The sequence below is a fragment of the Panthera onca genome, chromosome B1 (genome assembly GCF_046562875.1).
Source record: "Panthera onca isolate mPanOnc1 chromosome B1, mPanOnc1 haplotype 2, whole genome shotgun sequence".
Lineage (NCBI taxonomy): Eukaryota > Metazoa > Chordata > Mammalia > Carnivora > Felidae > Panthera > Panthera onca.
In genome coordinates, this window is record NC_138342.1 from 150,660,181 (window position 1) to 150,804,359 (window position 144,179).

A 144,179-nucleotide genomic window follows, 5' to 3' on the forward strand; every position below is an offset into this window, starting at 1 on the left:
CAGAAATAATCCTTTTATTCTATTAAAATGGTCACTAACCTTATAATGATAAAAGAATGTTTTCATTTTTTACCTGAAGGAGTCTTGTCAACGTAACAGGAACTGAAATTGTGTGTGTGTCCCATGTTGTCTATTACAGGACAGGGCTCTGTACTGTTTTGCCTTTGTGAAGGCTGGAGTAACAATGTATGACTATTGCCTCCTGGGACCTGTATGAAAATAAAAGATAGATTGCTGGTTCAAATAAATGCTATAGACCTTGACCTGGGGATATAGCTGAGAAAGGCAAGTAATTCCACATACACTAAAAAATAATTAAAATGGTATTCTAAACTTGTTTTTCTTGTGTATGTTATTTTACATGTGCATGTGAATGTTAGTTACACTCAGTTACACAGAGAGGTAAGAAATAATTGTCCATATAAAATGTTACTTAAACCCCCTTTTGTCCCCCTAGAAGGGCAAAAATACCTTAGAAAGCAATTGCATTACAACTTCCATTTTCAAAGTCTTTGAATCTTGCATATTTTAATTCATAACATAGCTTCAGCATTCTAAAAAAAAAAAAGTAGGCTTCTTCAAAGATGTCATTCTAAATGTATTGGCAAGTTATATACGTAAGGTTGTATTTCCTATTGACTGGGTCAAAATGAAGTCATTGCTTTGGACTTAATATTTATTTGGATTTGTGTGCATGTTGTTTAAAACTATGAACCCTGGAGAGAGTTTCAATTCTATGCAACATAAATGAATTTTATGTAAGGAATATAGAATTTCAGCTAAAAAATGATTTGTATCTCAACAATACATTATTGTGTTAGACTATTGTCAAAGATCAGCTTGATTTGAAAACAAAATGATTAAGTTCTTTTAATGAACTACTAGCATACTGCTATACGTTATATGTATATATATTTTGCTGATTTTAGAATGGAATATAATCCTCTGGAGAAAGAAATTTGAGGTAGATTACCTAATGATTTTTTTCTGGCTCAAATTTTAAGATGCTGAAACATAGGCATATGCTTTGCTTTTTAAAACATCTCCAAAAAAAAGTCTCAAAATCAAAAAGACATTAGAGGAATATTCTATTTAAAAATTATGATCATTACTGTATTTTTTAAAAGCACCAATCTTTACACCAGGAGAAATATGTTTAAGAATCACTAACACTTAGACCCAGTGGAGTAGAAACATGGAATGCTATTCTGAAAAAAAAAAGCATATACACACATACATATATATATACATATATATATATATATATATATATATATATATACAATACATATTCATATGTATGCATATATACTTTTTTTAAAAAGAGAGCTGAAAGGGCTTCATAATTTGGGGCAACAGAAAAAAGGAATAGTGAGTATCACAGCCCAAAGCAAGAAGAAAACCAGTCGTGGTTTTAAGACAAAGACAAAAGGGCATTTTCCAGGGTAGATTTAGTTTTATTTGGAGCAGTTGGGGTGGAAGAGTAGATACATCTCTAACCTGACAATATAGAATCCACCATTTACTTTTGAAATAATTTGGAACTTCCAATTTAGTTAGGAAACTCATGTCGCCAATATCATACTGTAACTATATTTTAAATTACATTCTCCGTAAGAATAGTCTTTAAATGGAGTTACCTCCGATTATTTTTTGATCATCTACTGAGTACCAGGCACTGTTCTAGGAGCACCAATGAACAAAACAAACAAAATCATTGCCCTAGGTAGTTGCGCAGTTCTTTCTGGTGAGTATGGAAATCGATAGCTGGGGGTCGGGGCGGGAGCGGGGGGGCGGGGGGGGGGGCTGGAGGAAGGTGGGAGTGGGGAGGAATCCTGTAGTTTTCACGTTGTCCACTAGGTGGCAAAATGTGCAAAACTGACCACAAGGAGGAGCAAACTTTGGTGCAAAGGATAGAGTATTTCTATGAAAATTTCCACCATATTTTGCTTGAAACGTCTCTTTTTCAGCATTACAAATAGTAGCTAATTGTCAAAAAACATTGTGTGTTCAGTTTACAAAGCATTCCTTACTAGGGGCTCATCATTTCAAGGAAAGAATACAGCCAGCTGCATTCCATAGAAGTCTGTCTACAAGATCCCCTAGCTTATCTAAAGAAATTTTGCTATTTCCCTTCCCATATTTCTCTGTACTCCTAGGTTTGTGGTTTATAGAAATCTGCCTAAGGATCTGAACATCTGGTTTTGCATAGGGTCCCACAAAGCCTTGGGTCGGTTTTTTCAAATTTACATAGGTAAACTTAGGTATCATACTATGATTGCAAATTTGGGGAGTTATTGTCCAAAACATTAATATATTGGAATAACATCCATGTTGATGAGTAATCAAACATATATGCTAATATGTACATACATGCAATCATGCATTTATTTTGTTTTCAGGGACCCCTTAAATGAGACCTCACACTTAATAGTGAAGATTTAAAATTATTTCATTTAATCAGATCTCTTCTTTGGGATAGAATTAAGACATTATTCCCAAATGAAATTAGATCTTTGTCAGCTTTAGATCTCCTAAAGAGATAAAAATAATTTTCTTATTAGAAAAATGGTTTATATAACATGTAGCAATACTTGTAGACTTGTTTGAAAATAGAGTTGAAGACTTTCTTGTGCTTATCTACTATATAATAAGTCAGGATCTTTGTTTCCAGCTGAGTATTCTTTAAATATGAAAGTGAGATGTTAAAGATAAGTATTTCGTTATGTGAAGATGTTCTCTCCAACACACAAGTCTGTGTGTTCTTTTCCTAAGGATATAATTAGTAGAACATTAACATGTTAATATGCACAACTAAAAGTTTTCTCCTTACATTTTCCCTTTGGCCATGGTAATGTTCATTACATTTGAAATGCATGAATCATACCCAGGAGGTTTGATAACAGTTGTAAATAAGCAAAAAAATATGTATTTTATACAGAAATTGGAAATATGAATGAGTTTTCTGGTAGGTGTGATTGTTTTAGAGTAATCTGAATTCTAGGGTAACTATGGTGTGATGCAAAGTGAAAACATTTATGTGAAGCTTAGCGTTTTCAATACACAACTGGCATCAATTTGTATCTGCTAGCTTGACATGGGGGCTCTATGATATAGTTGAATTGTAATAACTTTATTGATTGAAAACAATGATTATTTCATGCAGAAATCATTTGGATAAAGTTTATTTGTAGCGCTTAATGTAGTTAAGACAAGGGGGGCGGTGCCTGGGTGGCTAAGTCGGTTAAATGACTTGGGCTCAGGTCATGATCTCATGGTCCGCGAGTTCGAGCCCCGCGTCCGGCTCTGTGCTGACAGCTCAGAGCCTGGAGCCTGCTTCGGATTCTGTCTCCCTCTCTCTCTGCCCCTCCCCCACTCATGCGCTGTCTCTCTCTTTCTCAAAAATAAATAAACATTTAAAAAAATGTAGTCATAACAAGGTATAGTATGGGATTACTAGTGAAAAATCTATTCCTAATGTAATTTTCATTGTAAAAAGATTGTATGAACAAAAGAAGGAACAATTGAAAAGGGTTTGTGTATATAAAGTGCTTCTAAACTGAAGATGACAGCTGGCTGTTATCCATACTGACAGCTTAACTCACAGTTCAGCATAGGGAGATTTGGAGACCTTATGTTACAAGAAGGTGGAAGAATTTTAAGAAAATTAAAGTTATAAGTAATGGAATGGATTGCCATGGGAGTTCATGGAATTTCCTTTTCTTGAGGTCTTTACCAGTAGAATGTTATATCAATAACCTGAGTTTTATTTTTTTATTTTATTTTATTTTATTTTATTTTATTTTATTTTATTTTATTTTATTTATTTTTTATTCTCTACCTCTCTTCTCCCTCAAACCCTCATTATTACTGCTTTGAATCTTAAGACCTGAGAATAGAGCTTCTAGTGGTTTTAAAATAATTCTACAGGGGAGCATGCGTGACTTAGTCCTTAAGCATTTGACTTCGGCTCAGGTCATGATTTCACAGTTCATGAGCTCCAGTCCCATTTTGGGTGAGCATGAGCCCCACTTTGGGTAAAACATGAGCCCGGTGGGGCACCTGGGTGTCTCAGCTCAGGTCATGATCTTCTGGTTCCTGAGTTTGAGCCCCACATCCGGCTTGGTGCTGTCAGCTTGTCAGTGAGAAGCCTGCTTGGGATCCTCTGTAGCCCTCTCTCTGCCCCTCCCCCACTTGCACTCTCCCCCACAAAATAAAATAAAATAAATAAATAAATAAATAAAACATGAGCCCGTAGCGAGCCCCACTTCTCTCTCCCTGTCTCTCTGCCCCTCACTCATTTGCACCCTCTCTCTCTCAAAAATAAAATAAATAAAATAAAATAAAATAAAATAATTCCATTACAAAATGCTTTAATGAATTTATTATAATGAATTTGTGTTCTGGATGGCAATCATTTTAAGCTTTTCTCATGGACTTACTGTTTTGTTTTTTTGTTTTGTTTTGTTTTACAGAATTGTATTTGTATTTTATAATATTACAACAAGCAGAGTAAAATTTTAAATTAAAAAATTAAAAAAAAACCCAAATTCTCGATAAATCCAAGTTTTTATTCAACCATAATTTCTATTCATTTATTTCAATACACAAACATATTGTTTTCAGAGCCATAATTACTGTATACATAACGAATAGTGATTTGGTTTTTTTACTTAACATTTTATCATAAACAGTTCCCCGATTCTTAACTGGTTTTTGTATTCTTTTAATGGATAAACTCCTTTGGATTTCTTCTCTAACCATACTCCTTCCCAATTTTCCTCATCTCAGTCAAATGGCACCACAATCTACCCAGTTTTGAAAGCCAAAAACCTAGAAGCACCCAGTTCTTAATATCCCGCCTGCCACTGTCCTTTCTGAGCCTCCCTGGCTTTTATCTGTACAACCTCAGAAGCCAGATAAAACCAGCCTCCCTCCTTCATTCTTGCTCCAGCCAGTTAGTTACCCGTTTTTCACACAGCCATCAAAATATTGTTTCAAAAACATAAATCGCACATCACTCTTCTTTTTAAGTCTTCTGTAACTGTCCGTGGCACTTGAATAAGATCCAAATTCCTTACCAACACTTACCAGGCCATGTAAGATATGAGCTCTGCCTTCTTCTCAAAACCCATCTTCCTCTATGAATTTGTTCATTCATTCATTCATCCATTCATGCAAAATAGTTATTGATGTTTTCTTATGTTTCCATGACTTTTAAAAATTAACTTTACTTATGTATTTTGAGACAGAGAGCATGAGCAGGGGAAGAGCAGAGAAGAGAGAGAATCCCAAGCAGTCTCTGCATCATCAGCACAGAGCCCCACGCGGGGCTCAAACTCACGAACTGTGAGATCATGACCTGAGCCAAAATCAAGAGTTGAACCCTTGACCGACTGAGCTACCCAGTTTCAGTAACTTTTTAAGGTGCTTAAGACAGAGAAGTGAATACAACAGTACCTTGTTTTCTGAAACTTAATTTGATTGTACACGAATGTTTTCGCCTCACAGTCTTTGCATTTGTTTCTCCCTTTGCTTTTGGGATATTCTTTATCGGTGACAGTTATATTTAGATAGATACAGATATGCATGTACATATCTATCACTATAGCCAGTGTACCTAGGACTCCCCAGCCTGTGTTTTCTAAAACCATGTTGATCTTCTTAGAGTGTACTTGTAAAGGCGAAATGAGTTCAGGGAGCCTTGCGTGGCTCAGTTGGTTGAGCGTCTGACTCTCGATTTAGACTCAGGTTATGATCTCAACAGTTGTGAGATGGAGTCTGGCCTCAGGCTCCTTGCTGAGGATGGAGCCTGCTTAGGATTCTTCCTTTCCCTCTCTCTCTGCCCCCCTCCTCCCTCTCAAAATAAAATAAATAAACATTAAAAAAAAATGAGTTAACGCTGAATGAGTTAAAGAATACAAAGCCCTTACCTCTAATTGTGATAGAGCCATAAGACAAATGTTAACCATCATTTTGATTTTATTATCATTCTTGTCAATTAAATATTTTCACAATCTTCCCAGAGATTTCTCAGAGATTTCTCAGAAATCTCAGAGATTTCTGAGGCTCAGCTGCCTGTGGTGTGACCAAACTACAAAATGAGCTTCTCTGCAAGAATCCTAAGTCAGAAAATACATTTCCAAGAGGCTGCAAGATTACTTCCTTCTAGAGCCAGTGCTCTGCAGTGCAGCATAGCACAAATAGCCCCAGCTTCATGGTGTGGTTTTTATCATGAATACCAAGTGGAAAATAATTTAGAGATGTTCTTTATTGGAAACAAATTTTGACCCTTCGGTGCATTACATTCACAGTGTTTCCACTGAAAAGTGTTTAAACTTTTATTATTGCATTTATCACATTGTATTATAGTCACGGGTAGGGTGACCATACTTCCTAGTTTATGCCTGTTGTCTTGAAGTACCATCTGGTTTAGCATTTTAGCACTCTCCAAAGTGTCCTGGTGTAGACAATAAACTCTGTAGTCCCCCAAGTTATGAGGCAGGTGCCTGGCTGGAGAGGCTGAGGAGAACTGGGGTGGTCCTGAGGCCAGTGTGGGTCTGCTTGGGAAATTGGTGAGGCCGGTGGCACTAAGACGTCTGGCCGAGTCACACACAGAGAAGGCCTTGGAGGGAAACTAAGGCACGGATGGCGAAAGGCAGAATCAGTGGAGGAGTAAGAAGGGCCTCAAAGACTATGGCTAAGCACTTTGGGGAGAGGATTCCTCCCCCCATGTCTGTTACAAAGACACCTATTCCGAGACTGTGAGAACTGCTGACGACAGAAGTGTATTAGCGACCTGCATCCTGGTGAAGAAATGAGGGCAAGAAGGCATAACCTAGAAGATGCCTTGGAGCCCTTAACCTCAGTGAGGTGTGAAAACAATGAACCAGAGTTTCTAGGGATTCTGAGAAATATTCAGGTGGGGGCTAGGGGAGGATTTGTATGGGTCTTAATCAGCAGTACAAGATTTAATTTGGTATAGGATAATTTTAGTTTTGATAATTTAGTTTTGATAATTCCAATTATAGGACCAATTACAGTCTATCAATTTACAAAGAATAGTTGATAAATAGGACACCTCATGTCCTAGCAAGGACATGGACAGGTAAGAGGAAGATTTTCGGAACAGGCAGTTATTTAATTCTAAAATTGTACTGTGAAAGATTTTTAAAATTGAAACAGGATGAATTTTTTTTTTTATATCCAAGGCATTTTATTAAAGTACTAAGAGGTTTTTGGATATGTGGTTTGAGAATACTTATCAATCTCTGTGTTCCTTCGACAACTATTTATTTAGATCCTACAATTTTTCATGCACTGTGTAAGTGATCATGACAATATGTGTATTTATGCTGCTATTTCTTCTACATCAAACAATTTTTTTAATGTTTATTTATTTTTGACAGACAGAGCATGAGTGGGGGAGGGGCAGAGAGAGGGAGACACAGAATCTGAAACAGGCTCCAGGCTCTGAGCTACCAGCACAGAGCCCAGCACAGAGCCAGACGTGGGGCTTGAATTCACCAGACACTGAGATGGTGACCTGAGCCGAAGTCGGATGCTCAACCGACTGAGCCACCCAAGCGCCCCTCTTCTACATTTTTTATGTTGAGGACTCTCCCAAAATATTAGCTCAGCTTTTATCTCTGAGCTCTGCATTATATTGCATTTCCAAACTAACTGCTGAATAATAATTCACATAACTGTCCTCTATGTACTTTAAATCCGAGCAAAAGGGAATTCATTCTCTTCCTCTAATCACCACTTTACCCCCAGCCCAAGCAAACGTGTCCTTGGTTTGTGTCCATCTATCTGTAACAGCAATACCTTCTTCAAACTATTTGGAGTAATTTTTACCTCTTTCCTCTTACATCCAACAGCTGGTAGCTCCCCAAGGTGGTTTGCTTTCAAAATGTCTCCCAAATCTTTCCTCCCTCTCCAGCCCCACGACGCTGAAGGTCAGCCGTCCACCATATTTCACTTGCACGGTTACAGTGGCCTCGTCACTGATTGCCTGGAATGTACCGCGTTCTGTTGCATTTCGACTTCATAGTTTAGACTGGCTTTCGAAAGATCTTCCTGAATTAGGGATCAGAAATGATACCGTTCTTCACGAGACTTTCCAATTGCCTACAGAAATAAAGTGCCGACTCTCTATTTTAGCTTACTTTCTCCAATCTGTATTTTCCGGTCCTCTTTGCTGCTAACTCACTGCTCGCACCCTGCCATCCAGTTCCAGCAGATTAGTGGCCATTCTGTGTCCCTCCTACACGTTTATGTTTCCATGCCTTTGATCATGCTGTCCCCCTCCCCCACCCAGCATGATACTTACTGAAGTAATATTCATCCTTCACACTCAGCCAGTGAGTGTTAATTGTTCACTCTTTCTAGACTGCTACTTTTTTTTTTTTAAAGATCTTTTAACACATTTTCTTCTGTTCATTAAAGTTAATAATATACAAGATGTACTTGGAGGTCAGCCTCACTTGATCCCTGTAAATGTTCCCGCGAACCTCCAAAAGTCTCATAACTTCTCCAGACCTCTGCCAAACTGTGGTGTTATATATGAAGTATTACAGAACTGTATGGATTATCATTGCTTTCCTCCACTGAAGCCTTTGATCATAAGGGACAGTTTTCTTCATTTTTCTCTCCTTCCTAGCACCTAGTTAATTCCTTCCTTGCACAAAATGAGCTGTCTTTAAAGGCTTACTTGAATATTTAAATTAAAACTTCACTGTAATGTAATATAATGCCCCAAATTAGGTACTGGGGAGGAGAGGAGGGGGAAGGAAGGTACAGTGAACTTGAATATGTGAGAAATGAGATTTCCCTTAAATGGTGAGAAAAGCGCAAAATGCTTCAGAATGACTTTAGGCCATTCCTGTAACATGATCAGCTATATGAAAGTTTTAAATAAGTTGATGTAATAGTCATTGAAAGTATTAGAAACTAAATTGTACATCTGAAACTAATACTACACTGTATCTTAACTAACTGGAATTTAAATAAAAGCTTGAAAAAAAGAAAAAGTATGAGAAACATTTTGAGTCAATGAAAAGGGAAACTGGTGAGGAAGGCTAGGGCAAAACATCGCTCCCCTGAACAGTATAAAATAAAAAGGAAAATGGAACCAACTGTCGGCCGTACGTAGTGCAAAGTGACTTAAGCTATCAAATTTTAAATGTGCGACAATCATCTCTATCGAGAGAGTGATGCATTTGGCTATGCTGTTTGATATGATACATAAAGTGTTTGATTCCGGTAACTTCTGTCGCTCTGAGTCCATGATCATAAATCAACTTTCTGTAGGCTGGTAAAGAGAACTCACATTCAGTAAGTTATCATTGCAGCATTTCCTTCAGTTCTAGATTGAAAAATCAATGCCATGGAGAATGCATTTGCTTGAGGTCTGTTGATAAAACCACATTTCTGAGGCTGAGAACCAGACCCAGAACCAACAAATTCATCATGGTAATAAATGCTACCCTGGGAACACTGTTCCAAAGGCATTGGATTTCAACTAATCTAATCTGAGCTTGACCTCACTCAAGAGTTTTTCATTTTTCTGGCTTATTATTGACAAGGGCCATAATCTTTTTTGAATGGCATTTGGAAAATACTGTGTATTATTTTCTTTGTTGAAGATTAAGGGAAGGAGAAAATATGTATATATATTTTGAGGTATGTAGTAAAAACAAATCTCTCCAAAGTGAAATGAAATGAATAACTGAATTCCTTCATAAATATGATTACCTACATTTTTAGAGGAAACCCGTAATGAAGCTGCTAAATTTCAATAACACAAAAATGGACACATATTAAAAATGGCGTATATAATTTTTGAGAATTTTAGAGATGCAATAAATGATCTCATGGCCTCAGGACTGAAAATGACATTTGCTTTGGAAGATACTCACTGCAGAGCGATGTGATATGAGAGTGTGCAGGTATATACACACAGCTACTCTGTTTTGCCCTTTTTATTATCCTCTTAGTAAGAGCAGCGGCCTTGATAAACTTTTCTAGATGTGTCCACTCTTCTGTGCTTTTTCTCCGGCTGCCCCCAACAGAAGCACAAGCCGATTCATTGCAAATCTGGTGCTGGTCAGAGTGTCTCTCTCCTCAGGTTGCCTAATTCACAGCTCAGAAGAGATGACTCCTCTGAAATCATTTAACGTGAAAGCATTCTTTGTTCATGTTTTGCTTCGATAAAAATTGGCAAATATGCATTATATTAAATTATTACAAAGGTAGTCTTCAGGTGTCTCTCATACCCTCAAACCTTCACTATGCTTTCGTTGGAAGAAATTCCTTTTGCCTGAACTCTTTCAGACAGGCTTTTACATAAGACAGTAAAGTCTGGCATTGCTTTCTTTTGCAGTTAAACACCAAAGCAAAACTACACATTGCATTTACCATCTAATAACTAACCATGTTCAGTGGCTTGGTTTTAGCTGATCATTGTATTTTTAAACATAAGCACATAAGTAAGCATAAAAGGGTGGGTTAAGTCAGATCACAACCTTTCAACTTAATTTAAAAACTTGATTATAAAATTGGGTCAAGCCGATGGCTAAGAAGTATTTTCCAAAAGTGAAAAATTATTTCATTTTTCAAAAAACACTTCACCTTAATTCTTAAAAACCAACCAACCAACGAAGAAAACAGCACGTAACCTGAGATCCTACAATTCTTGTTTATCTTCATTTTTAAAACAAATCCGGGAGGAGAGACATTAGTAAAGAGGTTGGCTTAAAAAGGTTCCCTTTGGGTTGATGGGGGGTGCGAGGGAGGGGAGGGTGGGTGATGGGTATTGAGGAAGGCACCATTTGGGATGAGCACAGGGTGTTGTATGGAAACCAATTTGACAATAAATTTCATATATTGAAAAAAAAGAAAAAAAAAGAAACATTAAAAAAAAAAAAAGGTTCCCTTTGGAAAGCATCAACAGCTCACATATTGAAAAAGTGAGTAGCCACTTGCAAAGAGAGTGAAAACCGTATCTCAGGGACGTGCGTCCCCAGAACTTACATATTTCTGATTCAGACTTTTAAACTGTCAATACCCAAAAGACAACGCCACTGACGTGTACCTGACACTAGGTTTGCCAGTTAATTTCTTCCCGGGAGAGTGGTTTTGGGCGACAGAGTGGCGTCCGGGCTTCCCAGGTTGTTGCACTGACAAACTGCAGCGGTGGTAAAGTCAAGGAGCCTGACAAAATCTCATTAATCATTTTAAATTAAATCCAACCTTCCTGTCCGACCATGCCGAGAAGAAAGCCTTTTTCTTTTCTTTTCTTTTCTTTTTTTTAAGCAAATGAAAATTTTCCCGGTAAAGATTTGGTATCTTTCTCTTGTTGGTCTTTAATTCGATGAGACAAAAATAATATAAAACAATCCACTTTTCTAAGCTTGAAAACAAAACATTTGTCCAGAAATGATTTAACAGATCAACCAAGTGTCTTTTAAAAATAAAACAAATTTTGAGTAAAAATACATGGAAACATTTTGAGGGGAAACTATACTAGTTGACTTAGGGACACCATTTATCTTTATCTTCTGGACAGTTCAATGAATTTCTTTAGTTCTATCTAAAATATATGATCCTTAATACTATTTGAAAGAGGAAATAAGAAAAAAAAAGCATTATCCATATTTTGATATATTTTATTCCAGTCTTTTTCCATTCATAGATTTTTTCAGTGTTTTACACCGTAACTTAATGTGTGTGTGCGCGCACATATATATGAACACATATACATATAATTTCATATCCTTTTGGTATTCATCATTATTTATAATGCTTTCACATATTATTCATAAACATCATAGCTGCACAGTAATACACGGTAAGGATGTATTTTGGTCTACTTGACCAGTGGCTAGCATAGGTTCTGAGATATGCTGTGCACTCAAATATCTTCTAGTTATTTGTTTTAACAGCCCCAAGTTTTGGGCATTCCACAGTTAGCTCCTTTTTTTTTTTTTTTTCTTAAATTAAAAACAATGACAGAACTAATGGTGTAAGTACTGCCCTTTCCCTATTTTGGATTATTTCCTTAGGATGGCTTCCCACAGTGGACGTATTCAATTATGAATGCTTCCAAAGAAAGTAGGCAGTGAACAGCGTTATTTAAGAAGTTCACTTTAAACACAGGAAAACAGACTCCAATTACAATAAACAAGTTATTATTTTAAATGTTGACTTTTGAATAAGCTTACTCTCATGGAGCACCGTATTTATACTATTGTAAAAAATGTCAAAGCTCTGTGTAGGCAAGTTCAATGACTTAAACTCTTGAAGTTGAAAAAAAAAAGACAATCGTATTGCAATTCATTGAAATATTTAAAATTAGAAGCCCTCTAGAAATGAATATATATCTAGAATACATAGTTGAATTTGTGGTTTTAAATACTTTGAAGAGATCTAATATATTCCAATTTATAAATTGCATAAAACTGAAAGCTCCAAATATCTATTTGTTAAACGGGCATAGCAAAGCCATCTTTTTATATGCTTATGTAGAAACTAAACCAGATCTAAGATAATTCAGTTGGATTTATTGAGGAACTGTTCTGGGCCAAGGTCTGTGTTAGGTACTGAGGGAGATATAAGAATCAAATTTCCACTTGCAAGAATTGTCTCTGGAGGGGAAAGAGTCTAAGAGGACTTTGAGGGACAAATAACATTTCAACAGGTAAATGTGAGGGAGAGGTTACACGCTTTCCAGAAGAAAACAGAGCAAAATTAATGGAAAGGTGAAAATACAGGGTTCATCGAGATTAGAGAGTGTTAAAATGTACTTACGAAAAATCCTGTTGATGATAAATTTGGAGGACTCAAAGGTTTTAAGCATTTTTTCCTTGCCTTCCTTTCTTAAAAAAAAAAAAAAATCTGTATATTAGAAAACATAACTGGTGATTGTGTGTAGGAAAAATGCACTAGCAGTACCCCGTTGATATGGTGTGTTCCGGGCTTGAAACGGCACAGCCCTTAGTGGGGATGGAAGGTGTAGACAGGCCTGAGTTGCAGTGGACCATATGTACTCTTGTGGGTTTCAGAAGAGCTCAGATTACACACCAGGCAAGAGGATATTTGGTCAGAGACCATATAAAAGCCATTAGCACTGCTACTAACTAAAGAGCTCAGCCTCAAGTGGAAAAGGTGGACTCAAAGAGGCTTGAGTGTAGATGGGAAAAAAAAAACTACTTGGTTGGGCTGCACCAAACGCAAGCTCAACAACTTTCTTGAAACTCCACTGCCCTAGCTCTTGGGATACCATTCTTCTCTGGTCCTTCTATCGTCTTCACAAACTCTCTTTTCCTCTACCAAAACCTATAATGCCATTTTTCCAAATGCTTCTCTCTACTCAAACTTCTTAGACTTTTCTCCAATACTTCACTTCGAACACATTTTACATGCTAATATGACCCCCAAACATATCCAGCCCTGAGTTTTTGAAACTCTAGTCTTATTCTCCAGCTGCGATCAACATTCTATTGATGCTTTCAAATACAAAATATCCAAAAGTTGGGATCCTCATCTGTTCCATTTCATTCCACTGGTTGCTTCTCTTAGCAGCTACACCTTTGATAGCGGACAGCCAGACCCTTAAATCAAAAATCTTCCTCCAAAATCACTAAATCCTGTCAATTTTCAGTATTTTTTAAATTTATTCCTTCATCTTTTCTAAATCCTCTGCCACTTACCTAGTTCAGGCCTTATAATAGAAAGGTAGTATTTGAGAGCTTTGATGAATAACTTCTATTTGAGGTGGATCTTAGATGATGAGTAGGGGAACTTTAGATATAGAGGGGAGAGAAGGATATCTCAGAAAGAACAGCTTGTAAAAGGCAAAGAAAGACCAGACCCCATTTGAGGAATGTTGGAGATGAGGCTTTAAAAAAAGATAACCTGAGGCCAGGTTGTACAGAAGTTTTGTAGAAACGGAGACACTCAAAGACTTTAAACAGATGTACCATAAGGAGTTTGTGTTTTACAAAGGTAAACTTGTTTTATCAGAAAGAAGGTCCACCAGTTCCCAACTTCACGCACTTGGAAATACGTGGGGAACATTATTTGTACGTCACAATTACTGAGGGATGGAACTGGCATCTAGCAGGCAAAATCCAGGAATGTTGATGTCTTTCCTATGCTATAGGGAGCAGTCTCCCATAATGAATATCCTTCCCCAAAAGCCAGTGGGACTTCCCCTGGAAAACACTGAATTTCTAATTGAGTTAAGCATTCAGTAAACATTTCTTATGATAGTTTTTCTTTACTAGAGCATAAACATACTTATGTTTTAAAATGCCAGGGATAAATCCTTATTCAGTAAGTATAGAAGAAAAAAGGCACCAAGGTGGCTCAGTTGGTTAAGCGTCCAACTTTTGATTTTGGCTCAGGTCATGATCTCATGGTTCATGCTGGGCCTGGAGCCTGTTTAAGATTCTCCCTCTCCCTCTGCCCCTTCCCTGCTTGTGTTCTCCATCAATAATAACATCATTTTTAAAAGGATTAAAAAGTATTGAAAAGAATACTGCCCAATCAAAGAGGGTTCTACTTCAAATGATGGCCAAATAGCTCTTCCTTGAACAGATAAAACCACAAACTCTGGACAAAATATGGAAATCCACTACCTGAAAGTTATGGAAAGCAATCCAATACAGGCTGATCCTACAGAGCAGAGAATGCTTGGAAGATGGCGGCATTGGATGAGTTTTCCCATTTTTATACTTTCTGTATGAGGGTGAGTCCCCAGTCTGCCCAATAGCCTATGGTTTCACTGACTTGAAGAACCAGGGGACAGAGTTTGGGGCAACAGCAGTTGCTAGAAAATTACGAAAGAAATAATGGCAAGAAAAGAACCAGAGAGGGCCCTGATTTGTGTGTAGGAACTGTGCCCCAAACTCTGGCTTCTCTCTGAAGTCTGTACAGACAAAAAAAGATGCCAGGTTAAAGAAATAAACTGATATCCAAGCTGCCACCAACTTCAGGGGAATGAGAGCTTGCAACTGAGCTCTGCAAGTTAACTCCCAGCTTAAAAAAAAAAAAAAGTTATTTGGAGAAATGTATCATAATCCAGGGTTTCACCATATTTTATTCACCGTGTCCAGGACAAAAACTAAATTACTAACATATTGAACAAACAGGAAAATACAATCTATTCTCAAAAGAAGAGACAGTCAAAAGGATGAAATGAGCAGATAAAGATTTAAAGCTGCTATTTAACTATGTTCAAGGTTGTAAGGGAAGATGTGCTTGTAGTAAACGAAGACAGGAAATCTCGGTACAGAAATGTAAATTATAAAAAACCAGAAGGAATTTCTAGAACCAAGAAACATCATGATTAAGAGAAAAAAAGTTGATTGAATGGGCTTCAAAGAAGGACGATTACAGAAGAGTCAGTGACCTAGAATATAGATCAAGAGAAATAATCCAGTTGGAGAGGAAAAAAAAGATAAAAAATCTGTGAGATGATATCAAAAGTTCTAGCACATGTGTAAAGGAGAGGAAAGAGAAAATGAGGCAGAAAAATATGTGACAAAACAAAACTGTGAGAGGAAAATGGCATTATTATACACACAGGGAGAAAACACGTTGAATACATTGACTTTTTTTTTTTTTAATGTTTACTTATTATTGAGAGACAGAGAGAGACAGATCACGAGCACTGGAGGGGCAGAGAGAGGGGGAGACACAGAATCAGAAGCAGGGTCCAGGCTCTGTATAAGCTGTCAGCACAGAGCCTGGCGCGGGTCTCGGACCCACAAACCGCGAGATCATGTCCTGAGCCCAAGTCGGTGCCCCTACACTGACTTCTTAATGGAAACAGAGGAAACCAGAAGACAGTAGAGGAATAGCTTTAAAGTATCAAAGGGGGCAGGGGAAGAAACTGTCAACACAGAATTATATATTCAGCAAAAGCGTTCTTCAAAAAGAAAAACAAAATAAAGGCATTTTCATGTAAAAGAAAACTATGATAAATTGGCAGGAGATCTGAACTGTAATAGATGTTAAAATTTTTCAGGCTGACATAAATGATACTACAAGGAAACTTAGATTTTCGGGATGGAATAAAAGCATTCGAAATGACAATGTGTGTAAATATGAAGGAGGGTTTTTTTTTTGTTTAAAATGCATACGACTACTCAAAGCAAACTATCATATTGTGGAGTTTATAACATACACTCTATGTAACACATATGACAACTGTAAGACAACAAATGGAAGAATGGGGTAAACACTGTATGTGGTTACAAGGTTTTTATACTTTATGTGAAGGGTGCAAATATTACCTATAAACAGGTTGCATAAAGTTGCTTATCTTGATACATGCTTGGTTTACTCACGTATATGCATTTATGAAGATTCATGGATTCATGTCCCTAAGATTTATACATTTGATTGAATGTAAATTTTACCTATAAAGAAAAAACTTTAAACAAGGTAGCTCTCTAGCTAACAATATACAAGTTGAAGGCTTAAGGAATGAAGTGTACTGATGTCTGAAACTTGGGATTACTTGTATCAAAACAATAAGATGGGTTGATTGATGGACAGGGGGATGTACAAATATGTGGTGAAGTGAGTACAATTACAATGTACTTGTAGAATCTACACAGTGGTTATACAGGCATTTTATGCATCTTTTTTATACGTTCGAAAAATTTCAAAGAAAATGTTAAAAAAAAAAAAAAAAGAATATTGCCGGCCTACATTTATAATCAGGTAATCAGGTCAGGGTGGAGAAAATAAACCAGGAAAAGGGAAAAAGTTGGGAAATGGAAGATACAAAAAAGAAGAAGAAGAAATAGAAGGAAAGAAAAGAGAGAGTAAAGCTAAAACAGAGATGTAGAAAGGACCTAATGGTAAGGGAGAGTTGGGGATAGAAAAAAAAAAAAAGACAAGATGGGGGAGCTAGAGAGGGCAAGATGCCTGCCATTCACTGGAAAATAGAAACAATAATGTTATCATTAGTGTCTTTAGAAACTTTTCCATACATTAGTTTTGAAGTTAAAATTAGAAAGGATTGTCATGGAGTTTGAAATTATGCACATGTGAAAATGTAGATACTTGCCTCAAGATCTGAGAACTTGTTTACTCCCAGTCTAAAAGTCCCTTTGACTTCTGACATCGTTTGATCACCTTATGTCGTGTCGCTGAAAATTCTGTAGGACATCACTGTAGTTGAGATGTTACCAGACCGCTATTTACTTAGGATCAGATCTCTAAAGAAGCCAGGATTGTACACCTCCAGCCCAAGTTTCTGCCCCTCCAAGCTCCCCCCCCACCCCCCAGACTAGAGTTCAACCCATCACATAATGTCTCATTTCAAAGCTGATGCTTTTCACTTAGCACTTAGTATTTCCAGGAAACTTCTGACTTACCATATAAATATACTAGTCTTTACCATTTCAATACCAAGTGGTTCATAATTAAATGATTATTAGTTAAGCTATTCTTCATACATTTGCTCTCCACGAAGCTGTATTTTTCCTTTTGTTACTAGTCATGTAACATCTATGAAGGCAGGGTCCATGTCTAGGTATCACTACTACCTAGCACAGTGTTTAATACACGGAAGGCCCTTGGTAAATATTTATTGAATGAATGAATGAATGAATGAATGAATAAAGAACCTTTATTCATTCACAACATCCCTTACTCAACTGGTTCTAAACACAAATCATCAAGTTAAGAGAATGGTAAAATTTGACAAATGACATCAGATAGATATAAGTTCTAATAACATTCTGTTCCTATGTATGTAAATCTTAGATTTAATACATTTTGCTATCTCAAATGGCTTAAAGGACTTATTGAGACAAGTCTAAAACATGACAAATGAGGAAACTTTTAAAAATGGAAAGTCAAGTGATGAATTTATATTATAAAAATAAGTGCCTGTTTTGCTTGTTACTAGCAACAAAACAATAAATACTCTTTTCAAAGTTCAAAGGAAAGACAAACTGGTATTGGTTTTCATCCAAGTCAGATCCAACTTTTATGAAGACAGTAAAAAGCTCAGATCAGAATCAAATAAATTTCAGAACTCAGTTTGAGAGAAAAGGAAAGGCTTTAGTTAAAATCTTTACAATAAAATAATTATGATTATAAATCTCTTTCATTAAATATGTACACATTACATGGTATTTTTAAAAAGAATGAAAACGAATAGTTTTTCAAGCAAATCTAATGCACAAATATACCATCCCTTGGAGTATAATGTCAGTTTAACATTCTTAAACAGCTGTGTCAGACAATGGCTCTGCTTTGTGCAAAACATGATAAGCAAAATTAAGAAAAATTCTGCAAAATCCTTTAGCTCCCCAAGGAAATTACTAAAAAAGAAAAGAGTAAAAGGAAAAAAAAAGGTATACACTCAAGCTTGATTGTATACAGAGGCCAGGATGACCAGCACTAATGTAACCCCCATAACTGCTAAATAAGTCCTTGGGTAACTTTAGTTTGAAGTTAATAGTGGAAGTCCTAGCCATTGTGCTTTTACGCAGCCACGTGGCCAATAAGGTAGATGTTGTCATAAAGATGCCCTACAAAATCTTCACTAATGTTTTGAGCAGCACGACGGGTATTTCGAATAAATTCTCTTTTTGACATCTTATTCTTCACGTGAGGGCTAGTGAGGTCAATGGAAAGTAGAATCAAAGAGTAGCACAGTACATAGACAGCATCTGGAATTAAAAAGAAACACCTCAAATTATTAGCTGCTTTGGAAAATGTGGTCCCCAAGGCACCCTATAATGCAAAACTTGTCACCATTTAAAGAAATCAAGATTAGAATGTAAATTTCTAGGGAAAAAGATTGCTAAACCTGAGCAGCAGGAGACAATAACAAGATGACTTTATATGCCCAAGGCAGTATTTGATGCTTCCTATCAAAAAAGTAACAAGCCTCAAGATACTTGCTAGTATTATTTGCTACAAGTACTTGCTACTACTATAGTGTTTTTATTACAGAATCCTGCAATCTTAAGAAAGCTAAGTTAAATAGTACGCCTTGTAAAAGCATTTTCACCAAATTTCATGATGGGTGAATGTTTTGTAATCGCCACTTAATAAGATAAGCATGATAAAGTCGTTGATATGAAGAGATAAATAAAGCTCAGTCAAATGAAAAAATATGCAGGATACTTGGCCTATACTGCACACACACACAGACATATACTCAGACACAGATGATAAAGATTCGTTATATTAAAATTAAATTTTAGTAGAAAAGTTCTAGGTGTTACCTATGTAACATGTGAACTATGAAAAGCTTTAAAAATGATTTCTCAAGTTTTTAGTTAAATTAATAATAATATGCAATGCTCAGGCCAGAATCATTTTAAAGAATTTATACCTAAGTCTCATTTTCTTTCTAAAACTGTATGTTTAGGGGCGCCTGGGTGGCTCAGTCAGGTAAGCATCCGACTCTTGGTCTCGGCTCAGGTCATGATCTCATAGTTCGTGAGTTCAAGCCTGCTTCGGGCTCCGCGTTGACAAATGAGGAGTCTGCATGAGATTCTCTCTCTCTCCCTCTCTCTCTGCCTCTCCCCTGCTTGCTTGCTCTCTCTCTCTCAAAATAAATAAATAAACTTAAAAAAATAAAATGATATGTTTACTACATATGAAGGACAGTTATAACAAACTATTCCTCTAAGCTCACATAAATGTAGTGTTCTGTATATTTAGTGATTGCTACAAGTACTAAGAGAAGTTATTTATAATTACTCAAACTATCTTTCCCCATGGTGAGAAAAAATGTCTCATATACTACTATTTTTACCTGGAGGCAGGAAGGGAGATGGAAGGAATTCACTATATTTATTCTTACCAGGACTAAGGCCAAGTTCTCGCATTAAATCGGGGTTGCAAGCACAGAATCTATGTGAGAACTTTGTTATGAGAGTTTCAAGATACTCCCCACGCTCTTCGGGGGCATGGATATGACGAAAAAATTCTCTCAGTGCATTGGGCAAGAATTGATTTCTAAAATTATGCAATGTTACAAGGTCATCCAAGACATCTCTCCTAGTGGAAAAAGAAAAAGATACAGCTTTAATTACCATCTCTCTACTAAGAAAATGATAAGCACTCATAAATCATCATCTGTTTGGATGAAAATACTTTGTTACTGATTATGAGATCAGCTAATCCTACAAAGTAATACATAATCCTTAAAATTAAAAAATCCGATTATGATTACTTAAGACACTAATTTTAAAATCTTTTGTGAATGGGTTATTATAAAGCAACTGAAACTAGAAATTCTAATTATACAATGAAGAAAAAATAAATTTAGCAACATTAGAAGGGACAGCTTCTTTTCAAGCATCTTCTTGACTAAATCCAAATAAGAACAAAATTCTTTATGCTTTTAACTATGAAAATGATTAAGAGTTTTCACTTTCCATACCAGTCCACACCACCAGAGGTGACTACTATTTATGTGGACTTAAAAATGTCAACATGTACTATATATTTTTCTAGTATTTGCTTTTCCTAGTTCATATGGTATATTGTGAACAGCTTTCTATATCTTTCTATATCTTTACACACAGATCTAAAGCATTCTTTTTAATGGCTCCACAGTACCCTTCTTTCTACTTATGAACACTTAGATTATTTACAACTATATAAATACTTGTGTAAGTATATGTGTGTACATATATAATTATAAGTATTTTTTATCAATGGCATTCTAATAGTCACACTTTGGTATAATATGCTTCAACTCTTGTTGAACTCAATCATGATTGTATGATTATCATCTTTAATTTCTATCAATTGTTTATGGTAGGGGTAAGCAAATTATAGCTAGTGGTCCAAATAGGGCCCACTAACCTGTTTTGTAAACAAAATTTTATTAGAACAAAGCCATGTTCGTCAGGCTCCATGCTGACAGCTCAGAGCCTGGAACCTGCTTTGGATTCTGTGTCTCCCTCTCTCTCTGCCCCTTTCCCACTTGTGCTCGCTCGCTCTCTCTCTCTCTCAAAAATAAATAAAAAAACATTTAAAAAAAAAGCCATCGGTTCACATACTGTTTGTCTGCTTTTAGGCTGCAATGGTAGTTATAAATAGCTGCGAGAGAAATTTCTCAACTAGATGACTGCTATGCGGTATAGTTTTTAAAGAAAAGCTTAACTCATCAAAAACGTTACTTAGCTAATTCTAAAGAAGACTTAATTTTTTTTTTTTTTTACCTTTCATCAAGATAGATTCTCAGTTTTTTCCAATTTAGTGTTCTTGTACAGAAGATAAACTTTGCTATTTCCTTTGGTGAATCATCTAGGATACCCTTGGACATAAAGTAGTTCACTCCCTATGGCAGAAAGACAAGTTTACATAAATAAAGTCGGTCTTTATTTATAAATTTTAACAATCAGGCAATAGCAGAACAATAGCCATAAATTCTTTCCAGCATTAATAGACTTTTTATAGCTTTAACATGCAAAATACAAGCTAGAACTTGAACTGAAAAACTATTACTTGTGGTTGATAGTTTACATGCAATGAAAAGTAGGAAATTCAAAGTTAAGACTCCCAAAGAAATCCTAATTCAATTTTCTGGCTCATGTTAGTTAAAACTAACTTTACGGAAATATGGCGTAAATGGTGGGGGCAAGGGGAAACTACGCTATAGACTTTAAGCCTTTTAACAAACACTTCCACTGCCTAACAGAAAACATGATTTCTTAAAGACATGCTCTAATACACTATTCAAGGGAATAACTTGAGATAAGATTCTACAAACCGAAAACCAAAAATTAAAAAAAAAAAACACATTATTCAACTTAAAGTAGGCACAATTCCAGGTGGGTTTAGGGTCTGTACACATAGTTTGGCTTTAAGCATTGCTACATTCTACAAGAATTTAGCTTCAATACATAGTGAGGCAAAATACAATAAAACAAAACAGTTTCAATGGTTTTTCATAGGATTTATCTTTGAATTTCCTTTTCCCTGCATGCAAAGTTTTCCAGAGAAGCATTATCCACAGTCTGTACCTATTTTAGATTTAAATCAACAACAACAAAACATCAACAAAAAAATAGAACACTGAAGCCAATGTTCTCTCATGTATGTGGAGGTCACATTCAAATAAATACCTTATGTGGATTTGAATGTGCAGTTATTGAAATAAAAGGCAGGTGTGTTTATTTCAACTCGTAGTTATCCAGATACATGCGTTCCCATGAATACTTATGTCTGGATAATAGCACACTGTGTGCAGTTAATTAGTAGAGAAAATGATGTATTATATACACACAACATACTGTTTTCACACATAAATTCCTTCAGCATTTCTTCCCTTTTACAAACACTTACATATAGTACTCAGAAATATTGCACCCATTAAGAATTCAAAAAGTTGAAGGAATTTTTATAAAAGACTCTTCAAAATAAAAAGTCTCATAAAATTTTTATATTAAAAAAATTAAAAAGCAATTTGATACCATGAGGTAATGCTTTTGAAAGGTTATAATTATCTGTAAGTTGTAATTCAAACAAAAGATTTTTTAATATAAAACTAAGTTTATGAGCCATCAGGATAATATCCTAATGGCAATGTTATCAGTTTCTCATGTGAATTTTAATAGTAAAAGGCAGTGCTAAAGCACCGATTTAAAGAAATGTATATAAAAGCAGAATCTAACATGAGATGTTCGTGTCAACTCAATTGTAAGCCACATTTCAGACTGCATCGTAGATACACGGCTAGGAAATGTAACATGGTCAAGATGGAAAGCCCAAGAATTTGGAATGAAGCTCTCGGCAGTTATCTGAGGGGCAGGAACTAAAGAAATATTAATGCTTGTTCCATCCTTTCCTCCATTAGTTTGAATAATCGAGAGTTGACTGTATGTTTTAAATGATCTATTTAGCAAAAGTTTCCAGGTTTGATTTCTTTCCAAAATTCCTCCACTTAAAAGAATAGCAATTTTTCAGAAGTATTACCAGTGCTTAATTTTAATCTAAGTGATTCAAAGAGGAATGCCAACTAAATATTATGTAATAGGTTCTTTATTTATACCTACTTGTAAGCCAATATTTAGGACATGTAAAACTAGTTCTTTTTAAAATGATATAAAATATTAAAAAACACTGCATGATCCATTAAATAGTACATAATTCTCTAATTATATGATATGTGCATTTTAACATCAGTTAATGCTTCTTAGTTATAAATGAACATTGGTATTTACCTCATGTGAGATCCTAAAAATATGCTGTTGACAATTTCCTTTTTTAAGGAACACATGTTTTAAGAATGTTGAAGTCTCCAAAATCAACCATATACAGAGGAGTAGGCATGAACTCAGTCAGTTTTAAACCGAAGCCTGAAAACTAGGGACACAACCTGAAATAAGCCAACTCTGTTGGTTTTATGAGGAGAGGAGGCATCAGTTTTCAAGCCTGGGATTCCTCTGGAAAGGAAGATTACTTTAGAAGGGCTATCAGACTGAAGGGTCAAGGGATGTGAAATGGGAAAAGGCATGAGACAGATTATAATTTTCTTCAATAAGCAAGCTAGCAACCATTCGAATTCCTATCTTATTATGTAAGCATGGAACCACAAAAGAAAACATAGTATGAGACCTGTTGAATAACTGTACATTTGTTTAATAAGTGGTATAACTATTTTTTTTTTTATTTTCAATATAGTTTTAGAAGAATGGTACAGAAGAGTTCCCTTCAGACCACATAGCATGTTAGTTACTTTTCAGGACTAGAGCTCTCAGCAGGTTGAGCTATGTATGTGGTGTCTCACAAAGCAAATCATGAACATTAATGTTAGTTTATATTAACATAGTTTCCAGAAAAAAAAAAAGAAGTCTGTAGCTCACTACTGTCTACATAATTCACTATAAAAGTGTCTGATTCTGGATGTCACATTTTATGGGCCATATTGATAAACTAGAACTTATCTGGATAAAGGAAATCAAGACCTGATAAGATTGTTGAAGGGTCTAGAAGTCCTGTTAGATAATGAAGAGTTGAGGCATCTAGGGATATTAGGCCTAAAAAAGATACTTAGGAAAGAAGTTTAAGATTAAGACACCTGAAAGGCTTTATCATAAGGAAAAAAGATAGACCCTGTAATTTCAGTGAAGATCTTAAGCTGATGAAAGTTATAGAACGTCTTCCCAGAATAATGCACACACACATTTTAAAACATTTTGTTTTAAAAGAGAGAAAGTGTGTTTGTGTGAAAGAGAAAAAGGGACAGGGACAGAGAGAGAGGAAGACAGAGGATCAGAAGCAGCTTCTGAGCTGTCAGCACAGAGCCCTATGTGGGGCTTGAACTCACAAACTGTGAGATCATGACCTGAGCCAAAGTCAAATGCGTAACCCACTGAGCCACTCAGAAGCCCATATATGTATGTATGTACGTATACGTACATACATACATATATATATGTATTTATGCCTGAAGCCCATCTAAGAACTTCAGGTTAGAAATCCTATTTTAGATGATGTAGGAGTATGGTTACTAAATGTCAGTAATAAGGAGGCAGGCTTGTGCCATGTAAGGAAGATCGTGCTTCTGAGCTATAGCTGTTCAAGGCTAATAGTTTGTCATTTGGTTAATTTAATTTTTGTTGCTGTATAACTCAAAGATAAATCATGACGGAGTCAGTCCTTTCATGAATTGGCTCCATAGCATAAAGGGAAGTTTCTGTCATCTGGAAGAAAACTATTGACCAAAATGGATTTTATTTAATGAATGGTATTAAAGGAAAGTTACAGTGGGATGCCTGGATGGCTCAGTCGGTTAAGCCTCTGACTTCAGCTCAGGTCATGATCTCGTAGTTTGTGGGTTCAAGCCCTGCGTCAGGTTCTGTGCTAACAGCTCAGAGCCTGGAGCCTGCTTCAGATTCTGTGTCTCCCCTTCTCTCTGCCCCTCCCATGATCATGCTCTGTCTCTGTCTGTCTCTCAATAATAAATAAACGTTAAAAAAAATTTTTAAAGGAAAGTTACAGGGGGATAAATAAAATTCTTATTATGAAGATAGATTGCATATAGACATTAGGATTCATATTTCTCCAGAAAATCATAAACATAAATAATATTCATATTACAAATCCTAAATTCCTTCGTAATGTGATTTCTTTTAAAGTATCCATTTAACTTTAAATTTAAATATAAAGATGAATACCCAGAGACTAGTTTGTAAAACTGACATATGTATGTCTGTGTGTATGTGTATATATTCATATAGATAGCTATGCATCTTCTTTAAAAGCATTTCTGAAACACCGAATCAAAACAAACCTATTAAAATTACATCTTCATTTACATCTACATCTTCATTTACAATGTATTAAGCAAATGGTAAATATGCAAGGTATTCAGTGACAGACACTGAAAAGTATGAAAGTTTTGCATTAAGCAAATTTAAAGTTTATCTGGGGAGATGAGACAGGTACACAAATAACCACACTAGGCATGTGTGACAAATCAATGACACAAGACAGTCAACTAAGGCCTAAATGAACTGGTATGAAAAATAAGCATTTCAGTAGTTCAATTAAACAAAAAATCACTGTAGGAAAGGGTATTTGAATCATGTTTCCTGGAATATCTACTCTGAAGGAATGGTAGGGGTTTACATAGCCCAGAATGAGAAGAACACAGGAGAGGAATATTTTAGTCGATATTCTATCATATGAGCCAAAGCATTAGAAGATTAAAAAAAAAAAATCAGACTATTTTCAATTTTTTTTTTAACGTTTTTATTTATTTTTGAGACAGAGAGAGACAGAGCATGAACAGGGGAGGGTCAGCGAGAGGGAGACACAGAATCTGAAACAGGCTCCAGGCTCTGAGCTGTCAGCACAGAGCCTGACGCGGGGCTTGAACTCACGGACCGCAAGATCATGACCTGAGCCGAAGTCGGCTGCTTAACCAACTGAGCCATCCAGGCGCCCCAAAATCAGACTATTTTCAAAAAAACAGGCGAACTATCTTGGACTTCAGAGCAAGTCTGGAATCAGACTATAGGAGAAATGGGGCTGAGTTTTAGGGTATAAAGTGTATTTTCTACCCTATATGTAACTGGAAGCCTCTGAAGACTTTAACATTATGAAGCAATGGCCTGCAATATAAATTTGACAGTAATATAAATAAGTAATAAAATGGAAATTAGACAGTAGGCTACTACAATTGTCCAGGCTTAAACATGTGGAAAAAGCAACAGAAATGCAAAGGAAATATTCTATTCTAAAATCATATGTATATATATACATATATATATATACACATATATACACACATATATATGTGTGTATATATACACACACATATATGCATATATATACACATATATATACAAAATCCATGTGCTATATATATAAAAATGAGAAGTGAGAGCACATGGAACCATGCGCCAATGAATAATGAAAAGTGAAAGATAAAGGTAACTGATGTTTCTGGCTTAGATGAAAAGGGAAATGCCTGACAGGGGTAAAAAAACAAAGCAAAAAACTCCACAGTTTATAGACGGTGCTGAATTAAAGGAAAGAGTAATGAGTGTGGACTTTGAAATGTTGAATTTCAGGTGATGATAGGTACAACTAGAAAGGCAGAGGAAGCAGTTGGCAATGTAATAAGATAATGAAAAAAGTGAGTGAGGGTTGAAGGTACAGATTAAGGATCCTGAATAAGAAGAATCGGTAAAGGAGTAGGTAATGAATAACGCAGGGATACAATAATGTCCCGGGGGTAAAAGTCTTTGAAATGTAAAGAAAGGGGTATACAGTGCAATTCCATAGTACAGAAAGAGAAAGAGCCTAGTTGTTCCAAGAGAGACCAAATCATCGCCCTGCCATTTCATGATCTTGTGAACATAATTTACGCAAACTTTTGGAACCTCGGTTTCCTAATCAGTAAAAATCTTATTTAAGTGGCTATTGTGAAGATTTGAAAGTGTCTGGCATAAAACAAGGCTGGTTTCCTTTTTCTTTTAGGGAGCTCAAAGAGATGAACACGTGGAAAGAGGGTAATGGATTTGGTGACAGGGAGAAAAGAAAGAGAAAGTAGTACCTTTCAAAGTCTCTTTCCTCAGAGTAATGGGGATTCAAGTCTAAGAAGAAAGCTAAGGAATGAGCTCAAGGTAAAGAAACTGATAGCCCACTCACCTGATAAATTTATTAGTATAAAGATGGGAAAAATAAACGGCAACATTAAAGGTCAATAAGGGAGACACGGTTTTTCAAGAAAATCTTGACCCATGCACGTCGAAGAAGAAAGAAAGAAAGAGAACCAGCAGAGTGAGTAAAAGATTGACGTAAGGAGCAGGAGGAGATAATGGGAGTAGCAAGGTAGAGAAAAGGGGAGCAGGGGAAAGGACTGAAAAAAGTTACAACTCGCCATGCTGGCCGAGGTCTAAACACTCCCCACTGGAGGAAACAAGAATCCCTGCAGAGGAGGACCGGCCTGAGGGATAGAGCGGACGTAACACAGCTGCGGAGTACACACAACATGCTCCGGAGACACTTCCTGAAGCGCCAGGCCCTGGACATCGTACGGTGTCTTCTTCATAAAACCATTACTCTCAGCAGCAGGAAACATAACAGCTTTCCTAACATGCAGAAGAAGAGACCTAGACAAAATGCCAAGATGGAGGAATTTATCCCAAAAGAAAGAACAAGAAATGGTCACAGCCAGGGATCTAATTGAAACAGATCCAAGTAACATGCCTCATCCAGGATTTAAAGTAACAGTCATAAGATTGCTAGCTGGCCTTGAGAAAAGCACAGAAGACATCAGGGAGTCCCTTACCACAGTGATAAAAGAGCTTAAAACCAGGCCGAAGTAAAAAATACGGTAACCGAAATTCGAAACCAACGGGAGACAAAGACCATAAAGATGGAAAAAGCAAAGGAACAAAAAAGTGAGACAGAAGATAGAATAATGGGAAATAACGAAGCTGATCAGAAGAAGGAAAGAAAAATCTTGGACCAAAAGCAGACACAGGGAGTTGATAATGCTTTCTGAGCCTGGAGGACAGGGCAGTAGTAATGGCTAGGAGACAGGTTACGTTAAGAAAGTGATAAAGGCAAAAAGCAGAGTGCATGTTGGTTTTCTTCTTCGGGTGGACGAACCATCTAGAAAGAGTTGGAAAAGAGAGCTGAATTGGATCTCCCAGTGAAGTGCTGAAGATGTCTATCTACAACGGTTCAGGCACAACAGGGAATAAACAAAAGGAGCACCAGGCGGCAGCGAGAACCCAGGTGACATGAATGTCAATTCATGTTACGTTTTCTTTAATAGAACGCATGTTTACAGCAATCCAAGAGAGAACAATTAAGAAATTTTGTAGACAGCACAGAGTATGTCACTAAAAATGGTTATACAAATGACAGCCCCAAGATTTACACAGTCAAATTAGAGTAGTGAGCTGTTTTGATGTAATTTGTTTAGGAGGCAAACAAACAATTCAAGAAATCATGAATAGACAGCTTATGCCAGTATTAAGAAGGAATTCAAAATGAGGAAAACGATGTGTTGGGGCTTAGTCACCTATGTAATTTATCTATGTTATGACTGTAAGAATGGCTCTTTTCACAGAATTCATTTTAAGATACCTTTACTTTGTTTCATTTCTTCTATTACATCGATACCCACGTTTTCTCTCCCCTTTTAATAAAGCCTTACTTATCGATTAAAGTCATTATCCATGGTGTACTTCAAAAGCCAAATCTACCATACTTATGTTCAGGGTCAGAAATCATACATTTAGGAACAGAGTGAATTCTAAAACACTAGGTATGCAAAGCCAAATGCAAAAGAATCAACTCTTGTTACACACCTAAAACTGACTTAAAAAAATTATAAAGTCTTAATTTAAAAAACCAAACACTGACTACTGGTACCGACAGTACTGGCTATTTGCATAGACGCTTGGCAGAAACATCGTGTAGCAGCCTGTATCAATAAAAACAATCGTGTTGGGGAGCCTGGGTGGCTCAGTCGGTTGAGCGCCGACTTTGGCTCAGGTCACGATCTCGCGGTCCGTGAGTTCGAGCCCCGCATCGTGCCCCTGTGCTGACAGCTCAGAGCCTGGAGCCTGTTTCAGATTCTGTGTCTCCCTCTCTCTGACCCTCCCCCATTCATGCTCTGTCTCTCTCTGTCTCAAAAATAAATAAACGTTAAAAAAAAAATTAAAAAAAACAAACAATTGTGTATATAGCAAAATTGTGACAAAGTAAGGGGTACCCTTGTATCCTTCAGAACAGCCTAATAAAGAAATTTAGAAAAAAGATGGGTTCTAGCTAATTTTGCTCAAATTTGCCTTTGCTCAAATTTGCCATGGCTACTACTTTTCAGGCAATAAATCTGCCCTTACAGCATAATATAATGCTAATATAATTATATAATGGAAAGCAAAACGGACACTGCATTTAATTTTTTTAGAGGACTTTATTAGAGGACTTTTAAAATACTGATCCTTAAATTTTAACAATAAATTTTTATAAGACAGAAGAGTTCAATCTAGATTTCTACTTTTTCTTTCAGTAAGAATTGACATAATAATATTCATATATGCATTTTAACCTCAGTGAAACGAGCAATTGAAATGTCATCGTTTTGCATTAAAAGTAATGTAAAAATTGAGATACAAAAACTATTATGGATGGTTATTTTCTGATAGTAAAAATAATTAGTTCAGAGGGGCAGCCCTCCATAGGTCACATGGAGTATCCCACTGTCTTGCTAGAAAACAGCAACAATGGTTCAGACGACTGCTCTGATATTATTTCTTCTTTTTTTACAGTACTTTCAGGATCACTGAAGCAAAATATAAAACCTACTAATTTTTGTTCAATCAGCAGTTCTCACTCTCCATATTTAATCAGAGAATATGTATTCACTTTATAATTAAGGGGGAAAAAACCCACATAGAACTTGAACAGGTGAGATTCATTTGGGCATATATACTGTTCAAGTAATAAATCAACACGGTGCTTTTTAGCTGCAGCAAAATAAATGCAGAAGATTACCTAATGAGCACATTTTAAGACTAGGTATCAATGTTTTTATTGTGTCATTTCACTTCATTTTACCCACTAACTTTTGCAGTGTTTTCTTCTGGAAGTATCCACACCACTCTCCTCTGTTGTAACACTGACTTACCACATGTACTTTAGAAATGTAATGTTATTTCATTTATTCATTAAAATTTAGTCTATTTATACATATTATAATCATTATTCCTAATCTAGTTACTAGATTCAAAGACTAAAGTAAAAACTAGGCTCAAGTTGTTAAAGTTGTCCTATATGAAAAGATTATAAGAGTAGTAAATGAAGTTTACCTCTTACTGAGGTGCCTGTAAGTAGGCTATTCACAGAAAGCCTCTGTGTGACTTAGCTATAAATAAGAGGAAAGGAGGTAATGACAACTGGGAAAGAAATGTGAAGATAATTTTGATGTCAGTTTGAAATCTGAACTGCAGATTTGTCTTATCTCTTCCCTAGGAAAAACAGAGCACACATTGTCCATGCTTATGTGGAGGAAGTGATAGGCGTGAAGAGAAAATGCTGATATATTGCAGCCAATTCCTTACTGAAATTGCTCAGAATAAAAGATTCTAGAGAATAGTGAAGAATCATACTATTCATTTTTTTAAGTATGGAATATGGAATGAAACTGGATTGGATTTCAGCTTCCTGGAACAAATTTATGGAGGACTTTTCCATACATCGAAGTGCACAATGTTGATGAACTGCTAAGAATAGTCATATATATATACCCTAAATTATTTGCAGCCAAAAGATGTCAAAAGGAAATCTTACATAAAGGAGGGGCAGTTCAAAGAAAATCAAAACAAAAACGGAAAATACTTCTAATGGAGTCCAGGGAAAATGGAGGAGAAATGTAAGACAGATCGTTGCGCTTCTTTTTCATAGGAGAGAAAGCAATGACATCAGACAAAATAACATAAATGTCATTATCTAGGTTTTAAATAACAATTAAAAGTTCCTATTAATTAATTCTAATACACTCAAACAGAAAAAGAATCACACTGAGTTCTCCAAAAGTATCACTCTCATGACAGGGATAAGTAAATAAGGTGAAGAACATGAAGGTAATTCTTAAATGATAAATAAGTACTAATAGCTAATATTATTGACAAGTTGCTGGTAGCTGACGTAAGCTTCAGCTTTTGGGAAAAGCCCCTTCTTTCATGAAACTGTTTGTAAATCAGAAAAAGAAAGCATTCTAATCAAAATCTGGAAATAAAACTCTATTAGATTAAGGTACAATCAATAACAACTCAAACTAATGAGAAAGTGATCCATTTGAATACTAACGTTGGCTAATTTAAATCCCCACTTTATAAAAATTACATGTAAATATTGCATTCGCAGTAATATATGTGTGTATATGTATATATTTAAATGACAAACTCCACTTTGGTAAATAAGAAGCACTTTTCTCATATTACCTAGATTCTCACATGTACATTTATAAATATATTTTGACGGCTCTGAAACAATTTTGAAATACACATTAAGAAAAACCTCGTATCTTAAGAGTAGACAAGCAGAGAAGCAAGCTGGAATTTAAATGGTACTTTTATTGCCAGCACATGTGTGTACTTACTCATGTAAGTAAAGTATCTATTCATCACGATATTCAGCCACGACACATGTTTTAATTTAAACATAATTTTGGACACCTAATTATTGTTTAAAATGTCCTAAAAAAACCATTACACTAAGTATCACCACTGGCACAAAGGTTACTGTACATGCAAAAGATTGTTCATCCCATACTAGGAAATGATATTAAAGGCAAATGGTATTACCATTTAAAGCTAGGAGATGTTGGTGTGACCAATACATACATTATGAAGGGCCATTACTCAGGTGTCAAATATCTATCTACTAGAATCCAAAAGTTCCAAGAGAGGAAGAACCTCACAGTTTACAGCAGTATTTGGCTCCTGACAGTGTAAGTTGTTATGGTTGTACCTCTAGTATAAATGAAACCTACATTTTGGGAAGCACTTAGAGGCAGTATTTAACATTTATTATTTCATTTAATATTCACAGTAACACCATGACATATGTAATATTATTGTCCCCATTTTACGTACGGGGAAACTGGAGTGCAGACATTAAATAATTTGCCAAGGTCAAAGTCATATAATTAGTAACTGGAGAGATACTTAATAAATATTTTTAAAATGAATGAATCTGTACAAGGCCTCTAGCTGGCTTTCAAGAGAAGCTATAAACTTTTAAGGATTACATAATTAAACTGAAGTTAAAAAAGAAAAGAAGATAACCACCACAAAAACCTGAGTTGGATCAAAACTCCAGTATACTTTGAAATGCCTCACATTGTAAACTCTCAAAAGTCAGAGTCACCAGTACAAATAATAAAAAGCAACAGTCACTATGATTCTATATTTACCTGCTAACAAATGGCCACAAGTGGTTACAATGATCTTATCACTTTTATAATAAAAGCATCTTCAAAAATTTTATGACATGAAAATATTATATAACATTAGGAATAAATGTATACTATAGTTTTGGTTCAAACTTTTGCATTTAATGTAGTGTTTCTTTTATACTCCAATATTTCAAAGGATGCTCTACAACTGAAGACATCCAAGAACTGAGGATATATTGTTTTTTAGGTTTCAGATAAAGAATTCATACTGTAGAGTGACATTGGTGTTAGCAATTGCTAAATTCAGATAAGACGTGTAGGAGAGACAACTACTTTGGACATTAAGATTGAGAACTTAGATCTAGAAAGTGTTGTCAAATTTCACTGCAACTGTGGACACATCAAATAACAAAGAACATGGAGGTTATTGAGGTTGTCAGGACATGGTAAGGAAGTAAGAGGTAAACAGATTTATCTTTGAAATGTTCTTAAAATATTAACACAATATTGTAAACTTTCCAGGTATATTTATCTAAATTGGCAACAAAAGTAAAATTCAAACAAAGAAAAATTTTTGCTCATTTTAGCTTTGCACATTTTAAAATTTAAGAGTTTGTAGTATGGGTGCTGTGGTACTAAAATATTCTAACTTTATTCTTTCTTCTGATTTAAAGGTCCTAGATCAATACATTTTCCACTAATTTTTGTTTACTTTCTCTTAGATAATTCACACTAAATGAGATAACAATATCCCCTGTGGTAACTATAGAAAACAAAAGCAAAATGCATCAGGTGGTTTGCCTGATGAATAAACTATAGGATACTCTAGGTCTGAATCTCTCTTTCAATTACATTAAGACAAAAGGGGCTGGGAAATTTATTTCCCTATGAAGCTTCTAAAAGGTTTACCCTGAGTCCATGTAATTCTATGGAGTGATTCTATAGCAGGTACTCCAAGGACTCCTGAAGACAAAGGAATGGGAGGGTAGCCAAGATATGTTATGGTCAGGGCAGGGTATTGACCTGAATGACATAGGATAACGTTACCTTCTTAAATATAACACATGATTGATCAGATTAAAAACAGATATATTGATACGTACCTATACACATGCCACGTTGCCCGCAAAAAAGTAAATGGCTTCCAGTTCAGTACAACCTGACTAGTCATAATTATCTAGCCAGAGGATAATATTTAGTGTCTGTGAGGCATAGTTTTTCACTTTGACTCTAATGCTAATCAAGGGGAAGGGGTTTTGCCAATCAGCATGAATATTTTAGCTGTTTTGGGTAAATCATTCCAATAGAGGAGAAAGCTTTCTAAGCTATATTCAGTGAGGGATGCCTCTCAGTGTCAACTAGCTCCTTTGCTCTGACTAAATTCTCATCAGCAAAACGGGGATAAAATTAATTTGCTAATGAAAATTAGTATTGTTTATTTTTATAAAAATAATTTGTTCAGGATTACATATAAAACTCTTAATGGGTCTGGGCGATGATGGCGGTGATGACGATGCAGTGGAATCCTTTGGACTGCAAGCAACAGGAGTCCCAATTCAAAACCGTAAAGGATTTGTTGCCTTGTGTAACAAACAAATTGTAAAGTATTTTGGCTCCACAGTTGTTAGCCTCATGGACCCAATTCTTTCTTCCTAATGTGCTACTAGCACTGTTATTAATAGCCCTCATGGCTGCAAGATGGCTGCTTCCGTTCCCGTCATTATATGCTCATATATTAGTGCCAGAAGTATACACACGGACAGGTATGTACACATACACATAGATACTCCACAGTACTACTTTTTTTTTTTTGTCTCTTTTTGAAACTTAAAATTTTCTCTGCACATATTTCCTCCAATTTACAGGCCAGAACTGAATTGCATGGATGCCATGAGAGCCAAGGGAAATAAAATTAACATGATGGTTTTGGAATCATCTGTATTCAACTTCTGAGGCTGAAAATGGATCAATCCTTTCAGCTGGCTCAAATTCTTTACCTAGCGAGTAGTCTAAGTGATGTGATTTCAACCTTCCCCATATAGGGTTAGTGTGATTTTTTAAAAATTACTTTTACAATAGGATATAGCAGTAGTAGAAGGAATTTGAAGACATCTCCTGAGTTCCACTTATATCCTTCTGTTTTCCCCACTTTGTGGGGGAAACTATTTCCCACTGATAATTAGGCTTAATTACTTCAACCACAGAATAATTACTGATCCTCATTTTTTGGGGGGAAGGGTATCTTCTTTGCTCAGTGGCAGGAGGACCTAAAGTGGCAAGAAGGTCGTCTCAGCAACCGATTTGAATTGTTGTGCCTCTTATCAATACTCTTCCTTTGGGTAAGACTTCTAAACCAGTAGAGCCCAGAAATAATAGAGGCAGAATAACAAATTTTACAAGTGGCTCACTAGTAAAACTAATGTTGCGGGTGCTTGGAGACCTAGCCCAAAGCAATCTCAGTCTTTTCCTTGTCTTTAGAATTTTAGCCACGGTTGCTCAGTCATGATTAACTCTAAGCCAATCATGCAATCCCTTCTATTCTGTTCCTAACTGGTCTAGGAATGTTCCCGTGATTCAGTATGTCCATTAGGAATCAACAGAAGTACACTGAAGGCACCTGAAAGGATAGTTTTCTTCCTAATAAGCGTAAGGAATTTGAAGAGAATTTCTTTGTGCTCTTTGTGGTGAGGATACTTTCATATGAGCATGTAATGTTTTGAGTGGTGGTGGACAACTTTTTATCAAAAGAAGGCAAAAGTAAACACACCTTGAGAGTCCATGATATGGTCAGTGTATCATGGAAATAACTGTGGGATAACTGCTCATATCATATATGAATATTTGAATTCAATATGCCTATCAGGTTTGTTGTCCTGCCCTTATTTTCCAAAGTAACATTTTCTTTAACATATTAGATGACAACCAAAATCCAGAACATAGATAAATCTCTCAATCTTTCAAGACACAACTCTCAGTTTTAAGGTTTTTTTTTTTTATAATACTATCATACAAAAGAGACCAGATATAGATTCATAGACTTTCAAAAAGAGAGAGGATTACAAGTAAAATAGGTATCAGATTAACTGTCAGTGAACAAGAGGGCATTTCAATTATTCAAGCTAGGTGTCTATCCAGTTAGAAACACATATTTATTTACACATAGTAAGATTACCGATAATCTATACTAGCATGTACAGAACGAGTCCCCTCAAATGTTATTTTATCAAAAAACCAAACAACAAAAAACTCCAAAAGCCACTATTTCAGATAAATTTGAATAATACTGTATACAATAACTTCCTCTTTCATATTCAAACTGTATATAAATATAATAAAGGCTCTGAAAAGTTATTCTTTAAATAAGCCAGCTAGTCATAACATGTCATTTATTAGATTGGGGAACTCTTTTGATTATCTATTATCCTGTGGAACAATTATTCCAAAGAATACATTTGGGAAATGCTTATCTGTACATTCTGATGACACCAATTTCTGATAGGGTTTTCTATCCTTAGGAATAAAAATAATTTTCATCATTGTTGCTATGCTATGAAGTAATGGTAATGAGCATTTTGTTGCTGTATATTAGAGCAAAAACTAAGATTTAATATCTGAGTACAAACTTCTGAGTTCCTTTATATAATGGAGAACTACAATTTCCTGTTTATATTTTAGCTGGACAAACAACAAAAAGAATCATTATCTTTAAAATAAACTACTTATGCATTTCCCTCTAAAATGTGTACACAGGTCAAATTTAAAATATTTCTTCTCAAAATAGACTCTATCTACCCCACATCACGAGTAACTATGCATAAAATTGTATGCTTGTGGGCCATCCTTTATGAACACAAAGAAAATGTGCTTGTATAGTTACAAAAAAGACTACTTTTCCCTGACCCCAATGAGAATATAAAAGACTTTTTAAAAACATGCTTACACAAGCAAAAATAAAACCTATAATATCTTGAAATTAAATCATGTTTGCTAAGTCAAGAAAATGTTTCATACTAAATGGAGCTCAAGGAATATAGCTAATTGGGGGATAAGAAAAAATTACTTTATTATAATACTGCTAGCAGAATAAAATCAACACACGTAACTTGTACATGCAGGGGGAAAACAGCCTAACATAATGGATGGTTTTCAGCACATTCCTTTACTAGAATGTGGTCACCTGCCACAAAGTACACAAGCTCATGCACAAGATCAAGACTTTACATACAGCTGAGATCACAATGTCATGCAGATAACAGCAGCGTGCTAGATAATCGTACCACAAACTGTGCAGATGTTCTCCCCCACCCCATGAGCCACTGCCAGCAGTTGCTGTGGAGTTTGGTTACCCATATCCGTGACATGAACGATGTCCTTTGGAGAATCTTGTTCCCTGTGGCTGTAAGTATTCTTATTTTTATAATATTTTAATGATGCTTGCTATCAAAATGATAAGTACAGAACTAGAAATTATGGAAAAGTAGAGTTTTTATAACACTGAATAATTACACACATCATATCTCAGGTACTAACAATAAACAACACATACTTAAACATATCATCAAAACTAATTTACTTCTCAGGCTTAAATGAACCCAAAATAACACATTTCATGACAGTGCTCCAATGAGGGCAGAAAAAAACATCCAGAAAGTACTTTCTGATTTCTAGCACTCAAAAAACTTGGCAAGAGTCATTCTAAGACCTGGCTAAAAGTATGACTCATACAGATAATTCTATATAAAAATATCTATTAGGATAACTCTTTGAATTACATGATTCCAATTCTGAAGGCTTGACTCAGATAAACAACCAAGTTGATATTGTGTATATTAGTCAATGAAATAAAGATTATAGTCATTAAAATACTTTCCCTCATTTCTCTGTATCTACAAGTATATTTCAATGTCCTTCTTTGTCTATTTACAACCTGGGTGCATTCTGATAAAGATGGGATTCTATTTTGCTATCAGGCAACACATGCTAAGTTACTGATGTTCATAAAAGCATAGAATCAGAATTCTGGAACCATGAGTCACTCTGAAAGGTTCAGCTCTATGCCTCCTGGCACTATGTGCCCCTTTCAGAATAGTGAATTCAATACTTCTGGAATGCTCCAGGATATCAGGCAAGGGAATGAAGAAAAAGAAAATACAGCCAACTCTCAATAATAATGGAAGGTAGGATGGATAAGTAAAATCTGAAGATCTAAAATCTTATTTTACCTAATAACTTCAATCCCCTCTCTTAGTAAACATTCGACTTAAATTTTTTTTTTTTTAAGTTTTGTGAGATAAAAAGAGGTCTTTTAATTTTACCCTATTTTCTCTGCCCACCCCTCCAAACACAGTAGAGGAGGTGTAACAAGAACTCTGTAGTCTGATATATGTAGCTGCAAAGATGGAAACATATTTTGACATCTAGCTTTTCCAATTTAGATATTTAAAACTATCGATATCATAGTCTACTATATGAGGGCCTATCTATGGTTTAATCTTTGCATAAAAATGATGGTTTAAAATTTGTTTTAAAAATTGATACTCCTTTAGCAAGGAATGACTACTTACCATAATCAACATCAGCAGTTACATCCAACTTTTCTGACTTTGTAAATCTAAAACTCAGTACTTACCAAGTTATATTTCCCTTAGAATGTAACATTTGCAAGTGATATGAATTGGAGATGACAGTTTTACTCATTATCAGCATAATTCATGACAGGAACCAGAATGCCTTGATAAATTGGACATAAAGGGTTGGCGCTGGTGTTAGCTGCCTTTCGTCATCCTTATGTACTATTCTGCCTCAGTTCTCCAGCAATCATCATTCGATTAAACTTAAGAGATTAATGCAAAATGTGTATCTTATTATAAAGTTCGTCATAAGAACTATTTTAGTTAGCTACAAGTAATGTCTAATTTGAACAAACAGGAATAATGAAGTCTCTGAAACTATGACATTCTTCAAACATGTCAGTATAGAAGAATCTCTCGTACACAGTAGCTATGCCATAGAGCACAATCAAAAAGTGACAGGCTCACTATTGCTATACATTTAGATGGAAGAGAACTTGGATTTGACCAAAAATAAAGTAAAAACATGTATTTTATGATAAAATGCATCAGAACAAAATTGCAATTAAGGGCCAAGTTACAAAACCTAAATTTATGATAGTTTAGTTTATCCATTCATTTGCCTTCTAAATTAAGAGTCCTCTATTCACTGAAAAGTCGAAACAAACAGTAGTGAGAACAAATTTCTTAATTTAAATATTTATATCAGGCTTTATAATACATATGTTTTGTTATATTTGTGGTGCTAAGACATAACTGATAATGTATGCATGGTGTTATATTTTTTACTTGTGTACAAGAAAAATTTAAGAAATCGCTTGTAATAAGTGAAAATCAATTTAATATTAAAAATGTTGGGGCGCCTGGGTGGCTTGGTCGGTTAAGCGTCCGACTTCGGCTCAGGTCATGATCTCACAGTCCGTGGGTTCGAGCCCCGCGTCGGGCTCTGTGCTGACAGCTCAGACCCTGGAGCCTGTTTCGGATTCTGTGTCTCCCTCTCTCTCTGCCCCTCCCCTGTTCATGCTCTGTCTCTCTCTGTCTCAAAAGTAAATAAACGTTAAAAAAAAAAAAAAATTAAAAAAAAAAAATGTCATTTGCATTGGGGCACCTGGGTGGCTTGGTCGGTTGAGCATCCCATTCTTGATTTTGACTCAGGTCATGATCTCACGGTTTGGTTCATGAGATTGAGTTCTATGTCGGGCTCTGCACTTACAGCGCGGAGCCTGCTTGGTATTCTCTATCCCCTCCTCTCTCAGCCCCTCCCCTGCTCTCTTTCTCTCTCTCAAAATAAACTTTAAAAACATGTCATTTGTATTATGATAAGCACATTTATAAAATCAGTATTTTTGTCCAATATTAAAATATTGTGCATGGGGGAGAAACATTTTTCTAATTCTAACATAGCAAAAGTTAAGATATTTTTAAAAATATTTTGCTGCGGGGCACCTGGGCAGCTCAGTTGGTTAAGCATCTGACTCGGATTCAGGTCAGGTCATGTTATCATGGTGTCATGGGTTCGAGTCCTGTGTTAGGCTCTGCACTGGCAGCATGACACCTGCTTGGGATTCTCTCTCATTTCCTCTCTCTCTCGCCCTCCTCCACTTGTGCTGTCTCTGCTTCTCTCAAAATAAATAAACTTAAAAAAAATTTTTTTAAAGTGTATAAAAAGTATTTGGCTACATGATTTAAATAGTTCTTAATACCCCTACAAGAGATGAAAAAAAGTTGGTTTTTGAAAATTTAAATTAATATCACTGCCAGTTATTTTATTCCACAGAAAATAAGTCACCTAGAAGCAGTAGTTCTGAGTGCTGTGTAATTTCCATTATATTTCTTTTTTTTTTTTTTTAAATGTTTATTTATTTTGAGAGAAAGAGGGAGAGTGCCAACATGGGGAGAGGCAGAGAGAGATGGAGAGAGAGAGAACCCCAAGCAGGCTTTGCACTGTCAGTACAGAGCCCAACGCGGGGCTCGATCTCACAACTGTTGAGATGATGACCTGAGCCGAAATCAAGTCGGATGCTTAACCAACTGAGCGGCCTAGGAGCCCCTCCATTATATTTCTAAGAATAAGTCTAATAGACATTTAAACATTTCTGAGAAAAAAAAAATTTCCGAGAATTTGAAATTTTCTAGAATGATAGCAAAATGAAAGTAGGGGAAAAAATCAGTGAAAGCACTGTTTTCACATTTTGATCATTCTAATATATTACAATAAGAGGTAATTAAATAGTTTCAAACATTCAACGACCTGTTACTTTACTTGCAAGTTTATTATATTATATTGCAGCAAAGCTGAGACAAGGTGGTAATCAAGTTCAACTATTATAAATATTCAAGTTCTCCACTTACCTCCTCTGGGTTGGCATTAAAGGTGAGGCTGCCTTCATCCAACTGCATATACAATTTTCTGAAAGAAAATCCTAGAGGTGGGTTCTTATTATATATGGAACAGTGACCCCATGTGGATTTACACAACCTATAAGATGAAATCAGATGAGAAAACATTACTATGCAAGTTAAATATGTATATACATGCTATAAAAGTAACATACAATAAAATTGTAATTTATAGTTCTAATGTTGAAAATGTTAACTTCTGTACTTGTTTGTTTGCCTATAGGGTATGATTGACAAATGCCTTCAATGTGGCGATTCTGATAAAGATTCTGAGTTATAAAGATTAATATTCATGAGTTTTATCTGAAGTTAAATATAACCTATTGCTAATAATAGCAATGACAGATATTTATTTATAACATTTACAGAGTGCTTAGTAGATGCCAGGCACTATTTAAAACATTGAAATAGTATTAACTTGCTTAATCTTTACAACAATGCTATGATGTTAGTTTTAAAGGTAAAGAAACACAGACACAGTAAGAGATTAAAAAGTTGATTTGAATCCAAGGAGTTTTACTCCAGAGTTAGCAATCTTAATCAAAACAACTAAACAGGATTAAGTTGCTATGTCTCCGTTACAAAGTAAAATTGTGTGGGGGTAAAGATTGCTAGCTAGGGAGAGAACCTTTTTTTTTTTTTTTTTTTTTTTAATACATATAGTGATAGCAGGCAAACTAAACATAGAAATTATAATGCTATAGCTTCAGAACAGACATAGTTGTGTGTGTCATTAAGCTTAGCTGCTTAAGATCCCGCTTCAAAATACTATTTCTTTACTATCACAATAACACGATTGTTTAAAAATTCTATGAAACCTAAAATGCAAATAGTTCATATCAAAACACACTATTTTTGAGGACTGGGATAGTTGTGTCCAACTCTGTGCAAAGATTAGCTACTGGTTATTTTAAAGCTAAAGTTTTATATAATTACAATGCCCAGACATTCTGGATATATGCCATAGATCATGAAATCTAAGTGCATTACTCTAGAGACACACAGAATACTGAAATTCTATTTTAGTGCACTTTTAATGACTATCTCAAAATTATCGGATTTTGTGTGCTCAAAAACACCTACTTTTAGTAACAGACATTAAAATACTTTCATTTTCTGACATTCAATTGATTTTTGGCTCAAACTTCTTGTCACACACATATAATGTACAAGTTAAAAAGAAAAAGTTACTGTTTCAACCTGTAACATCAAAATTGTGAGGATAGTGGGTAAAATATGCAATTTAATATGACAGTAACTTCTTAATAGGTCATTTATATCCTTGCATTATTTTTAGCAACCAAACGTAGTCACTGATTCTAAAATAGTGAATTTAGGAACTTCAGAAGATTATCAATATTTTAGCAGCTTCTTTAATCCTCTAGCTTTGACCTTTATTACTGAGCTATGTAACAGAACCTTTCAATATTAAGTATTCCACACATCCAAAGTTAAAATAAAATTAAGGTAGCCTTTAATTTAAAATTGAAGCAATTTATCACTAGGAAACAAAAATCCAAGTGTCATAAAAACAGGCATAACAATGTGGTAAGAATAAAGGAAGCACTTCTTCCAGAAAAGAACACCAGATTTAAATCCCAGATGAAGAATACATTCTGATTGAATTCAGATAAGCTTAGAAATAAACTTTTTTTTTTTTCAAAGTTCATATACAGAATTACACATTAAGATTGCTAGGAATACTAAAATGCAGAAAAGAAATTTTAAATAAATAATGAGCCAGTTTTAAAGTATTTTTATTTGTTTTTTTGCCAGTTAGGGAATTAATAACTATAATTTAAACACTACGAATTAATAGAATTTCCTCTTACGTCCACAGTACCTAAACTATAACACGACGATGAGAGAATAAGATGATGCTGATGATTTTTATCTATGTAGAGGCTGAGAAATTATATAATACTGTAATTTTATAGCATGAGAAAGCCTCTATTAGAAATGCCATTGTTGGTAATGCCTTTTTATTAAAGCTTGACTATTTGGATAATTTATTAATTCTCTCATTATATTTTCGTTTTCATTTAGAAATTTTTTATAGTCACAAAAAGACCTTTGTTTTCAGATATGTTTTACATAATTAAAGTCCCATTAAAAAATGAGACTTAAAGAAAGAAAAAAGGAAAAGAATGAGACTTAAATGAACCTTAGTAAAAAATGCTAGAAAGCTCAATAGCCAATGATTCTTTTAGGTTTGGTAACATTTTCACACCCAAGTATATGATGCTATGTAAGGAGTAATGTCAGTTCCATAAAACAGATTCTACTCCAAACATTCTTAAATTTATAGGTTAAATTTAAACTGATATAATCACTGCTATAATTTCTATCATCTACCCTCACTTCAGCAAGGAGATTATCTCCTTGCCTTCTACTATCTGACTACTTCATTGATGAAATATTGGTTAGAAAAAATAAAAAGTAGATGAAACATTTAAAGTTCATGTTAGCGAGCACCTATGATAGAGGAAATACGTAAATAAGTAAACACACAATCTTCATACAGGAAGCACAAACTATACCAGGGACGTAAACACTCTAAATTTTGGATTATAAATTCTCACTTAATTTGTAAGTTTTAGATTTTTTAATTTTTAAGGTAATCTCTACATCTACTTACAACCCCGAGATTTTCAAAATTTCTATTTACCCATGGGGTTTTTTTCTTTAAAAGAAATTTTTTTGTGTTTCTTTTTGAGAGTGAGAGAGACACAGCATGAGCAGGGGAGGGGCAGAGAGAGGGAGACACAGATTCTGAAGCAGGCTCCAGGCTCCGAGCTGTCAGCACAGAGCCCGACGCGGGGCATGCGCTACTGACTGAGCCAGTCGGGCACCCCAACAGCTTGTATTTTTAGATTAAACTGGTCATTTCTGATTTACAATAACTGCCACCTCCTGACTGGTTACTTCTAACTGTAAAATTTTCTTTTAAACTGTCCTTTTCCCACTACCAAACCTGACTGTGATGATAACTCCATTGTCTTTCCAGATTTTAATAAAGGGCCAAACTACAAACCAGGTTTAAAAGAAATACTTCATAATACATATACATCCATTACAAAGAGAACATGCAAGCACGGTTGTGTTTAGAGATGCCTGAATCAAATGTGTTAGGTTGAACTCACCCTTGCCAGAGAAGTTCATCATTTGCAAGGTCCTGCCAAACACATGAAGCTAAGCAGAGGTCAGTCGCATTCAGGTAGGACAAGATGGTAAAGCTTAGCTCGGGGGGCAACATTTCCAAATTAATGAATCCTTCCTGTTCTTTAGATTTCCGTGCCTTCAAGAGGTGATATATATCGATGCCTCCTTGGACCTGTTTCCGATGACTGGTGTTAGAAATGCTGCTGGCAGCCATCCTCCTGCTCTGCTCTCTGCTGAGGTAGCCTTGCTCACTGTAACCTTCGTGCTGTAGCTGCTGGTTTCTGGCCACTCTCCACAGCCCCTGACCCATCTGCAAGCCTGGGAGAAAGCCAGAATGTATTAAGAAGGTTAACTCTGACCCGAAGCACTAATTTACCAGAATTAACCTTCCTCATTAAAGCATGTTAAAAGGAGTAGTAGATTACAAAGAAGAGCTGGAACCTCCTAAGTACAAAACTTCGACAGAGAAAGTTGCAGAAATATTTGATTTGATATCAAATCACCTTTATCCCAGTTTGCTAGCTGCTTTTAAAGTCCACAGGTGACATAATCATTTTTCACATGGTGAGATTTAAAAGTTACTGATGTCCTAAAGACTCTTACAAATTATAATTATGTGGACTTATGGGCCAGTATTAAATGCAGCTCTGATCAGAGCACAGGACTTTAGTTAAAAGGCCTCTAGACCCTGCTTTTTATCACAACTCGGGCTAAGCTAAGCTAGCCCCTTTTAACCAAACTCCCAGATGCATAACAGCTGTGAAACAGGCTTTTCCTTTAATTCTTGCCAGTCTACACTTAAGTTGTAGACTGTAATAAAATGTAACATAGGCCCTGAAGTCTAATTCAGAAACCTTATAAATTAGACACCTAGAACTCCGTGATAAATAGCTTAGTAATGACTATTTGGTTTTGTTGTTTCTTTAAATAAAAATCAGAATTTAAACTGATTTTCCAGTTCTTCTCCAGACAGACCCATGGATTCCTCAGAGGCACCTGGAAAAAGGTAGGAGAAGAAGAAGATGTGCCCCGGGCCTCCTCTACCTTCACTTGACCTCCAAACCAGAGCGGCTCTACATTTATCTGTTAGAAATATTGGACTGCCACTATACAAATATTAGGAAACTACTGGCCTAGGCTTCCTATTTGATCTTGGCTTTAAAATAAGTAACTTCTCCCAGGCTAATAAATTTATTGAGAAAAATGAAATCAGGAAGAGCTTTTAACTAACACAGATATTCCATGATCTCTTTTCCAAAATATTCTTGTTTTACAAACCCAAGTTGACTGCTAATATATATGTATGTGCATGCAATTTAAAAATTGGGAGAAAAAACTATTTTTCATATAAAGTCATTAAAGTAACTTTCATAGCATCATGTAACCTTAAAATAGTTTTAATGAGCTGTTTACAATGAGAATTAACAGAAAAAGAAAGAAAGAAAAACACCATGGGTGAATAGAAATTTTGAAAATTCTTAGGAATTTGAAAATTGAATAGAATTTCAAAGAATGTCAAAGATATTTTTTCAGGATTTAAAGAGGCATGATCCACATTTATGTTTACTGAGTTATTGGCTATTATTTAGATAATGGACACTGTAATAGGTTACTCATTGATCAAAACAGAAAAATAGTCCAGGATAATTTTTCACCCTTCCTCCTTACAGTTGACTGCTTGCAACCCCAACAGCTTAAGGTATAAAGGAATGAGGGGTACAAAGAGAAGGAACATATTAATAATTTTCAAACGTGGGGAGATTTATTTACAAAGAAACCATAAAAAATAATCTTTTACCCCATAACACGTACGACAATAATGGTTGGTGATTAGAATATAATAATTAAATTTGTATTTTTTTAATTTTTTTTTTTTTAACATTTACTTATTTTTTGAGAGACATAGAGAGACAGAGCACAAGTTGGGGAGGCGCAGAGAGAGAAGGAGACACAGAGTCCAAAGCAGGCTCCAGGCTCCGCCGTCAGCACAGAGCCCGACGCGGGGCTTGAACCCACAAACCACAAGACCACGACCTGAGCCGAAGTCGGACACCCAACTGAGTCACCCACGCACCCCAAATTTGTATTTTTTATATAGGCTCTTAAGAGATTGAACAGACAAGCTCCAGAGCTGCAGAAAATATTTACAAAACAGTTATCTAACAAAGTACTGGTATACAAAGAACTTTAAAGTCAACAATAAGAAAACAGCCCATGCAAAAATTTGCAAAAAAACTCAACAGATACCTCACCAAAAAAAAAGGTATATAGATAGCAAATAAGCATATAAAAAGACACTCCACATGTTATTCTACAATCTCAAATCAAAACAATGAGATAGTAAATACCATACATATTAGAATACTTGAAATCCAAAACACTGACAACACCAAATGCAGGCAAAGATGTGGGAATGCAAAATGGGACAGTCACTTTGGCAGTTTCTTACAAAACATGCTTTTACCATATGACCCAGCATTTGTGATCCTTGGTATTCACCCAAATATGTTGAAAATTTATGTACACATAAAAACCTTCACACAAATGTCTATAACATCTGTACTCACAATTATCAAAACTTGTAAGCAACCAAGGTGAGTGCATAAACTGTGGTACATCCATACACTGAAATGTTTAGGACTAAAAGAAATGAACTACGAAGCCATAAAAAGACAGGGAGGAAACTTAAATGCATATCACTAAGTGGAAGAAAATGATCTGAAAAGGCTACATAATGTACGATTCCAATAATTTGACATTCTGGAAAAGGCAAGCTACAGAGAATAAATATGATTAACACAGAAAAATAAAGAATATCAACAAAATTTGTAAGGAATTTTAATTTTGGTTAATGTTTAAGTACGCCATGCCATACAACAATGTAAGCATAACTTAATTTTGACAACCATAACATTTCAAAATGTTCAAATGTTTCAAAATGATTCAAAATCATAAAGAAAGGTATTTTATTTCCATCATGGCTATTTCTGTTTATCTTAGCAAGAAAGTATCTAAAATCGTGTTGCCTGCCAAGGTCATTTAGCATATCTTATCCTTTTAGATGATTACTTACATTTATTTTTCTCTTTTGCTTTTGTACCACTAAACATAAATAATACAACATGGTAACTACAATGTTTGAAATCTCAAGATTTAAGGCATTTAATACCAATTTCTGTGTATTTTCCCTACAGCATCTTTCTGGTTAAGCAGCTGTTAAGCAGCTGTTGTTAGTCTCAGGGATGTTGCTAGGGAACACAGAATCAGGGTGATTTCCCTAGGCTCTGGACTTTAATGGGGATCGCTTAAATTGAGCACTGGATAATGTGATTCAGAAAGCATCCGGCAGGTAGAAAGAGGTAAAGCTAGCAGCTGGCTCTTGGGTTGGGGGTTGAAATTTGAGGCTCATATAAGCATAATTCAGACAAAGGAAACTGCATTTTCTATTCTCCTACTGAATAATGCCACAAATTGCCCTCTTGGAATGTCCCTTTCTTTTAGGGGCAGTTCTTGATACTGGGAAAGAACATAAAACGATAAACCACTTGGGGAAGATTCATATCATAAATTTATGCTTTGGAGAAAGGAAAGGGTGTTTATAGAGTTCCATCCCCATTCCCCATCTTCCTTAGGATAACAGAGATGTGGAATGTGGGTGGACTGTCAGAAAAGTGCTAAAACTCTCAAAACAACACGATATCCATTGCAGAAGCTGTGAACTGAGTCATGGAGGGAACACAATGTTGTGGACGCTGAAACTGAACAGACCTGAGTTTAAAATCTGGACTCCACTAGTTATTACTTACAGAGGACCTTGGGGGAATATACTTGACTCTTCTAAGCTTTAGCTTCTTTATATGTATGTGATCATTTGCATATTACATAATAGTAATATCTATAGTTCAAAAGATCATTGTATTGAATGAGATAATGCTTATAAAGTTCATTCCACAGCTAATAATCAAGAAAATATCAGCTATCAGTTTGTTGTGAAAAGATTTTCATAAAGTGAAATTGATGAGCACTTTGGCCAAACTTATTTAATGGCACTTCAGTTGTCCAGATGTTATGCCTGCTTAATAAACTCATTTGTTCATGCTGATGCACACTATTCTTCATCTCTTTAAATTTTTTTTTTTTCAACGTTTTTTTTTTTATTTATTTATTTTTGGGACAGAGAGAGACAGAGCATGAACAGGGGAGGGGCAGAGAGAGAGGGAGACACAGAATCGGAAACAGGCTCCAGGCTCCGAGCCATCAGCCCAGAGCCTGACGCGGGGCTCGAACTCACGGACTGCGAGATCGTGACCTGGCTGAAGTCGGACGCTTAACCGACTGCGCCACCCAGGCGCCCCTCTTCATCTCTTTTAGTTACTTCATATTTCGGCCATGGTTATTCTTTCCCTCATAAATGCAGTTGTTTATATTGATGACCAAACCAACCAACCAACCAACCAACCAACCAACCAACCAAGTAAACCCAAACCTGAAAAACAAAGAAGACTGTGTTGTGTCCACTAAACAATTTCAAACCTCGGCATGCCTTATGATAGTGCCACTAACAAGGCCTGAAACAGGTCCTTGTGTTATTATTAGTAATCTGTCAACATTTGGTGCTAAAAGAGATATAAAATATGATAGCTTCACGCTGGGGTCTTACATGATGTCAAATTCCTGAAAATAGTTATCTGGACTGACTTCAAAGTACAAAATATTCAGATTTGTCTTAAAGTTTTAATAAATGTTAGTATAAAGATTTTCACAATTTAAAAACAGCATCATAAAAGATACAATACTCTGTCATTTGTGCCAATTCAGTCTAAAAAATATCAAGTTGCACAGTGGGATTACTGAATATACAAAGAGTTTAAAATTGAAAAAAATTAACCACCAAAGAAGTCTGTGTATTTGAAATAAATAGTTTGGGTATAAATATAGATTTTGTGATGAAATCACTGCTGATAATTTTATTCTCTCAAAACAGGTTGAGAAATATAGATACTTACTCCTAGGAAACAGCACTCTTAAGAGCATAGTTAGTCTATTCTATGTACAAATAAAAGAAATATGGTCAATTCTTGTAATTTGTGGTAGTTTGGTGGGATAAAGTCACTGCATACAGTGAATTAGCAAATACTAAACCATTGTTCCTAGCAGATATATGCCGTTAGGTTACTACAGCCTCTGGCTGCATTTTTGCCAACTGATGAATACATAATCTTGCTTTATGCATGTTTCTGTTTAAAGACATCTTGTTTAATATACATTGTTGATTCACTAAGATTGAACTAACCAAACCTGATCAGAGCTCATCTAACACAGGCATTTTCTCTATAAAGCACCATCACAGCCTTTTTACAGTCAGGAACACTACCCAGCACGTGAGTAGCAATTATGGGGGGCATTTTCAACAGTGAAATCATCAACACAAAAGGACAAAAACGTACAAATGTGCCACTATACAGATCACAAAAAGGACACTTGTTTATAATATCAGAGCTACAACAGGAAAACAGAGCATTGCCTTAATTTAACCTTAGCTGGGAACAGCACCTCACAGATGCAAATTTTCTACAGGTCTGTACCTGTCTGAGAATGACTGTGACAGTGCCAGGAGTCCTGATTTGGGGGATCAAAAAATAAATTTTAGCAAGTAGGAGAAATCACAAATACAAAATCTGCAAGTTAGGAAATTGCTGTAATACTTTTGAAGAGGTCCCATGCCTTTTCCTCCAGATTTGAATTTATTTTCTGTAAAGTTTATCATGTTCAGGAGACTTAGAAGATTTTTTCTAAGGACCTTCAAAATGAAACCAAAGATATTTTCTCTTGGTCTCCAAAGGTAGAAACAGTGCTTCATTATTTACCATCTGATGGAAATAAAAATGCCATAATTACATAGGTTACAGGAGAAATTATACTGATAAAAATTCCATACAAGATTTCAAAATTGAAGTTCTTCCTTTTAGAAAAGAGAAAAAATTATAGGAAAAAAAATCAAGGTAAATCGGATGCTATAGTGTCTTATTTTTCAGAATGATAATAAAATTGACACTTAAAAGCAGAGATTTAGATACTATTTAGTAAGTGTGAATTTACATTTTACAGAAAATGGTCAATGCAAAATAAAATAAATCCCAGAACTCCTTTTTAAATTGGATGAAGACTCTCAAATGAAGCAATGGCCAAACATGCAAGTGGATATTATTCAAGAATCTCATTTTTCCTGAAATTATGCAAACACAGCTATCAATTTAATTAATTTTGATTATTTTAATACAGTGGTCAAGTAATGCTCCTTACATCTCAGAGCTATTACATACAGTTTTCATGTAAGGGCCAAAGATTTATGTTCAATTCTCCACTATTTGCAGATGTACTCATGTACATGAGTTCATATACATGCAAATGTCTCAGGTGGACAGAAAACTCAGAAGCCTGGCACTACTGGTTATGGGATGGGTAACCAACCTGAGCCGCTTTGAACACTCAGTGGTACTGTGGATAAATATGTCACATTAGCTGAAAGAGTCAACTGTTTTATTAATTTAATTGCATGCATAAGAATTTCCTATTTTTGTTTATTATCTTACACTTCAAATTTAACTTTGTGTTCCTAAAGTCCTATGCTACCGTGGCACAGTAGTTGGAATAAAATAAATGGAAATTAACATTACTTTAGGAAGATTCCGGCATTTTTCAAAAAATAGTCTTTGATAAATATTGAGCAATAAGCATGAATAAAACTTCTTGCTTAGCCAAAGGTCCATTTATAGAGAAAATAGCCACTATCACCTCTAAATCATCTGTTGCACCTCTACCTGACAACATTTTAGGCATGTTACATCCACGGTTATTATGTATATATGTTGCTTTTCCTTCCAAAAAAAAAGTTTTTTTGGTATTACATTGCTTGATTTTAGTATTCTCAACTCTAACACTATTTTGATGCCTGCTAATATGGTTTCAGAAACAGGTTTTAAGCAGGATAAATATATATGGTAGGGTGTCATCTCATTAACATGGTTTGTGAGATATCAATTGGATAGTAGATAAAAGAAAGAATGTTCTAACTCATTTTTGGAAAAATCTTTTATGGTCAATTCCTAGCATCTTGTTAAAAGTTTAAGCATGAATACGTATATTTATCACTTTTCCTTCCTATTAAAATGAGAGGAAATAAAAAAGAGAAATTTAAAAACCTGAAAGAGAAGGAAAACAGGCTGTTGAGTGAACAAAACATTTGAACAGATTTCTGTAACATGACATTGGAAGGAGTAGTGGTTACTAGTGAAGCCATGAAGAGGAAGGAGAAAGATAGTATGGAATAGTGCATGGGGTTAAACAGAAGCTTATCTATCCTGCAGAATCTTCAAAAGACTTTTGAGGGTCCAAAGCACAGCATAAGTAAGGAATTAATTCAGAGTAAAATGAGGAACAAAAATCAAGGGATCACTGGGTCACTGTTTCCTTCCTTCCACAATATTGACAAAAATTCGCCCCTTTACAATCTTATTAAGAAGTAAAATGGAACAACAGACAACAGAAGCTATCCTTCAACACACATGCAACAAGTGTCTTGAATGATTAGGCATCTACTCCAACCCCTTTCCCTTATCCGGGTTAAATGAAGAAGTGTTTCTTCTAAAGAAACTGAACCCTAGAGAAAAGATTCCCCTTGTAACATTTAGAAGCAGCCCAACATAATGGCTATCAAACCAATCATCCCAAAGCAAGGGCCACCAACTTTATATAGGTGCATACATCTACAAATCAACTTTTTATTGTCTCAAAGATCTAACATTCAATCATTAATCATTGAATCATATCCAAATGCTGAAGCATTTGCACAATGATCACTTGGCTTATTTTCCTTATTTTACCCAGTGACTCTTCAACAAGAGTTAAAAGTTAATTTTAATCTTGATCTAATAAATAAAATCATAAACTCTACATATTACATATTTGAGAGTTGGCTTACAGAAGGAACCCACTGAAGTTCTGCATTGTATAAATATGGCAGAAGGGTACATCTTTCTCCCAACTTTAACCTTTCCAGTCCACTTGGGACATCCTCAAGGGCTACCCAGAAAATCCTAAAGCAGTGTTTCTTAAATGCAGATTATGAATGTCCAGTGAGCTAGAAGATAATCAACACACAACAAATGCAATGGAATAATATCAAAAGAAATATTAGGAGCGGATGTGAAAAAGCTCCTATTGGCCAACCCATATGAAAATTTGAGCATCCAAATAATAAGCACACTAATGGATTATAATCCATCACATAACAAAAAGAATCCATGTGTTTACATTGATAATAAATAAACATAAATAAAGGAGATAAAAAGCTCTTCTTTACAGAAAAATGTTATACAGATAAAAGGAATACAGGGGTATTAGAAGAGTCATCTCACAAGCATCATAGGAAAAATAATTCTGGCAAAGATTATGAGTGGATGCTGTATCTGGAATTTGAAAAAGAATGGAATATTTATAGTGTTTCCCAAGATTCCTCACATATGACTCCTAAATTACAAAAAAAAATTATGAAGACAGTATATAACCAAATGACCAAAATTAACATTTATCAACAGGAGACAAATTATATCATGTGCCTCTGGCCCCAATACTCTGAGAAGGACACAGAATCAATTGTGCAGTATTCCTGACAAAAATGTATGTATAAACTGCAGCTAACCATGAGGACTATCAGAGGAAACCAAATGGAGTCTCTAAAATGATAGGACTTTTCCCTTCACAAATGCTATGAAGTCAAAGAAAGGCTGAGGAACAGTTCAGGAACATTATTCGGATAACCGAAAGACTAAACACATGGACTAAAGATTGGATCAAATATCATGTCACTGTTAAAGTTCCTGAATTTGATAACTGTGCAGTGGCTCTGTCACAGTATATTATTGTTCTTTGGAAACACACTTCAGACATCCCATACGTAACTTAGTCTCAGATGGTTCAGAAAAATAGTAACGTCTATCTCCGTAAACAGAAATTTGGTGTGGAATCCAGGCATGTGAATTTGAAAAAAACTCTTGGTTTGATATGCACTCGGTTAAAATTACTGCTCTGGAATTTACTGTAATACAGACTGAAAACCACTAATCAGGAGATAAATGCCCAGCATTATGTATTAACAGTAGTAGGAGACTCCTGTCAAGGAAAACATCAAAACGGATGTGCCATTTTTGACAAAAAGTTTTATTTTAAAGGATGGAGAAAATGTTTGAAAGAAAGTAGAAAGAAACGCCCCTTTTAACTCTTTTTGTGTTCATCTTTAAGACTTGGCATTCATGGCTGTGTTCTCTCCTTCTGTACATAACATTATGTGGATAATATTCAATAATATAAATATTAAACATAATATTGTTTTTATACCATGAAACATTTATTTAGTACTTTCTCTATGCTAAATACTCTGTTAAAGCTTTTCTATGTTACCTCATTTTAATCCTCACAACAACCACAACAGGTAGAGATTATTATTCTAATTTTGTAGCTGAGGAACTATGACCCAGAGAGGTTAAACATCTTTGCCCAAGATCTCATAGCTGGCGAATGTAAAATTTAGGATTCAAGCTTAGGTCTATGTGAGTCCAAAGCTTTTATTCTCAACCACCAAACCTTATGCCCAGAACCGTTAGAGCCCACAGATGGCAAAGGCAATCTCCCATCTGTTTCTTCGGCGCTGGCTCTCATCTCTTTTTCCTGTTACTGCTTATTACCTCCATTGTTGTTTCCGGCTGCGGTTTTTCTCATAGGCTTTGATGAGAAAACAGATCTGGTTAAAACTCCAACACAGAATCTGATTCACCTATAGACTGCGGTCCTCATTTTCCTCATCAGTAAGATAATGGAGAATTCTTATCCCATGGGACTTACAGGGGATAACATTTAAAGAACCTAATTCAGAGTAACAGGTAGTTTCGTGGCCATCTTTCAAACTTCTTTAAATAATAATCATACGTTGCTTTTTCCATTTCAAATTAACCTGATTATTTTGGATTTAATTAGTGAGTAGTTATAGTCCTGCTCCTGAATTTCATTAATTTAGGATCTGAGAAATTGGGAGAGATGCCATTTACCTTTGCTAGGTGAATATATAAAGTAAGAAAAAGATTCTAACTTTGCTTAGATTGAAACACTATATATTATAAAAACAAAGTTTGACAATTAAGGCCAAGTACTTAGTCATCAGTCAGTGATAACAGAGATACGTTTTTGGCAGTTAAGCACTACCATCATCTTTAATCATCATCAATGTTTCTAGAAATGAAAACTTTAAGACTCCATAGGAAGATTCAACATGTCAAAGTCACTTCTGGTAGCATGACAAAATAAATCTGTCAATTAATAAGAGGAAATTTCTACTATAGATCTCTAGAACATCAGCAATCACCAGTAATTTAAATTTTAAAGTACTTTGTGAATAGCATGGTAATTCATTAGATCTTTAAAGTTAATGTTACAATTGTTGAGATTCATATTTTTAAGCGTATTTCTTAATTACGGAATACTAATATTTATTCAAACATGTTCGTTAAGACAATACCTTTGGAACAACCTATTACACTGTGCTATTTTTCACATTTATCATATTATATATAGTAAAAGAAATAAATATTTAAAAACGTATACATACCTTGTTTTATCATGCTCTGTTTCACTGCACTTGGCAGATACTTAGTTTTCTACAGATTGAAGGACTGATGCAAACCTGCATCAAGCAAGTGCATCAATGCCATTTCCCCCCCCCCCCGCCCCCGACAGCATTTGTGCACTTTGTGTCACATTTTAGCAATTCTTGCAACACTTCAAACTTTTTCATTATCATCTGTGATCAGTGAATATGAGTCACTGAAAGCTCACGTGATGGTTAGCATCTTTTAGCAATAAAATATCTTGTAGCTAAGGTGTGCACATTTTTTAGACATAATACTATTGCACACTGTAATAGACTACAGTAGAGTATAAACATAACTTTTATATGCATTGAGAAACAAAAAAAATTCCTTTGATTTGCTTTATTGTGGTATTCAGTTTATTGTGGTCCAGAGTCAAACCCTCAATATCTCCGAGGTAGGCCTGTATATAGGCAGTCCTTGCTTTGTACAACATTGTGCTAACTATTAACAGTGACCATGGGACTGTGAAAAGCTCTAATATGCACATTTCAGTTACAACGGTACCATGCAAAGTAGGAACTGAGTTTAAGTACTAAGACGAGGAATTGATTGCAATCAATAGGCTACATGTATAAATCCAGTACCAAATACAGTGCCTTATCCCTATAAAGTGCTCAGTAAATATTTTGAGTGAACAAATGGATGAGTGGCATGCAATGATAAAAAACTGAATTAGATGAACCTTGACTTAAACTTCACGTATCTTTTAAAAATTAACTCAAATTGGATCACAGACTTAAATGTAAAGTGTACAATTGTAAAACTTTTAGAAAAATTCATAGAAGGAAATCTTAAGGATCTAGGATTAGGCAGAGTTCTCATACTTGACATCAAAAGGATGATCCATAAGAGTAAAACTCCGTAAGAGTAAAAACTGATAAAATATATCTCTATAATCAAGAACTCTTGCTCTTTGAAGCCCTATGTAAAGAAGATGAAAACACAAGCTGTGTAGAGACTGAGAGAAAATATTTGAAAACTACATTCTGACAAAGGACCACTATCTAGAATACATAAACAACTCTCAAAACAATAAAAAAAAATTCAATTTAAAAAGAAGCAACAGATATTTTGCCAAAGAGGATATAACAAATGGCACATAAGCAGATGGTGACACATTCACTATATCATTACCCAGGAGGGAGTGGGTCTAACCATAAAAGGGCAGCATGAGGAATCCCTGTGGTGCTTGAACTGTTCAGTATCTTGGCTGTGGTGCTGGATAGTCGAACCTGTGAATAATTTCATATACCTATTTACACATGGGAGTGAAAATAAAACTGGGGTTATATGAATAAGATTGACAGACTGTATTCATATCAATGTCTGGGTTGTGATAGTAGATTACAGTTTTGCAAAATGTCCCCATCCGTGGAAACCTGCTAAGGTGTACAAAAGATCTCTCTGTATACTTCCTGCAACTGCACGTGCATCCACAATCACCTCAAAAAAGGGGGAGGGTAAAATTGTACACTTACAATGGGTGAATTTTGATATGTGAATGATAAAGCAGTAAACTGGTTTAAAAAAAGAATCAGAGAGAAACTCTAATGCCTGCTCTAAAGAGAATGACAGAGGACGCAGCAAGTCTAGCGTCATTTGACAAATAGTAACTATGTTAAATTTCGGGAAATTCAACTAATCATTAAAAATCTATAACCTATGAATCATCTCTGACTTCATGGAACTTCCTATATGGGTCAAAAGAAGACATGATCAAGGAATACAAATCCTGAAAGATATAAATCCTATGTTCTGACTATTTACATAGGATGCATCAATAATTGGATAGAACATAATTGGGAAGTGGAACCTGGGTGGCCCAGTCAGTTAAGCGTCCTGCTTCGGCTCAGGTCATGATCTTGCGGTTTGTGGGTTCGATCCCCGTGTTGCTCTCTCTGCTTCTGAGAGCTTGGTGCCTGGAGCCTGCTTTGGATTCTATATCTCCCTGTCTCTCTGCCTCTCCCCCTGCTCATGCTCTGTCTCTCTCAAAAGTAAATAAACATTAAAAAAAATAAAAAAAAAATAATTGGGCAAAGGTATAAATGCTAAAGAACTGGTATTTGTGTGTCTCCTCTTTGATCTAATAAATATGGAAATGCAAAATACATTAAAGAGAAAACTGGTATAATTACTTATTAAAAATCAAAGTACATAAACTTAATTCGGATTGCTTCAAATAAGCTTATTTCTAATATATAGAAATACTGATAATTTACTAAGAAGATTTTAATAATAAGTATTAAATACTATGATTTTAAAAATCAGAGTAAGTTTTGTTTAAACCTCTTATATTCTTTTTTTAATATTTAAAAAAATTTTTAAATATTTTTATTTATTTTTGAGAGACAGAGTGAGTGGAAGGGGGCAGAGAGAGAGAGAGGGAGACACAGAATCTGAAGCAGGCTCCAGGCTCCGAGTTGTCGGTACAGAGCCTGACATTGGGGCTCTAACTCATGAGCCATGAGATCATGACCTCAGCAGAAGTTGGACGCTCAACCGACTGAGCCACCCAGGTGCCCCTACATCTCTTATATTCTTAAAAATCCTTGTTTCTATTAAAATAATAATGGTGACATTAATAATAATACATACTTTTATTATGTATTGATGGGTTATTTGGAAAAGCTTATTTAAAAAAATAAGTGTTTAGGCCTCTTTGGGTTTTAAACTTTGGGTTTTATTATGCTGAGATTGGAGAATGTAGGCTATATGATGTCTGCCTGAGAGAAATGTGTAAGTTTTCTTGACACTGTTACAATGGAAAGTGAATTTAAAGTTACAGCTCCAATTATGCCATATGTCGTATGACCTTAGATATTTCAAACAAGGTTTGTGAGCTTCTGTTTCCTATAAAATACGGGAAATCACTCCTGTCTATTTTACAGGATTGCTTTAAGTCTTAATTGATGAGACAGATATATATATACATATATATATATATATATGTATATATATATGGCATAAAAGCATCTTTTAATTGGTAAAGCAGTATGTAGATCCTGACCTTTTTCTAACGCAAAGATTCAGAAATAGCAATACTTTTCTGACATGATTTTAGATGTAATTTTCTCATTTTTACCAAATGAAATACAGTTTCAGTCAAAACAGAGCACAATGGCACTTCCACCAAGAAGCCAGAATAAATTAATCATCAACTATATTAGTCACCAACTTAGTACAGGGTATGAGAACTGTAATACTTTTCTAGTCTAGTAGATGGCTACATTTCTAAAACAGATAGTATTCTTGAATGACTGTATTTGTAATGTCTTGTTCTCTTTTCAAAAGAGTATTTCCACAAAAAGTAAGAGTAATTTATTTTAGTAATAGCTGTTGCTATATCTAATATACAGCTTATCTGTAAAATGTTAAGCAGCTTTAATCAAAACATCCCTATGTAACAAACATCAAATGAAATACTATTCTATAAGAAAAAGGTAAATGAATTAGTACGTTTAGTAATTCCATGGCAGTAAACATTCCACATGCTGTGGAGATAACTCCACGTAATAAAGAATGGCTTACATACCATTTAGGTAGAAAATACACGGTGGGAGATGGGAAAAACAGAAATGAGTCTGGAGGCATCAAAAACGCCTACTTCTTTAAATACTTTGGTTTGAAGCAAACCAATTCCATAAATTTCTTCCTGAGAAAACACTGTGAATCACTGGTTTGTGATGATTGACATATAAATAATCTCATTCAAATAACTCACCATAGGAAGTTAGTTTTCTTCAATAATTCCTAAACATCTGAATAGTGGAATTCAGAAATGAGAGATTTCCTATCTCAGATAAAGATTTAAAATGTTATACCAGAAAAGTTAGTCCGAAAATGTTAATCTTATTATGACTTAAAGATGAGGAAATTCACTTTTATCTTCTTAGAAATTTTCGGTATTCTTCAATTAGATAGTAACAACTAGAATTTGATTATTTTAGGTTTTCTGATTATGTTATCATTTATCCTTCAATGATATCATGTGATACTACTCAATGGCATAAGAACATCAGAAATTCTGTGAGAAAATATTTTCTCTAAGACATTTAGAATCAAGTGGCAGCCCAGCATTTATTTCTCCACTTCCAAAAGAATGGACCACCAAAGTAGTTCAGAACACACTGGGTGGAGAAATTTAAAAAAAAGAAAAGAAAAAAAAGAGAAGAAAAAAAAATGTGATAACCAAAATCACATCCCTAAAACTGAATGGCAACGATTGAGGGAAAGAAGGGTAGGTCCACAAGGAGGTCTTTCTAAGAAAAGGGAAATAGCTAAGTATTAAGAGGTCACAAGGTACGTTAAACACATTAAAAAAAAAAAAAACAACCCACACTCATTAAATTTAAAGATCTGGTCTGCAAGAGCCGTTTTTGTTACTAAAAGGCATACCATTTGTAGTTGTTTTTTTTTTAATTCAAAAAGATTTACAATATCACTTTGGTTTCTGAAGCTTTTTTCCAGTTCTTTAATTTGATTCTATAATGAGGGCCACCAAACGGCATCTAAACAAATCTAAAAATTAAAATGTGTCATTTAAATGTGACCAAAAAAAGCTGAGAATTTTAGCTTTATTTAATTTCTTTGGCTTGTTTTGTAAGAAATGTTCCACTGTTTTATTTTAACCTTTAAATAAAATACATTTATCATACCTCACCTGTTTTAACTTTTAAACAAAAAGAATTATTACACTCCTCATCAGCATTGTTGTTAATTACGCTGGTTCTGACGTAACCGCACTATTTACTCAAGCCCACTGAAAATCAGCAACTGCCATAGCAGCATATCTCAACCCACCTCCTAGGGCACACCATGCTCTGTGCCCACGGACCAAAATGTCCATTGCTATGACAGTTGAGGAATTAAAATAACAAAACAAAAACTAATTCTCACTGAATTGCCTGTAGACAAATAAAACAAGAAATTAAAATATTGAGGGCAGCCAGAATACAAGGAAAGACAGAAATGAGGTGAGAAAATATCCAGTAATGAAAAGAGACAGACAGAAAATATAGATTTATTTGGGCTCCTTCTCTTTATTAGTTCTATTGGGAAAGTCACTTAAATTCGAGGTCTCAGTTTCCTCACCTGTAAAACAAGAGTTTTGAACCTGATGATCGATCCCTAAGGTCTCTTTTAGCTATAAAATTCTATGATTCTGAGACATAGAGATGAGAAAAAAATTTTTTTCTCTGACAATGAGAAAAAAATCCTAAAAAATAAAATAAAATGAAGAGGTGATAGAGTGTGTGTGTCTAAGCATCTGTTCTTTCCATTCTTTTCCCCTGTGTTCATGACTTCTACAAATCACTACTCAGTATGGGCAGATAGGGATTCTCCTAATACGGCTCACTAACTAAAATCTTGTTTCTTCATTCAAAGAGCTTATGAAATCTTATGGAATCTATTCCTGACAAACACATGAACACAGAGCTAAACTCCCTAATGCCTAAACCTGAAACCACAAATCTTTTTTCATCTCTGTCACTAAAGTATGTGCCACAAGTACGATGTAAATTATTCAAGCCAAGATGTTTTAATTTTATTATAGAATCTATGTCGATAAATTTGTCAGAAAAACAAAGTGATGAGGAAAAAACAAATAAGGAGTAGAAATTTCTAGAAGTAGCTATATTTCATTAAAGTTGTTTTAAAATTATTAAGTAATTTAATGAAAAAGCAATATGAGTTAGATGTATTTCGGACTTCAGTATTAATGATCTTGATGCATTATCACAGGCCAGCCAAGGGATTAGCCTCAGCTTCCAAATTTGAATCAAAATACAGAAAAAAGACAGTTGTACACAACTTGGTTAAGTACTGAACTATAAAACCAGATGTTTCAGTAATTTCAATGCACTGCGATCAAAGAAGATAATCTCTTGGTGACTCAATGGTTTTATTTTACACTGTGAAATAAGGAAAATGACTATCTTTTAACCTATATAAAAGCACAGTAAACACATAAAAAAATCCCTATTAAATTGATCACATACAAGAAATTATAATGGCTGTTTCAGCGTATTTAGCAGTTATTACTATAGGGTATTTTGTGGGTGGAAGTGTTTCAACTGTATTATTTTCTCAAGCGTCTGTTTAAAATTTTGCATATATCTAAGGGCCCAACATCACATCAGTTAACTGGCTGTAACCTACTATAAATGAAATACTAGCCTGACAGAGAATCCCAATTTAAAAGCCAAACTTGTAATTTGAGAATTGACACATTTAGGCTACTGTGAAACACTTAAATAGAAGATAAACCTGAATTACACTTTACGAGCGGGTAAGGATTTACAACATCTTTCAAACCTGGAAGGAGCACAGGCACTTTTACAGCAGATCACAGCCAACAGAGTGTCACAACAAACCCTGAAAGCCTGCACCTTTCATTCCTAATAAGCTTATGCGATTCATTGACACAATCTGTGCTGGTGGTGCACAGCCAGGAAATGCTGATAGAAGGAGGTACCTGCCACCTAATAATGCTGAAAAACAGACCTGCAAAGTACACTTCTATTCTCAGATTCCCCTCTCCCATCCTTACTTGATCTTCCACCATCATAAAGAGGGCCACCGACTTGCATTCTTTCTATACCAGAAAAGCACACCTCTAGCTTTTCCTAACTTCTTTCCTCCTTGAGAGCTATCTTTGCTCACATGTATTTTGATACGGTTTCAACTATATAAGATGGTAATGGGTAAAGAGTACACAATCTCCAGCTGTGATATGCTCTGCTCATGTAGACCCTAAAAATACAAACATTCCTCTCACACACATTGGCCCTCAGGCAGAATTTCCCAAGAAAAATAGTAGGCCTCTCTTCAGATAATTAGAAGGACAAAAAGACAAAAAACAAACAAAAGCCCAACTTTTTTCAGAGAGGTAATGCTTGCCCAAATTTATTTCTTTACAAGTTGACATCTCTCCTTCTCTGACTGCATTTCACTTGGATGCATTTTTGCTCAGTTATTTCCATCTATTAACGCTTACATTTTTAATGTTTATTTACTTTTGAGAGACAGACAGAGCACAAGCAGGAGAGGGGCAGAGAGGGTGAGGGACAGAATCTGAAGTAGGCTCCAGGCTCTGAGCCAGCCCGGAGCCTAACCTGGGGCTCCAACTCACAAACCTCGAGATCAGGACCTGAGCCAAAGTCAGAAGAAGCTTAACCGACTGACCCACCCAGGCACCCTGCCCCCCGCCCATCCATTAACTCTTAAAAGTTATCAGCCAAGCTGTCTGTGTTAGGCAGTCTTGAGGATAGCCCCCAAAGACCCTTGCATCCTGGAACTGGTGGTGCCCTCATATATTCCTCTCTACATTGACTTTTGGTTGGATTTACTGAGTCACTTCTATTACAATGTGGCAATGGTGATGAAATACCACTTCAGAGATTAGATTATAAAAGACTACTGACAAAACACTCTCTATTGTACTCTCTATGTGGTGGAGAACCTAGGTCTGTAAACAACCATGTGAGTGCACGTGGAAGCGTGGAAGCGGATCCTTCTACCCCTGAGAGAAGCTTTCAGATAAGACCAGTCCCCACCTATAGCCTGACTACAAACTCATGAAAGACCTTGAGTCAGAGGCTCTCCACCAAGCTGTAACCAAGTTTCTGACCCACAAAAACTGTGAGATAATCAATGTTTGTGGTTTTAAGCTGCTGAATTTGAGTAATTTGTCACTCAGCAATGGATAACTAATATAGTATCTCATCAGACAAAATATCAAGTTAAAGTGAATAAAAATGGCAAGTTTCTTACTCAACTTGAAAAACAGAATAAATTTTTTTCTTCATTCTCAGATCTGCTCACTTTTGTAAACCATTTTCTTGGGGGGTTTAAAAACCTCCTATCTCATAAATACGGTTGCCAAACTCCAAATATTAAAAGGAAAGCTCAAATGCAAAACATAAATTAGCTTCACTTTGCAGTAATAAAGATCATGATATATTGTATTGGAGAGAAACATCTAGGATCCATGAAAATAAAAGTTCAATTTTAAAAAAATAAGTAGACTCAGTTATTAAATTACTAATACATACAGATCCTAAAAACAAGAACAAAAACTTCATTGAGGATTGGAATTAATTTATGTATTTTCACCTAACAATATTTCATTGGAACGCTCACCGTAAGAGAGTAGACCCCAGTCACAAACAAGAGATAGATTAAAAAATATGCCAGATTTATAATACAAGTTTGACTGCTGAAGCAACTGGCAAATCCATCATAACCTTAACTAAAAAGTGTTTGCATTCTTATTACTGAAAAGTAAGTAAAGAACCGAAAATGGTACCTATGCATCAAGAAACCACTGTTTGAAAAGCAACACTTGGGCTAGAAAGAGGATTCCTTGCCATTTCTTGCCTTTATTTCATAATGAGGCCGGGTCATCACCTGGGGTCCCAAGTTCACCTACACTCCAGTGGCCTAGAAACACAAGGAACACACCTACTCCCGCCTCCTGATACAGATTCCACATTTTAATAAGCCATCACAGCTGTCACTCTAAATGCTCTGCACAGCTATTGGTCCCAAAGTCTCGCTGGTTGGCAAGTTTCTGCCAACTGGCAAGCACCCGTTGTCTATTTCCGAGAAGAAAAGTAAGGGTATGCAAAGAAGAGAGGCAAGAGCTCTGACATATCTAGGCTGATGCTTGTACCTGAACGACCTGCGATCCCCACCGCCGCCGCGACGAATCGGTCTCTGGGCGGGGGCTTTTTTTAGTCACAAAGAAAATGGCTCAGCCGGGAACCGGTGCCCGGGCCATGGAGAAGCCGGTTCAAACTTCACTTGTTCGCGCCGATAGTGGTGACAGCAGTGAGGATATCAGAAGCAGCACAGGATTCCTCTGGACTCAGCTCGCCTCAAGCTGTAGCAGCCAGAGCTGCTGACTGCCCGACTTTTGACGTTTCCTATTGTTGCCGGAAGTGACGTTCGGGTTCTGAGCCTTAAAGAAGAAGCATTTTTATCCCCGATGTTTATGATTCGCTATAGATTCCCTGTTTCTCGCTTAGCAGCCCGAGCCCCTCTGAGCTTGAACACTAGACAAACTTTTAATCCGTAACTTGGGATCGGACTGGCCGTTGAAAAGCCCCTCTGCAGAGTCAGTCACCTCAGGGGTCTGGACAAAAGTAGTGTGGAATCTGCAGCGAGGAATCGTGAAGCACTTAGGAGCCTGCCGCTTTGAAGGGCTGGCCGGGCGCGTGGCGCGCCGCGACCCACTGTTTAAATACAAACGGTCGTCGCGAGGGGTGCGCCTCGGTGCCGGCGTCGGGACACAGCGACGCGTTGCTGGAGTCTGGGCTCCACTGGCTACCTCTGGTCGCATATGCTACCTCCCTCTGTCCTTGCTGTGCGGGGCCAGAGGCCGTCGGGGCCCACTTGTTTGCTTGGCGGCTGCTGGCGAGGCTGCGCCCCAGGTTAAGCAGGGGAAGCCTCTCCTGCTGCCTTGACCGAAACCACGGGCGGGAGCGAATGACCAGGTCTGCGTTTTCATCCTTTTAAATCAAATGGAGGGAGGAGACCCCTTGCTTATATACTCAATTGGCATACCCTTATGATAAACCGCGAAGTTGGAAGAATCGCGGAAGCTAATCCTCTCAGGTTTGGTTACAGTTTAGGGTCTGGGCTGGGAAGTTACGGACTGATTCGTTCTTTCAGAACCACCGAACTCTGATCCGACTCCTCCGAAGGGCTGGCTAGAAGAAAGAGGTGAAGGTAGTTGAGTTTTCTTTGCTCGCATTTCCCTGGGTTTCCGTATCTTTCTAGGCAACTTCCGATTTTTTTCCCCTCAGTGAAAATATCAGTCTTGGCATTTGATTCCGAAATTATGGGTACGCTATTTTGCTAAAATAACCCACAAACGTTCTGACAGTTTTAGCTGTGAACACAGCAGTCCTACAGAGCTCTATTCTTGTTCCGTACTGCCTGTTTTTCTGTTTTCTTAGTGTTTTCCCTTTTCCAGATCTTTCTCCCTGTTGTAGAGCAGCGTTTCCCTTAATATCTTTTGCTAAAATTTCATAAACCTAGCTTTTCCTCACATGTACTCCTCCTTTTATTTTTGATTCACGGTTTTCGATACTATCTAGTGTTGTAAGCTATGTCACAAACTCTTAGCCATGGACCATGATTGTTAAAGTCAGTGTACTTGTTCATTCTGAACAAAAATCACTGAGTTCAATGGCATTCCATTGGGAGGCATCACTTAACACCTGTGAGAACAATGCGGGTAAACTAGATTAAAAATCCTAAACTGCCATCGATGCCTTCATCACCTTCCCCCCCATAAATGTAGTTGTTGGGCAGATATGACTTGTAGAGAAACTCTCTGGAGGAAGCAACATTGATTCCATCTTAATGATTGAATTTATACTACAATAGCAGAGTAATAGATCCTTTCTGTTAATTTCTTTTGTTAAGGGTTATAAATTTAAAATGTTAATCAGTTTTTTAAAAAGTAAGTTATTTTCCATTTCTGAAAGTACTATACTAAACTGTGATTAAGTTGTAGATTGGCTTCTTTTAATACCCTAATTTTAGTGTTTTTCATTTTTATAAATGAAAATTTTATAATTTTATAAATTTTATAAATGAAAGATTTAGCAGTCTTTCATGACAATGTGTAGCAGTAGCTGTGATTTTTTTGTGTGTGTAATACAATTTTTTATCCCTGTATTTTTTCTATCCCGTTTTATTACTTATCTCCTTCACCTACAGATCCAACCTGTACTTGTATCTTACTCTTCTTCAAAATATTTATTCTGCTGGTACTGAAGAGGATGTGTTCCAAGGACATACTTTGTTGTCAGAAATTCCATTATCGGAGGTAGAAATAATATGAGACATTGATATGTTCCAGGACTTCAGAGAAAGGAAAGATACCACAAAGTGTTAAATAAAGCAAAGTTGCATGTAGTAGAAAGATGGAATATACATCTAGAAGAATTAAAGGAAGTTTTTGAAAAGAGATCTATTTATATTAAAGTTATAGAATGTCTTAGAGGAAAAGTTACCAGGAGAAGAATCATATTAAAATAGGTGGGTCTGGGACTTAATGCAATAATATTCTGGCCTATACAGTACCTAAGAATGTGGTTTTTTTGTTTGTTTATTTGTTTTTTTGCAGTTACAAGCAGATTAGTTACCACTTCCTCTGTCCCAGGAAAGTAAAGGCTGGACTTTGGAAGTCATCTCTCTTACTGCTTCCCTATATCTATTTATCCCCAGGTCATCCTAAAAGATGTTAAATAAGGTTTATTTTCTTGGCCAGTATTTTGTATAATGTGATTTCAGGATCACTTCCTCTTTTTCTAGTTATCTCTCATTTGATGGTACCTGAAATTCCCTCTGCCTAAAAATTGAAATATTTAGAAGTAATTGATTGGCTGGAAAACACAAACTGAAATCCAAGTATGAGTGTATAAAATTGTATTCAAAAACATCTTATTTACCATGTTGCTAAAGGAGAGGAGTCTTGCAACAGGAAGTTACTGTGTTCCTAAAGAGGGGAGAAAAGGGGACAGAATTGTGTGGCTAGGGGCTTAAAATAGAAAACCTACTAAATTTAGGATTTTGCAAATATAGTTATGCATAGATAACAGAGAAAGTGTGTAAGGAGATGATTTGTATCCTGGGCAACTGCTGGACTGTTGACTGGCGGGGAGGGGGAAGATTATATTATCTCTGCCTGATTTATAAATTGTTCTGTTTTGTTTTTAATGTAATGACTTCATTTTAAAGGAGCTTCATTTCCAGAGGATTCATTTTTCAAGGTATTGTTATATATTTTCCTTCTATGAAATGACCACGGTCAGTTACAAATAGATATTTTTAAGTGCCTTATTGACCTTTGCCTTACTGATTGACTACTTACAGTTTAGAAGCCTTTTAGCGCTTTCTAGCAAAGGTTCATAAACATTTATTTACCTACCATACATTTATTTATTTTATGAGTCTCTTTTGGGAATAATGTTTTTTGAGAATCTAATGAAAGCCCTACAAGTATGCAATGAGTCATTTAAAAATATAATTACGTGATATTTTCTTTGAGATTTACAAAAATGACCTATTTTATTTAAAATCTCAAATACTGTTTTAGTCTGTTGGTGCACACACACACACACACACACACACACACACACACACACACACACACATATATATATATACACACACATACTGTTTGTAACATATATTTTCTGGAGTTTTATTCCTATTTCATAGTCCCAGTATATGTCAACTTTAGTAGATATCACCATTAAGTTTTCCTAGGTAGTGGTACCAATTTACCCTTTCCCAGCACTGTGTTTCAAATGTTCTAGAGCTCCACATTTTGGGCTTCCTTTGGTTATTTCCTAATGATAAATGTGACTGAATGTTTTTTTCACATTTACTCTTTCGTAAAGTTCCTGTTCAGGTCTCCTTCCTTTTTTACTATTGAGTTGTCTTTCTTTTTCTTATTGCTCTGAAGGGAATTCTTTACATATTTTAGATACACATCTTTTTGTTGGTTTTACATTATCCACAACATCACTTTCTCTCAATAGTTTGTCTTTCCACGCTCAAGGATGTCTTTTGATGAACAGAGTTGCTAATTTTAATGAGGTTCATTTTAATAGTCATTAAGATAAGAAATCTTTCTCTATCTGAAGATCAAAGATATTCTCCTCTGTGATCTCCAGCAAGCCTAGGTGTCTTACATTTTATGTTTAGATCTTCAACAAACCTGGAATTAATTTGTAAAAGATGTGAAGTACCATTTACATCAAGAGGTCAAGATTTATTTACTCTATCAGGATATTAAGTTGACAGAGAACCATTTATGGAAAAGGAGCATCCTTTCTTCATAGCTTCTTAAGAATCAACTTTGTCATAATTCTAGTGTCAATAAATGCATGGTCATTTTTCTGGAGTCTTCCATTCCATTGTTCTATTTGTACATATTTTCACGAATTCAAATTTAAGTTATACAATGAGTCTTGCTATCCAGTGGTTAGTCCTCCAATTTTGATTTTTTTCAAGATTGTGTTAGTTATCCTTTACCTTATGCACTTCTATATACATTTTCAAATCAGTGTCTACCAAAAAATCCTTTAGATATTTTTTTTTCAGTGGGGGTGGGGGTGGTAGAATGCATTGAACCTGTGGATCAATTTATTGAGTCTTCCAATCCTTAAACAAGTATATAGTTTTCTATTTAGGGCCTCTTTAATATATCTGAATAAAGTTTTATGTTTTTTTGTTTTGAGGTCTTATACATCTATTCTAGACTTAGTCACATGCTTGTGATGTTTGTGGCTACTTGATTTCTACACATATAACTTTTAAAATAAATTTTTTAACTGAGGAATATAGAGACATACAACTGGTTTTTATATATTGGCCTTGTACCCAGCAATCATCCTAAATTCACTTATTTTTTGTATTTTTATATACAATTATTTTGTATTTTATATACAATTATGTCATCTGTGAATAGTGATATTTTTATTTCTTCCTTTTTAGTCTTTATTCCTTTTATTTCTTCTTGTATTTTTTTTTTGTAGATACCCTTTATCAAATGCAGGCAGTTCTCTTCTATTCTTAACGTCCTAAGTATTATATCATTAGTGAATGTTGAATTTTATGAAATGCCTATTCCGCATGTATTTAAATAACACTTTTGTCCTTTATTTGTTGATGCATTGAAGTGTAGTAATTCAATTTTTGTGTTGCTCATACTTTGCATTTAATCCAGTATTATTAAATTACTTTTGTCTTTCAAAGAGTTTCACCTTTGACCACTGGGAACTGTTTCATTTGTCTCCTGTGTCCCTTTGGCATACCCCACCAATTTGGGATTGATTTGTTTTGTGTATACTTTCTTACTTTCTGGAACTACATAAAGTTTCAGGCTTATCTTACAGATTTTCTGTCCCAGTCTTAGAATTCACCATTTCTCCAGGGAGTCCTGGTTCCTTTTACTGGAGAACAATGTTACACACCAAGACCTGAATGCTAGGTGTGCTCTTTACTGCTGGAGAGTTGTTGCTTTCAATCACTTCCCGCTGGCAGAGAAACGAAATGTGTATGCTAAGCTGTCTTGAAATACTTCAATATATAACTATCTGTATCTATGTAAAGCTAAACATGAGTTCATCGTACTGATGTTTCAAGCATGAGTTCATCATACTGATGTTTCTAACTAATCCATTAGGTAAGCATGGCTCATTCTAGTCTCCTCTCCTTGCTAATCTGTAAATTCCCACTCCAGCAGTGAGAAACCAGACTCCTATTCTACCATCTATTTACTTAATTTTTCAATTCCAGTGTATATGCATAGAAGTATCAGAATTACCTCATAAGTCCTTGGGGAACATCTTATAAACTAGAGTAGAGTGTTTACATGCAGTTGATTTTGTCTTTAGTCTCTCAAGCTCCACTCATTTCCAAAGTTAGCACCTTTTCCATCCAATGCCTTCTATGAAGTGGTTTCACACATTGGTAATATAGTTTGATTTTCTCGTCACAGTCTGCATCCTTTCCTGGGGTTGCATAGCTTTTGCATGTTTTTTTAAGGTCATATACATTAGGGTTCTCTTTGTGCTATAAAGTTTTATAGGTTTTGACAAATGCATAATGTCATGTATCTACCATTACAGTATAATACAGAATAGTTTCACTATCCTAAAGAATTCCCCTGTATTTACTTATTCAAACTTGTGTTCTTCCTTCTGAATCCTTGGAAACCACTGATCTCTATAGTCTTTATTTTCACTATAGTTTTGTCTTTTCCAGAATGCCATATAATTAAACTCATACAGTGTGTAGCTTTTTCAGATGGTTTCTTTCACTTAGAAAGATGCATTAAGGTCCATCCATATCTTTTTGTGGTTTTATGGCTCATTTATTTTTATTGCTGAATAAATATCCCATTGTATGGATGTACCACATTTTTCATCCATTCACTTATTGATGGACATCTTGGCTGCTTTCATTTTTTGGTGATTATGAATAGAGCTGCCATAAACATTCAGGTGCAGGATGTTATATGTACCTGTGTTTTCAATTCTATTTGGTGAAAACTTTGTTAACATGATTGCTGATTGTATGGTAAGACTACATTTAGTTTTATATCTGCTGAACTGTCTTCCAAAATGACTAAATGATAACAATAAGTGAGTCTCTTTTGTTTCTTCATAAGCATTTGGTATCACCAGTTTTTTGGATTATAGCCATTATAATAGGTGTATATTGGTATCTTTTTTTTTTTTTTTTAATGTGCAGTCACCTAATGATATGTAATACTGAGTGTGTTTTCTTACATGCTTATTGTCATCTGTATATAATCTTTGGTGATATGTATGTTCAGCTATTTGACCTATTTTTTAACTGGGTGTTTTCTTACTCTTATAAGAGTTCTTTGTATATTTTGGAAACACTTCTTTTATTCAGTATTTGTTTTGTAAATATTCTCTGCTAGTCTGTGGACTATCTTTTCATTTGCTAATAATGTCTTTTATAGAACAGAAGTTTTAAATTTTAATGAAGTACAACTTACCATTTTTTAAAACTTTATTGATTGTGCTCTGATACTAAGTCATTGCTAAACCCAGGGAAACAGGTAGTTGCTCATCTGAACAAATTATGGGAGGGCAGGGGGAGTAAAATTCTAGCTTTAGCAGCTCCTTACATGGACTTTCAAATCATCATCCATGTTTCAACCCCCTTGGCCTTATCCCTTAGCCTTTCTTAAGCATTTAAGGGCCCCTTATTTCTAAAACTATCTTGCTGCTGTTGGTTTCCTTGTAAATAGATAGGATTAGCCTGTTTCTGCTCTGCTAGGTTGGTTATCACTCCTTCATCTGCTTTCAGTCTTTCAAAATTTTGTTAGTACTTCTGTCATGTGGAATCCCCTCTAGTTCATTTTGCCCTGGTGAGTATACATGGCTTTTAATCATTTACTTTCATTTTAGTAGTGTTGAAAGAAAAGAAATGAAGATAACATGCACTTAATCTGCCATATTTTACCAGCCGAATCCTGAATCTTTTTTAACTTGTCATTTTATTTTTTAAACAAAGCATCCTATTGGCGACTATGTGAGGTCAAAGCCCTAGGAATAATGACTAAATCTGTGCTAAATTCCCTTGTCTCCATTTTTTATGGGTTTTTCAAATGTAACCTTTATAAGCATCTAAAATAGTCATTTCTGGAGATTATCTCAAGTTCATGTTTCCTCCCAAATGGCACTTTGTTCAAAATACAGTATTTGGTAGAGTATCATGGGACATATTTTATTTTATTTTTTTAATGTTTTTATTTATTTTTGAGACAGAGAGAGACAGAGCATGAGCAGGGGAGGGGCAGAGACAGAGGGAGACACAGCATCTGAAGCAGGCTCCAGGCTCTGAGCTATCAGCACAGAGCCTGACACGGGGCTTGAACTCACGGACTGTGAGATCATGACCTGAGCCGAAGTCGGACGCTTAACCAACTGCGCCCCCCAGGTGTCCCTTATGGGACATATTTTAAAAACATGAACATAAGGCAAACATTTTTTTGTAAGGAAAAAATATTTAGGGTAAAAGCATATCTTAGATTCAGGAATACTATACTGTCAATAGAAGACAGTACTAGCCCAGTAGGGAAGTCAAGTTAGTAGGGAAATAGCTAAGATAAATATGGTTAGTTCCTATAAGGGATGCAAATAAAATAGAAGATTCAGAAATAGACAGACCTGGGGCGCCTGGGTGGCGCAGTCGGTTGGGCGTCCAACTTCAGCCAGGTCACGATCTCGCGGTCCGTGAGTTCGAGCCCCGCATCAGGCTCTGGGCTGATGGCTCAGAGCCTGGAGCCTGTTTCCGATTCTGTGTCTCCCTCTCTCTCTGACCCTCCCCCATTCATGCTCTGTCTCTCTCTGTCCCAAAAATAAATAAATGTTGAAAAAAAAATTAAAAAAAAAAAAAAAAAAAAGAAATAGACAGACCTAACCAGCATTTTATGGATTTTTAATTTTAGGTGAAAAATCAGATCATTTCAAAAGCTGGAGCTGAATGTGATGTTAAATAATGGCAACTGGTGACTTAAAAAGAAGCTTACGGAACTTAGAACAAGTGCTTCGCTCGCTAAATTATCCTAAAGAAGTGGATTGTGTAGGGTAAGCTATGTATCAAAGTTATTTGTGTTCTTTTTGGCAATGACTTGAGGTAAGATTTGACATTGGGGAGGTATTTAAATAGACAGGTTTTATCTGGGTCAATTGAAAATTTTCCCTGTAATATTTAAAATATTTTAGACAGCAAGTAACTACAGGAGGTTTTTTTTTCACTAAGTATGAATTAATGAAAAATTGTATCTAACTCAAGAGATTTAAAATATGTTCTTAGAAGTAGAACCACAATATATACCCCAGTATAAGGCATGGTTTCTGTAGAACTTTTAAATTCATAAAAAATAATATAATGGATTTCATTAATTATACAGTATTCTATCCTCTCACATTTTGGGTTGGATGATATTTCTTTTTGATTTTGAAGATTTTAGTTAATAGATTGCTTATGAGAACTTACACCATGCTCAAAGATTGTTACCAAGCTAACTCATTTAATAGACCCCACTTTGAAACTTTTGCTTTAGTTTCTGCTTTTCCAATATGACTGCTTTCCTTTGTAAATGTAGCAACATGCATTCCTTCTATATTCATGCTAACCTAATGGTACTCTTGTCATCTTCTGTCCCATATTTCCTTTTTCTTCTTATCTGGGATTATTGATTAAAAATATTCCCCACTGGGAGTGCCTGGGTGGCTCAGTCATTTAAGTGTCCTACCTCTGCTCTGGTCATGATCTCATGATTCGTGAGTTAGAGCCCCATGTCCGGCTCTGTGCTGACAGCTCAGAGCCTGGAGCCTGCCTCGGTTTCTGTAACTCCCTCTCTGTCTTTACCCCCCACCCCCCATGCTCTCTCTCTTTCTCAAAAATAAATAAACATTAAAAAAATTAAAAAAATATTCCCCACTAGGATACAACTGAAGTCCGGTACTTTGTTTTGTTTGCTGCAGTATCCCCATATCTAGAATTGTGCCTGGTACATATTAGCAGGTAATTAGACATTTATTCAATGACAGTGGACAAGTCCAGATTAGGTATATGTTCAAGGAGTGGAGTGAAACTTGGTTAAAACAATAAAAAAGAGAATCCTGGAGTAATGTGCTTTACATACAAGAATGAATGTTCTGTTGGACACTGGGGAGAGTTAACTCCAAGAGATGGCTACAAATGAAAGGATAGTGAGGAGAGTGGGGAGAAAGTTGAGTTCTGATGACCTATTATAGCCCTTCTGTGTGAGAAACAGAAGGTGTCCCATAGTATGTACTAATCATGTCTTGGTTCCTTAAACAGGGAAATCTAGTCTTCCTGGGATTTAACCAGTTTGAGTAGCCAAGTTTTCTTCCTACTACTTTTAAGCATCATTTGAAGACACATTTTGGATAGGAATACTTCTAAAATATACTGATAATTCTTCTGTCTTTTGAGTATAGCATTTAAACATTTGATTTTCTGTCTCAGGAGTATCATTAAGAACAATTGCTTTTAGACTATTTCACAACGTAGTAACTCTGCAGAGTCTATTGAGATTGATAACACTGCTTGCTGCTGCTTATTCAGGTTGCCCCCCTCACACTCATACACACTCCCCCCACACATATTTTGATTCTTTCTATTTCTTATCCATTTTTTGAAAATGTTTTCTCTCAGCATCTGATTTTTTGGGGGGGGCCAGTATGCCAACTTGTAATATGTTTTCTCACAGTGTCTAATCAAAGTTCTCAGAAACTAGATAACAAAGATTTTTGAGTTAAAACAAGAGGTATTGGGGGTACCTGGGTGGCTCAATCAGTTAAGTGTCTGACGCTTAGTCTTAGCTCGGGTCATTATCTCATGGTTTGTGAGATCGAGGACTATGTTAGGCTCTGTGCTAACAGTGTGGAGTCTGCTTGGGATTCTCTCTCTCTCTCTCTCTCTCTCTCTCTCTCTCTCTCTCTCCCCCCCCCCCTCTCCCCCCCCACCCTTGCTCTCTCTTTCAAAATAAAATGAACTTTCAAAAACAACCAAAAAACAAGAGGTATTAAATGTATACCTGGCTGTCTTCTAGTCATAACGTGCATAAAATGGACAGATTTTGCTGTTCAAAAGTATTGTTCTCATTTCCTGTTTTGAACTAACAGACAATATTGCCAGCAGTTTTATCATTGGGTAAAATATTATTATACCTGTAAATATAAAAGAGGATTTATATTTGTACTGAAAAATAAAATGTAATTTTAATATGTACTTGTTCTCTGCCTTCTTAAAAAAAATTGGGTGATGATGGGGAATTTTATGTCTTGAATTTTGTGGAAAAACAAGTTTTGTGTAAGCACATTTTTACTTCAGTTGAACAGATGTAACTGGATAATTGAACAAATACCTCCTTGCTTTGTTGTGGCAGAATCAGTGAAGGTATTTCACATTGAGAAAATAATGCCCATATGTGTAGACAATTAGAAAACAGTACAAGACAAAACCTGAGGCATCAAACACTGAATACCCTGGGACTCATTCTGGAAGAGATCAGTCTGGATCAGAAAGTTGAGGATGGCTTTATGGATGGCTTGAAACTTGACAAATAATTCATAGTGAATAACAGACAAGTACAAAAGAATGGGATACTTTTCTAGACTGGAAGAATTAATGTAATCTAAGGCACAGATTTCTAATGAGCTTGATATAAATGGAAGATGCAAACTGATTAGCCCAGTTACAGTTTCTAGCCCTATTTTCCTCTCTATAATTTAAAATTCATAATATTTTACCTTTGCAGGTTTATTGTAAAGAGCAAATGAGGTAATGTAACAAGTGTTTGCCAAACTGTAAAGTGTACTGGAGCACTATCAGGTGGTACATTTGTTTAATCAGAGAAAATGGACTGATCAAATAAGGCTAAGCTTTGGAACATCAAATACTGTGGTGAATAGACCGTACTATGACTGAAATGCTAACTAATAAGTTAAATAAGCTATTATTTCATAGCAATCTGGCTATACTGATTTAGAGTAGGAGATGGAATCAAAAGACTTTTGTGTATCTCCTAATTGTTTGGCTATAACGTTAACTTACAAATTATCGGCATCTTATTTCCCTTTCTATCTAACTTTGTGGAATTATGCTCCTTAAAACTTTTTCTTTTTCTTCCTAATAGTTTGGTAAAGGGAGATACAACTGCATCTTTGCCCATCATCAGCTATTCCCTTACCTCATACTCACCTTATGTAGCAGAACTTCTGATGGAATCCAATATAGAGCTCATAGCGAAGAATGACTTACGCTTTATAGATACTGTCTACAAGGTACTTGATTGTATGAAACATTATTTCAGAAGTCATAATGATTTTTTTAAGATTAATGTTTTATAATAACTCCTTAAATATATGTACAGCACATACAGTTGACAGTATTTTCATATGCATTTCTCATTTAGACAGTTCCTATTATAATCAAAATATAATTTAAGTCCCCTTTATGTTTTATAATCTAATAAATTGCAGTTGGTAAACATTTGCCTGTGGTTACCATTTACTCTTTTTATATCAAATTTTAGTAAAATTTGGCATGTTGACATAAGTTAGAAATGTGACTGTTGAGTAAATTTTGTGGTTTGTAGAATTATGAGTAACCTAGTTGTTAGTAAGAAAGAACTATAGCTTTGAGATTTCATGTTCCTTGACGTCTGGGACCATATCTTCTATCTATTCTAGTGTCTATACTTGTACTATATTGGGACTGAACTTAATCTCATGATTAAAAAATTCCTTCTGATCATTACTAATTTTTACTCAAGCAGTGGTTATCTCAAACTGTTGTTAAAATAATAAAACCCATTTATCAGATCAAGTTGTTTTTGTTTTTGTTTTTGTTTTTTTTGAGTTTACATTTAATGACATGGGATCTTTTCTATGTGTAGAGTCTCTGTTTAATCTTCCCTGTCTTTGCCTCTAACACCAGCAGCTTCCTTGAAAGACTAAGAGGCACTTCTAAGAAATCCTAGGGTTCTAGAGCATAGGCTTTGAAAATTGGTGGTCTAGTTAGTCTGTTTCTCTCATTTTACAAATGAAACATTGGAACTGAGAGGCCTACTGACCTAAGAAATCATATAGTGGAAGAACTAAACAAATAACAACTAAACAACTGTTGTTTTCTAACATCTGGTATGGCATTCTTTATTTTCTACTAAGTTAAGGAGTTTTTCTAGTACCTATGAGGATATTTGAACCTTTTGATCATTGACTGTATTTTGTTATCTCCCTGGACATGCATCTATTCTCTGCTACTTCCTAGCTGCCCATTTCTACCTGGATACCTCCTACCTGGTTCTGACTACCACCATGCCTACAAATCTCTTTAGTACCTCCATCTAATGCCTTGATCCTCCTTCTTGAAGATGGTATTACATTCCTGACCAGGTGACCATTTATCATTTTGGATTTTTATCTATTTCCTCTTTACAGCTTCTTCGTGATCAATTTAATTATAAACCAGTTTTGACAAAAAAGCAGTTTCTCCAGTGTGGGTTTGCAGAATGGAAAATCCAAATTGTTTGTGATATTTTGAATTGTGTGATGAAAAAGCACAAGGAATTGAGTAGTTTTGAGAAGGTAATTTTATTAATAGATTTTAACTTACTCTAAGTTGCCTGGTATTTTAGCGGACAAATTCAGTACTCTAGATAGCCAACTAACACATAAGTACAATTACTGCATTGTTCACAGATTTAGGCAACCTTATGCCTGATGTTTGCTTTAAATACGGGTCACTTCCGAGGCACCTGTGTGGCTTAGTTGGTTAAGCATTTAACTTTGGTGCAGGTCATGATCTGACAGTTCCAGGAGTTCAAACCCCACGTCAGGCTCTGCACTAATAGAGCCTGTATGGAATTCTCTCTCTCTGCCTCTCCCCCACTCGCTCTTTCTGTCTCTCAGAATAAATAAACTTTTTTTTGAAAAAGAGAGACTCCAACTGAGGGTTGCTGGAGGGGAGGTACGTTGTGAGGCAGTAAGTTAAATGAATGGTGGGCATTAAGGAGGGCACTTTTTGGGATGAGCTCTGGGTGACATATGTAAGAGATGAATCACTGGGTTGTACTCCTGAGGCCAAGACTACACTGTATGCTGAGTAACTTGAATTTAAATTTAAAAAAAAAAAAAAAAAAGAGATCATTCTTTGGAGTCAGATGGACCTGTTTATTAAATACTGGTCATTTGTTTTTACAAATTTGTGACTTTGAGCTACTAGCTAAGGTAACAGTTCAAACATAATGCGTTTTCCTTACTTTTTAGTTTTCAGGAGACATATCTCATTAGATTTATTATTTGGCAGTCATATTTCATATATGAAAATTCAAATAATGTAATTTAAATATAATATAATTTTAATGTCAGCTTTCACGTACATTTAGTCTCAGTACTTTTTTTTTTTTTTTTTAGATTCCATCACAACAAAGAAAGAAAATCAGTTCTGTTAAGTCAGAACCTTCTTCAAGCACTGAGAAGACATCTACAGAATCCGTTGGCATTGATATCACTGGCAGATTTATGACTTCAGGAAAGGTAGGAAGATACTAAGAAAATACGTAGGTGTTAAAGATTTATCTACCTAATTAATCAAATGTACAAGATTCACTTTTCTGACTAGTAGCTGGTAAAACATTTTTAGTCAGATTTGGTTAAGGAGTTTTGACAATGTATACTGTATATTACCTGGAGAACAGTCCTCATATAAAATAGAAATGTAAAATGAACAAGGTTTGTTTTTACATTTCTATTTCCTAAATCTGCCTCATTTCCCAGATAGAATAGCGATGATTTGGGAAGGTTGTATAATGTGGTCATGACATGTACTCTTATTTATGTATCTAGTCTTCCTAAAACATGGAAATGTATGAGGAACATACCATTAGTTATAGTGATACATTATGATAATTCATTTGCATGAATTCCTATCTCTGTACCATGAGTGTATATTATCCAGTGATTGATAGTCTCTAAATCTATAATCTGGTTTTGGGTAAGTTTTTTTTAATATTTTCTCTTTGTTAGTAAATATTTACCTACCCTTGTCTCCTCTGAGCATTTGTGGCTTAATGAGTCCCATGCATTTAGGGATAGCTTTTCTATCTCCAAGAGAAATTGAGTTCAAGGTATTACTTTATAATGATCAGTATACTTTTACCAATCTTCCTTTTGGGGCAAACCATTTCTGAGATTAAAGCATAGAATATCAGATAAATAATCAACATGCAATTAGATAAAGGATGTGAATAGTTTCTGGTGGAAGTAAAATCCAGAGAATTATTTCTTCCTAGTACAATGTACATGAGTTATAACAATCTATTAAAAAGCTACTTTTATGCCTCTATAACAGATAATGACATTTTACTGTAGGAAAAGCATTCTTATATCAATAACTTTTCTTTTTTTTTTTTAACGTTTTTATTTATTTTTGAGACAGACAGAGCATGAGCAGGGAAGGGGCAGAGAGAGAGAGGGAGACACAGAATCTGAAGCAGGCTCCAGGCTCTGAGCTGTCAGCACAGAGCCCGACGCGGGGCTTGAACTCACGGACTGTGAGATCATGACCTGAGCTGAAGTCGGATGCTTAACCGACTGAGACACCCAGGCGCCTCCTATCAATAACTTTTCTTACCTAACTCTTGTTAGTTTTATATGATTTTCTAATTTTTAAGTGGTTTATATCTAGTATCTTTCCCTAATATATAAGAATTAATATAAACAAGAAATTTCTTACACCTTTTTTAAAAATGTTTTTTTAATTTATTTTGAAAGAGTGCACGCAAGTGGTGGAGGGGCAGAGGGAGAGGGCAGAATCCCAAGCTGGCACCAAGAGAATCCCAAGCAGGCTCCATGTTCAGCACAAACCCTGACCCAGTGCTCAGTCTCACTAATTGTGGGGTCATCACCTGCACCGAAACCAAGAGTTGGACACTTAACTGAGCCACCCTGGTGTCCCTATACTGCTTTTTTTTTTTTTTTTTTTTTTTTTAACCTTCCTGTTCTTAGTACAGGCACTATAAGCACTTACTAAATATAAGCTGATATAACTAAATGTATTTTTCAATTTTCTATTTCAGTTTTGGGGCTGAGTAGTAATATATATTGTCCTAACAAGGAAAGGTGCAAAATTTCATGTCATTTTAGACTTGTTTTTCTTAAAGTATTGTTTGTTATTAGTCAAATTTTAATCAGTTGCATCGGATCTTTATCAGAAATTTTAATATTAAAAGTTGGAATCAGTAAGTACATTCCTTTGTTTACAGTTAGAGATTAAGTCAGTACTAAAACAAATTATCTCTTTTCCCATTTCCTTCTGTAGAGTATGATTTGTGAATTCTGTGTTACATTATATATTTTTATAGTGCATATGCAGTCTAAGGTAAAGGAAGTAGGCAGGAGAGTCTTGTCTGAATGCATAGTTTGACCTAATGCCTTATTCTCAGGTCTTTTGTCATTATTAATTTTGAATTGTTAGCTGAAGAGCTGATATTTTCTGGTTTAATAGAAAAAAATTGTAATGGGTCCTACTCACGGAGCCAATTCTTGATTATTTATGTGAATTATGTGGCAACCTATTATGGAATGTTTCAAACATTTATAAAAGTACCAATTCCCACTATCAGCAAATTATCGACCCCTTGTTAGTCTTGTTTCATCTTTATTATAACCACTTTTCCAACATCTTCCCCCCAATTCTGAAACAGTATGAATCAAATCCCAGACATTATTAAATAGTTACTTCAATTTTTCTATTATGTAAGAATGCTCCAAAAATAATAACTGCAATTTCATCATCATAAAATATTGGTAATATTAACAGTTTAATCAATGTTTGATATATACCTTACTGTTATAATTTAAACTTTCATAAATTTTAAACGGAAGATAAGGTATTTCTTCTGCAAAATTATGTATATGTTGAAAATAATTGTATGAGGAGAACATTGAAGCAGCTCTGACATATTTTTCTCTATGCAGACAAAAGCTGTGGTGATCCGTCACCTGTATAATGAAGATGGTGTTGACATTCCTGAAGATACGAGAAGTACAGTAACAGATGTTAGTGGAGCATTTGATGTGTGTGACTTAAAGACTACTGAAATAAAGGTTCCTGAAGTAAAGTTCCCTGAAATCAAGTCTGAACAACAAGTAAGAATTTTGGACTTCCTTAACAGATGCCTGTATTTCTTACTTTGATGTACATGATTACTTCAGCACCTAAACTTTGGAATATCTCTAGCTTTTTGCATTATTACTTATGACACAACACTTTATTTAAGAATAAGTAAGTCTACTGTTTATAATTCAACAGATACTATTTGCTGCTTATGTTTAGGGTACAGGGCCAGGTGTTATGGGTAATGCAAAGATGAATAAGAGACAGTACTTTGCTTCAAGGAATTTAAAGTCTGGTTAGAGACAGAAATACACTGCTTTGTACAGTGAAGGTTCTGTATCATCTATCCCTCTCATTAAAGAATGGAAAAAACTGGTACACACTCCCTCCTGCCATTTTATTTCCTTTTTTGGGACCTTGCTATCTTCTTCTCTTACTTTTAGAATACCTTTTCTATTACTTTATTGCCACAGACCTTCTTATAGTGTCTTATCTATACTGCTCTGCTGACTTCCTTTTCTATCTTTTATTTCTTGTAACTTCTATACACCGCAGTTTATAATTGGCATTTATAAAAACTACCACATGGTCATTAGGCTGATTTCCTGTTAATAGCAAACTGAACAGTTTCAAAGCACTATCATATTTTGGTCATTCCCTCTTAGCTTTGTGCTGGGTGCTGTTACAAATAGCTAGTTAGTGGTAGTTTTATTATACTACCAGGTGCTTTTCTAATAGCTTCATGCAGAATTAATCTTCAGATGAACTATATGAAGTACAAACTCTTGGAGATATATATATGTATATATACACATATGTGTGTATATATACACACACATACAAACACACACACACACACAAACACACACACATGTTTGTATATAAATTGAAACACCAAGGTCACACATCTCAGAAGAGGTAGTTTCAGTGTCTGAGCATTCTGCCTGTATAGATCATAGTCTTTTAACTCTCATGCCGTATGCCTGTTATAACTATTGAAATAACGCCGTGGAAATGGAAATACATTGATTTTAAAAACAATTTCAGTCTGTCTAATACAATTTTTAACCTTTCTAATCATTTTAGGATATTAAAATTAATCATGAGATTACTGCACTACAGACTATGCTTGCTGAATGCCAAGAAAAACTTAAGAAACTGACTTTGGTAGAGAGTAGATTAGACTCTTTGGAAGAAAAAATGAAAGGAAAAGTGATGGTAAATGAAAAAACCTGGGCTAATCTTCTAAGTCGTGTCACTCTTCTTGAAACAGAAATGCTTTTGTCTAAAAAGGTATTTCCTATCTTTAACATTTATGGGATATCTCAGATACATTGTTAAGTGTGTATTCTTTTAGAAAAACTGAAAGAATATTTAGGTAATGGGAAAGTGTTTAGTTGAAATGAGGCCCTATTTAGATGTAGCCCATTTTGTTGCTGCTATTGTGGTTATTGTTTTTCTCTTTAGCAACTGAGATAATCTGGCAAGCCTCTGTAGGTTCAGCTTTTAGAGCTGTTGATACTGTAAGCATTTAAAAAAAGGTATGATAATGTTTGATTTTTATGAAGAGCTTGAAATTATATTCTTTAATTGTACAAAGGTCCTATTTTTATAGTGAAAAGAAAAAAGTGGACAGAACAGGAACAATTAAAATTATGACTTCCTTTTCTTATTTACAAGTTATAAATTTCCTGGAAACAGTTACCAACTTTGCCATTGCCTTATGAAGTCTGAGAAATTTGTTTTGATTTGCTTAGGATTTCAATTTCTGGTTCTAGTCTATCTTTCCTTCCTAACAGTAAAGTTAGTTGATTCAAGAATGTTACCTCTGCTTCCACATTTGAAAGGTTATTTCATATTCATAGTGGTATTTATGTATTGCTTTACAAACAATTAAAATTTAAACATTTATCTTGTTATCTTTTATGCTTAATAGTAAGAATAGTAATAGTAAGAATATAGTATAGAATAGTAAGAATATAAAATGAGAACACTTTTCATTTTATTCTAAATACTAAATTATATTATTCCAGAATGATGAATATATAAACTTTGGTCAAGTGAATGAAGACTATGAATCCAGTAATGACTTGGATATTCTGAATTCTGGTAAGTTGTAATATTATGGCAGTGGTATTGGTGGTAAGGTAAAGAGTTTTCAGGAAGATGATTTTTATAGGTATTTGATAATTTTAATAGTCCCAAGCCTTATTTTTTAGAAGCTGCAAATTTCCTAGGAAAAAAGACAGTATTGAAATTATGGACTACTGAAGCCAAGGATTGCTTAATAAAGCCGGTTTACATATCTTACGCGAGGTAGTGGTTGAATAAAGTCCCGTGTACAAAATTGCAAACTTTTATAGAGGCATTTTATTTTACTCTTTTAATTGCTAAATGCTCTAGAATAAACATGGAACTCCAGAGTTTTTAATTTAAACTTATGATAGCTTCCACCTCTGTAAATAACATAAGTAAAAAAAACATTTGTCAGTAACCTGTAATGTATTACAAGCCTCTTGAATTTAATCAGTTAAATGATGATAATGTCTTCTCCATATCACTTACTTCCACTGGATTACTGACATTTTCATTGTGACTGAGCAGCAAAGCTAATATTTCTGGGCTTTTTTTCGGTGATAGCTTTTATTTTTTTATTATACTTTTTGAATAGACAAAGTTCTAGATTTTGTCTTATGCTAATAATTAAATCATATTTGCAGAAGAGATATTTTGTCCAACTGAGAATTCATAACAAAAAAACATTTTAAAATCTGTGGATGCTTAATATCATTAAATCTTTCAGCTACTGTGTATAACAACACCAACATTATAGTACTATGTACCTGACACTGTCCTTAACTGCTGTATTAACAAATTTAATTCTCAAACATTCAAGTACTGTAATTATCCATATTTTACAGAAGAGGAAACTGAGGTACAGAGAGATTAAATAAATACGCCAAAGACCACACAGCAATTGAATAATGGAGCATATTTTAATCTGGGGAACTTGGCTCTGAAGTTTTCTCTTAACTACTACATATTTAGTATACATGTCAGTTTTATGGCAGGACAGTTTCAATGATTAGGTTACTATATAATGATTTGAAGTGTTATTTCAGGCAATAAATTTATTAGACTACAGATTTCAGGTTTGGTAAATGTTTCCTCTTCAAATTTATCATTCATTCATTTATTCAGCAAATGTTAAAGCTCAACTCTGAGATCTTTGAGGTCAGGATCTTTACCTTATGATCTGCATAGCAGACAGAAATTAGGTCTGTACTTCTAGCTCCAATATCTGTATATAATGGAGTTCAGTTTTGTATGTAGTGTAAGAGTATTGAATGCCTGCTATTTGCAAACGCTTGCCTTTTCCAAGTTTGGTTTTGCATGTTCACAATTATAATTTTATTAACATTTTTACAGACCTACCTTTAACCCATTGAGTTAACACATAACCAAACATAAGCCAATGTACTAAGACTTAGAGTGATAGGCAGATAGGCCATCATCTGAAATGGGTTGTAGATTATGAACAAGATAAATATCTGGTCTCAAGAAGTTTGTAATCTAACAGTGATCAGTTAAAAGAGTTAAGTTTATAAATTCTTACACTTTGTCCTTTAAATATGCATGCTACATGGAACAAGAGAGTTTGATTTCACTTGGAAGTTGAGAGCAATAATTCACCAATCTCATTTTAGGATTATGTTAAGTTGGGAATGGTTTTTGAGAAGTTTCAGATTTGTTTTCCCTTTATTAGAAATAGTGTTTCCATGGGGGGCTGTAAGGCGTCTCTGTGTTTGGTAAAAAATCAGTGAGGAGAGGCTTTTATTATAAGGATTGCGCTTACACTGGGAGATTTTGGAGACTGTTTAAAATGAGCGTTCTTCTAGTTTGTGTTCTGTTAGGAAGTGGGAACACTTTGATGAGTGATGATAAGAATGAATGCTGAAATTTTCAGTGGAAAAGAAGTACTTGATATTAGTCGGGAGAGCACTATAGCTGGTCCTTTGTGTGTTTGCTGCTTACATGGTGTCCTTGTCTGTATTCAGACATGACAGAGTTGGTCTTGTTTTGTTTCATCAAGGTAATGAAGTGACCTCATATGATGGTTTTCTATGAACATAAATAATTATGTTCAGTTGGGGATACAGTGACCTGGTTGTTAATTATTGGATAGGCCATGACCATGAACGCTCTTTGTTTTTTGCTTTGCTTTTTTTGTGCCTTTTTCCTCATAAGAAAAAAATTAATAAAGTCATAGTGTCACAAGTGTATGGATCCAGTATGACTAGAAGGAAGGGTACATGTGGGCATATGAAGGAAGTTGAAACAGAAGAGTAGAAAGATAAAATCATGGAGTTTATATGGGGTCATAGGTTTTTAGCAAAGTAAATACAATCAGATTTATATTTCAGAGAAATCATCTTAAAACAGAAAAGTGATTCATTATAGGAAAGTAACACAGGAAAGGGCGGTAATTTGAAGCGTCTTTCAGATCCTTTATTTCAGAATAATGAGGGTGTCTGCTAAGGCTATGATAGTAAGGATTAAGAAAAAAATTACTTAGTTGTTAGAATTGATAGCTCTTGATTGCTGATAGAAGTTGTGGTGAAAGAGAGAGAAAAAGTCAAAACGGACCACTTGTATTTGACTTGTGTGATTGGGTACATAGTCTGTACTCTTTAGTAGAGAATTAAGGAGAAAGTTGGGGAAAAATGGATTCACTTTTGAAAATATGAAATTATGTATGAGATACTTAAGACAAAATATCCAAAAATCAATCGGACATATTTTCCCTTGATTGGGAAGGACTGGTTTACAAATTAGTTTTCCCTGCTATTGGAAAGAGGAGCATTAACATGAAACCTTTCATAAGCCTAAATGCATAAAGCAAAGTAGTACCATGAATTTATAGGGAAAATATTTTGAGCATTCCCACACCTCAAAAATAACTTTTTGTAGGCTTTTTTGATGCCTTAGGACACATCTTGCCAATGGATGCACAAAATAAGTCCCGATAAAGCAGTTGCTCACAGAAACAGTTCAAAGCTATGGCGGCTTGATGCTGAGATGCTGAGTGTAACTCCCAGGGAAGGAGCTTTGCGGGCCACTCTCGCTGCTCCAGGTGTGTGATGCCTCTAAAATAACTTGCTGTGAAACAAGTGCTGAATGCTATTTTCATTTTTTTGCCTTTATTCAAAAAAAGTGAAAATCCTCCTTGATTTCTTTTGGTTGGCAAAAACAGGCACTAATGTGGATCTTCTTTAAAAGCAAAGTGGCATAATGTGAACTTTTGATAAGCGGGAGATACCTGTATAGTTAAATGGCAAAGGACCTAACTAGTTCTCTTAATGCAGTAAGGTAATTCTCCAAAGTTGTCAGTTAAAGATTAAGGGTCATGGGAAGTTGGCTAGAAAATCTAGATCTTACAGATCCCCTTTCTTCATAGAGATCTATTGGCAATGACTCTGAAATTGTAAACAATAATTGCCCTACGGACTACTACTCTTCCCTTTCTTTTCCATCCTGAGCTTAATTTTTTTTTTAAGTTTATTTATTTTTGAGAGAGACAGAGACAGAGCACAAGTGGGGGAGGAGCAGAGAGAGAGGGAGACACAGAATCTGAAGTAGGCTCCACTGTGAGCTGTCTGCACAGAGCGCAACATGGGGCTTGAACTCACGAACTGTGAGATCATGACCTGAGCTGAAGTTGGACGCTCAACCAACTGAGCCACCTAGGCACCCCATCTTTTCCAACCTGAACTTAGTTGCCAAATCTTTTCTCAACTTCCCATAGCACAGTTAAAAGCCATTATGTTTAAACAACGAAGACTGTATACTAAAGACTTAGGAAAGCAATAGGAAAAATCATCACAGAAAGTAATACACACTTCATTGATCTGGCTATTAAAATATGGCTTGTGTTCTGTATATGTCCCATTCTGTAATCTCTGGAATGCCCTATGTGGCTTTCCCAATAGCCTCCATAGCCTGCCTAATACCAGCTTTTTCCCATTGTGAGGTATATACCCTTGAAGGCTAGATAGATACTTCCAAGTCTAGGCCCCAGAGAGCAGAGCAGAAAGCTGTTCCTTCACCTTCCATTCAGTTTCCATTCTGTCTTCCCACTTCTTATTTCCTGTCCTAGGACTTAAAACCTCATTATTTTTGAACAGCTTAAAAAATGTTCAGCTCTTTCCAAGGACACTCATCTCTATCCATGGAAAATGATACAAGATTAGGGAATGGTAGATATAGTTCCTGCCTAGTTCAGGTTATTCCTTGAAATTACCTATTGCCAAAAGCCCCTGTTAAAAGAGCTGGGTATAGATAATCTTCAAAATTGTACTATGTGATCTTGATCCCTGAGCTTGACCAACTGAATCAAGAGTAAACACCTAATCCAGGGAATGCCAATTCAAAAGGTGTTGAGCCAGAGCATTTTTTCTCCCTTGGGAATTTGGAATTAGGATACCGAGTCAGTCAAGATGTTGAGCCTGGGCTAGGCTGGCCTTTTTCTTCCAAGTTCATGCTGATAAGTAAGCAGATGTATGGAGTAAATAGGTAAGAAAAGTAGACAAAAGAGACTGGCTCTGTGTGAAATGAAAGTAGAAGTCTTTCCAGTTGTTTCAGTCTTCAGGTGGTAATACCTTTTCCCTAATTGAGGTTGTCTATGTAGGCTTACAATAAAACTGTCTTCATATAAACCAGTTTAAATGGGTGCTTATTTTTTTTTTTCTGGCCTTGATTTTGCGGTCATATGTATCTTGACTAAAACATAGGGCTAATGGGATTGATTTAATAGTAGCATGTCTTATAAGTGATGTTCTATATTTGATTTAGTCATAGGAAAGATTTGCCATCATTTTGTCGCATGAATGGTATCAGTGTACGAGGTGGAAAGTTGTTCACTTCTTTAGAAAAAAAAAAATCTTTAAACCCTGAATTTTAGGCATTGTTTTTTCCATACAGGTTAACTTAGGATGGAATCTTTATTGATTTTTCAAAAGTATACTCAGCATTAGTAATAGTTGCAACCATCTTCAGAAAAGAATATTCATGAGTCAGTAGCTGATACTTAAAAATAAATTATGAGCTTGCCTACTTGCTATCAGGACTATCAGGATAAAGATAGTAGTACCTTTTATAATATTTACTGGCCAGTTTTTAACATCTAGATCTCTAGGTATAATCTTAAAAGAATAATAACAATTTATCTGGGTCAATACCAGTAGCCATTTTATATTAAAATGTCTGTTTTTCTTCCATTTACAAATAAAATTTTTAGATGTGACTGCACTGTGAAGATAACCTAAATATTAATTTCTCCACAGATAGAAAAGGCAAAGAGGAGAGGCAAACGAGTGTTCCTCTATCCTCTGGTTATAGTACAGTGTCATCAGATTCAATTCCCAGAACCCCAATGGTTTGTTACTGTGGTCTGAAAGAGAATTCAGAGGTAAGAAAAACTGGCAACTGCTTAGATGATTTCCTTTCTAAGGGCAGGAGAATAAGCAAGCACTAGATTTGGTTGTAGATGCATTGGCAAGAAAAATAGTGAAACTGTAAATCTTAATCTCTCGTAAAAATTCTTTATGATAAGTAAACAGTACTTAATGCAATGTTTTAGACTGTTTTATATGTTCACGGTCCATCTTTGATGATGGTTTACTTTGAGAAATCGCCTAAATTTGTTGCTTTTTAAATTAAAGGAAACAACAATCCAGAAAATGGAAAGGATGAAAAAAATGTAAGTAACAGAAAGGGGGAACAGAAATTCATTTCTCTGTAGGGAGTTGTATTGGATTACAGTATATATAGAAAGTGCATATGTGTTTCAAACCTTAAAGGTCTCTCAATCAGGTGTGGAATTTCCTTCAGGACTCCAGTGGATAATAAATCCCCCTACAGTTATGTGTTTGTGAGATGAGTCACTATTTTGGTTTCCAACAAGTGATGTAAAACATTGTTAATGGAATTAATTGTAGGATTAAACAGTGCAGAGATATTTCTGGTTGAAGTTAATCAAAAGTATTATCTACCTTTGATAACTGATTTATCAAAATATTAAATATATGTAGGTGGATGGTTTGGAGACATTTTAAGTATTGTTAAAGTATTGCTAGTCTTTCAGTTATTGGTAAAATAATACTAAAAATGATACTTGTGTCTTGTATGAATATGAAATAGTAAAGGCAGTTGAAAGGAAATATGAAATGAACTTGTGTAAGATGATTATGCAGCATCCTACTTCAGGGGACTATATTGCTTTGAAATTTCATAAGTACTAAAATAACTCATGCTCTAAGAATTAAAGACTCAAAATTGACTTTAGTGGTATTTCTCCCCTCTGGCCATGGTATATACTTAATTTATCTTTTATACCTGTAAATAAGAAAAGTACTGAAATTTATTTTGGGCTCAAAAGCATAATTTTCAGCCACTTAAATCCTGTGCCTCATTATGACTTTTTTTTTACTTAACATATTATTTATTTGTTATATTTCAGGTTTGAAGAAACTGCAGAGTTACTGAAATGTCCAAATCACTAATTATAGAATTTTCTGCGTGAACTTCTCTAGGACTTTGGCTACTGTACATGTTGTATATTTTAAGGATTTTCTATAAATTTAACATACTGCAATATTTTTATGAAGAATTTTTGAATTCCATTTGGTATATGAGTTTTTTTCGATATTGAGTAAATACTTAAATATTTTTATGCTACGATTACACTGCTTTACTGTATTTTACTTTTTTAAGGAAAACTTATGTGCCAGTACGTGTCTTTTACAGAGTGAAGTCATTATAGCACTGTATTTTTGTGTTGACATTTGTTGGCAGTGTGCTAAGTAATATGTTTTTTAAAGTAGAGGCTTGTGGACCATGGTTTACATCCTGTTGGAAACACTCCAGCTGGGACTTGCATATTGTACCCAGGAGGCTCTCGTGCATACCATCTTGCCATCTGTACTGACTAATATGTTGTAATGAAAAATCAAAAATGCTCATTGCAAATTAAATAAAAATATAATTTTAATGTTAATCAAAAAGCAGCAGTACATTTTCAGTTAACACTGAGAAAGTCAGGGTATGATTCTCCTTTCGTGTTTGGAAATAGGTCAGAAAGTTCACCATGAGAAATGTGTTGAGTATTTTAGTGCTCTATTCCATAACACATTTTAAGACCAGCAGCGCAGACACAGATGGTGGCCATCCAGTATTACAAGGTACACAGTAAGGTCTTTTTGGGTTTTTTAGGTGATGGGAAGTTATATATTTTTCTAGAGAGAGAAAAGGTCTTAGATGAAGTTAAACCAAGAGAAAAAATGAAATTCACTTGAAATTACTAGAGAAATTATCTTTTTTTATCTCTATAAATTATCTGGGTAATCTATAAGAAAATTGACTACATTATTTTGAAGGAAAAAAGGAGTATTTTTTCTTTTTTATTATTATTTAGATTATCTAATTAGATTTTATTTGTTCATCTGTTTATAGTCTATATGTTCAATTCGATAGTTGTCACGTGAAATATTAACGTTTCGTTAAAATTCTCTGTGGAAATAACTTTTCAGTATTTTTAGTATTCTAGTACATAGTTATTAGACTTTAAGAATTTTTAAAGTTAGCCTACAACTTTAAAAAATTGTATTAAGTAGATATCTCTAGAATTGATGAATCCAATTAGCTATATTTTTTCAATTATAAAAGATTTATAAAACTCAAGATATTACAGTCATAAAAGAAAAAATACTGCTTTTATATTCTAAAATATCAGTACCAACATGGAATTATAGCACCACCTTGTGGTTCATATATCAGTATTTTACCTTTTATTAAAACAAGTGATTTCCCATAAAACATACTTTATATTTCCTCTTTTGAGAAACTCAATTCCAATTAAAAAAAAAAAAACCTTTTTCAAGTTTTCTTGTTTAAAACAGAAGAAAAAAATGTCCCCTTTTCTCTTTGTCTCTTTCTTCCCTCCCTGTCCTTTTGTTTTATATAGCATACATATACAGTAGACCCTTATACAACATAGGTGTGAACTGCCTGGAACTGCCCAGATCCATTTTAACATGGATTTTTTACAGCACAGTACTGTAAATGTATATTCTTTTCCTTATGATTTTCTTAATGACATTTTCTTTTCTTATTGCAATACAGTGTGTGATACCTATAACCTAAAAAAAAAAATGTGTTGCATTGCATTAAGTTATTGGGAAGAATTCTGGTCTACAGCAGGCTATTAGTAGATAAGTTTTTGAGGAATCCAAAGTTATAGGCAGATTTTTGATTGCGTAGAGGGTAGACTTCCCCAACGCCCTTGTTGTTCAAGAGTCAACTGTGCATAACAATTAGATGATTTGAAACTTCTTTAATCCTAATTTGCATATAGTATATGCAAATATACTATAAGTATAAGAAACTATTGAAAATGTAGTAAAAGTTGTTTTATATTATCAAGTAGAAATTTGGAATCCAATCTTAAAAATATTTTTGTCTAACAACGTGAAACAAAAACTAAAAAAGTCAACTCGTAATAACACTACACATTTACACTTAAACTACCCTGACGACATAGTTTTTGTGGAAAACAAAGCTAATTTGACTTTGAAGTTATTGAAGTGATAGCCAAATTGTTATTTTACTCTTATTACAGTTTTCTCTCAAACAATTTGGTTAGTAGCTTGTAACCTTAAACCCCTTTAGATTAATTTGAGGGTCTTGAGAAAGGAGAATCCTGGAGAGATTATTTGGAGCTATGTTATTAAACCCTTAATTGGAATTTTCACTAACTCCATCCCCTTAATTCTCCCATAACCCGGATGAGAAGTATTTATTTTACTACCAACAGAGGCATCTGCAGCTTGTGCTGGTCTGGATGAAGATTATATAGGAACACTGTAAAGAATGAGTAAGGGAAGGTACTAGTCAGAATAGATTAAAGAAAAGTAACATCAGCTGTGTGAAAATCCTAGGCAAAGATAAGGATTAATAAGTTGGAAAAAGTTCCATATTTTTTGTTCGTTTTATTGTAGCATTTTTAATGTGATGTTTTAACATGGAATAAATATACTCACTAAAAAATAAAACTTGGAACTGTGTTTTACGCCATTCAGTACTCATGGCTTTATATAATTGACAGGCACTTGGGGAAGCATTAAAAATTAAAGAACCTTGTCAATTTTACAAACTGCAACACTTTCAGAGCTCAAATAACAACATGATAGATTTAATTTTTACTTTTTAACGGTCCCCAGATTCTTCTGTCCTTTCTTTCAGCTGCAGGTTGTTTAGAAGGTGAAGAGGTGGAGTAGTGTGAAACTTTAAAGTTAAACTACAAAATTAAAAGTTTAATTGTTGTGTCCCTTGACTTTTAATGTTTCTAGTGAAAGTGGCAGGTTTCTTATACTGTTCCGAGTGAAGGAAGCAGGAAAACCAGAACTGACAGCAGGAGCAACATGGAGACAAATTTATTTGGGGAGGTGGTGGCTACAATTCATGTTAGTTTGATAATGATTGTTATTTATACCTAATACTTGTAGGAATAGGGACTATGTATATAGCACGTCTTACTTTTCTCTCTCAAGCCCTAAATCACTAATAGAAAAGTTTAATTTGAGTTTTTAAAGAAGATTTTAAATGCAAAGTGTTCAACATTTTAAAGTTAAGAACAGAGAACTTAGTAAGTATCCCCAAACGTATAAATTGGGTTGAGCTCTTCAGTTACTTTGGTGTTGAAATCCTGAAAGACACTTGTACATATGCACTAGAGTTATTTTATACCTGTTTTTTTGAAACCTCTTGACTGTCCCTATGGATTGGACCGCACATGCCTCACCAACTCGTACAGCTTCTCACGTGCTGTATCGGTAAAATTTACCCCAACGAGGTGCTTTCTTTCTGGATCCTTACTAGATGGTATTTCTACTTCTTTTTCTATTTTGCCGTTTCTGAAACTTCTGAGTTTCTCTAAGAATGTATGCCTGTTAGGATGTTTATGAAAAATGGATAAAATAAACTATGGGCTGGTTACTGATTGTTATAAATGGAAAACAGTTCATTTGAATTAGAGTGGTGCCAGGATTTGATCATTTTTTAGACCATTACTACTGGCTCACTTTCCATTTTCCTCATCCCCCACTCTGGTGAAGAAACACACATTACCATCTCTAAATTTTAATACGGGTGGCTTGTTTTTGGTGTGTTTTAGTGACAGCTGCTCTCAAGAAACAAAACAGAATCTCACTCAGCCAGAGATTACTACTCCTAACCTCCCACTCGGAGTCCTGTATCCTCTTAATCCTTGTACCTCTTTTCCCATTGCCACTTCATTCCCTCTTCTGGTTAGTGCTGGCGCTCTTCATGGACCCCCCGCTTACAGCCTTCCTCCCTCAGTGTAGCCACACTGCTTTTCTGAATTGTTCCTTTGATTATGCTATGCTGAAGTTTCTCTTCCTCCTACTGAGCAAAGCCCTTCTTACCCTGGACAGCGAAGATCTTTTTCTTTGAGGTCTCATCTACATTTCCGGAGTCCTCTCCTCCAATTCTGTAGTCTATATACACAGTACTCTCTTCACTCGTGCTTTTGAACAGTTTCTTTGGCTGAAAATGGCTTTCCTTCCATTTGGCAAATTTCTGCTTCTCTTCTAAGACACTGTACCTTCCTTAAAAAGCCTTTTATCAACTGCAGAAGCCAAAGCACATGCTCCTCTTTGTTGCTTTAATGCCATGTTTATAATTTTGATTTGTACACCGATTTTGTAGTTATTAGTTGCTTATATGACTTTAGTGTCCGTTCTGTCTTGGTTTTCCATCTTTCTTCCAATGTTTATTTCCCCCTAGTACCTAGCATTTGATCGTTTGTTTGCTTATTTATTACGAGCTAAGTGGTACGTAGTAATTATTTGTTGGCTGAGTGAATATCAAATTATAATGAAGTTATAAGTTATAATCAAGGTTTCCAGATAAGTAAGATTTTATCAAGTTGAAAGTTGCAGTCTGGTCAGTCCTGCTATATCCACACAGTGGAAGACACGTATTGATGGAGGATCTAATCAGCATGTGTTCTAGAAAAGGGTCACCATAGTTTGTTTCTATGTTAATGAGGTATTTAGAATGAAAGCTGATTCAGTTGTTTACTGGGTGTAGGTCAGTGTGCCAGGCGCTGACCATAAGCAGAGAACAAGATGAACACGGTTCCTGTTCTCAATACACTAAAAGCCTGAGCAGGAAAAGACAGTTAAAATAAGTAATGACAGTATCTAGTAAGTACCTAAGAGTAAGTACCTAAAGAGAAGCATGATGCATCTGACTAATGGGTGGAGAGAAAGCTTCTAAAATGCTGTCGATCTAAGTCCTAAGGGATGAATGAGGGATAGCCAGGGATGATTTAAGCAAAAGGGCTGGCATAAACAAAGGTCTTGAGAGGAAGGTCATTTGAAGGAAATTCACCAAAACTAGCTTAATGAGTGTGTGTCATGAGGTGTGGGAGGAGGGAATGGTGGTTAGAGGTCTCTTCATACAGGCCCCAGGGGCAGTTTGTATTTAGTGAAAAGGTAAGTAGCAGAATATCTAACCAGATGGGACTCCGAGCATTTTAGTGCTGTATTATGGAGAATGAGTAAGGTGCCAAGGCTAGAGGCAGAGAAACCATTTAGGAGGCCGTGACAGTAATCTACGAAAGACATAATAAGGGTGACTCGGTTTATGATGACTGGAGATGGAGGGAAATAATGGGATTGAAAGAAAATGTATTTCTTCTAATTTAAGACTATCTTAAATTTGATTTAAATTGATCTTACTTGGGGCACCTGGGCGCTCATTTGGTTAAGCGTCCGACTTCGGCTCGGGTCATGATCTCGCAGTTTGTGGGTTCGAGCCCCACGTCGGGCTCTGTGCTGACAGCAGAGAGCCCACTTAGGATCCTCTGTTCCTCTCTCTCTCTCTCTCTAAAAATAAATAAATAAATAAAATGAAAAAAAAATAAATTGATCTTAAAGATAATCTCCAATTTAGTATCTGCGTGGTGGGAGATACATTAATACATTAATGTTTGGTTTGATACATTACCTAGCTGGTCCTGGACTGGAATCTTACTAAAAATACAAAATCTGAAGCCACTTACCTGATCTGCTGAATCAGATTTATATGGCACAAGAACCCAAAGTAATTTGTAGGTGCCTTAAATTTGAGAAGCACTAGTTTACCTTTACATACCTCTTGCTTAGAGCTTAGACTCCAATAATTGTTTATTATTAAACATTTGAGTCTAAACTTTTAAATACAGATTCTTTTGAATTGCTTTAAATATAACTTTTTACAACCCATGTTCAGTATCTTGGACTCTTTTCCCTTTTGAATGGATAGTTTAGGGTTTTTAATGCATTTAGTTTTTTTTTTTTTTACTTTATTCAGTTAAATTATGTATAACTAGGAGTTAAAACATTCTTTTTCCAAAATTAGGTGTAAACTGTACAAATTAATGTTTGGTGTCTCATCAGAAATGATTCTTCACTAAGCATGCACAGTTCATAACAATATCTTCTATCCTTGAAATATCTGTGTGTATGCTGAGAAATTTCCCGGCTTTTTGTCTTAATTATATTGCCCAAAGTGTAAAAAGCAATCCTCTTCTGCATACATATTAACTTTTCAGTATTATGTCCTAAAGTCACCTTTTGGAAAACCTGGAAAATGATTTTGGGAATCCATATTTTACATTTAAATTATAATTCAGGGATAAATGGTCTTACAAACTTAAAAAAAAAAAATTGTTACATACAACCCAATTTGAGAAGTTTTAAAATGAGGGAGGAAAAATGCATCTTATATTTCAAAAAATATGTTTAGGAAACGGTATCAATAGATGGATTAGGTCTGAGTAGACCAAAAGGAGAGGAAGGCAGAAACCATTAGGCATTCATAAACTTGACCCAATCAGAATGTTCGCCCTCAGCCTCATCATTTCAGTAAGCCTGAATTTACTAGTCTAAAATCTGATTTGTGTTTTCGAGTGCTGATGGTTAGTCTGTTGACATTCAAACTAGAAAACTAAAATACCCGCCACAGTTGAAGACTTTAATAAAAGCATCGCAGTAGTCCATTTATCTTTTTTCTCAATTCTGCAACATGTTTTGAATTACTGTGTTATGTTCCATTTTCCCTCTTCAAAAACTGCTTTTTCAGTTTTTGAACGTGTTGGACTTACGATGACCTTATACTGTTCCATTCACCTGAAATGCTGCTTATTCCCCAGTCATTGTTTCTTACCCTCCGTACCGCATCTAGCCAACTTCTACTTACCCCATGGTTTCAGATCAAACCTGACTTCCTCCAGTTAACTTTCCCTTGCTGCCTAACATAGCTTAGGCTTGCCATTACATATTAAAGCACCTGGATTTTTTCATTTCAACTTGTACATTATAAAAACCGTTGTTGACGGTTGTTGCATAAAGTCTGTCCTCCCTGCCATACCGGAAGCTACATGTGAGAAGACATCCTGAGTCTTGTTTACTGACGTACCCTCCCACACTTAGCTGAATGCCTGGCACATAGGACATTCTCAGTTTATTTTGTGGTTTGATAGATCAACACACAGATCTCCCCTAGCCCCCGTATTACGTGATAATACAAATTTTGTAGTCAACTTTTACTGATTGCTCAATTCAACATCTTCATTTCAATTTTAAATCGGCTCATTATTTACATATATTACATTTTTGTATCTGATAGATAATGCATTTAAAAGTGGGAAATAGCACGTAGCATTAATTTCCAAGCTGCGAACTTTTAAAATCATTCTCCACGTTAAGCATTGATATTTTTTAGCCTTGATAGGAGTTTCTCCTGTTAAAAAAGTGAGGAAATTTTGCACAAAAAAAGTACATAGATCTCATAAAAACCAGTGGATTTTGAAAGAAAATGAGATTTCTGCTTGTAGCAATATGGCAGACAAGATATTTAAAAAAATCAATAAATCAGAGTCAACAGAAAATAACAAGAAATATCACAAGAAATTAGAAGAAATTCCAGTGGGACAAGAGGAAGCAGAAATGTAGTCTTGAACTTGCCAAAAATAGCAGCTGCCCTGAGGTAATTTGCTGATAGTAGAAACCTAAGGCCTGGAGGGTTTTTTCCCTCATGTTTTTTTCATCAGTCTTATTATGGAATAATTTAAATACAACAAAATTCACCAATTTTAAGCTTTGACAAATGTATATATTCTTGTAGCCATCACTCTAATCAAGATACAGAACATGACTCTTTGTAGTTAGTTAATCCTCTCCCTCTATCCTTCGTCCCTAGCAACCACTAATCTGCATTTTGTTATTTTAATTCTGCCATTTCTAGAATTTCATGTAAATGTAATCCTATACTATTTGGCTTTTGAGATCCATCCATATTGTGTGTATTAGTAGTCCATTCCCTTCATATTGCTGAGTGGATTATTTTATTATGTGGAAATACCACGATTTCTGTATTGTGTCATCTGTTGATGGTTATTTCCAGTTTGGGGGCATTATGAACAAAGTTGCTCAGACATTTCAATACAAGTCTTTGCTGGAAGACACATTTTCATTTCTCTTGGGTAAATACCTAGGCGCGATAGCTGAGTCACACGATAAAGTTATGTTTAACTTGATGAGCAACTGCTTCACTGCTTCCCAAAACGGCTGTACCCTGCTACTTTTCGCACCAGCGATTTAGGAGTTCCATTTCTCAGCATCCTCACCAACACTTGGTTCCGTCAACCTTTTAGTGGGTGTGTGCCACGAAAGGCTGAAAGGCCGAAAGTAGGTGCTGTCGTGGCATCTGGCAAAATGGGGAGGGCCTCACATGGCCTAACCACACCCAACCCATCCTGCGGCCACGCATAGGTTCCCTAGCCAAACAGCCCTCCTTCCCCGGGAGACCAGGCACAATTCTTGCTTATCCCTGAGCAGCAGGTTTCAGTTTCGTGCCAGACACAGAATTATTCACAGAAGACACAGAATTAATCGCATCCTTATGCAGCAACCGGGAGGCACACCCCCCCTCATAATGCTACAAAGCTTACTTCCCACAGCCCCTAATTGTTCACTGATTCCAAATGTTACTGCCATGTGGCCCTGCATGGCACGCAGTGTTCCCCTCCCATAGGCTGTGAGTACATGTAACTTAAAACTGCTGTTGATCTCACCTGCCCCGTATCAGGGGTCATCTGTTGGGCCATCCCCATAACGTCAGGGATGTTACCCTCACAATGCGGAAGTTTTGAACATTAATAACATCCAATTGATGTATTTTAGTTATTGAGAGAAGGGTGGCTGAGATCTGCAACTATAAATTGTTGGAGGCTACAAAAAAATTTTTTTTTTAGTTCTATCATGTATTTGGAGTCAGTTGTTAGATGTATAAACATTGACTGTTTCCTCATGACAAATTCACTCCTTTATCATTATAAATTGGCCCTGTTTATCTAGGAATATCCTCCTGAAATCTACTTTGATATTAATATAGCCACTCCAGCTTTTTTTTTTTTTACAAAGTGTCGTACAGTAATTATTTCCCATCTTTTAGTGTATCTATGGGTGTATTTAAAGTGGGCTCCCTGAAGGTAATATACAATTTGGTCGTTTTTTTGTCCAATCTGAAAATCCCTGGAGTGTTTGGGTCAGTTACATTTAATTGGATGATGGATATGGGTGGGCTTAAAATCTACCACTTTCTTATTTGTTTTCTGTTTCCCATTTGTTCTTAGTTCCTTTTTTGTTGTTCTGGCTTCTTTTCCAGCATTATTTTGCACTAATTGAATCTTTTATGTTTCTATTTTGTCTCTTTCATTGGCTTATAAATTTACTTTGTGTGTGTGTGTTGTGTGTTGTGTGTGTGTGTGTGTGTGTGTGTGTGTGTGTGTGTGTGGTTGCTCTTAGGTTTGCAGTATACATCTCTGACTTGTTGCAGGCTACCTTCTAATAAGTATGCACTAGTTCAAGTAGGTCATAACAAGATTATAACATCCTTCCATTCCTTCTCAAGGTTTTGTTATATTTTACTTCTAAATGTGGAATTAACTCCACAAAACATTGCCAATAAGTTTGCTTTGACCATTCCTTTTTTTTTTATTTACTTATTTTTAATGTTTGTTTTTGAAGGAGAGAGAGACAGAGCGTGAGCGGGGAAGGGGCAGAGAGAGAGACACACACACAGCATCTGAAGCAGGCTCCAGGCTCTGAGCAGTCAGCACAGAGCCCGATGCGGGGCTCACACTCATGAGTTGTAAGATCATGACCTGAGCCAAAGTCGGACGCTTAACGGGACAGAGCCACCCAGGCTCTGACAATTCCTTCTTTTTTAAAGAGGTTTAAATAATTTTTAAAAGTCATAGATGTCCACATTTTTACCATTTCTGGTTGCTTTTTATGTAGAGCCACATTTTCTCCTCTTATCGTTTTCCTTCTGTCTGAAGGAGTTTCTTTAACTTTTCTCACTAGTTTGCTACTGATAGATTCTGAAAAAGACTTTCTTTCACTTTCATTTTCAAAAGATGTTTTTTTTCCAGGTATGTAGTTTTAGGGAAACAGGTTTGTTTTTTCAGCAATTTGAAGATGCCTCTCTACTGTTTGGTTTGCATTATTTCTGATGAGAAGTCTGTCATTTTTATCTTTGGTTCTTTACAGAATCTGCCTTTTTACTCTACTTTTTACTTAAGATTTCTCTTTACCACTAATTTTCAGCAATGAGAAGGGCTATGTAGAAAAAAACAAAATTAGACAAATTTTTATAAATAATAGCATTTGGTGGATTGGGGGTATTACATCTATATGCAAAACTTAATTTTATCTCTGTAGAGCCATGGAGATTTTCTTTTTTATTTATTTTTTTTCATGGAGATTTTTGTTAAATATAGATACATACATATATATACATATACATAGAAAAGGAGTAGATAATATAGTACATAGTAACAAGTGTAATAAAGATGTGTATGAACTTCATGTAGAAAATTACAAAGCTGATGTAAAATAAAAACAAAGAAAACCTAAATTAATGGAGAGACCTACCATCATCATGCTAGGAATATTCCATAAAGATTGTCCATTCTCCCCTAGTTTACAATTTCATCACAATTCCAACCAAAACCTTCAGTTTTTCCCTCCAGAATTTAAGATCGTAAAAATTAAGACAGAAAAGCCCTCAAAGATAACTAAGACAATTTTGAGGAAAAATGGGGTATCAATTTATCCTGTAAGATATTTGAAAATATTATAAAACTGTAGTAATTATAACAGTAATTAGAATTCTTAAACAATTGTAGGGCAGTTGGCTATTAGAGCAGAGAGCCCCCAGACAGACTGTCTATATAGAATAAGATATATGACGAATATTGTGTTACTCATCGGTGGGGAAAGGATGGATTATAGAGTAAATAGTTGTAGGGATACACGGCTACCGATATAAGGGAAAATGCATTTACAGCCTGTTTTTACACCGTTCACAAACATCTTCAAGTAGATCAAAGACAAATATGAAAATAGAAGAGAAAGGTCTGTAAACAACAGTATCAACATCACCTTTGAGCTAAATCTACATTTAAAAAAATATGCCTAGGGAGAAGCGCCGATATACAACAGCTTTATGACATTGGGGTAGGGAAATAGTGATTAAAACAGAAATGCACAAACTGTAAAAGACAAAAAACAAATTTGACATTAATGCTAAATACTTGAATTAGGAAAGACGGTGTCTTCCTGGAGGATTGGTTGCTCACATGGCAGTTAGCCCTGCAAATATGTCAGAATGGAAGGTACTTGAAGCTATTTTCAGCATCCCGTATCTATTGCACGGGTAGCTTGACATACACTGGCTTAAGCATGAAAGGTAATTGATTTGATGAGTAAAGGAAACCTTAGATGTGCGGAGGCCCAGAAATCTCACCAAGGAGAGGAAAACAGCTAAATTGTAGCCATGTGGGAATTCCAATCCTGAACGCTCTTGAGAACCAGGCACCGGTGCGAAGGCCACTGTGTGCCCCCATGGTGTGGCTCATGACAATGAGCCACCCTGCCAATGCAGGATTGCCAGTGACAATCCACCCTGCCAACCCACTGGACACCTGGCCACAAAGACGCGGTGCGTAGACTGAGGGACGACTCCCTGAACCTGAGAAAATGTCAATGTTACAGAGGTTTAACAGCTCTAAAACCGACACTCCTTGTGTCTCTCAGGTAATTTAGATGTTCATAGGGACAAAACACGGTCAACAAGGAGCATGTGCTGTCAAGCCTGACCTCCAACTCCCGAAAGCTGTTCAGTTGCTTTATATGAACTGGAAATGGTGTCCTTTTTCACATGGAACCTGGAAAGCCTTTCAGCCTCACCTGGCAAAAGGTTTCAAACTGCCAGTCATGGAGAATGGCTGGATCATTCCACACCCATGTTTTCTACACCGTCCTTATCTATCCTTTCTGCTCTGCCAGCCATGGTTTTCCCCAACTGAGTCATTTAGAAAATGGTTCCAGGGCTCAAATTCCTTCGTTGATATTATATCCACAGTGAAGCCAGTGAGATTGAGAAGTGAGCTGGCAGTCCGGACGCCAAGGGTACAAGGTCAGGGATGAGGGAATACTGCCTGAAGCCCTCAGTTTGCACACCTGTGGAGGGCAAAGCCTCTAAGATCAAGGTCACCACCTGAATGCCCTTGCCGCTCCAGCCTATTTCCTTCCTTTCCCCACCTTTTCCTTCCCGATGGCATTGGTTGAAAGGCCACTATTAGGGTTCCTGGGGCACTTAGTTCACGCTCTCTGAGCCTTGGTTTTTTTCTCTGTACAGAGAAATTTGCTTCAGGGCCCTCGTTCTCAAACTGGGCCCATGTACTTTTTGGAGATTCCAGAAGTTACTTCAGGGATTTGGTAGAAAACAGGAAAGTTCCCAGAGGAACCCCAGGGCCTCTAACCACTTATCCCCCATAATCTCAGCTGATACTTTATTCTCCATTTTTAATTTTTTGTGTGATTTATTCCTGTGCGATTTCATCACTAAAAATTCGAGAATCTCTTAAAAATATTTCATCCATCAAATGAAAATGTGAGATGATAAAGCAAAGATGAAGTTTCAGTAGAAATAACAAACAGGTTAGTATTCAGCCTATACAAAGAACACCTATAAATACATGAATAGATCCAATAGAAAAGGGTACAAAAAACAATAGGAATCCTGAGAAAAGGAATCCTGAATGAGCAGTACACACATGAAGATATACTCTGAGTTACCCTTTAGATTCATAAAATTGAAAAAAAACAATATTAAATTTTGATAAGATTATAGTCAACAGGAGGTCTTAATCACTTTTGGTAAGAATACAAATCAGTACAACTGCTTTGCAAATACTTTGGCAAAATCTCATAGAGGTAAAGATGTGCGTTATCTTGAGAATTAGCAATACCACACTGTGGCATACACCTTAAATAAATTCTCACAGGTACTTAAAGGCTATATAAGAATATCCATAGTATTCATAGTAGTATTGCATGAAATTGTCAAAAAAAAATGGTAGCAGCCATTAGTGAGAAATGAAACTGGAGAGGTAGAATTTACTGTATCATCCTAAGGAGCTTTGACCTTGTGAAACAATGGCAAGTCATGGGGCCTAGAATTTCATTTTACCAAGATTCCCCAAGGTGGGGGGCGGGGAGTGAGTTTTAGAAAGGGAATTAGAAGATGACAAAGGTAGAAACACAAGGACTTGTTAGGGACCTGTCACACTGTCCAGGAGAGAGAGGGGCTTATGGTTAAGAATTAGTATTGGAGACAAAGGGGAGACGGGAAAGAGAAATACTGAAGAAATAGAATCAAAGAATTGATGAGTGGCTGGATAAGGAAAACGATGTTTCTGTCTCAGATGGATGACAAAGAATGTTGACAGTACTCTTGTGAAAAATCACTGAAGAGCCATGTCTTTAAATGGGTCCAATAGGATAAATAATCTCCCACCTCTAATTCTAGAAAATTAGATATGTTGATTTGTTTGGGCTTGTTTATATGCGACTGATATGAATTTAGTGCAATGTCTACTGCAAACAATGATTCAGTTTCTGCATAAATCATAATTTTCTGGCAGAAGTTTCATAAAGTTATCCTAAGGGACTCAAATACAATTCTTTTTCTTAGTACTACCTAAAGCGGTTTCTGATCTGTCATGGGACTCCCTGTCTTCTCTGTTCTTCCAATGATACGAAAAAGCAGGCTTTGTGAATTCGTCAATCCAGGACCTATTTTCAAGTCAAAAACATGTTACATTGTTCACTTTGGTCATAGAGTTAAGGACGATAGAATTGGTTTTTATTTTGGTTGTTTTGTCTGAAAAGTGAGGAAGTATAACAATTATTAATACAAAATAATCTATACAGTTGTGATGGGTAGAGTAGACACTTACTTGCCGTGCACTCTCACACTTCTCTTCCTTTGGAGACTTCACCCAAATTTCCTAATGGGCAACAATGCCTTCCCTTTCTGAGGCGTGTAATTTTAAGTGACATGAATCCAGGTGTGGGCCCACTTAACGTTTTAACCCATTCTACTTATTCTCAGACACTAACTGACAGGTGAACAGGTAACCCAACTGTGGGCAAAGAGTTTGTTCTTTTTGAGAAAGAGAAACCTCTTTCTTTTTCTTTTTTTTTTTTAATTTTTTTTTTTTTTTTTTTACATTTTTATTATTTTTGAGAGACAGAGAGAGACAGAGTGTGAGTGGAGGAGGGGCAGAGAGAGGCGGAGTCACAGAATCGAAGCAGCCTCCAGGCTCTGAGCTGTCAGCACAGAGCCCCGACGCCGGGCTCGAACCCACGAACCGTGAGATCATGACCTGAGCTGAAGTCAGCCGCTTCACCGACTCAGCCACCCAGGCGCCCCTTTCATTTTCTATATTAGCTACCAGCAGAGGCTCTCTCTCTTACTCTGTACAACATAGTGTGAGGATTCGAGTCTGGAGCTGATACTTATTTACGCCTGAGGATAAGCTGCCATGTGAACCCAAAGAAGACAGTATCTTAAAGGGCACAATGCTAAAAACAGTATGTGAATTGCTGAAGGAAGCTTCTTCGAAAGCCAGATCTGTGGACTTTAAATTTGCGTGAACCAATATACTGCCGCGATTATTAGAGGCCGTGTGAGTACAATGTTATATCCAGAAAATTGTGTGTAATTTTTAGGAAAAATCAAACTTATTTCTTTAATTCTTTTCTCATGGCAAAGAAGAACTATTCAATAACTATGATTTTTAACCATAACACTTGACACACGTAAAAGATTTTATACTGTATATTATACAACTCAAGCTACTTGAATTTTACATAGACAGTATCAATTGCTCTGGGTTTTCCTGGACCAAAATATCCTTTAACGATATAAATTAAAGTGGTTTTTTAAAATCTGAAGTCACATAGAAAAATTTATGACAAACCATTACCATCTAAAATTGGAATGTAAAAAGTAATGGCAATTATGTACTTTCCCATTTCATTAGGAAGGTGAATTAGGATGAATGGGAACATACACAGGAAAGCACTTTGCTAAAACACACAAAAATTACAAGAGTTAATCATAAGAATCATAAGAAAATCATAAGAATTTTCAGAAGTTCTTAGCCTCATAGTATAGTCTTAGTTGATTTTTAAGTTGTGAAAGCTAAAGTTGAAGGACACATGTTTTTTAATTGTTTTGGTATATCTTCAAAGTTATGAAATGGTCAATGCTAAAATATATCCGGTGGTTTAACAATAACATTTTGCTTCCAGGATAACGTTCTCACACTTTATAGCTTAAAGAATGTACTTTACTCATGAGAACTAAAAATGTTATGCTATGAGAAACTGAAGGGAAAAAGTTCAAAAGGTATTTCATGTGTTTTTTTTTTTTCTTTCTTTCTTTTTTTTTTTAGGTTTGAAAAAAGGATAAGACTGTTTGGATTATGTTGTTCTGACTTTGTAAAAAAATGCTAATGAATATATGTTAACCTTCAGGTTATCAACATTCTTGCCTAAGATAGATTTATGGTAAAAATAGACTACTGGACTATCCTGTTAAATTTTTAAAGATGAGTTTGGATGAGTTACAAATAACTTCCTCTACCCTTAGGTCAGAAAGAATATGTAAACTTGAATTTTTTAGATAATACTTATTATAGCTTAACTTTCATACTTCCTATAAAATGACTATATAAGAATATACAATCTTTTGTTTTTATTCTGAATATAGATCACATGTTCATTTTTCAAGATGTTAAAAATAACATTTTCATTTGGACAGATTTTAAAAGTACAAAGAGCAAATTTGTACTAAATTCATAACAAAGAAATAACCTTTGTTAAGGTTTTTGTGTACCTTTTTCTTTTTACTTTTTTCTATGTGTGTATTTATGTGGATTGTATGCGTTATTAAAAAATGTTATATAATTTAGACATAATTTTTATTTTTTCATGAAACTCCCTGGCTTTTCCCACATCATAGAATATGTTTCCAAATGCACCGTCTGGATTTTAATAGCTACAAAATACTGTCTTTTAAAAGTTCAACAAACACTTGAACTTCTTCAACATGCCAGGCACAACACCACAATCCTTTAAATAATTGTCTCTACTGTGTGTTTTGCTGATTTATAAAGTTCCTAAAAAAATTAATGCCGTGATAAACACCTCTACATGGAAATCTTTGATTATATGTATTATTCTTTCTTTAGGAAGTATTTTGAGGGTAACGGTGATTAGGGTGGTTGGTATCTATTTCCAACTTTATGTCTATACAAGTTATACTTGTCTATAGGAATTTTTGTTCAAGTGTAAACTCACAATTAAATATTTTCATTTATAAATCTACTAATTAGTACATAAATCATATTATCATTACATTTATTACTAATTCTTTTATTAAAATAAGATAATTTATGGAGGTTTCTTATCCCCATGGCTCCTCACCTTTTTCCCAGAGGAAAAATCTCTGAACATTTTAACTATTTCTGCTGGTGCCTATGTATTTCTAAATATAGTTACGTTTTTTGTTCGTTTGGTCTACTTTAGGCATTATCTTATGCCTACTTATTATGGAAGAGGGACAAGAGCACGCTAATTACTATCTACCTACCCTACTCATATGTTGATATCCTATATTAATGTATCATTTTGCATTTTCTTCCTAGAATCTCCCCACATGGAGTACTCTCCCCTCTCATTCCAACCTGTGCTGGCTGCTCTCTAGACTTACTCCATTCCATTCATTAGAGTTTTCCTTGGCCTTCCTCCGGCATTTAATCCTTATCTCTCAGATCCCGTGTTTTTCTTTCCTTGCCATTCTCTGAAGTTTTTTGGAGCTCATTTACTAAGTCTAGAGGTTCTCCAGAATTCTGCCTGAAAAGCTGGCTCCCTTCTCAGCTCCAGTTTTCTGAGTGGGTACACCCCAGCCTAGGGCTTTTTCCTTCCTCCTGCCCAGGCAGCACTCTCACCTGATTTCCATTTGCCAGCCATTTGTTGAAACCTCTGCTGATAACCCTTCATCCATTCTCTTAATATGGGTCAATAGCTTTAATGTTTCTTTATTATCATCGTAAATGGGAACTATGGAGGCTAGAAAAATGCATTTCTTAAAATAGGAAGATGGGCTTCATTAACTTCAATATTTGTATCAACGTTAAAGGGAAAAAAATCTACAAAGTCAGTACAAGATACTAGAGAAAAATTCGAACATTACAGAAGTACCAAAGTACCCATCCTTAGTTTCCTCTCACTGTGTTATTAACTGTTTATTAGATCTACACATAAGTGTTTCATATATATACCTATATCTCCAGAATAGCAAAAGGGGCAAAAATATTGGGTAAGCAAGGTAGGAATTAAAAACATAGCTTAGCAATGGAAGCAGCAGACAAAAGAGCTGGGCAGGGAAAGTCAGTTCTTTGCAGGTTTGGTTGCCCCACTAAGGTCAGAATGTTCCACATAAGCGGAGGAAATGAGAAAATAAGGCCTTCATATCGAGGACACATCGCTACTCTTGTGTTGATTATACATTCTACACGAAAACATGCCATTCATTTCAGTGGAGCAGGAAAACCTGTGGCAATGGAAAGAAAGGAAAATGATGGTGACGGCATTTGCTAATCTTTGAACCTGCAACATGGGCAACACTTTCGATTCACTGCAGTAACTGCATCACTGCATCTTACAAACACAATTCCACAGGCTGGATCTTGCAGGCCTTAGCTCCACTCATTGCATTTATTGACTCCTCAAATTGCCAACATACATTTTTTTCCACATCATTCCCATCAAAAAAAAATTCGCTTTTATTTTTAGGACCGTATTTAAGACAGAAAACATCTCCCCAAATGGTCTGGGTGTCAAAGTGACAGAGATTTTATGTGCCTCATATTTGAATAACCAAAGATCCCAGGCAGCGTATGCATTAATCACCACTACATACTGTTTGGGTTCAGATGTTTGTTCCACACACAGGACTAGAATCATAGTGTGCCTGATTCTAAAGAGAAAATTATTCAAGTTAAACATATCCATAAATTCTGCCTCAAGGAATCTAATTTGGGGGGAATAAATGCAATTTTCTTTCTAATTGGAGGGAAACAATGCTTAGGATTGAACCTCTTGCCTTCCCAGAATTGAAGTCTAGAACACATGGAGACATTCCTCTCTAAATAATGCATTTGCTAATAGAAACAATCCACTAGGATGTTGAGCCAACACTTCTTGTGGAGGGTTGAGTTCTTTGGAATTTACTGAAAATGGAAAATTGATTACACTGGGCACAAAAGCCATTTATATTTATAGAAACACTTTAGATAAGACAAGACTTTTAAAAGCCAAAAAAGACATCACTGTTAAGAGTGTTTCAGAAAAACATTGTAATATATTTTCTTACTTTCAATTGGCATAAAAAAGATTGCTATATTGATATTGACAGAAATTAGGTGGTTAATTGAAGATTTTAACTTAAAAGAATGAATTGCTCTAACACTGGTTTAGAATTTTCTTTGCTTCGTACAGTTTAACTTTGTGGTCTGGCAAACGCCCAACTGCCATTTATCTAGTATGCATACCTTTCCACAGCTGGATTTTCAAATATGCTTATAAAGTTCATATGACAGAACTATCCTAAAAATAAATATGTCAGCAGGCTTTGCTTTATTGTATGCATTTCTTCTGGATATAACATAACTAGATACAAACAGAAGACACTCTAAGACATTCTGCCAGAGCTATTCAAGTATAGCATCGTTTGAGATTGTGGAAGGTGATTTAAAAACACCTGGGTTGAATATTTATATCTATGCCTTAAATCCTAAAAGCCTTGCAGTTTTATAGTCCTTTCGGGAAAAGACAGGAACTACATTAACACTTGTTAGTATAACAGTTAATGCACTCACTGCTGAGAAAAACTTTGTAAAAATTTAAAAATTATGCAAAAAAAAAAAAAAAGGAAAATTAAAAATGCTAAGACTAAACATTTGATCAGCATTTAGAGTTTTAAGAATATGTATTTAAGAAATATCTTTTATAGTTTTGGGCTCGGGGACATGAAAAGATGCATTGGAATAAAATTCTAAATATTATATTCTGATGAGCATCATTGTTTGCAGTAACTTGATGGAATGCAGCTAAAAGTCCCAGTTAACATAGAAACAACAATCAAGATATTCTGCTCAAGCTCATTCCGTGTATTCCTCTTGGAAACTCTTGTCTTTTAACCATATCAATTCCAAGTTGTCCTTTCCCACATTATTCCCTGACATCTCTTTGATTCAACTTGATGCCACACAAGACAAAAAGCTTGATTTGATAGAAGATTATGAGCTGGTAGGTCAGTAGGAAGAAGAACCATAAAGTGTCTTCCTCTCTGCGCCAACCATGTATTTACACGTAAGAGCCATAATCTGGAAGAGAAGCATCTCCACCCTTCTTGTCAGGAAGAGTCATTCTCAGCCAGTTAGCTCATAATGTATTTTTTCAAAATGGGAGCTTTTATAGGCTATCAGATAATACAGTAGGCTGCTATGCAGTGGCAGCCTTTTGAAAAAGCCTCCTCCCCACAAAACCATCTTTATCTAAAATTACAATAAACTAATCATTGCTAACATACTCCAGTACTTACTCTGATAGACTGAATCTCATTTAAATCTCGATAATCCAAACAGGGAGATATTTGTGTTGTCCCACCTTAATGATGAGAAGTCCGTATCAGTTATCCATTGTGATTAAGAATCTACCTCCAAAGTTAATGGTTTAAAACATCAACCCAGGGGGAGCCTGGGTGGCTCAGTCGGTTAATCGTCCAATTTCAGCTCAGGTCATGATTTCCCAGTGGGTGAGTTCAAGCCCTGTGACAGGCTCTGTGCTGTCAGCTCAGAGCATGGAGGCTGCTTCAGGTTCTGTGTCTCCCTCTCTCTCTGCCCCTCCCCCGCTCATGCTCTGTCTGGCTCACTCTCAAAAATGAGCAAATGAAAACATAAATAAATAAAACAGTCCAGAGTTTAACTCCTGGTTCTGTGGATAGCAATTTGGGCGGGGCTTTGCTAGCTGGTCCTTGAGATCAATTGGTGAGTCAGAGCTGGTCTATAAGGGCCTTAGCTGAGACAGCAGACAGAGCCTCTCTATAGTGCTTCTCATTCCCCAGCCTGCAAGCTGGGGCTTGTTCATGGGGTAGTCTCAGGGTTCCCAAAGCTCCGGAGCAGAAGCTGTAAGATCTCTTGAGGCCCAGGCTTGGAACTAGCACAGCCTCATTTCTAGTGTGTTCTGTTGGTCAACGCAAGCACAAGTCCTACCAGGTTTCAAATATGGTAGCGGTGTGGGCAGGGGGCAGTGTTCAAAGGGAGACTGACTCAACTTCTTGGAAAGAGATTCGTTGTGATTATTTTTGTATTCTACCATTGTTTCTGAGTCAGAGTTGTCATTACTTGCCAAAGATCACACAGTTAATAAGTAACTAGACTCATACACTGCTGGCAGGTGTTATATAGCCACCTTGGCAAACAGTCTGACATTTTTTTTTTTTTTAAGTTACTTGCCTGTATATATTCTAGATACATGTTTTTCATCTGACATCTGTGTTGTGAATATTTTCTCCAAGTTTTTGGCTTGCCTTTCCATTTTCTTAATAGCATTTTTTAAAGAGCAAATGTTTTCCATTTTAATGAAGTCTAATTTACCAATGATTTTCTTTTATGTCTTGGGCATTTGGGGTTCTGCTTAAGAATGGATGAATGAGGGGCGTCTGGGTGGCTCAGTCGGTTAAGTGTCCGACTTTGGCTCAGGTCATGATCTCACAGTCTGTGGGTTCAAGCCCCGCGTCGGGCTCTGTGCCGACAGTTCAGAGCCTGGACCCTGCTTCGATTCTGTGTCTCCCTCTCTCTCTGCCCCTCCCCTGCTCACACTCCGTCTGTCTCTCTCAAAAGTAAAAAACATAAAAAAAAAAAAGAGTGGATGAATGAATGAGAAGCCATTAAAACAGTCAAAGTGTAGTCATAGAGTTCGAAAGGTATAGTGTGCCACAGTCCAAGTGTTTTTTTCTAAACAAATTTGGAATTCTATTTAAGAAAATAAGCTTACTGGACTTAACATAAAAAGAATGCCTTACATGTGAATGAGTTTACCTGATGTTCCAGGATAAAGGCCTACATTTTTTTTCTGTGGCACAGGACTACACAACTTTAGAACAAATGGACTCTAGGCTGTGAATCAAACAACTGAATGGCTACTTGCCTTAGAACCACAACATCATTCATAATGTGTTCTAGTGCAAATAAAAATGCTAAGTCTACAATTAAAAAAGAACTATTACTGTAGTGTGTATGTATATGGTGTGTATATATATTATATATATAATGTATTCTGTCTTAATCATCTCTGACCAAAAACTATTAGTTTTCTATGTAGATTCAACTACTCAACTGCTTAAATATGCCTAAGCTACTAATAAACCTTCCTGAATGACTAGCAGATGAACAACTGAATATAAATGAAAACAGATGCCTCAGAAGAGGACCCCAAATTGTCATCACCTCTTCACGATCACTACATGTTTTCTCCAACAAGCTCATATGCCCACAGCACATTGCCAAAGTTTATTGACTTCTTCCAAAATTTCTGTATGAAATTATGATTATGATCTCATAGAGTTCAGGGTTGCTGGCTAAAGAGCACATCTCCCCAGGATATTTTTTCAAAGGAGCTGGTGCCTCCAGCGGTGCTGGGGGAGGAAGGCACGCAGATGCATTTGAGGACCTCACTAGCCTAAACCCTGCCGTATGATCTCAGAAGCTTCCAAAGGTTGACTCCCATCAGATCTGGAAATCTGGAGGCACTCCATGGTCTAGAGACACCAGGCAAGCCAAAAAAGATACCCCTGATCCTGTTTTTGGAATCCACATTCTCATGCCTTTAATGTATATGTGTATTTGACTGCTTAAAGTTTATATATTTTGAGAGAGAGAGCACAAGTGGGGTTGGGGAAGAGAGGGAGAGAGAAAGAGAGAGAATCCCAAGCAGGCTCCGCACTGACAGTGCAGAGCCTAATCCGAGGTTCAAACTCACAAACCCCAGAGAACTCATGAGATCATGACCTGAGCCAACGTCAGCTGCTTAACTGACTGAGCCACCAAGTCACCCCAATGTAAAAATTTACATTTAAATTCGACCTATTGAAATACAGATATTCTTCTTATTATAAACACATACTTGCCCAATAAATATATTTGCAATAAACGTATTTCTGATATATAAGAAAAGATGGGTACTTATACAACATGAAACACACATAAAATAACAAAATAATGGTTTTTGTTTTATAGGTCTCTCCTTTACATTTAATGTCTGTTTAAATGTATGTATGAAACATGTTTAAGAAGTGATAATGAGTTAGATGGTAAACAACTAAGTGTGGCAGCTAGGACTAAGGTATGTCACTGAGTTGTTATCCTCATTGGACAAATCCTAGAACACAGAAAATTCATTTTATACCTTGTTCTACACACACATATCAGGTGGGTTTAACTACTTTAATAATCTCATGGGTCTATAGCTCTGATCCCACCTATATCTTTTTCCCTTTTCCCGACTCCTTTTCTGACAAAAACTGTTGATTTTCAAAGACGGCTTAAGAGAGGAAGATAGATCCAGATATATATGCAGAGAGCTGTTGGAGCACACACAGATGGGGTTGTGAGACACATCAGTAATATTATTACTGAATAGAAACAACTGTGAGTGTGAAAACATATGCCCCTTATAACAACTGCTAAAATTATGGTTCGTTTCAATAGAAATATGTCCAGCTCAAAATCTAATTCCAGACAACTTTTTACTAAGCAGAATCATAACTATCTTACCTGTGCTTTTTGTGTACTTACTTTCCTGATTGTTCTTTTTTTTTTTTAAGATTTTTAAGTTAAATTAATTATTTTTATTTTTTATTTTTAGAGAGCACGAGTCGGGGAGAGGGGCAGAGGGAGAGAGAGAATCTTAAGTGGGCTCCATGCTCAGCATGGAGCCCAATGCAGGCCTTGATCCCACAACCCTGGGATCATTACCTGAGCTCTCAGATGCTCAACCAGCTGAGCCACCCAGGTGCCCCTAAAGATTTTATTTTTAAATAATCTCCACACCTGACACAGGGCTCAAACTCACAACCCCAACATCGGGAGTTGCATGCTCCATGGAATGAGCCAGCCATGCACAGCCTGATTCATTGTTTTAATTGATTGATTAAGGCGCAAGATTTCTTAGAAAGACCACCAGGAATTTAAAAGCAGTAGTTTTAAAATTATGAATATTTGGAAATGTCCTTAATTCTGAAGGAAGGTGCAGCATTAATACAAACTGCTAGCTTTTTTTTTTTTAACAATTAACATTTACTTTTCTTTCCAGTTTAAAATATAATAAATAATTCCACCTCCCAGAGACAACTTCTAATATAAGCCTTCTATTAGGCTCTTTTTGGATGCATTTTTACATAAGTGTGACCATCCTCTATATTCACTTTATATCCTGCATTCAAACTTTAATGATTTTCCTACAATGTTGTAACAGTATTCTTGCACAGAGGGTCGTGACACCAAGGCTTTTTAATTTCCAGGAAACAGGAAACAACTTTATTCATGCCGGCATCGCTCAGTTGAGTTCGTACCCAAAAAACGGCACTGAATGCCACGTGGCATAGTTTTTTATACATTTTGTATTTGTCTCCCATATATGGTAACACGCACAAACATGTAGTCTGATTTAGTCTCAGTTTACAAGGTATGAGGGATCTTGTCAACTAGGTGCATAGCCGGGGTACTTGAAGTTTTCTCTCTTTTTTTTTTTTTCTCTCCTTAGGGAGGGTACCCTACCACAATGTTACCAAAATTTCATGTATATAACTTAAAACCCATCCATTGACTGTACCATAATTACTGTAGATAATCTCATCATATTGCACATTTAAATTTGCTATTATAAAAATGGCCTAGTGAACATCTTACTACATGAAACTTTCACAAATTTCAGATTATTTCTTTTTAGAGTATCAGTCAGGGTCCAACCAGAGAGACAGTACCAGGAGGAGATATCACATTAAAAGACTTTCTGTAAGAAACTGGCTCACGTGATTGTAGAAGGCTCCAGGCAAGTGTGGAATCTGTAGCTGGCCGGCTATCAGGAAAGGCAGACTGGAACTCTCTGGAATGGACTGAAACTGCCAGTCTGCAAGCAAAATTTCTTCATCTGGGAAGCCTCAGCTGCTTTCAGACCTTTTAACCGAATAAGGCCCAATCAAATTATCTAGGATAATCTTTTTTACTTACATTCAATTGATTAAGGACTATAATCACATCTAAAAAAAATCCCCTCACAGCAACACCTAGATTAGAACTGGGAACTGGAGCTTTGCCAAGCTGATACATCAAAAGATCATCAGGGTTAAATTTTCAAAAGTAGAATTACTGAGTAAAAGGGTATGAAATAAAAATATATATGTATATACATATACATATACATATACATATACATATACATATACACATATACATACATGGATACAAATTCCTTTTTGAAGGGGTCATCACGATTTTTCTGTTTTCCCACTTTATCCCTGCCTTTTGCGGGGATAGGTACCAGATTGCCTACCCTACCACACTATGAATCAGTAACACTCTTGGGAGTGCCCCTAAAATAAAAAAGTACAGTGTCTCAAGACAAACACATCATTTCCTTGCAGTAAGTAATTAAGAACGCTGCTTTCCCAGGACATTTTGTCTGTCGTCTCCATGTCAACCTGTAGCTCCCTGAGCTCTGTATGAGCCTTAGTGAGTAACGGCCAAGAAACAGTTATAGGTGGGAATATAAATTACTACATATTATTTACTCTTTGCAGGAAATGTGTTAGGCATTTGGGGGGAGATATAAGTATTAAGCCTATCCTCAAAAAGCCTAATGACAGTAATTTTTTTTTTTTTTTAATTCTTGGGAGTGTGCAACCTGGGGGAGGGGCAGAGAGAGAGGAATAGAGGATCTGAAGCCGGCTTTCCGCTTATAGCAGTTGAGTCCCACGTGGGGCTCGAACTCACGAATCGTGAGATCATGACCTGAGCCTAAAAGTCAGATACTCAACCAGCTGAGCCACCCAGATGCCCCCAAATCATAATTTTCAAACAAATACTTGATATTACATTCATGGTAAAGTTCATTTTTGTGTATTTCGCTGGGAAATGCAGTTAATCCGTACCTTTAATTTTTTTAAATGGTTATTTATTTTTGAGAGGGAGAGAAAGAGAAAGACAGAGAGAGAGTGGGGAAGGGCAGAGAGAGAGGGAGACACAGAATCCAAAGCAGGCTGCAGGCTCTGAGCTGTCAGCACAGAACCCAACACAGGGCTCAAACTCACCAACCATGAGATCATGACCTGAGCCGAAGCTGGATGCTCAACCCGACTGAGCCATCCGGGTGCCCCCATTAATCCATGCCTTTAAAATCTACATAACTATAAATAAAAGGCAAACCTTTCTGAGGCCCTTGCTGTTTCAGTAGATGTGTATAAAAGTCCACGTTATTTTATCTTTAGAAAATAAAGACAGAAGTTTAGCGGAGTGATTCGTTGGATGGATCTGGGGATGACATTTTATTTAGCTGGATTCTTATCTCTACCATGCACTACTTTTTAAAAGCTGGACAAATAATCTCCCTAAGCCTCAATTTTCTCACTTCCAAAATGGAGATAATATTGTCTTTCTTGTGTGGTTGTATAAGGATTAAATGAGCCAATAAATGTAAATGTGTTATACATGTTGGCCCATGATGTGTGTGTGTGTGTGTGTGTGTGTGTGTGTGTGTGTGAGTATTCCCCCTCTCCATACTTTCTGCTTTCTTTCTGTCTCCCACCCCTCATCCCAACCTTTCATGCAGTTTAGGGGCAGGACAGAAAGCAAAACTGGTTTGCAAATCATTCTGTCATTTATGTCTTCAAAGCCTCAAACTTTCAGAGGAATTGGGTTTTGCAGGAGAAGGGTGGGATGTCATTTGAAGACAGAGATAGAGTACCTTGAAAAAATATGCAGGAGTGAATGTTCCTCCAGAATACACAGAGGGTCCCCAAAGCTGAGGGAGAACAGGAGGGGGTTTGTGGGTCCTGAGAGCAGAAGGGTCTATAGCCTTCCTCGTGCCAGCACCTGGAAAGCTGGCAAGACTTCCCAAAGGGGTGGGCACTGTAGAGCCTTCTGGCAGGTGGTGGGGCGTGGCGGGAGCTGAAGCAGGCTTACTGTAAGTTTTTAAGGAGGTGTAAGAATGGCTAAGATCTAGCAAAGCTGAAGGAGCCACACAGCCAAGGTCAAGGGATAACTCTGATAAGAGCAAGGATGGTTGCAGATGACCAGAAGCCCTGATGTCATTTCACGTGACCCCAGAACCAGAGCATAACTCTGGATTGGGCAGGGACAAATTCTCAGAGGGACTGAGTTTCACAGCAGCCCAATGGAATAGGGCCGGGAAACTGAAATTAAATTGATTTATAAACAATGAAGAGATCAGGTGCAACTTAACTTGTAGACCAAGATTCACATCCAACACTTACTCAGAATGTGTCATTAAGGATAATTATTTAGCTGTTACTAATATGGAAGAAAGTAGAAAAAAGAACATTCTTTGGCTGATATCTCTTAATACTTCCTGCCTACTTAGGGGCCTTGCTTGATCAGTTATATCTAATTTCAAGAATTTTGGATCTTTTCTTTCCACTGGCATCTGCCTCCAAATATGCTAAAATCCCTTTCTTACCCTCAAACAACCACCCACAATTTCTACTGATCCGATCATTCCATCAAGTTTCTCTATCCTCCCGTTTGTTTGTTGTCATATTTCTTTTTTTTTTTTTTTTTTTTTTTTTTTTTTAATTTATTTTTTTTGGGACAGAGAGAGACAGAGCATGAACGGGGGAGGGGCAGAGAGAGAGGGAGACACAGAATCGGAAACAGGCTCCAGGCTCCGAGCCATCAGCCCAGAGCCTGACGCGGGGCTCGAACTCACGGACCGCGAGATCGTGACCTGGCTGAAGTCGGACGCTTAACCGACTGCGCCACCCAGGCGCCCCTGTTGTCATATTTCTTAAGAGGGCAGGAGTGCAGTCACACTTGATGTGCCCCCTCCTATACACTCCCCAAGGGATGACAGTTGGCTTGTTTTCTCTTCATTGAGGAAAACTACTTTTTATGGGAAGACAATGGCCTCTGGCAGGCCAAATCCGAAGTCTTTTTGTTCTGTGTCCTATTTAACCTCTGAGTAGCATTTGTCACGGTACGTCACTCCCATATGTAAAAACTTTTTGATTTTTTTAAGACTTAAAAATAATCCTTATACATTTATGTTGAGAGTGGGGGGAGGAGCAGAGAGAAAGAGAGAATTTCAAGCAGGCTGTCAGTGCAGAGCCCGATGTGGGGCTCGATCCCATGAACCGTGAGATCTTGACCTGAGCCAAAATCAAGAGTTTGATGCTTACTGACTGAGCCACTCAGGTGCATCTAAGATTTTTTTAAAAGGCAGTTTTAAGTTTAAGACAAAACTGAGAGGGAAGTACAGGGTTTGCCCACACACACCCTGCCCCCACCCATACACAGCCTTCCCCATGATCAACGTCACTCACTCGAATAGCACACTTAGAATTCACTTTTGATGTTGCACATTCTATGGGTTGGACAAAAACTAAGTGACATATAACCATCTTTTATAATATCGTGTTTTCACTGCACTAAAAAGGATTTGTGTTTTAGTCTAGCACTGTAAGGGGATGTTTTTAAAAGTATGTATAAAGCAATATTTCCAGAAATAAAAGTCACACTGCCCCTCCTTGAGACCTGCTCCTGGGTTTTCCACTGGATGCTTCAGTTGATGTCCCTATTATGGCCCTATTCTCCTCAGCCGGGACTGACTTAGACATTCCTCATTTCCTTTTTTCTCAACTCCCAAATCCAAGATGCCAAATCCTGTTGCTTCTACCTAAGAAATATTTCTTAGCCATTCCTCTTCCTTCCAGCTTCTACCAGCCAGAGAGCTCTCATTTATCTCTCAATTAGAATACTTAATAGTACTTAGTTTATTTTCCTGTTACCAGACTGCTACACCCTAGTGACAGCTTGCACCTTAAACCAAATGCAATGATTTCCATGTCTTTCCAATAAAGTTCTCCATTGTCTCTCTTTACTGTCTCTCTATAGCCGTCAGGATGAAATCAGAGCACCTTGTCTCCTTATATCTCAAAGGGTGGTCCCTGGATCAGCAGAATTAACACTCTGTGGGGGAACTTGTTGGTAAAACAAAGTCTTGGTCCCTACCCCAGACCTACTGAAAGCAAAACTCTTTAGTCCAGTGATCTGTGATTTGACAAGCCCACCTCCAGATACTTCTGATTCTGAACCACTGCCTCCGCTGGCTGGGAGAAGAACCTTTTTGTCCTGCTGGCTACCAGGCTTTGAGTCTCTCCTGAATTTGTATCTCTCACGCACTTCATGCTCGTTTCTCATGGACCTTCTCTCTCATCCTGCAAATGCCAGACTTCGGGACTCTTCTTTGTGCCGGAATTCCAAACTTACATTTTCCTTTTCTCTTCAATAGTTTTTTTTTTTTTTTTTTTTTTTTTTGTTTTTTTTTTTTTTAAGTTTATTTATTTTGAGAGATATAGGAGAGAGAGGGAGAGAGAGCGAGAGAGAGAGAGAGAGAGAGAGAGAGAGAATCCCAAGCAGCCTCTGCACTGCCAGCACAGAGCCCAATGAGGGCCCGAACTCACGAACTGTGAGATCATGGCCCAAGCTGAAACCAAGAGTCTGACGCTTAACTGAGCCAGTCAGGCGCCCCCTTTTCCTTTTTTCTTGGAAAATTGCTGTTATGTCTTTAATATCCGTCTCAAATACTGTGAGAATCCTGACTTCCCTCAAAAAACAGGACTGCCCCGTCCTCCATGAGCATTTTATTCCCATCTCTGTAATAGTATTTTCCACGTTCCGTTTTAATTCACCCATCTGTCTACCTATCTAGAATATTTTCCTCCAAAGACTGCATTCCTCCTACATGCAGACAAAGTTGTGTTCCTCTTTGTACCCCTAGTGGCTTAACTTGCCGTTTTCTGTTTTTCTCTTCTTTTTTGCTTCCTCTTTACACAGAGGATTTAAGACAGTTGGAAAAAGATTTTTGAAATGAAATATTTGTGCTCAGCACCAGAACGGTAATTGAGAAGCTTGGCAGCTATCGCAACTGTGTAAAGGTCTTTATCATGTATCAGAGTAACCAGTTTCCTATTGCTTTTTTTGTCCACCTGCGTTCATAAGATGACAGTAATTATTTGCGAGGTAGACTGATTCCTCTCACGCTCTCACCGTATGTTATTTCTATTCCTGCTTTATCCACGTGTCCCAGTAGGCCTCTTTATACAACTTCCTATGTGACCCCAAGATTCTGACAACAAGGATATAATATTTCCCAGGTGACTTCTCTCCACTGTCCAAAATCCTATTGCTTTAGGTACTGCGATTGCAATTCGCTCTCCTGTTTGTTTGTAAAATCTGACTGCCCTTCTCGCATAAAAGAGCACGGTGGGGGTGAAGAGAAGGAATTGAGCAAAGGAGACCTCCTTGCTACTGCCTCGGGGTCTGGAGTCAGTTTCGTGGCCTCTTTCACTACAAGATAGCCCTCTCTCCTTTTTCCATATTTACTTCATGAAGATGAACATTTGTGTTTTTTTTTAAAGGCTATGCCACTCCAGGTATGAAAATGTATTGTAGTTCACAAAAAAACGGGAGCTGCTATTTGCTCTGTTACTGCTACGGACAAATGTGTTCACGTTCCCTGAGCTTGACGTTAAACTGTTTAGTAAATTAACCGCATCAAAGCACCAAATTCAATTCAATAGCTTAAAAACCTAATGCGGTTTCAACTGGTAATCGTACTTTCACAGAAAGAATCATGTGCCTTGTTGCAGAGAAGTGAAATTAAAAAGTCAATAGAGTATTTTAATTACCAATAAAACAAGTTGGAACAGTTTTTGACTAATATCTAGCAAAACAAAATCAACTAATAACTCTTAAATAACCTTTTTATTTCATCACTGGGTATTTGATATTCCTTGATTACTTCCACAGATTCGTTTTATATGATACGTAGAAAACCGCATCTGCAAAGCCAGAAGCAGGGTGACTTCTTAAATGTGATTTTCATTGTCATTGAAAGTGACAGATTTTTGACAAAACTCAGTGTTTGCTCTGAACTATTATAGCAGTTCATTCTCCAACAGCAAGTAATTCCAACTCGACACAGTGCTTAATGTAGACATTCAGCTCATGCGCTAAATCTCGTAAACCCCTAACTGTTCAATTTACTTCATATGCGGAAAACTCGGGGTCAACCTGGAGCGGTTTCTAACAGAAAAGAAACAGAGCTGCTACAACACTTTGAACTCCAGGTAAGTGAAAGACATAAACTTGATGTGTTTCTGATGTTCCATTTCAAGATAATAACAATGGATCTATTCTTAAAGAAATACATAAAACTAAAGCTTTTTGAGCCACAGTGTCTACGAAAAGGATACATTTGGAGACCAGTTGTTGGAGGTGCTGATGTGCTGCCCATATGTCTCCATCTGCTGTTATGGCGCACTTGAGGCCATATAATAATATGTGTTTTTTTTCCTGCAGGCTCTGAAGCATCCTCTTCCTCCCCATGTTAAAGGCAGAAAGAACTCCATCCTACAATATGTCTCTTCTTGAACTCCTTAGCTTCTCCCAATGGCCACAAGTTGTTAACCAGTTACCATAAATTTGCCCTCTTGGAGCATATCCAAATACTTGTCCCAGATTTCGCCTATTATGTTGGTGTACCTATTATGATTATCCCAGGGCAGGAGATTAATCCACCTTTCTGTACTTTAAAACATAGAAGTAAGGATTAGGCTGATTGTAAAATTGTCTGTGTGGAAGAAATTTGTCATCTACCAGAGAAGTCCTAGGAAGGAGTACTTAGCCTTATAGCGTGCTATCTTTTCCAGCATTGGAAAGAGGTACTCAAACTCAATGATAAACAAATCCAACATCAGCATCTTGTTCCAATTTGTTTCTTCCCAAGTGTCCTCTCAGGGGGATTCCCTAAACACCCAGGAAAGTGCTGGCTGAGCCTCTGGAGAGCGCAGTGATGTTTGGAGGGTGTGGTCTGCCTCGTGAGCTGTCAGAAGCTGTGTGTGAATGTTCTAACCAACAGCCATTCAGTTTTCATCATCTCTCTGCGACTCTTGCAATTTAGCTCAGAAAACTAGGTGGAGAAGAGAGCTGCTTGTGATCTTGGTTGTAGGGAAAGTCTCAGAGCATCCGAACGGCCAAGGCATTGTCAGGTGCCCTGTAGAATGATGAAAAAAGTACATTGCCTTCTCTGAAGGAACTTAATAATGGTCTCCCTCATGGGACCAACTACCTTGACTGAATATCAGGATAAATTATAGAGGGAAACTGAGGAACTTCCTTCAATAATTTCATTAATATAGGACTAATAGTTATTCATTATTTCACGGATATATATTTTTTAATATAATTTATTGTCAAGTTGGCTCACATACAGTGTATACAGTGTGCTCTTCCTTTTGGGGATAGATTCCCGTGATTCATCACTTACATACAACACCCGGTGCTCATCCCAACGAGTGCCCTCCTCAATGCCCATCACCCATTCTCCCCCTCCCCCATCAACCCTCAGTTTGTTCTCTATATTTAAGAGTCTCTATGGTTTGCCTCCCTCTCTGAAACTATTTTTTCCCCTTCCCTTCCCCCATGGTCTTCTGTTAAGTTTCTCAAGTTCCACATATGAGTGAAAACATAAGATAGCTGTCTTTCTCTGACTGGCTTATTTCACTTAGCATCATACCTTCCAGTTCCATCCATAGTGTTGCAAATGGCAGGATTTCATTCTTTGTCATTGCCAAGTAGTATTCCGTTGTATATATAAACCACATCTTCTTTGCCCATTCATCAGTTGATGGACTTTTGGCCTCTTTCCATACTTTGGCCATTGTTGAAAGTGCCGCTGTAAACATTGGGGTATATGTGCCCCTATGAATCAGCACTCCTGTATCCTTTGGATAAATTCCTAGTAGTGCTATTGCTGGGTTGTAGGTAGGTCTGTTTTTAATTTTTTGAGGAACCTCCACACTGTTTTCCAGAGCGGCTGCACCAGTTTGTATTCCCAACAGTGCAAGAGTGTTCCCATTTCTCCACATCCTCTCCAACAGCTGTTATTTCCTGAGTTGTTAATTTCAGCCACTCTGACTGGTGTGAGGTGGTATCTCAATGTGGTTTTGGTTTGTATTTCCCTGATAATGAGTGACATTGAGCATCTTTTCATGTGTCTGTTGGCCATCTGGATGTCTTCTTTGGAAAAGTGTCTATTCATGTTTTCTGCTCATTTCTTCATTGGATTATTTGTTTTTTGGGTGTTGAGTTTGGTAAGTTCTTTATAGATTTTGGATGCTAGCCCTTTATCCGATATGTCATTTGCAAATATTTTCTCCCATTCCATCGGTTGCCTTTTAGTAATGTGGATTGTTTCCTTTGCAGTGCAGAAGATTTTTATCTTGATGAGGTCCCAATAGTTCATTTTTGCTTTAATTTCCCTTGACTTCAGAAACATGTTGAGCAAGAAATTGCTGTGGCTGAGGTTATTCCACAGATATTTTTTGAAAAAACGATTGTGCTAAAGATTACAGCTGAGTAGAGAAAGACGTCTAAACCTGTAAGTGCACTAAAAAGGATAAATTCTGAAATAGAAGGTTTTAAGCCTAACTGGAGGGAGGGGACATAAAAGACATAATAAAAGCCAAAGAATGTTTCAGTTAACTGATATAATAGCTCTAACATTCTCTTAGTAAACACTCCCTCTTTTTCCTTTTCCTTTTCAAAGCCCAAGAGGGAGAGATAAATAAAAGAAACAACATCAGATACCGCCATGAATGATTAGAGATTTACAGCTGTTATCTTAAATACATTTCCTTCCTTCCTTCTTTCCTTCCTCCCTCCCTCCCTCCCTCCCTCCCTCCCTCCGTCTTTCTTTCTTTCTTTCTTTCTTTCTTTCTTTCTTTCTTTCTTTTTCTTTCTTTCTAATCCTGTTCAATGAAATGTCTGGAGTTGACTAACATGTTAGAAGGATAGCTGGAGTGAGGGGCTACAAGATGCATCTAGGCTCCAGATAGAAGGATCAGAGAAGATAGCCTTGGAAAAAGGAACTCCTCAGAATGTCCCAAAAAACAGTTAAGAGGAAAGTGGGATTTTCTGACTTATGTACGTAAACTGCATTTCATAACATTTTGCTAAAGGTTAATCCTGAGTGATGATACTTCCAAATAATTTGCTCAAATGTTTTTTCATCTTGTTTTAATCCTGTTCCTGGTAGTTTAAAGATATCAATAAAACCACCTTTATTCTAAGATCTGTATAAGATGGCTTTATCCTGTTATCCACAGAAGTGTAACGTCAGCATAAAGAAATTTAAACGTGTTTATTAAATATTGTTTTTCACCTTGGAGATAGGAGAGGAGACGTTCACTAATTAGTGCTGGTCTTGGAAGAACTAATTGTCTTGTCAGGGAGAAAAGGCTCACAAGAAATAATGCAAAATAGTATGTAGTCAAGTCTCAAAAATGTGTGGATTATAGGTGTTCAGAGAATTGTGGTGACTGTTGGTTGTCATATAAAAAAGGATCGTGAGGGGTGCCTGTGTGGCTCAGTTGGTTAAACCTCGGACTTCCATTCAGGTCATGATCTCACAGCTTGTGAGTTCGAGCCCCGCGTCGGGCTCTGTGCTGACAGCTCACAACCTGGAGCCTGCTTCAGATTCTGTGTGTGTGTCTCTCTCTGCCTGATCTCCATTTGCACTCTATCTCTCTCTCAAAAATAAATAAACGTTAAAAAATTTTTAAAAAAAGTATTGTGAGATATGTGAGTAGGAACCACCAGAACTGATTATTTTTACAGGCTTCCCCCTTACTACAGAGTCATGTTGAGGAAGTTTCCTAACATTGCCTTAGAGCCCTCATCTGTAAAGTGGGGAGAAAGATGCCTCACTTATTTGTGAAGGAGATCAGGGTGTGCTACCCAAAAATATGCCACTTTGGCATAGTGATTATGTTGCAGGGTTTTTTACCTCAGTACCCGGGGTTCCTTGGCTCTCCACTTTGAAGAGTGACGCAATGGACACAAAACGAGCAGCAGTCAAATGTTTATTCAAAGTATAAGATTAGAACGTAAGAATAGTAGGAAAGCTCTCTTTACAGAGAGGGGAAATTTGAAAGTGAATGCCCACCAGACTGTAGGCAAGAGTCCTTGTTTTGGTGGCCCCCCTCCCTTCTCTTCCCTCTTGTTCCTTCTCAGGTTCTACCCTTATTGGATGGATAACTCTAGGTGCTGGGCTGTCCATTCCTGACTGGCTCAATTCCATTGTTTGAGGGGTTGTCTATGACCATACTGTTCCTTGTGGATCATACATTTTATCTACATATTTTTAGTCAGGTCTTTTGTCAAATTCCTTAGAGGAACCTGAGGGGGGTAAGGGGTGTCTGTTATGTTCTTAAGAGCAACCTTGCACCTGGGGAGGGGGGGGGGCGGTTGCTGTTGTCAGATACTCCCAGCATTGTTACAAATCCGTGTTTTTCCCCACCCAGCTACCTCAAGTCCTAAACTTTCCTTCTCTGCCTATTTTATCCTATCTTTTCCTATCATAATTATTTTAACTGGAAGGTAATTGAGAAACAGTGAATGTAAGAAGAGTCCTTTCCTCTGCCCTACCCTTTCTACCTAAAATCAGGGCATAAATTTTTCCCTCTTTTGTACCACGATGAGGAGAGCAACACTTATCGCCAGAAATGGAGAACTGCAGGAAGATCAGACTACACATCTAATCCTTACTAAAATATCCTTTATGTGCCATTAGCTCCCCCCATATATCTTCTAGTCACTTCCACATGGTTTATCAGCCTTAGAACCCCAAACCTTCTTTCCTTTATCTAGTCACTTCTCCAGAGTTCATTAGCCTTTGTTAATATGATACATAAGTCCCTGAGTCGAACTGCTTCTTTGGGCTTCTCACTTCTTTTCTGTGAAGCCCCCATGCATGTAAAAATATTAGCATCAATACAAATCATATGCTCTTTTTCTTGTTAATCTGTCCATTGTTAGGGTAACACACAGGTTTCCAGTCATTGAGCCTAAGAGGGCAGAGGAAAAGTTTTTCCTCCTATGCACGTGCTGAGGATTAAATGAGGTAAACTTGTGGAGAAGTCATTGGTTCCATCCCAGTGATTCGCAACATGATCACATCAAGTAGTGTCTAATTCAAACACAGACATAATGCTATACAATTAGAGAATATTGTCTTAACATTTGGTACAGAAATCTTCTCTGCAAACTCTTTCTGTTCAGAAAACATGTTCATAAATGCTGAGAGGGTTATCAGCTAGTCCCTTCAGAAGAAGGAGTAAGATGCTAAGCATGGAGTAAGGGAAGGAATGTGTTGTTTTGCTACTGAGAGGGACGGGAGGTGGGGATGGGGGTGGGGGGAAGCACTGAGTCAAAGGGGTGAGGATGAGAGAAGAGACAACTCAGCAAAACAGAAAAGCAGAGAAAAAGAGCCAGGAGAGAAGCTTAAGGTGGTAAGGGCTAACAATGAACCTGGGGAACAAGACAGCATAATAAGTGATGTGCTTTTGTCCCCCACCTCTCCAGTCATCCGTCAAATCACGTATGCTTACAAAAGCTTTGGTTCAGTTTTTGAGGAACACAATAATGGAGCTGTGTCACATCCAGGTTGATAGGTGGTAGCACCTCGTCAGCATGTGTGGATAAAGGACCTGAATGTGAGACAGGAAACCATCAAAACCTTAGAGGAGAAAGCAGGAAAAGACCTCTCTGACCTCAGCCGTAGCAATCTCTTACTCGACACATCCCCAAAGGCAAGGGAATTAAAAGCAAAAGTGAATTACTGGGACCTTATGAAGATAAAAAGCTTCTGCACAGCAAAGGAAACAACCAACAAAACTAAAAGGCAACCAACGGAATGGGAAAAGATATTTGCAAATGACTTATCGGACAAAGGGCTAGTATCCAAAATCTATAAAGAGCTCATCAAACTCCACACCCGAAAAACAAATAACCCAGTGAAGAAATGGGCAGAAAACATGAATAGACACTTCTCTAAAGAAGACATCCGGATGGCCAACAGGCACATGAAAAGATGTTCAACGTCGCTCCTTATCAGGGAAATACAAATCAAAACCACACTCAGATACCACCTCACGCCAGTCAGAGTGGCCAAAATGAACAAATCAGGAGACTATAGATGCTGGAGAGGATGTGGAGAAACGGGAACCCTCTTGCACTGTTGGTGGGAATGCAAATTGGTGCAGCCGCTCTGGAAAGCAGTGTGGAGGTTCCTCAGAAAGTTAAAAATAGACCTACCCTATGACCCAGCAATAGCACTGCTAGGAATTTATCCAAGGGATACAGGAGTACTGATGCATAGGGGCACTTGTACCCCAATGTTTATAGCAGCACTCTCAACAATAGCCAAATTATGGAAAGAGCCTAAATGTCCATCAACTGATGAATGGATAAAGAAATTGTGGTTTATATACACAATGGAGTACTACGTGGCAATGAGAAAAAATGAAATATGGCCTTTTGTAGCAACATGGATGGAACTGGAGAGTGTGATGCTAAGTGAAATAAGCCATACAGAGAAAGACATATACCATATGTTTTCACTCTTATGTGGATCCTGAGAAACGTAACAGAAACCCATGGGGGAGGGAAAGGGAAAAAAAAAAAAAAAAAAAGAGGTTAGAGTGGGAGAGAGCCAAAGCATAAGAGACTGTTAAAAACTGAGAACAAACTGAGGGTTGATGGGGGGTGGGAGGGAGGGCAGGGTGGGTGATGGGTATTGAGGAGGGCACCTTTTGGGATGAGCACTGGGTGTTGTATGAAACCAATTTGACAGTAAATTTCATATATTAAAAAATAAAAAATTAAAAACTAAAAAAAAATAAAAAAATAAATAAATAAATGAAGGTGCCTTCATGAAAAGATGTTCAACGTCGCTCCTTATCAGGGAAATACAAATCAAAACCACACTCAGATATCACCTCACGCCAGTCAGAGTGGCCAAAATGAACAAATCAGGAGACTATAGATGCTGGAGAGGATGTGGAGAAACGGGAACCCTCTTGCACTGTTGGTGGGGATGCAAATTGGTGCAGCCGCTCTGGAAAGCAGTGTGGAGGTTCCTCAGAAAACTAAAAATAGACCTACCCTATGACCCAGCAATAGCACTGCTAGGAATTTACCCAAGGGATACAGGAGTACTGATACATAGGGGCACTTGTACCACAATGTTTATAGCAGCACTCTCAACAATAGCCAAATTATGGAAAGAGCCTAAATGTCCATCCACTGATGAATGGATAAAGAAATTGTGGTTTATACACACAATGGAATACTACGTGGCAATGAGAAAGAACGAAATATGGCCCTTTGTAGCAACGTGGATGGAACTGGAGAGTGTGATGCTAAGTGAAATAAGCCATACGGAGAAAGACAGATACCATATGTTTTCACTCTTATGTGGATCCTGAGAAACTTAACAGAAACCCATGGGGGAGGGGAAGGAAAAAAAAAAAAAAAAAAGACGTTAGAGTGGGAGAGAGCCAAAGCATAAGAGACTGTTAAAAACTGAGAACAAACTGAGGGTTGATGGGGGGCGGGAGGGAGGGGAAGGTGGGTGATGGGTATTGAGGAGGGCACCTTTTGGGATGAGCACTGGGTGTTGTATGGAAACCAATTTGACAATAAACTTCATATATTGAAAAAAAAATAAATAAATGGAGGTGCCTTATAAAACTATTTATTTTTATTTATTTTTAATTTTTTAACATGTATTTACTTTTGAGAGAGAGAGAGAGAAAGCATGAGAGGGCAAGGGGCAGGGAGAGAGGGAGACACAGAATCTGAAGCGGGCTCCAGGCTCTGAGCTGTCAGCACAGAGCCCGACGCAGGGCTTGAACCCAGGAACTGTGAGATCATGACCTGAGTCAAAGTCGGACACTTAACCAACTGAGCCACCCAGGCCCCCCATAAAACTATTTTTGAATCATTCTTCTCATGTAGGTAGTTTTAAGTTTTCAGGGTCGTGTTCTTTGCAACTTTGACTACAAAGTCAAGTGTCATTTCTAAACATTTTATTCAGAGAAAAAGTTTCTTCCTGCACCCAGTGACATTGTGTCTTTCATGTTGGCCACTTCCTCCCTTCTTCTCAGAGATCTTCCAACGAAATTATGCTCCTGTTCCTGATTCCTTCTCCGATACTGTCAGTCACTAAACTTGGAGGTGAGGGAGAAGGTCACATTCAGAGCAAATCCAGTCCGGGCCAGCTGCAATAGTGTGAGCCTTGCTAACGTAAGCAACCTTTACCTATGGGTGGTCATGTGATGACATTGCAGGAAAATGTTGTACAGCTTCAGTGTCGTCTGAAGGCTCCATAACACACTCAGAAGATGCTTTAGAGGAGACAGACAACGTATCCTGACTGATTCATGTTCATATTAGATGGGTTTGGGGCAGGGAGGAGTCATTGCAGAGCAAAATATTTGAGTAAAGCATTTGAGGGGCTGATGTTAAATACCGTAAGATGGCGGGCTCTACAATGGATCCTTATATGCTAGTACAATTATACAATAGGTTTCTCATCAACACCAATTCTGTCTGAGGTTTTAGGCTAATTGTTGTGTCTTGTATCAGATCGGTAAAACTTTAGATGTGGCATGAAGGAGAAGTTCAGGTCTTTCCATTCTGTGAAACTGTTTCACAGATAGAGATATAGATGGGGAAAATGGTTTTGTGCTCATGTTCATCAAGAATTTCTACGGTATCCCAACATAAATGGTCAATCAACTTGGCAATAAGGTTCAATAAGATGTAAGAGTATTACTTGGAGTATATTTGTTCTTTATTTAAAAATAAAAAGTCCGCTTTACATTGTACACACAACTCCCAAGATATTAAAAACAAATCATCTAAACCTCCAAGAGTTTCTCGATATCATTAATTTGTCCCTTTACAATGCGTCCGTCAAAACAAAAGCAGTTTACTTCAGCATCCTTCCATGCACCAGGCACTACAATGGCGTTCTTAAATAGAGCAGACTTTATTCCAAAGCAATCATAGTGATTGAGCTTTAACATTTTCAAATCTGAAAGAATTATTTAAAATATCATTTTGTTTTTAAGACCAGAGAATTTATTTCATAAGTAAACCTTTAAGGAAATTGTGTCCTCTCATGGTTTAGGCATCTCACAAACCACAAACAAATGTGAAGTGATGACTGGAGACAGATTTTCTTTCCTTTTATTACAGGCACATTTGTCCATAATCTATTGGCTCATTCCAATTTTGTGTAAACTTAACCTAGCTTTTCAATGAATTCCATTTATTAATTGTAACAGTTTCTGCTGTATGATAAATACACTAATTTTCTTCGGTTAGAAATTCATGGTGCTGTGAACCGTGGTTCTATGGTTCATGTTGTATAACATGAATTTACTAGCTCTTTTCTACTTCTTTTCTATCTTCTCACCGTGGTAAGAATGATCCATTGCTATTGAACTCTTTTTGTCCTTTAGCACAAGTAGAGCTCAAATTGCCTACACAATTGAATGTTTAGGGATGCCTGAGTGGCTCAGTCAGTTGAGCGGTTAAGCATCTGATTCTTGGTTTCAGCTCATGTCATGATCTCACAGATTTATGAGTTCAAGCCCCACGTCTGGCTCTGTGCTGGCAGCATGGAGCCTGCTTGGGATTTTCTCTCTGCTCCTCTATCTCTGCTCCTCCCATACTTGTGTTGTCTCTCTCAAAATAAAGAAGCTTAAAAAAAAAAAAAAACTGTCTAAAGAGAGATACATAAGATGTGTGGTTTAAGCTTAAATGGGGAAAGAAATGTACTTATGTTGTTTCTACCCCTTACGTCTTGAAGAATCCAGAATGGTGCAACATCTTTATGGACAATGAAATGGACAGCATTGATTTTAAAAGAGGCCTAGGCCTCTTTGTGATGATGAAAGTCAGAAAAACGATCCTGTTGATATACAGAGAAAGAAGATCAAAGCCATTCTTTCAGATAAAGATAAATGTTTGATGATAGAATCTTAGAAGACATTTTAGTATTCAGAAGAACTTATAGCAGAATAAGTATAAAACAGTAGAGACAGTTCATAATTAACAGCAATAATCTTTCTTATTTTTCACTAAGTAAAAATAAAGGCATCTTTAGATATCATGAGATAGTGTTGTATCTCTTAGGTTTAATCGGGGGTTTAATTGACAAGACAGTAATTTTGTTCAGATCGCTATAACATAGCAATCTGACCTTGGATCAGCTGCTTGCCTTCTTGAGGCTTCACTTCTTTATTAGTAAAAGAGGCAAATGACAGAGGCCTGTGTACATCAAATGTGAAGAACGAGAGCCAAGGTCTGAGTACTGAGGCCCTCTAGAAATTTCAGTGTGAATTCTTCTTTCAATATATTTACAACAAAACATTTACTATATATATATATATATATATATATATATATATATATATATTTTTTTTTTTTTTTTTTTTTTTTTTTTTTTTTTAATTTCTAAGAAGCGTTTCTTTGGGTAATTCAGAGAAGGGACCAGCCTCAACAGAGGGAATGTGGGCATAGTTTTCCAGGAATTTTGAGCTCTGTCTGGAATTCGCTCAAAGGCCATGCGAAATACCCTGGTGGTAAACGAAGACTTCTTTCTTTCCACCTTGGTCTTTCTCCAAGCTTCCCTTGTGGAGGTAATTGTACAGTGGATGTATTCGATGTAATATACCTGTCAAATGCTTAGTGCATTGACCTGGGGCCGTTTGTTTAGTGCCCGGCTCACAGCGCTGTTATGGGGATTCAATGACTCTGGACAGTAGCTGGCACGTAGTAAGTTCTCAGTGTTGTCCCGGTCAGCATCGTGCCTTCCTACGCCCACTGCTGAAGGTCAGGCCTTGACTGCTACCTGGGAGACTTGTTGCTACAGCCTCCTGACTGGTCCTCCTGCTTCCTAACTACTCCTCCGGCCTCCACTTGGCCTCTCCCTAATGCAGACTGCATTCCTGTATTAGGTTGATTTTCCCAAGCAGTGCTTTTCATTCTGTCATTTTCCTATTAAAAGCCACCAATGATTTCTCATTTTCAAAAGGATAAATAAACTTTTAGGCCCCTGACCTTTGTCCAGGACCCTGTGGTTCTGTCTGGCTGGTCTAGCCTCCCGCTAACTTTATGTCTATCTGTCCCTAAGGGGATGATCATTCCACGTGTTTCAAGCTGGTTTAATGAGAGTGTCCCTGACAGGCTTTCCCTTCACATGAAACGTCTTGCTTGCTACTATCAGTTTAACTATCCAAATTCTACCTATGTCTCAACACAGAGTTTAAGTAGTACATTCTTCTGACCCTTCTCTTTTTTTAATTAGTAAATTAAGTTTCTAAAATTCCAGTTTTATTGACATACAGTGCTATAATAGTTGCAGGTCTCCAAGACAATGACCCAACAGTTGTCTACATGACTCAGCGCTCTTCGCTGTCAGTGTACCTTTACGCCCCTTCACCCGTTTCACTCCTCCCCACCCCCTCTCCTGAACCTTCTGGACGTTGCCAATGTTCCTTTTTCTTTCTCTTCTTCTTCTTCTTTTTTTTTTTTTTTTAAATGTGTTATTTATTTTTGAGACAGAGAGAGACAGAGCATGAGCAGGGGAGGGTCAGAGAGAGAGGGAGACACAGAATCCGAAACAGGCTCCAGGCTCTGAGCTGTCAGCACAGAGCCCGACATGGGGCTTGAACTCACGAACTCTGAGATCACGACCTGAGCTGAAGTCGGACGCTTAACCAACTGAGCCACCCAGGCACCCCTCTCTTTCTCTTCTTAAGACTTCTAATACTGTTTCTCATTAAGCTGACTTGACACCACTTAATACTTTATCACAGAAATACACGATATGATGCTTTATCTAGAGAAAAGGGCTAATAAGAGCTCAATTCTTCAGGCAATGTAAGCTTCCTCAGAAAAGCAGAACTGCTTACTTTAGCAGATTAAGAATATACGTTTGTACCTCAGTTGCCTCACATTTTAGTGCTTGCTGGCCGTGAGTTGTAAGATTTTCCAGTGAAGTTTACTTTGCTCTACTGGTTGTTATTTGCATATAAGTGGATCTGTTAGGTTAACTTTAATATAATTTTCCAATTTTTTTCTTTCTTTGTATGCATACAATCATACGGTACCTGAGAGAAAGATAATTCTGTTTCAAAGATTATTCAGAGCTCCCTAGAAAACAAAACAGAACCAAAAGCCCTCCTATGCAGTCAATTTTACTGATAATTTTACAATTATATCTTTGCCATTTACTTTTAGATTATGGAAATAATATACGTGAGAATATTGAGAATATACTTTGATCACTATAAAGCTTTGTACAGATGCTCTTGTTTTATGAGCTATTTTCAAAATGCCAAAAGTGAACAACACCCTTCCATTTCCATAGGGTAACGACAATCTTGGACTCCATTCCTATGTCCACGCTCCCTCCAGATTGGTTATGATCACACTTCCTCGGGTTTGTGAACGATATTTACATGGGAGGAGAAAAAAGAGACAAGCTGTCACTGGTCAAAAGACACATGCATGAATGTTTTGGATCATTCCCGGAGAATTTCAGAATGGTTCTGAATTTGTACTGCACCAGTAAGCAGGCTATCTTTCCTGCTCCTTAGCCAGAGATGCTTCAGCTTCAGTGAACTATTCAGGTCTTGTTTCTGTTATGAAGACTTTTTCTTTTGAGAAGACATGGACATAACCCTGAAAAGAAAGATATATATATCTCAGTTCTAACATTTATTGTCTTCAAAATATTAAATACACAATGGAGTAATTAAGAGAAAAAAGAGTACAGTGTTACTATTTTTCAAAAATGGCTAAGAAAATAGTATGGAGAAAATGACGTCATGAAGTCGAGAGGAAGTTTTGAGTTTCAAACCTGAATCCGAACAGGTTTTTTTTTTCTTTTTTTAAGATTTATTTATTTATTTTGAGAGAGAGCACAGTGGGAGAGGGGCAGAGAGAGAGGGGGAGAGAAAGAATCCCTAGCGGGCTCTGCACTGTCAGCGTGGAGCCTGAGGGGGGGCTTGAACCCACAAACCGTGAGGTCGTGACCTGAGCTGAAGTCAGATGCTTAGCCAACTGCAGGTGCCCCAGCTTTTTTTTTTTTTTTTTTTAATCTTAAACTTGGTATGTTTTTTTTTTTTTTTTTTTTTTTTTTTTTTTTTTTTGCCAGCAACTACCTCCCTGTGTAGCCTTTGGCTTTGCTTGTAACAGGTTCAGTTGGCCTCTCTGAGCCAACTGCTTCTCTACTTCTACCTGACAAGTGAGGTATTTGTAGTCTGTAAAATGGGCTGAATCAACAAGGTGTCCCTCTCTCTATGCCACAAGTTGCTGAGTCGACAGGAAATAGCAGTGGGGTGGGAGTCAGGGATTTGACTCACCACAGAATATTCAAAGGAGAATCTGTGAACTTGGTAGACAAGGAACCTATTTTACTTTGGTTTCAAAATAGTGATATATTAAGAAAAATAAGATTGTCAATATTTATCAATAAATATCAATAAATGGATATTACAAATGAGATCATTATCTTCCTAGAGATAAGTAACCATAGTGCTTTAATGCCCCACTTGGAATTTTCTTTGTCAGTAATCAATTCTCACGTATGCTAATTAAGTTGATCAAATTGCTGTCCTTTTGTAGCAGATTTCCTTAATCTGTGTTTCTTTCTCTTAGGATATCAGAGAAACATAATTTTCATGAGTTTGCTAAATGTCAGCCCTCCCTTTAAATACTGGGTCGATAGAGTCATTGGTGTTGGAATTCTCCAGCGTTCAAACTACCTTGCTTATTATGGGTATTGAGACTGGTTAGTCTCAGAAGTTACTGAGATCAATAGCTTCCCTCTCCTTTTTATTTTGTATGCCCTAGTTGTGCTTGTGTACTGGAAGATGCAATCTAGTTTAAGGACCACCTTTATTGCTTTTGAACCCTTGTGGGTGTGAGTATATACATACATACATATATATATGTATGTGTGTATATATATATATAAACATATACATATATATAAACATATATATATATATATATAAAGGCTCCAGAAACATTTGATATTACTGATAATGATAAAATATAGCAAATTGTATCTTATATTTTATTTTATTATTATTATTTTTAATAATAGTTTTTTAATATTTATTTATTTGTGAGAGAGAGTGACAGAGACAGAGTGCAAGTGGGGAAGGGCAGAGAGAGAGAGGGAGACACAGAATCCGAAGCAGGTTCCAGTTTCCGATCTGTCAGCACAGAGCCTGACATTGGGGCTTTAACTCACAAACCGTGAGATCATGACCTGAGCGGAAGTCGGACGCTTAACCTACTGAGCCACTCAGGCGTCCCTGTATCTTACATTTTAGAAAGATAGTATTTACTAAAGGACTATATACCATGTATCCGAGCACTGTGATACATTCTCCTAATACTTTAGATCATTTGTTCCTCACAATAATCCCATTTTACTGTGAGGAAATGGATTTAGGAACTTGCTTAAGATTTAGGATGAATATATTTTATATTAAAAGATAGGTTTGATTCAATCTTTCCTTGGAATTATCAGACATTTTATCAGATTCGATTAATGATAGCTGACATTTATTGCATCCTTAATATGTCAGGCACTGTTGTAAGTATTCTACATCTGTTAACTTAGCCCATAGACACACAAGGAGATAGGCGGATTATTATTTATATTTTGGAGATGCAAAATGCACAGATTAAAAGGTTTAGTAACTAGGGCCCCAAGGTCCTACAGCTGATAAAAAGCTTACCTAGGATTTAAGCCATGGAGGTCATTTCAAAGACCCTGCTCTCTGCTGATTTGTTATACAGCTTTTCATTTAAAATTAGGCTTTAACTTAGTATGTGACTATTATACGAGATTCCGTTCCTCACTTTGAATAATTTTCCGTGTTTTCCTAGCTAAGCCATTTAATTTTATTAAGCTTTTCTTTTTCAGTTTTACAAAATTATCTCTTATTGATATTTTTATATTAGCCTCATCAAAAGATTGTTGTCGAGATTCATCAGGCAATGTGTTTAACATGAAGCAAAATAAAAATCCTATGTTATACACGAACACATCCAACTGATTTGTGACAAAGGTACAGAAGAAATCCAATGGAAGAATTTTCAATAAATGGTGCTGCAACAGTGGGCATCCTAAAAAATGGATCTCAACCTAAACCTCACAATTATTCAAAAATTAAAATATAGATGTAAATGCAAAATGTGCAACTATAAAACATTCAGGAAAAAAGCAAAGGAGACAAAGGAGAACATCTTCAACTTAGGATTTGGACATGGCATCAAAAGCATGATCCATCAAAAGTATATTTTTGTTAGTGTTTATTTATTTATTTTTGAGAGACAGAGAATGAGTGGGGGAGGAGCAGAATCCAAAGCAGGCTTCAGGCTCTGAGTGGTCAGCACAGAACCAGACATGGGACTCGAACTCATGGAATACAAGATCATGACCTGAGCTCAAGTCAGATGCTCAACCAACTGAGCCACCCAGGCGCCCCAATCTGATAGGGGTGCCTGGGTGGCTCAGTCAGTTAAGCGTGAGACCTGTGATTTTGTCATGATCTCCCCGTTCGTGAGACTGAGTCCCATGTCTGTCTCCCTACCTCCCCGCTCATATGCTCTCTCTCTCTCAAAATAAATAAACATTTAAGGAATATTTACAATTTTGATAAATTGAATGTCATCAAACTAATAAACTTTTACTCTGTGAAAGACTCTGTTAAAAGAATAAAAAACACCAGTTATGCACTAGTAGGCAATATTTTCAAGCCCCATATCTGACAAAGGAATAACATCTAAAGGATATGAAGAATTCTCAAGTCAACAGAAAAAAAAAAAAAAAAAAATAGAAAATGGACAAAGGACATAAACAAACATTTTCCAAAGAGAAGATGTATATGGCAAATAAGCACATGCAAGGATGTTCTGGATCATTCGTTAATGTGTGTGTATTAAGGAAATGCAGCTATAACAATGGCCGAAATAAAAAATACAACGGCAGATGCTGGTAAGAATGCCGACAAACTGAATTGCTTCTACATTGCTGGTGAGAATCTAAAATGGTCCAACTACCCTGAAAAAAGCTTGGCAGTTGCTTCATGGGAATCTATATACTCTTTTTGCATACGAGTTTTCGATTATTTCATAATAAAACGTTAAAGAACTCGCATGTGAAACACAGCAAGATGTAAATGGGCTATTCTTGTATTTATCGTTTCGCGGTAATGGTAAAAATAACATTATTGCTAATAATGTGCGTATAATAGACATGTATAGTTTATTTTTTAAAGTTCTTGCTTTTAGTTGCTCCAGATTAAAAGACCTAAAACACTCTAGCAATTTAAAGGGGAAAGTTCCTTTTAAAATGTTAATCATGGCTTGATGCAGTGAGGAATCCTTTTATTTGAAAACATTCAGAGGAACCACTAGATGGAGGTAGAGGTTTGGGGTTTTGTTCACTTGAAAAAACTAAGGGACAAATTTTGTTCTGCTCTTAGCAAATAAAAAATCCATAATGATAGACATTATTGGTGATTAGTAAGGTTTAAGCTCCAAATCCACTCATTTAAAGAAATTACTGTTGCTATAAGTTAAAACCTATAATATACAACACTGCAAGCGACCACATGCCGAGTAAAACTGTAAAATAAATCTTGGGCTAACTGTCTAGGATGGAAACAAACAATTTTAGAGAAAACATTTGGCATTGAGCTCTGTGATGACATTAAGAATTTTTGCTTCAAAGTCTTAACGACTTTCAGAAATTTTAAGTAACTCCTTTATTTCTGCCTACTAATTATTTCACAAACTTCAGCTGTACTTTATATTTCTTATCTGGGAAAAAGCCTTCTTCTTCTAGATTTATAGATTAAAGCAATTCAATGTATGAAGCAGAGGAAAAAATTCTGCTGGCTTTATAAGATCATATGTCAAAATACTCTATGTCTTTTTTTTCTTTTTGAGAGAGAGGGAGAGAACATGCACGTGAGAGAGCAAGCAGAGGAGGGAAGAGGAAAAGGCAAAGAGAGAGAGAGAGAAAAAAAATCTTAGGCAGGTTTCATGCCCAGTGCAGAGCCTGACCAGGGGCTCTATCTCATGAACCACAAGATCATGACATGAGCCGAAATCACGAGTTAGATGCTTAACTGACTGAGCCACGCAAGAGTCCCAAAATACTCCTATATCGTTTATCTTATTAAAGCTGAGAAAAAATCCCTGTATCACTTACTGGATTTTCGGTAAAATTTACTTGCTAGGGGCAAATTGATACATTGACTTAATATCAAGCTCCAAGAGATCCTATGTTTTCTTAATTACTGAGGTTAATTTATTTATACATCTCATCTAAATATATATCGTCATGAAGGCTATTTTTGAAGCATTTACATATTTGAGGTATAACATATTTGCATATGTTACTGTTCTTTTGTGTCCTTTAAATGGAATGAAATGATGGATATTAGATTTGGGACCCATTCAAAATCTCATTTGCACATTCGTAGTCAAGTTGAGACAAATTTCCACATGAGTCAAGCATTATAATGATTTTTACAAGCAAATGGTTCTATTTTGAGTCTGCTCTCTTTTTTTTATTTATGCGTTTAATGTTTATCGAACCACTGAGTCACCCAAGCACCCCCTGAGTGCTGGCACCCCTTATGGATGCTAGACAATGAGGGAGGAATGGAATGTCTATAGCAAGACATCCTCAGGGAGGATGCAAGATACTGAGGCATAATAGACTCTTATCAGGGTGGGCTATTTTAAAATAAAGAGCTAACATTAATGCCTTAGAAGAGGGGAAAATCTAATATTTTCTCATTTACTTTAGTCATATCAGCAACCTTTAAGACTTCTGATTTTCATGGCGTAGTAAATCATCTTTGCCGTAAATTCCAAAACGAGCTTTCTGAGGACAGTGGATGTCTGTAAGGTTTATTTTGGAGGCCAGCACCCGTCTTGTCAGTTCACATGAAAGAATACACGGTAGAGATCATAACGCCACCAGGCATGGCTGGACTGGCCAAGGAACAGCTAGGCCTGGGCTCAAAAGATGGGAAATGCTTGCTTATTATCATTTACAGGAACATGTGGGAATGAGACGCCACTAGCTTATAAGTAGTTTATCAGCACTGTACTTGAAGATATAATCACCGGACGCGCCTAATGAAATCTCCAACATAAAAAATAAAGGTATCTTTCAGATTCCAAGTCCCTCGAGATGGAATTGACCTATGGGGAACCAGGCAAAATGGGACCGGAAGTTATTAAGTAGCATCGGCTAACATGACCTCATGGGCCTCCAGTTAAGGACAACAACCTCCTCAGAGGAACACTTGTCCCAAAATTTGCCCTTAAAAACCCTCACTTGCAAACCTCCAGGGAATTTGAGATTTTTGAACATTAGCTCCCCATTCTCCTGGGTGGCACCCTGTTAATAAATTGCCTTTCTTCATTGCAAAATCTTGGTGTCAGTTTTTATTGGCTTGCTGCACGTGGGGCAGATGAGCTCTGCTTTGGTTCGGTTACATATTTCACTAGAAGAATAAAACTGTTTATTTTCTCTGTAGTTCTGTAAGTCAGCAATAAAATAGTTAATTCGTGAATAATATGAGTAAGTTGACCACAAATCGTTTGGTAATGAGATAAAGCAATTAAAATGTCCTCACCTCGTCAGTGTTTATCACTACCTACTTTTTCCTCAGCTTTGATAATAAATATGATCCTGGATTTTGAAATTAAAAAGTTTTTTATGGGGCACCTGGGTGGCTCAGTTGGTTGAGCGTCTGACTTTGGCTCAGGTCATGATCTCGCGGTTTGTGAGTTCGAGCCCCGCGTCGGGCTCTGGGCTGATGGCTCCGATGACAGTCGCTTCAGATACTGTGTTTCCATCTCTCTCTCTGCCCCGCTCCCCCAAACTCATGTTCTGTCTGTCTCTCAAAAATAAATAAACATTAAAAAATTTAAAAAAACGTTTCTGAAGAAAATTCTCTGGGGTCACCAAGGCTAATGAAGAGAGGTGAATAATGAATAGTATTTCTTAAGAATCCATGGGTATATATACTTTTTAGCATGTTGGTTTTTCTTAAAAACTTCACACATGTTAAGTAAGGCACTTGATAATTTTGCATAAATAGGGTTTTCACTTCTCTTCACTCTACTGTCTCCAATTCCTAGCCTCTCAACCCCCACATTTCTCTGTTTGTCTTTTTGCTTGTGATTTTTCCCGTTGAAAAATCTATCCTTGATTCAAGGGAATCTTTCAGAGGGTATATGTAATACAGATATCTTCAGACAGGCAGTCAGAGAATGTGGTCCTGGGGCTCAGAATCTAGGTATACTAAACCTTATAGGGTAACATATCATCATAATTTAAAAAGGCTTTGTTTGACCTTGCCCAGATGATTGGAAGTTGCATTTTGTTTCTTGAAGTTCGTCTCTAGAATTTCCTAGAAACAGTTTCTAAGTGACTTCCTTTTAATACTTTTGGGAAAAGCACCAAGGGGAATAGATTAATGTTTTACTATAAGAGTTAATTTGATTCATGTGCTCAGCATCTGTACTCCAAAGCAGCACATTCCTGAGAAATTGCCTGAATCTTTGCATAAAATAAACTGTCCACTGCATTATAAAGAAGAGGTCCTTTGGAACTAATCTCACTGCAGACGTCAGTAATTTATGCTTTAAAATAGCAATAGATAAGTCAGAGCTTTCTCCTCTAAGCATGCCCACAGAAATGACCTGATTACCATGACTTACTGTTTACATGGAACCTATTTTTAAATGCTCAGATTGAGTCTTAAACATCATATTCATCCCCATCTCGGTTGTCTCAGCAAAGTAGCAAGAGGTAATGACTTCATTTTTATTAATGCCAATATTAAAACAGAGACTTAGAATATGCTGGAGTAGGATGTTTCCCAAACCTTTTAGAAGAGCTTGGTTATACACACCAAATAAGTGCATTTACTTTTGCTAGTGGACAAGCTGTGCTACCAATTTCACAACTTCTGTAGCATCAGGCAAGGAAGCAGAAAAAAGAGATGCAAAATTGCTTTAATAACTAGTATGTGCTTGACATTGTGCTAGGCACTATAAAATGGTTTTGTCATCAAGTCTTCAGAACCCTGTGATGAAATTTCCTTTTATACACAAGGAAACAGGAATTTAGCAAGGTGAGGTGACCTTGATCACGCAGCTTGGAGCAGGTAGAATATATATATATACGTATATATATATACGTATATATATATACGTATATATATATATGTATATATGTTTATTTATTTTTGAGAGAGAGAGACAGAGAGAGACAACATGAGCAGGGGAGGAGCAGAGAGAGAGGGAGACACAGAATCCAAAACAGGCTCCAGGCTCTGAGCTGTCAGCACAGAGCCCGACGAAAGGGCTCGAACTCACAAGCTGTGAGATCATGACCTGAGCCGAAGCTGGATGCTCAACCGACTGAGCCACCCAGGCGCCCCAAGGTAGAACATATTTTTAGGCCCTGATTTGTCTTCCTCAAGACCTAGTCCTTTTCAGAACCCTTGTACACTGTTGGTGGGAATGTAAATTCTAGTCACTGGGGGAAACAGTATGAAGGATCCAGCAATCCTCCTTCTGGATATATATGCAAAGGAAATTAAATTGGTATCTTGAAAAGACATCTTCACTTCCATGTTTACTGTAGCATTATGCACAATAGCCAAGATACGGAAACAAGATATAACAGCATATATATATGTGTGTGTATATATATATATATATATATATACACACACACACACACACATATATATACATACACATATATATGTATATATATGTATATGTGTGTGTATATATACACACACACACACATATACATATATATATGGAGAATATTATTACATTATATATTATTTGTATCATTATATATTATATATTATTGTATATATCATGTGTATATACACATATATAATATATATAATATACAATATATACATTAGGAGAAATTGAAATACAGAACAGTGGCCTCTCGGTAGGAAAATCAGCACTGTGCTCCTTAAAAGTGCTTTCAAGAGTTGATTTAGAGTGTGCTATAAGGATCATAGCTCTTCCCCTCTGGATTGAATGTCTCCAATGAGAGTAACAGTTATTCAAGGGACAGAGCTGTATCTTACTCATTTTTAAAAATTATTTATTTTTGGGGAAGGGGGAGAGGCAGAGAGAGAGGCAGAGAGAGAACCCCGAACAGGTTCCATGACAGTGCAGAGCCCAATGTAGGGCTGGATGACACAAACTGTGAGATCATGACCTGAGCCAAAATCAAGAGTTGGACACTTAACAGACTGAGCCACCCAGATGCCCATATCTTACTCAGTTTTATCCTGAGAACATAACAGAAAATTTGGGTGTCTATTCAAGTTTGGTTGAATTAATCAGCAATTAAGATATTCTTTCTGGTAACTTCCCTGGAATGCCAGCTTGGTCGAACGTCCTTTCTTCCAGACGTCTGTGTTAGAGCAGATCACTGACTTAAGCAAATTGACCACAAGCTGACTGTGTTTGGAGATTCCTGATGTAACTAGGAGTGCCTGGAAGAGGCAGATGTTAATAGCACAGTGACTTCCAGAAAACTTACCACCAAGTTCGGCATCCTCCAGTTAAATACTTTTGCAGTAAGTTTTGAAAATGAAGTAATGGCTCCAGTAGCCTTCCTTTTATACCATGAGAAAGCACAGCATCAAAATACCTCATGCAAAAAAAAAATTTATTTAAAGATGATTTGTGGCAATGCCTGGAATTTTAAATCACTTTGTCCAATGAATATAACAGTTTTTGTTTTAAAAAAAGAGATTTCTAAGGAAGTGCGTGTCTTAAACTATTTAGCAAATGCTTATTTATTTTTTTTTTTTTTAACGTTTAATTATTTTTGAGACAGAGAGAGACAGAGCATGAACGGGGAGGGTCAGAGAGAGGGAGACACAGAATCTGAAACAGGCTCCAGGCTCTGAGCTGTCAGCACAGAGCCCGACGCGGGGCTTGAACTCACTGACCGCGAGATCATGACCTGAGCCGAAGTCGGCCGCTTAACCGACTGAGCCACCCAGGCGCCCCTAGCAAATGCTTATTGAACAATCAGGAAAATAAAATAATCTGTCCACATTCAAACCATTTTCTGGAAGTTGCAGATATGTATGTTTTAAAATATTACCATTGTTTCTAAAGTATTTGTTGATGTCCTGGGTTTTTATGGAGAAATGTACTTGGCCTATGAATTTTTAATGAGTTTAAGTTATCATCATATTATTACTGATATTAACATCTTTAATAAACTCCCTCACCCCCTCCAGTTCCCGTTGTCACCCCTTTCTTTCTAGATATAACCCAATCTTCTCCAGCTTGACCCAAGATTGACTTATGGGCTTATGCTGTTTCTACTCCCCTAAGTCCAATAAGAGTCATAGGATTGGAGTTTCTTGCCAGAAACCAAACCCTGAATCTCCCACATCACTTCCTTGACTTACTAGAAATCTAGTAACTAACAAGTAGTATCAAAACTGTACTCAAAGCCCTTTTTTGCCCACACTTTACCTGCAGCAAAGTTAAAGGCAGCTATTTCTGCAGGACTGGAAGAGATTAGTGTATAAGATAGAATGGGGGAAGACAAAGGGAGTGTGAAAAGAAAGGAGTGTGAACAGGTATACATCAGAGATACTGTGGCTTTGGTTCCAGATGGCCTCAATAAAGTGAGTCAATGAAGTTTTTGGTTTCCCAGTGCATATAAAAGTTATGTTTAGGGGCGCCTGGGTAACTCAGTCAGTTAAGTGACCAACCTCGACTCAGGTCACGATCTCGAGGTTAGTGGGTTTGAGCCCCTAGTCCAGCTCTGTGCTGACAGCTCAGAGCCTGGAGCCTGCTTCAGATGTTGTGACTCCCACTCTCTCTTCCCCTTCCCTGCTCACACACGGTCTCTCTGGTTCTCAAAAACGAATAAATGTTTTAAAAAATTGTAAAAAAAGTTATATTTATACTATACTGCAATCTATTGAGTGTGCAATAGTATTATGTCTAAAAAAAAAAAGCCGACTATATACCTTAATTAAAAAATAGCTTATTTCTAAAAATTTCTACCCACATTTGAGGTTTCCATGAGTCATAATCTTTTGCTGGTGGAGGGTCTTGTCTCGATACTGATGGCTGCTGACTGATCAGGGTGATGGTTGCTGAAAGTTGGGGGTGGCTGTAGAAATTTCTTAAAATAAGATAACACTGAAGTCAGCAGCATCGATTGACTACCTTTTCAAGAATGATTTCTCTGTAACGTATAATGCCGTTTGATAGCTTTTTATCCACAGAACTTCTTTCAGAATTGGAGTCAATTTTCTCAAAACTGCCACTGCTTTATCAACCACATTTATGTAATATTCTAAATTGTTTGTTGTCATTTCGACAATCTTCACAGCATCTTTAGCAGGAGTGGATTTGATCTCAAGAAACCACTTTCTTTGCTCATCCTTAAGAAGCAATTCCTCATCTGTTCAAGTTTGATCATGACCTTGCAGCAAATCAGTCCCATCCTCAGGCTCCACTTCTAATTCTAGTTCTCTTGCTGTTTCCACCACATCGGCACTTACTTCCTCCAATGAAGTCTTGAACCCCTCAAAGTCAGCCACGAGGGTTAGAATCCACTTCTTCCAAACTCCTGTCCATGTTGATATTTTGACCTCTTCCCACAAATCACAAATGGCCTTCATGGCATCTAGAATGGTGAATTCTTTCCAGAAGGTTTTCAGCTTACTTTGCCCAGATCCATCAGACGAATCATCATCTATGGCAGCTAGAGCCTTATGAAATGTCTTTTTTTTAAATAATCAGACCTGAAACTCAAAATTACTACTTGATCCAGGGGCTGCAGGATAGATGCCGTGTTAGCAGGCATGAAAACATTTATCTCATTGTCCATGTCTATCAGAGCTCTTGGGTGACCAGTTGCATTGTCCATAAGCTGTCTTATTTTGAAAGGAATCTTTTTTTTCTGAGCAGTGGGTCTCACACTGGGCTTAAAATATTCAGCAGACCATGTTGTAAGCAGGCATTGTTGTTTCATTTATAGAGTATAGGCAGAGTGTATTTAGCATGGTTCTTAAGAGCCCTAGGAAGTTCGGAGTGGTCAAGGAACAGTGGCTTCAACTAAAAGTCATCAGCTGCATTAGCCTCGGTTGAGAGAGTCCGCCTGTCCATTGAAGCTTTGAAGCCAGGGATTAACTTCTCTCTAGCTATGAAAGTCCTGGAAGGCATCTTCTTCAAGGAGAAGGTTGTTTTGTCTACACTGGATACCTGTTGGTTCGTGTAACCACCTTCATTAATTATCTGAGCGAGATCTTCTGGAAAACTTGCTGCAGCTTCCACATCAGCACTTGCTGCTTCACTTTTATGTTATGGAGACACCTTCTTTCCTTAAACCTCACGAACCAACCTCTGCTAGGTTCAAACTTTTCTTTTGCAGCTTCCTTACCTCCCTGTAGCCTGACTCGAAGAGAAGAGATTTGGGTCCTTGCTTTGGAGCAGGCCTTGACTTATGGAAATGTTGTGCCTAGTTTGATCTTCTAGGCAGACCACTCAAACTTTCTCCCGACCAGCAATAAGGTTGTGTCACCTTTTTAACATTTGTGTGTTCAGTGGAGTAACCGTTCTAATTTCCTTCAAGAACCCTTCCTTTGCAGGGCGCCTGGGTGGCTCCCTTAATGGACTGACTCTTGATTTCAGCTCAGCTCATGATCTTGTGGTTTGTGAGTCTGAGTCCTGTGTTGGGCTCTCCACTGATAGTGTGGAGCCTGCTTGGGATTCTTTCTCTCCCTGCCCCTCCCTCCCTCCACTTGTGTTGTCTCTCTCTCGAAACATACAAGTAAAGTTAAAAAAAAAAAAAAAGAACCTTTCCTTTGCATTCACAGCTTGGCTAACATTGATACAAGAGGCATATTTGATTACTACTGGGCCAATCTTGGCTTTTGACATGCCTTCCCCACTCAACTCAATCATTTCTAGCTTTGATTTAAAGTATGAGATGCATGACTCCTCCTTTCACTTGAGCACTTAGGGTTTGTTGTACAATACATTGTAGGGTTATTAGTTGGCCTAAATTCAATACTGTGTGTCTCAGGGAATAGGGAGGTCCAAAGAGAGGGAGAGAGACAGGGGTATGACTGGAGAGTGGAGCAGTCTGGGCACACATTTATCCATTAAGTTTGCTGTCTTCAAACTTAAACTCTTAGAAAATGTTAACAGTCTCCGTTTATCTTTTAACAGTACCATCAAGGCACTATTCTTCTCTTATTGGAGCCAGTCAGTTAAGTGTCCTACTTGGGTCCTATAGGTCATGATCTTGCTGTTCCGAGTTTGAGCCCCGCGTCAGACTCTGTGCTGACAGCTCAGAGCCTGGAACCTGTTTCAGATACTGTGTCTCCCTCTCCCTCTCTCTGTCCCTCCCCTGTTCGTGCTCTGTCTCTCTCTCTCAAAAATAAATAAACGTTAAAAAATATATATTTTTTAAAAACCTAGCCCCCAGTTTCTGTGACACCACAAGAAAGTGATTTAAGAGGGGCAGATGACCATTTACACACACACACACACACACACACACACACACACACACACACAATTGCTGGCATTTCTCTTCTCAAGTGTCATATTCTTAAAGAATGTGATGAGGATTGGACTAGAGATTGTGGTGCTCAAAGTTCTCAGCCTCTTTGCAATTATGCAGAGCCTTGTGGCTAGTTTTGGTCGATGGTTGTGGGTGGAAATGATGTGTAACCTTCATTACCTTAGCATAACAGCATCACCCAACGAGTACAGATTTTGCACAACATACATCACAACACACTACTTTTTCAGATATGAGCAATTTTATCTTCCTATCGTGAGAAAAATCTAGGAAGATATATTAT

General features: G+C 36.5%; 2 protein-coding genes across 11 annotated transcripts; one reads left to right on the forward strand and one right to left on the reverse strand.

Moving 5' to 3' along the window:
• Positions 1-11,955: 11,955 nt before the first annotated feature.
• On the reverse strand, positions 11,956-63,183 carry FBXO8 (F-box protein 8). Its single transcript, XM_060653764.3, has 6 exons — positions 62,935-63,183; positions 43,539-43,875; positions 40,348-40,474; positions 21,216-21,334; positions 19,847-20,043; positions 11,956-18,701 (listed from the first exon to the last, which is right to left on the reverse strand). The coding sequence occupies exons 2-6, from the start codon at positions 43,865-43,867 to the stop codon at positions 18,514-18,516; spliced, it is 960 nt and encodes a 319-aa protein (XP_060509747.1). The 5' UTR covers positions 43,868-43,875; positions 62,935-63,183; the 3' UTR covers positions 11,956-18,513.
• A 4-nt stretch (positions 63,184-63,187) lies between these two features.
• CEP44 (centrosomal protein 44) lies at positions 63,188-91,533 on the forward strand. Of its 10 annotated transcripts, XM_060653753.3 has the most exons (14): positions 63,188-63,757; positions 63,936-63,992; positions 64,992-65,312; positions 66,015-66,046; positions 71,272-71,410; positions 74,494-74,641; positions 75,800-75,946; positions 76,775-76,897; positions 79,340-79,510; positions 80,565-80,771; positions 81,512-81,587; positions 86,822-86,946; positions 87,200-87,237; positions 87,997-91,533. In XM_060653753.3, the coding sequence occupies exons 5-14, from the start codon at positions 71,322-71,324 to the stop codon at positions 88,037-88,039; spliced, it is 1,167 nt and encodes a 388-aa protein (XP_060509736.1). In that variant the 5' UTR covers positions 63,188-63,757; positions 63,936-63,992; positions 64,992-65,312; positions 66,015-66,046; positions 71,272-71,321; the 3' UTR covers positions 88,040-91,533. The 10 variants fall into 10 exon arrangements, 9 of the variants coding, with proteins under 9 accessions (XP_060509736.1, XP_078301728.1, XP_060509735.1 ...); XM_078445602.2 differs by lacking the exon at positions 64,992-65,312 and having other exon boundaries at positions 63,936-63,986; XM_060653752.3 differs by lacking the exon at positions 63,936-63,992.
• The last annotated feature ends 52,646 nt before the right edge of the window (positions 91,534-144,179 follow it).

What these genes read in the sequence shown, in the direction of transcription:
- CEP44 (XM_060653753.3), top strand. Translation starts at nt 71,322, where the DNA reads ATGGCAACTGGTGACTTAAAAAGAAGCTTACGGAACTTAGAACAAGTG. An exon ending in AAAGAAGTGGATTGTGTAGG is followed by an intron (nt 71,411 to 74,493) that starts GTAAGCTATGTA and finishes TCTTCCTAATAG; the next exon opens with TTTGGTAAAGGGAGATACAA. An exon ending in AAATGCTTTTGTCTAAAAAG is followed by an intron (nt 80,772 to 81,511) that starts GTATTTCCTATC and finishes ATATTATTCCAG; the next exon opens with AATGATGAATATATAAACTT.
- FBXO8 (XM_060653764.3), bottom strand. Translation starts at nt 43,867, where the DNA reads ATGGGTCAGGGGCTGTGGAGAGTGGCCAGAAACCAGCAGCTACAGCAC. An exon ending in TTAATGCCAACCCAGAGGAG is followed by an intron (nt 21,335 to 40,347) that starts GTAAGTGGAGAA and finishes TTTCTGCCATAG; the next exon opens with GGAGTGAACTACTTTATGTC. An exon ending in AGAACTTGGCCTTAGTCCTG is followed by an intron (nt 18,702 to 19,846) that starts GTAAGAATAAAT and finishes TTTTAATTCCAG; the next exon opens with ATGCTGTCTATGTACTGTGC.